We start from the raw sequence: 130,074 nt of genomic DNA on the forward strand, positions 1-130,074 counted from the left end.
ATGCACAAAAACAAGGCTAATATCCCAGACACTAGCCAGTGTCACACTCAAATAGTGATTTTCTTCATTTCTGCCATTATTTCCCTTAATGCCCCATGTATCAATGCTCCACTCACCTCTGATCCCAGAAATAAAAAAGTGAGTTTACAGCCAATCACGTTTTATGTTTATATCCTGATAGTGATTGGCTGCAAGTTCAGCACATGTTTACATGCTGCTTAGATAAGTGGGACCTCAGTAAGGAGATGTGGGGGTTCAGCTCATGAATCTTTGATAAGGAATATTAATTCTAATGGCCAATGTAAGAAGTCTCAATGAGTGAGCCCAATTGAAACCTCCCATGAGCCTCTATGGATATGAAGCTTACACAGTAGATAATTACCTGCCCTGGGATGTTGCACCAGCTGCTGAGGGAGCCCCGTTCTGCCATCTTTAATACTGGCATCAATATTCTCTCCCAGTGTACGTTTGCCAGTGACAGCCCCACAGTAGCCATTATGCTGCTCTGTCATAGATCTCCCTTTCTGATTGAAGGTCTCCAGTGATGTCCCACCTCTACCAAAGGTTGCCATCCTTCTTGTACCTCTGTCCTACCGAGAGGTAAAGTCCTCACACCATTGGAGAGCACGTCTGACTGAGTCACTGGGAAATTGGGGTTACAACAAAGGTAAAATGTATAATGTTCATCTTTAATTCTTATCACACAGACCAACTGCAGGAAGTTTATACTTTGCTTCGCTGCAAGTTGCGCAGATTCAGATATGAGCAAGACCTTTATAGAATTGAATAAATAAAATAGTTAACATTTATGCCTCCGTGTCCTTTCAATTGGAGTCAATAATCTCTCACAGTGGGCTCTTAATATATTGGATTAGTGGATTTCAATTTTATAAGAGGGGATAATTCCCTATCCTGGGATGTTGGTGTCACTTAAATTCCCAACACATTCAAGTAGACTCTCAAGGACTGTGGCAGCAAGCTGTAATGGGCATGTATTGCAGACTGACGCAGCCAAGACCCCATTGCAAAATCTCCCCAGTACTCCAATCAATGTGTGGGTTATGTTTCCTTAACCAGGGCAGGCCTAACAGCACAGGAGTGGATGCTCGGTGGATAAGGTGGAAATCAATGTATTCAGAACATGTGCCTCCCACACGCACCTCAAGTTTAGGGGCTACTGATGTAACTAAGCCATTGCCAAGGTTATTTTCATCTATTGACAGGAGAGGAATGGAAGGGACAGACATTTCACCAGCAAAAGTTGCGTCAACAAAATTCCCAGCGGCCCCTGAATCAATGAAAGCCTTAACAGAAACAGGTGAGTTATTCCAGGACAGAGTAACAGGAACAGAAATCCTAGAACTAGTGTTACGGGGAGCAGAAATACAGCCCAATTGAATCTCCCCAACCTCATACAGGCTCAGGAGTTTTCCCAATTTTACTGGGCAGTTATAGACAAAATGGCCTTTAGTACCACAGTACAAGTGATGCCTTTTCATTAATCTGGGATCCACCTGTATAGCTAGGTGCATTAAAGGGGAACTAAAGTCTAAAATAGAATAATGCTAAAAAATGCTGTATTTTGTATACTTAACATAAACATGAACTTACTGCACCAGAAGCCTAATTAATCAAATGATTTATGTTTTCAAGGTTCGCAGCAGGTCCCCATCTTGTAACATTGTTATACATCTTTGCAAGACATGTCGATCGGGCAGGTTTAAAAAGCCCATCCGTAGGTGCGGTCCTGCAATCCGACTGCCCGTTTTGGCAGCACTATGATCCGATTGTTGGGCCCACCTCAAAGTGAGCATGTCGGGGAGAGATCTGCTCATTTGGCGACATTGCCAAACGTGCAGATCTCTCTATGTATGGCCAGCTTAGACAGGATAGGAATTAGCTTGTTTATATATGAACTGACTAGTTTCTATCCCTGTACTGGACCTGTCAGGTATTTGCCTAATACAGATGGTCCCTGTACTGTTAGAGGGGGTCATTAGATAAGATAGGAATTAGCTTGTTCATATATGAATGGACTAGTTTCTATCCCTGTTCTGGACCTCATATGAAGTAGAGTTAAAACAGCTGAACACAGGATGAAGGATTTCACACATCTTATATATGAATAACTAAGTATTGTCTCTAAAAATGGCAGAAATATACGGAACGCATTTTAGGACATCCTGCAGCGAAATACATCTCCATCATGCAATGTCCTATGCCTTCGGAATGGTGCATCAGTTGCTTTTTCTGTCAGTCATTGTCCAAATCTGCAATCACACCTCTGTCCTCTACCGTCCCTTCTCAGCCTTCAGTCATACAAACTCCGCCCTCAGCCTTCGACCCTCAGCCCTCCATCCTTCTCCTTCAGTCCTCTTCCGCCCTCAGTCCTCCTCCTTCTGCCCTCACCACTTTAGAAAGTTATGGATAAGACTGTCGGCTGAAAAGAGAGATCTGAGGGTGGAGGGAGGGGGCGGAAGGAAGAGGACTAAAAGGAAAAGGACTGAGGGTGGAAGGCAGAGGACTGAGGGCAGAAGGCTGAGTTCGTATGACTGACGGCTGAGAAGGGAGGGTAGAGGACGGAGGTGTGACTGCAGATTTGAATGATGACTGACGGTAAAAGCAACCAATGCACCATTCCGAAGGCATAGGACATTGCATGAAGATGTATTTCACTGCAGGATGTCCTAAAATGTGTTCTGTAGTACGGAATGCATTTTAGGACATCCTACAGCGAAATACATGTCGTTCATGCGCTGTCCTATGCCTTTTGCTGCAGGAAGTCCTAAAATGCGTTCTGTACGCCCATCTAGTGTTCTGTAGAAATATGTCCTTTAATGAGTTGCAAATGATTTATCTATTTAACATACCAAAAGGTTAATATATTGTGAGGGCCTTTACAAGGATGGGAAATAGCCAGCTCTATTAGAACAGACAAGACTCGATCCTTATTTGGGATCTTACTTTGAAGGTCCTTGTATTGGATGGCATTTAGCTCTGTCAGTATAGACTGGACTAATTCCTATCCTTTCCTGTACCTCACCACTAGAGGCATTAGGTCCTTTCTGAGGATAGAAACTAGTTCACTGCCATGTAAATCATCTATTTTCCATCCACTAGATGGGCGTACGGAACGCATTTTAGGACTTCCTGCAGCAAAAGGCATAGGACAGCGCATGAACGACATGTATTTCGCTGTAGGATGTCCTAAAATGCGTTCCGTACACAGAGACCTTTCTTCCTTGGCTCCTCCCATTGCTAATACCGTAGCAAAGGACAGCCCTCATCATGTGACCGTGACATCAGAGAAGGCAGCAGAAGTGTGGTACAGCTCTTACCACGTACAGCGGAGTTAGCAGCGGATACCGCACACTAGAGTGACGCGTCAAAGGACGTTGCGTCACCTTTCCTGAACCTGGACTGTTACCCTTAGCAACGGAGCGCCCTGTCGTTTAGCGGGCAAGTGCCAATGGATTACTAGCAATTTTAGTCTATCTGTTAAGGTGTGTAAATGACTTTATAAACATGGCGTTTCCTGATGTCGTGCTGCTGCACAGTGTACATTCCCTATACTTGCGCTCATATTTCCCCGAGCAGTACTTTCGCTGTTAATAACATTGATGACAAGTGTCATTGGATAAACTTGTGTTTGATTCATGCAGTAAAGTGATGACTGTGTTCCTGTAGTAACTTCCCACTGACACTTTACTGCCCCTCTGTCATTTGTATGTAGCATGTATGTATGTATGTCGCATGTATGTAGCATGTATGTATGTTGTGTGTGTGTAGTATGTATGTTGTATGTATGTTGTGTGTATGTAGTGTGTTGTATGCGTGTAGTTCCTATAAATATGTAGATATAGCGCTTTATAATGCTGCTGTATGTGGGTGTGCACATGTGCAATGCTGTGTGTGTGGAAAGACAATTATTTACGTTATTCTATTCCCCTATAAGCCACTAGATCATCGCTATTCATGCAAATCTTCTAAGATAAATATCAGTATAGAAAGCCAGGCAAAATTTGGTTCTCCTTAGGTTTGCCACCTGGCCGGCATTTTACCGGCCTAGCCGGTAAATATTATGGTTGATCCCAGTGCTGCTCCAGCTGAATTCTGCACTGAAATCCATTTCTCAAAAGAGCAAACATATTTTTTTATATTTAATTTTGAAATCTGACATGAGGCTAGACATATTGTCAGTTTCCCAGCTGCACCAGTCATGTGACTTGTGCTCTGATACACTTCAGTCACTCGTTACTGCTGTACTGTACTGCAAGTTGGAGTGATATCACCCCCCCCCCAGCAGCCTAACAACAGAACAATGGGAAGGTAACCAGATAGCAGCTTTCTAACACAAGATAACAGCTGCCTGGTAGATCTAAGAACAGCACTCAATAGTAAAATCCAGGTCCCACTGCGACACATTCAGTTACATTGAGTCGGAGAAACAACAGCCTGCCAGAAAGTAGTTCCATCCTAAAATGCTGGCTCTTTCTGAAAGCACATGACCAGGCAAAATGACCTGAGATGGCTCTCTACACATCAATATTATAAATAAAAAAAAAATTACTTGCTGGTTCAGGAATTACATTTTATATGGTACAGTGAATTATTTGCAGTGTAAACAGTGTAATTTAGAAATAAAAAATACATCATAAAAATCATGACAGAATCCCTTTAATAACCCCTCTGGCATTTTTACTATTAGCCACTTGTTTGTGCTGCAGCGTTATGCTATTGCCACTTGTTTCTGACTCTGAGCTAATATATTTGTATTCCCTAGACCAGTCCCCAACCAGTGGCTCATGAGCACCAACCCCTTGGATGTTGCTCCCAGTAGCCTCAAAGCAGGTGCTTATTTTTCAATTCCTGGCTTGGAGGCAAGTTTTGGTTGCATAAAGGTTTATGGGCAAACAGAGTCTCCTTTAGTCTTTCCGTCCACATAGGGCAACTGATTAGCTAATCATATTGCTTATTTGGCACTGTCCCAGGAACGTTTTTCATGCTTGTGTTACTCCCCAACTCTTTTTTACATCTGAATGTGGCTCACAGTTAAAAAAAAAAAAAAAAAAAAAGTTGGGGACCCCTGCCCTTGATTATGGTTACCATGTTTTATGGCTGAAAAAAATACCTACCTTTGTATATGTTTATTTATACTCCTTATTAAATCATTTATATAGAAATAAAAATGAAATTCTGGCTTTTTGTAACTTTTTATTTGCCAGTCATGTAGCATCTGTGATGTTGACAGGCAATGTATGCAATTTGGGGACATGTGCAACATACTTTCCACACCTGCAGTAAGTTTAGGGACTCAAGTTTAAGAAAAAGTGTAAAACAAAGTGAGAGAAAGTATTTATTCAATTCATTTTTTTCGCAGGGCAGTAAAACATTTTAAATATGTCCAATTTTTCCTTAGAATTGTAGTTCAAAAAACAAACAACAGGTCTCCGGGTACTATATTGTATGAAATGACCGTAAATATTTATGGTTGAACTGCACAGGTTCACTGCAGTTGAAAGCAGTTGCTATTGGAAGTGTGGCATTGTGTTCATATCTACACCTTAAATGTCTGCACGTGTCTTGGGGTGGAGACACGTCTTGTACAGTTGATTTCCACTTGAAAACCAGAAAGGTGTGCCAAGCATTTCAAAACACTTTGTTTCACTGAAAACATATGTGAAAGGGCTCATCTCATGTGTCTGTTATATATCAACACCAGTTAAGAAGGTAAGTGTAGGCTGTTTCACCGCTCCAGGTGGACCCAAAGCTTTCTAGAGAGATTTTAAACATACATGTTTTGTGGTGAAAAAGTCTAAAATTAACTGGCTCAGAGAAAAAGTTAAAAAATCAAATTTTTTATGGAAAATGTAGGTGATTTCTGCTTAATCAAAATTATAAATAATTGCTATTTAAAACAATAAGCAAAAACCATGTTCAACACAAGTCTAATTCATTGAACTCCTCTTAGACAAAGGTTTATATTTCACAATTGAGTAACTATCTGATTCAAAGGGTGGGATGGACTGTGGAATGAAATATAAGCAAATATTAGGATTTACTGTTTTTGAAGTAAACAGTAAAAGTTGGATTTTCATTTGAAGTTAAAAAACAATTCTACTTTAAAAACAACAATGCTTATGCTGTATTAGGCTACCATATTTGTTCATGGAGATGCAGTATCCTAACAAAGTTCTTATCCAGAGTGACACTATCTGTTTTATTAATAAATTATATATACTTATATACGTATATGTTTTTACTACCACATTGATATTGCAGAACACAAGATTTTCATTTTAAGTTAGTATTTGAAGTGTGGGACTTTTCCTGTATCCTAATTATTTTTTTTATGTATAGCTTGTGGCTTTTGCCTTTTGTCTCTCCAAATATTTTGTAAGGGTCAGGCCACACTGGGCGTTTTGGGGAGATTTGGTCACCTATCGACTTATCGCCTCATTTTTGCAGCAGCTAATCTCCCCAAACGCCTTTCCTCTCTCTGCCCGAAGTTTGGGCGACTTCGGAAAACGAATCGCCACGTGTGATTAGCGCGGGCGTTTTTTCAATTTTAGCCGGTGCAGTGTGAGGGAAGGGGTTTGGGGAGATTGGTCGCCGCAAAAACGAGGTGATTAGTCGCCAGACGACCAAGTCTCCCCAAAACGCCCAGTGTGCCCTGACCCTAACTGTCAGTACTTGATTTAATCTGCAGACTCCATACTTTTTTCAGTTGGACTGAATTCCAGGGTTTACATTTCATGACATTTCCTTGTATTTACAGTGTTGTGCAAGGGGGAGCAGGCATGGGCAACACAGAAAGTGGATCTCATCAGAAAGGTTTGTCAAGAATTCTTCCTGAAGAAAAAGCAGAGATTGAGCAGTTTTTTGAGAACATGTGTCGAATGCAAAGTGGACCAAAGAAATCAGTGGGTTTGCAATACTTCCAGGTAAGAAATACAGATCATTATTGCAAGACCAGTTTCTTAAAGGAGAATTCAACCTGTAATAAAAAAAACCCCGCCCCCTACCCTGGGTAGACCCCCCTCCTTCCTCCCCCCAGCCTACCCCCCCCCCCGGGCAAATGGCCCTAATTTGTTACTCACCCCTCCGTGCAGATTCTGGCCTCGGAGTTCATGGCAGCCATCTTCTTCTTCTCCACTAATCTTCGTGTCTTGATGGCATTTTCGGCGCATGTGCAGTTGAAGTGAGTTTCCGGTCCCGAACAACTGCGCATGCGCCGAAAGTCACGAAAATTTCCAAAAAATGTTCTGCTGTTAAGAAATGCCGGGGAACAGGCATTAAAATTTTGTGGCCTAAATTGGGTCACAAAATACTGGTATACGTTGCGCTTTATTACTCCTGATGCTGCTATTTCTGGTAAAAAGGAGTGTTGTTTTGTTAAATAGTGGGCATAGTATTGTGGGAGGCTTGATTCCAAAGTGAAACATGTGAATATTCTTCATTTTATCTTTGCGTCATTCTAATGTTTTTATTGTTTAGGATGCCCTCAGGAATTCCTTACCCTGTAGCATTTCCCAGCGAATATTTGATGGAATTCAAAGTGTTCGTACAAATAGCAAATCATCCACAATGAGTGCAGAGATAAGCAAGGAACAGTTTTTGGTGTTTTATGTGGACCTTCTCAGAGGAACAGCAGAAGAAAAAAGTCAGGTTATATGTGACATGATCTCTTGCAATAACAGTGAACACATGAAAGGACATCAGGTCCAGAAGGTATGATTTGTGCATTTTTCAAAATTTTTAAAAAAAATGTAGCCATGTTTTTTTAAAATGTACTCCTTGTTAAAAGCATTTTAAAGGTTTTATTCCCTTTTTTATATAGCATTTCTTTTCTTGACAGTTTTTAGAGGATATAATAGCTGCTGTAATTTATGTGCTGAAGCAACAATCCCTTCTGAAAGGCTGGAACTTGGAGAACATGCGAGACTGTACTTTAGGTACACAGGGTCTGGCGATGCAGCTATTGTCACAATTACAATCTATAGGTAAGACTTATACCTACTTTTCTTGCTGTTTATATTCTTTACATGCCTTGCTCTGACTCCTGAAACAATGTTGCAGGCTAGCTGATTAACAGCCCTGAAGGAGAACTGACTTTGACTTCAGTTACTCTGTTTTAGAAGTGGACAGAAGGATAAAAACACTGCTTTGCCCTGCATTTATGACATACATTTATAAATCGCTTGAAAGCCATTAAAAAATATTATTGTAATATTTTCAGATATTTGCACTATGCAGTAGAAGATATTTCAATACAAGTGTAAAAATAAGCCATCTAAAACTGTACTCCAAGAGAAAAAGGTAGTTTGGCCAGATGGAGCGAATTATTACCAGGTTGCGCAGCTAGCTCCATTTACTACATTTATTCTATCTCTGTCCCATACTCCCTCAAGCATCACTTTGAATTCCAATTCTACACAGGCTAATTGATATTGACATTTTTTTAACTCATTCATTGAATATATGGAACAAATACAAAGCTAATTGATTTCTCCACATTTACCAGCAGCCCCGTTGTTGTGTAATACAATGCTTACTCCTGGCTTGCAAAAAAACTTTTGGACCAATAGCGGATTCTCTAACATAACTCATTTTTATGGTCACAGTCAGGCCAGGACTGGCAATCTGTGGATTTTGGCAAATGCCAGAGGGGGTGCTGTAAGTTGCCACAGACATTCACTATTTAGTGGGCTCATGGAGGTTGTTTGAGCCTATGTTCTTAAAATGCCAGGGCTATTTTGAGTCCAGACCTGGTTACAGTGGTACAAATACCTGGTACTTTGCATACCAAAAACATAATCTTCCATTACCAAAATATATAACTACCATCTGTTTATCTCTTTTGTAATTTCTTTTTAGGGCTCTTGGTACTCTCACAAGTTTTTTTTAAACTTTAGGGAACATATTAGTTTCTGAAAGCAGTGTTCAAAGTGCAAAAAAGTCTGCAATCTGCCATTTTTTTTGCTCTTTGCACACTTCTTTCCAGCATGTCCAAATTGCCGCATGTCTGTGTGCTCCATTTCAGTTATAAACACTGGGCAACATATGCACGTGGGCATTAATCCATAGCAACCAGTCAGGGATTAACTTTTTTTCAGCCATCTACTTATAGATCAATAAAACCAAACATCGTAATTGGTTGCCATGGGTTACACCGCAAGGGCCAACTTGCCCAGTGTTTATAAATGGCCCCCTTTAATCTAGCAGCTACAGTATTAGAACAGAATTGTAGCTGTTTGGGACATATAATAGTACTACCTTTCCTTTATATTGATAAAATATCTGGATTACAGATCCCTAGGTGTAAGGTCAAACACTAAAATTCGGGGAGATTTAGTCGCCCGGAAAAAATCGCCTCTTCTTCGGATGAATAATCTAACTGAAAAGCCTTCCTGCTGACTAGAATCTAAATCACCGGCGGGATGGCACTCGGAACACTTTGTTTTCCAAAGTCGCTCCGAAGTTGCCTCCCGAGGAATACTTTCCAAGGCTGAAACAGTGGGTAAATTTCAGCCTTGAGGTTATTCCATGCAAATGAAAGTCTTTACATATGAATGAAAATGGTTTCTCAAGTCAAGTCCAACTTTGTTGTTATCACAACTGCATAGACAAACCTATGCATTAAGATTATTTTTTTTGTTTCAGGCCCAGGGATTACAATACAACACACGTATTAAAACAAAAACAAAATGCCAACAAGTGTTTTATTTTGAGATTATTGTAAATTTAATGGTTTTTTATGTTTTGGCTTTGCAGATGGGCAAAAGTTTGAAAGACAAGAACTACTGGATTCTCCCTGTTCAAAAAGCTGCATTGAGGACTGGTTGTATAAAATCCCAATGATATCCCTGTTTGTTAGGGTTATGCTCACAGTGGGGTTATCCATTTTGAAACATCATACAGAACACCAAAAAGACATGAAAACGTTGTTACCAAAATGCACTGGTATGAAGAATACATCCTTTGTAAGCCTTCTGGATCTTCCAGCTGTAATGCACCTCAACTATTATCTCCCCTATGAGGTACAACACAAGTGGCGCCTTCTCTTTTCCTCTCAAATCCATGGGGAAAGCTTTTCACAGCTCTGTGGGCACATCCTTGATCAAGGGCCTTGCCTATTAATTGTAAAAGACTCAGATGGATTTGTTTTTGGGGGATTTGCATCACAAAGTTGGAAAGTAAAACCTCAGTTTCAAGGTAAGTTATATATATTAGATTATGTAACATGCTTGTATATAGGTCTGATGTCAAAGGGAAGGCAACCACATTTTTGTTTTATGTCCCATTACAAAACTTAAAAGGGCACATACATTTTTTCTCCAGTTTTATTGGGATATATACTTTTTAATAGTATGTGCCACTGGATAATCCTAAATAGAAAACTGGTAAATTCCCATTCTAAATAGTAAGGGCTGTTCTGTTACAGGTAGAGCTTCATTGTGGTTCAATTTAAAAGATGTAAAAAACCAATATTTAATAATATATGTGTATGCATACTATTTTGTACCATTAAATGACCTGGGTGCTACCCACATATAGTTATGTTGAGTGCATACCAAGTGGCCTATCCTTGTATATTTAAATATTGTGTTTTTGGCATGTCTGTAGTGTTCAGACAGTTTCCAACTGGGTATGCACAATAGACGAGGGGGGAACTGATTTTGTGCATGTGCAGTAGATGCTAGGCGGCAAATTTGTGCAGGCACAATAGACGCAGGTGCGCATTTATCATCTATAGAGGGCACTGAGAATTATCGAATGTCCTTTTGAACTGCACACGTGCATGGATATTGATGTGGTAGTGCTTGCACTTTTCCAGAAGGAGCTCAATTACATGCACCTAACATTTCTCTGGTTATTAAAGTGCCCAGTGTATTTGGTTGTTTCTGCCCCCACCTTGTGACTCATAGAATGGAACAAAAAAGACACTCAGAAAGCTAATGTACATTACCGGGTAAGAATTTCCTTTGTGCTTCCTGAGGTGAGATGGAAGACGGGCATACAATTGGAGCCTTAATTTAAATATAAAATACCAGGTGATTTAGCATGCTTTTTACTTTCATCCTGGGACATTTCCTCTCATTGATGACATTGCATAAATTAGGAGTGCACAGGAAGGAAATATTAAAAAGTTAAGGGTAACACAGCCCCCGCTGGTATTGCGAGCATGAGAGCAAATCTGCACAAGGTTAACCTTACAATACCAAAGCACTACTGCTCCAGCATCACAGATATATTTAAGGCTTTTTATTATATTTTAACAATACTGGGATTGTACAGTAAATAACACCTTCTTATAATTTCTGATGTTCTGTAGTGTTGGTGAATAGAAATCGGTATTGGTAAATTTGAGGAGTCTTTATTATATATTACGTATGAAATTGTTTCACCGCTCCTTGTATTGTGTTGTTTTAAGAAGTTGCTCACCAAATTTGGTTAATACAAATCAGTTTTCACTGGTGCAAACTTTCAGAATTTTCATATATAAATGCACATATAACACTATAATTTATGCATTTTTGTGCCGATATGCGCTCTGTGTAGCTCCACACAGGACAAAGCCAGGCATGTCGATGGAATTACAGGGTGTGCACATAAGAGGGCATCTGCTTTTGCTCCACCTCTTTAAAAACGGGCTGCGAAGGAGAGCAGACAATCTGTTATCTGTGCCCTTGCCCTTAAAAAGAGTTGTGCAGGCACAACTCCTAGTAAAAAAATGGCACCATTTTAAACATGTAGGCGAGAATCCTGTACTAGTATTAACTGTCATCAAAGTTATCTTTTCATAGTGGTTGAGTTAAGTTACATTTAGTTGCAGCCTCCTGACCTGCTTGTTCCGCTCCCTGCATTATAGTTGCAAGGCCCATGATTTACTTTGAGCTGGCCACTTTTTTTTGAAGAAATATCTTCTTAACCAAAAAATGTGCTGGTGCAACTTGTCATGTCTACTTTTTGGCCTGTTAATCTTTTTGGTATTCAAGAATCTCTCTGCTTTGTAATCTTTATTTGATTTAAAAACAGTCAGCAATTCCACTAACATATCTTTATTCCTTTGGTTGAGGGTGTTGGTGCATGGATACCCAGAAGTTTGAATTTAAAATGTATTTAATATTAATTTTAGGGCACTGTTCTTTACTCCAAATAATATATAGTAGTTTGCTGCAGGCTATCTCAGTTCTCTTCATATGAGCTTGTGCTTCTTTCTTGATTGTTTAGATACTGTATATAACTCTTTTATCAGCCTATAAACAACCTTTAACCTTTTCGCTGCCAGACAATTTGGCTGATTTGGTACTTCTATTGCCAGACCATTTTTGAACATTTTGTACTCTTTCACTTTAAGGGCCTTTCCTGGGGGGGTCTCTTAGTTTAACCAGGAAAACAATATTTGTTTTTTTCAGGACAACCTGAACTTTCAAAATATGCTAGAATTTTTGTGTAATTCCACTTCTGTAAAAAAATATAGGCTTCAAAGTGCCTAATAAAATGAAACAAATCAGGTTTCACATAATACATTTACATATATCAGAAACATCATTTATTTTATGTACGAACACAGCAGATTTGGAAAGGTCTATGTCTCCTGAACGCGGCAATACCAAATATATATAGTTTTATGGAGATTTCTCACTTATATAGATCAAAATCTACAAGCAGTACACCAGCAAATTTCCAAAGCACCAGGTTCACCCCAGAAAACCATATATTTTCAGAAAGTACACATTCCCCCAAATCTAAATTGGGTATGCATGTCTTTCTACCCCAAAGTACCAAGCTGCAAATCTTTCCTAAATTTGGCAATTTTGGGGACATTTCCAAAAATCACCTCAAAACTTCCACCCTGCAGCACCTTATATCGACCATACCATTGGTTATCAAGACAAATGACCCCAAATATGAAAGCCTGGGGTCTGCTGAACAGTTTGATGTCCAATATGTATAGGTGTACGTGGCATATAGGGACCTCAAAAAGAAGACCCCCCATTTGGTCTATCATTTCAGGTACTGCAAAATCAACACATTTACATCATTTTGGGGGGGGCAATGGTAGAAAAAAGTACGTTCACCCCAGAAAACCATATATTTTCAGAAAGTACACATCCCCCCGAATCTAAATTGGGTATGCATGTCTTTCTACCCCAAAGCACCAAGCCACAAATCTTTCCTAAATTTGGCGATATTAGTGACATTTCCAAAAATCACCTCAAAACTTCCACCTGCAGCACCTTATTTCATACATACTATTAGGTATCAAGATAAATCACTCCAAATATAAAAGCCTGGGGTCCTCTGAACAGTTTGATGCCCAATGTACATAGGATTATGGAAGTACATGGCATGTAAAGACCCCAGAATCTACCTTGTGCATACTTATTTGATGTCTTACATTTACACTAATTTCCAAAGATTACCAGTTTTATATGGGATAAAAGCTACAAAAAGTTATGGTGACCCCTAAAAGCCATATATTTTTGGAAAGTACACATTCTGACGAATCTAAAATGGGTAATTATATCAATTGGTCGCATTTATCTCACCCAATTTGTTACATACATATTTAAAACACCCTAAATATTGACGCCAAGGGTCTACTGAACAGTTTGATGCCCAATGTGCATTGATATACCAAAGCAGCTGGCATGTGCAGACCCCCCAAAAATTTGTGTATTTGAATTTTCTCCGCTGTCTTTTCGCCTTCTGTGAAGAATGACTCGTGAAGAAATACTGCGTATTATTTTGCAAAAGACCATCCTAACAGCACATAGACCCCCAAAACCATATATGTTTGGAAAGTACACATTCTAACGAATCTAAAATTGGTAATTATGTCTTTCAACTTCAAACTACCTTACTGCAAAGCTTCCCTAAAGGCAGCGATTTTTTTGACATTTCTGAAAATTGTCTAAAAATATTGCAATTGGTCGCATTTATCTCACCCAATTTGTTACATACACCCTAAATATTGACACCAATGATCTACGAAACAGTTTGATGCCCAATGTGCATAGATATACCAAAGCAGCTGGGATGTGACCCCCTAACAGCACATAGACCCCCAAAATCATATATTTTTGTAAAGTACACATTCTGACAAAAATAAAATTCCAAAAAAAACCTGAAAACAAAAAGAATAAAGCTAACTTTGTAAAATGTGTATTGTGTACATGGATGTGTATAAGTGTTACATAAAGGCCACCTACCGTTCTGAAGTCCAGAAGGGTCCTACAGCTGATTTAATAACAAGGTTTGTGCTAATGCCACATAAAAATAATATATATACGGTACTACTCAAAAAATAGTTGATAAGTCAAAAATCTAAATTAATTATAGAGGATTTACTCACAGTTCACCCCAGTCTCAAGGTGCAAGTCCAAAACAGTATTCCAAAAAAGATGTGAGGACCTCCAATAAAGAAGCAGTTAATTAAAAAATTAGAAAATTTTATTAGGACATAAAAACCTAACGCGTTTCGTGCCTATTAGGGCACTTACTCATAGGCTGAATGGCACACTCCTGTACACGTATTATAAAGGGGTTGTAGCCAATCACAAAACAGCCAACACATGTTACCACTTTGTTACAATTTGTTAGATTCCACCTAGTGGTCAAAGTGCTACATGTTACAAACGTGCAAAAATCAGTAATACAAAAATACAGCTCAACAGCAAAAACAAAAATATCAAACAATAAAGCAAAATAATTATTAATATAATGATAAAGTTAAAATAAATGAAATATATAAACTAATGAAAAAATTAAGGAAGAAAAGGAAGAAAAGGAAATAAAATGAACAAAAATTCAAACAAATGATCCATACAAATACAATTAGATCAGGTTTTCCCCAGTTATATTTTTTTATAGAGACATACATTTAAAGTATAATTGGTACATATTTGACAGGTAGAATAACAGACCTTTATTGGACAGCACAGAGATTGTGTTAAATGGGATGTATGCAATTTTAAGAATAGTTGCTTTAAAGAAACACGTGACGTCAAAGTCACTATTTAAGCCGAAAGCTTTTCTGCTCTGTAGAAAGAAAATCCACTTGGTTTCCAAAACCTCTCCACCTCGTTTTCCCTTAAACACTCTATCAATACCTAAAACGGATAGTTTAGTGGTGTCTCCCCCATTGCATTCTTGAAAATGCTTTGCTACTTGGGAGTCTTGATGTCCTTTCTTTATATCCAAAATATGCTCTCTAATACAATTTTTAATGGGCCAGTGGTTTGACCTACATATTGGATGTTTCAGACCTTACATTCTAAAAGATAGACTACAAATGGGGTGTTGCAATTAATATACCACTTGATGATGTATTCACGTCCAGTTACACTGGACCTAAAAGATTTAGTTTTAGTAACTTTTGCACAAGTTAAACATCTGGGTGCACCACATATTGTACCAACTAATATTGGTAATAGGTGCTTGAACTAGACTAGGGGCAAGTAAATTGCCTATTGTGCGTGTACGACGAGTAACTGTTTTATAGCCTATATCAAGTACCTGATCAAGGGCTGGATCTGTTCTTAGTATACTTAAATTTCTTTCAAAAATTTTTTTATACTATTATATTGTGGACTAATGAACAGGGTTACTTATTCGGCCTTGGTGTGTAGTGATATTTACCAATGTATTATTTTCTGTCTTTGGACACGTCCTCTCTCGTTTTTCACTGGGATGAAAGTTAAAGGCTTTGTTAGAGGCCTGATTTAGGTGGGTTTCTGAGTATCCTCTAGCACGAAATCTCTGTCGTAATATTTCTGACTGAGATACCAATTCCTGTGTGTTAGTACATAGTCTCCGCAGTCTCGTAAATTGCCCTATTGGTACTGCCTTAATAACATGTTTGGGGTGGCAAGAAGTTGCCTGCAGCAAAGAATTTCCTGAGATCGGTTTTCTATATATAGTGGACACAATTCGACCACTATCTTGATATAAAGTTAGATCAAGGAAATTTATAGAATCTCTATTAACAAAGTATGTTTGTTGATCGCGTCGGAGGACCCACGTGACCTCCCCCTCCGGTGTCCCTGCTCGTTGCCTAGGGGCTTGGGAGACACCGGAACCCTCTGCTGAAGCGGCAGTCGCCGCAGATGCAGAGAGAAGCCCGTTTCCAGCCAAGAACGTAGGTATTACGTGCTTGGCAGTTAGGGCTTTCCCCTGCAAGAACGTAGTACCTACGTTCTTGGCAGGTAAAAGGTTAAAGAATAATACTAAAACACAAACTTTCTGATATCTTTCACAGTTTTATGGGAAGTAACAGAATAGTTCATTGAGTTATATAATGCACTGTTTTTCTAATTACGGGTATGGAATCCGTTTCCAGAAACCAGTTATCCAGAAAGAGCCGAATTACAGAAAGGCTGTATCCCATAGAGTCCATTATAATCAAATAATCCACGTTTTTACAAAGATTTCCTTTTTCTATTTGATAATTAAATAGAACGTTGTATTTGATCCCAACTAATATATAATTGATCCTTATTGGAAACAAAACCAGCCTATTGGGTTTATTTATATGATTTTATAGCAGATTTAAGGTATGAAGGTCCAGATTACTGAAAGATACTTTATCCAGAAAACCCAAGCATTCTGGATAACAGGTCCTATACCTGTACTTCTATTTTGATGTGTATATTTTCTAGCTGCACAAAAAGTGTATGACAGTGTATGATGTAATTGTCAGGCAGCAGGATGTCTGTAATGATAATTTTCTTGCTTAAGCTTTCCATTTTCTTCTGTTATTTGATTTTTTTTTTTTATTGTGCTTTTCTGTTACAGGCGATAGCAGGTGCTTTTTGTTCTCCATTTCTCCACGTCTTGATGTCTACACATACACTGGCTACAATGATCACTACATGTACTTAAACCGCGCGCAACAGTCTCTGCCAAATGGACTGGTGAGTGAACATTTCTGTGGCTGCTTGTCAAGCAAATAAGTAGAGGGTAGCATAACATCGGGGCGAGTCAGAACTTAATCACTATTACTTATCCAACATATAATCGACCTACACACTATGTTTATGTGAAGATGTCAAGAGCCTGTCTAAATTTGGTAGTCACAACTTTTAATCTGACGGAATACTATTCTATGTCATAAGTTAAATACACCTTACTATTATAATATATAGTTTTACCTAAGTGATACTAGCATACAGCTGCAGCTTTCTATTCACATTTCCATTCATCTCTGTGTAGTTTATAGGGGGCAATAAAAAAAGAGATGCATAAGGATTCATTATTATTATTATCATCATCAGAAAACACTATATCATGTTGATGAATAGATTCTAAAACCCAGCAACACTCCAGGGGGCCTGCAATGTATCTACTGAATTATCTGTTATGCCCCAGTCTCTTTAAGGTTGGCCAGTACCTGCCTAACCTTCAGACTTCCTCATTGGGACTGTTCCCAACAAGGTCAGCCAGATGTATTGACTGTAACTCCTGGGGACACCTAATTGGTAAACTAGACGTACGGCTGCCCTTCTGATCGGGTCACCCGCGCAATGAACACTGCACCCTAGTGATCACTAATAAGCTGCCACTGAATGTATGCCGCACTCCAAATTAGGTTAGCTGGATTAACCTGCTACCTCCTAAAGGACTGGTTTTCTTGTTAGATACCTTTCTCTCCCTAGTACACTACTAGGTATTGTGCCCTAACAGTGCACCACCTCTCAGCCTAGTGGGTGCCTATGCAGTCATATAGATGTTCTCTACTAGCTGACAACAATAGGTCAAGAAAACCATGAGGTTCAGGCAGGTTCGGACTGAGAATTAAAAAAGGCCCTGGCATTTCAGGTACACAGAGGCCCAAACAACCCCCACCAGCCCACTAAATACTGACTTTCTATGGCACCTTATAGCAGCCCCTCTGGCATTTGCCAGAACCCACAGATTGCCAGTCCGGGCCTGGCTATATTCTAGTTTTGTAAAGATATTAAAACGGGTGCAGAGCCAGCTAAATACCCCATTCAACTGTCCCCCATACGGACTGCTCAGCTAGAAATTATAGAAGGAACCTCTGCTCCCATTGTATAATCATTAAAATAGTTTTACTTAAATTGAATGACAAATGTGGACAAATTCAGGCCTTGTCAGGGAGGTAGAGCGTTTGTAAGAGTCATTTACATGTGGCCAGTGTGAGGCTAGTGTTTTGTCTTTCAGGGGGTTCTTTATATAAAATAAATGGTAATTAAATACTTTATAAATGATTCCGTTCCTAAAGATGTCAGGACTAGTAACAGGAGGTAAAACACCAGATGAAAACAAAGCCGGCATTAGCACCTACCTTTGACAAAGCTCTCTATTTGGTAGAAAACATGTGCTGGATGCTTTTTATTCTAAAAAGATTCTGCATTAACAATATAGCAAACATAACATATTGAAAATTAATTGTGGCATCTTTACTCCTCTTTTTGATAACCAACCTATTTGGGAAAGGTGTTTTGTTTCCTAAAAGCAGAAATTCAGTTAATGATGTTCTCTTTGGGGTGGGCTATTAAGTACAATAGGGTGCAAATGTGGCAAATAGTCATCCCCCCCGAGCGGGTTTATTTTGTTCATGTAACTGTGTTAACTTGCGTCTGCGCGTCATCCATGCATCCAGATCCGTTATCTGGAAAGCCCCATGTCCCAAGCATTCTGGATAACAGGTCCCATACCTGTACCCCTACAAAAATCTAGAACACTAGTAGGCTCCATCATGTTCTATGCAACAAAGTTAGTAATTATGAAACGAATGAGCCCCGGTTCTCCTACACTTGAGCTAATAAATACATCCCTCAAGTATCTTTGGCAGATGACTGAACTGTATATATAATTTGGTGTACACCTTGATAATCTGACGTTATATTCTTTCCTCTGCTTTGTGACAGTCACTGTTCATATGTAAACAACTGTACTCTGTCTTTTTGTTAGTGCCAAGCACGATTGTTTATTTTTCTTCTGTTTTCCTTCTTTGGTTTTTTGTTGTTCTCGACTTTTTTTGTTTGTTTTTCTAAAAATTCTAAATAAAAACCTATTAAAAAATATTTGCTATGTTTTGTCTAATAACAAGAGGTAGCAGATGTATCAGTATAAATTCATTCAGTGCTCAGCACATCATTTAAGGCAAACTGAGATGTAGCCAACCAGATCAGCAAAGGTACAGTAACTCCAAGCATAAGGTACAGGTATGGAAACCGTTATCCAGAATGCTTGGGGCCTGGCGTATTACGGATAACAGATCATTTAGATCTTCATACCTTAAGTCTACTAGAAAATTATGTAAACATTAAATAAACATAAGCTGGTTTTATTATTACAGAGAAAAAGGAAATCATTTTTAAAAATTTGGATTATGTGGATAAAATGGAGTCTATAGGAGATGGCCTTTCCTTAATTCGGCGCTTTCTGGATAATTGGTTTCTAGATAATGGATGATACCTGTATCAGGAACATCAGTTATATAGAATGATAGACTCTCCAATTTATATTAAGCGACACCTATGCCGGAGGGTACAAAACGCGTAAGGTGGACCATGTGGGGTCAGTATGTATCTGTTTTGGGTTTTTTTTTAATATGTGAGTACTAATAAACTAATTGTTTTTACTGCATTCAAGCCTCGGGACATATATCTTTTGATATAAATATTTTGTGCTGATTGCCTTCTGAGGTGGGGCACGTCCCTCTGGCTGATCTAGAAAATACAAGCAGCTGGATGAACTCCCAACCATTTAATGATTTAAGACTCTCAAAGTTGTCATGGACAGCTTCATAAAATTTATAAATGTACATTTATCTGGGATCCGTTATCTGGAAACCCGTTATCCAGAAATCTCCAAATTACGGAAAGGCCATCTACCATAGACTCTATTTTATAATAATCCAAATTTTTCAAAATGATTTTAGTTTTCTCTGTAATAATAAAACAGTACCTTGTACTTGATCCCAACTAAGATATAATAAATCCTTAATGGAAGCAAAACCAGCCTATTGGGTTTATTTAATGTTTACATGATTTTCTAGTAGACATAAGGCATGAAGATCCAGGCTGTATCCCATAGACTCATAATCCACATTTTTACAAATGATTTCCTTTTTCTCTTAAATAATAAAAGAAAACCTTATACTTTATCCCAACTAAGATAATTGATCCTTATTGGAAACAAAACCAGCTTATTAGGTTTATTTCATATATATATGATTTTACAATAGACTTAAGGTATGAAGATCCAAATTACAGAAAGACCCATTATCCGGAAAACCCAAGGTCCCGAGGCATTCTGGAAAACAGGTCCCATACCCGTACATTTATCTGTTGTGTTCCTGAACCTTAGTGGTTTCTTTTTTTATCAAAAAATATTTTCTAGTTCTGGCCAGTTACACTTAATCGTGTGGTAAGTGGGTTGGGTATTTGATATTAATGTTTTCCATTAATAAAAGACTTTAAGAAAGAATAGGGTGCTAGATTGGTTTGACATGCAATATGATAACCTATTTATTCAGTTCTACATACAAGCCACTTTCAGATAAGGTTGACTTGAGTGTGCAAATCTCCATTTACAGTTAATTGTGGAACTGTTCCCTTGCAGGGTATGGGAGGACAGCATGAATACTTTGGATTTTGGATTGATAGTAACTTTGGCATAGGACACAGCAAAGCAAAACCAAGTTGCACAACGTACAACAGTCCCCAGCTATCAGCCAAAGAGGAATTCTCTATACATACCGTGGAGGTTTGGGCAGTTGGAGATGTACCAGAACATTTACTGGTGGGTCACAGTAATATTTAGTTATAGTAATCGTTTTTTCATCGGGAGTTGCCATGCTTGGGCAGTTATATCTAGGGATATTGAGGGGGTGAAGGCTTCCCAATGGAATTGATTGAATAAAAGTAATTGCCAGATATTCATTTTTCCATATAAATAAATATTTCAAGGCAACTGTATAGTAGAGATGGACCAACCCAACTCACAATAACATGTCCAAGCTTGTAACACATTTCTTTTTGAATGTCCCCTTTTTTCTGCATTTAAATTTGTCGGGTTCATTTCAGAGCTGCAGTAGCAACAGAAGTTTGGCTTGAGAGAGACTGTTATGTAAAACTGCTTTTATATCTTCAATAGAGATGTCGCGAACTGTTCGCCGGCGAACTTGTTCGCGCGAACATCGGGTGTTCGCGCTCGCCGGAAGTTCGCGAACGTCGCGCGACGTTCGCCATTTTGGGTTCGCCATTGTTGGCGCTTTTTTTTTGCCCTCTCACCCCAGACCAGCAGGTACATGGCAGCCAATCAGGAAGCTCTCCCCTGGACCACTCCCCTTCCCTATAAAAACCGAAGCCCTGCAGCGTTTTTTCACTCTGCCTGTGTGTGCTGAAGAGATAGTGTAGGGAGAGAGCTGCTGCCTGTTAGTGATTTCAGGGACAGTTGAAAGTTTGCTGGCTAGTAATCGTTTTGATACTGCTCTGTTATTGGAGGGACAGAAGTCTGCAGGGGTTTGAGGGACATTTAAGCTTAGGTAGCTTTGCTGGCTAGTAATCTACCTTCTACTGCAGTGCTCTGTATGTAGCTGCAGTGGGCAGCTGTCCTGCTTCTGATCTCATCTGCTGACTGCTGCAATAGCAATAGTCCTTGTAAGGACTGCTTTTATTTATTTTTTTGTTGTTTTACTACTACTACTACTACTACTACTACTACTACTACTATAAGAGCCCAGTGCTATTAGTCTAGCAGTGTTGGGGAGTGGGACTGGTGTGCTAATCTGCTGCTCCTAGTAGTTCAGCAGCACCAACTTTAATTTTTTTTTTTTAATATTCATTCTTTTTTTATTTAACTTTTTTTTATTTTACTATCGCTGTAGTAGTGTATAAGTTGACCTTTTAGGCATTATTTGCCCTGTAGGCATTTTTTGCCCAGTGTGTTATTCAACCAACTGCTATCTAGCTGTGTGCCCGTGTTCACATTCTGTCTAAATATCCATAATATTACCGTCTCCAGAAAAAACACCGGAGTGACTTTTTCAAGCAGCCATAATAAATTTTACGTAATCCGTATCCATCGCTGTAGTAGTGTATAAGTTGACCTTTTAGGCATTATTTGCCCTGTAGGCATTTTTTGCCCAGTGTGTTATTCAACCAACTGCTATCTAGCTGTGTGCCCGTGTTCACATTCTGTCTAAATATCCATAATATTACCGTCTCCAGAAAAAACACCGGAGTGACTTTTTTCAAGCAGCCATAATAAATTTTACGTAATCCGTATCCATCGCTGTAGTAGTGTATAAGTTGACCTTTTAGGCATTATTTGCCCTGTAGGCATTTTTTGCCCAGTGTGTTATTCAACCAACTGTTATCTAGCTGTGTGACCGTGTTCACATTCTGTCTAAATATCCATAATATTACCGTCTCCAGAAAAAACACCGGAGTGACTTTTTTCAAGCAGCCATAATAAATTTTACGTAATCCGTATCCATCGCTGTAGTAGTGTATAAGTTGACCTTTTAGGCATTATTTGCCCTGTAGGCATTTTTTGCCCAGTGTGTTATTCAACCAACTGTTATCTAGCTGTGTGACCGTGTTCACATTCTGTCTAAATATCCATAATATTACCGTCTCCAGAAAAAACACCGGAGTGACTTTTTTTCAAGCAGCATTCTTATATTTACGTAATCCGTATCCACCGCTGTGTATACGTTGACCTTGTAGGCATTATTTGCCCTGTAGGCATTTTTTGCCCAGTGTGTTATTCAACCAACTGCTATCTAGCTGTGTGCCCGTGTTCACATTCTGTCTAAATATCCATAATATTACCGTCTCCAGAAAAAACACCGGAGTGACTTTTTTCAAGCAGCATTCTTATATTTTACGTAATCCGTATCCACCGCTGTGTATACGTTGACCTTGTAGGCATTATTTGCCCTGTAGGCATTTTTTGCCCAGTGTGTTATTCAACCAACTGCTATCTAGCTGTGTGCCCGTGTTCACATTCTGTCTAAATATCCATAATATTACCGTCTCCAGAAAAAACACCGGAGTGACTTTTTTTCAAGCAGCATTCTTATATTTTACGTAATCCGTATCCACCGCTGTGTATACGTTGACCTTGTAGGCATTATTTGCCCTGTAGGCATTTTTTGCCCAGTGTGTTATTCAACCAACTGCTATCTAGCTGTGTGCCCGTGTTCACATTCTGTCTAAATATCCATAATATTACCGTCTCCAGAAAAAACACCGGAGTGACTTTTTTTCAAGCAGCATTCTTATATTTTACGTAATCCGTATCCACCGCTGTGTATACGTTGACCTTGTAGGCATTATTTGCCCTGTAGGCATTTTTTGCCCAGTGTGTTATTCAACCAACTGCTATCTAGCTGTGTGCCCGTGTTCACATTCTGTCTAAATATCCATAATATTACCGTCTCCAGAAAAAACACCGGAGTGACTTTTTTTCAAGCAGCATTCTTATATTTTACGTAATCCGTATCCACCGCTGTGTATACGTTGACCTTTTAGGCATTATTTGCCCTGTAGGCATTTTTTGCCCAGTGTGTTATTCAACCAACTGCTATCTAGCTGTGTGCCCGTGTTCACATTCTGTCTAAATATCCATAATATTACCGTCTCCAGAAAAACACCGGAGTGACTTTTTTTCAAGCAGCATTCTTATATTTTACGTAATCCGTATCCACCGCTGTGTATACGTTGACCTTGTAGGCATTATTTGCCCTGTAGGCATTTTTTGCCCAGTGTGTTATTCAACCAACTGCTATCTAGCTGTGTGCCCGTGTTCACATTCTGTCTAAATATCCATAATATTACCGTCTCCAGAAAAAACACCGGAGTGACTTTTTTTCAAGCAGCATTCTTATATTTTACGTAATCCGTATCCACCGCTGTGTATACGTTGACCTTGTAGGCATTATTTGCCCTGTAGGCATTTTTTGCCCAGTGTGTTATTCAACCAACTGCTATCTAGCTGTGTGCCCGTGTTCACATTCTGTCTAAATATCCATAATATTACCGTCTCCAGAAAAAACACCGGAGTGACTTTTTTTCAAGCAGCATTCTTATATTTTACGTAATCCGTATCCACCGCTGTGTATACGTTGACCTTTTAGGCATTATTTGCCCTGTAGGCATTTTTTGCCCAGTGTGTTATTCAACCAACTGCTATCTAGCTGTGTGACCGTGTTCACATTCTGTCTAAATATCCATAATATTACCGTCTCCAGAAAAAACACCGGAGTGACTTTTTTTCAAGCAGCATTCTTATATTTTACGTAATCCGTATCCACCGCTGTGTATACGTTGACCTTTTAGGCATTATTTGCCCTGTAGGCATTTTTGCCCAGTGTGTTATTCAACCAACTGCTATCTAGCTGTGTGACCGTGTTCACATTCTGTCTAAATATCCATAATATTACCGTCTCCAGAAAAAACACCGGAGTGACTTTTTTTCAAGCAGCATTCTTATATTTTACGTAATCCGTATCCACCGCTGTGTATACGTTGACCTTTTAGGCATTATTTGCCCTGTAGGCATTTTTTGCCCAGTGTGTTATTCAACCAACTGCTATCTAGCTGTGTGCCCGTGTTCACATTCTGTCTAAATATCCATAATATTACCGTCTCCAGAAAAAACACCGGAGTGACTTTTTTTTCAAGCAGCATTCTTATATTTTACGTAATCCGTATCCACCGCTGTGTATACGTTGACCTTTTAGGCATTATTTGCCCTGTAGGCATTTTTTGCCCAGTGTGTTATTCAACCAACTGCTATCTAGCTGTGTGCCCGTGTTCACATTCTGTCTAAATATCCATAATATTACCGTCTCCAGAAAAAACACCGGAGTGACTTTTTTTCAAGCAGCATTCTTATATTTTACGTAATCCGTATCCACCGCTGTGTATACGTTGACCTTGTAGGCATTATTTGCACAGTGTTTTCTTCAAACCGCCATCTAGCTGTGTGAGCTTGTTCACATTTTGTCTAAATATTGATAATATTATCGTCTCTAGAAAAACCACTTGAGTTACTTTTTTTTCAAGCAGCATTCATATATTTACGTAATCCGTATCCACCGCTGTGTATACGTTGACCTTGTAGGCATTATTTGCACACTGTTTTCTTCAAACTGCCATCTAGCTGTGTGTATTATCGTTTCCAGAAAAACCAACTGGAGTTTTTGTTGTTGTTGTTTTTTTTAAAAATAATGCCAGGCAAAGGCAGGCCGCCACGCAGAGGCCGTGCTAGGGCCCGTGCTGCCTATGCAATCCTGTGGCCCTAGCAAATTGCCCAGTTTTAAAAAGCCAATGACCCTGAACTCCCAAAATGCTGAAGAGGTAGTTGACTGGCTTACACAGCACACCCCATCCTCTACCGTTTCTAACTTTACCACAACATCCTCCTCATCCTCCACTGCTATGGCCACCCCACGTAACACTTCCTCCACCACCGGTGCCCCTTCTTCACTGGGGTCAGAGGAGTTATTTTCCCATGAGTTTCTTGAACTGAGTAATGCGCAACCATTATTGCCAGAAGAAGATGAAGGAGATGAGGACCTTACACCAGATTTAATTCTGGCAGAGAACACGATAGAGATGGACATAATGAGTGATGAGGAGGAGGTCCCCGCTGCTGCTTCCTTCTGTGATGTGTCAGAAGAAATTGATGCATCTGAGGAGAATGATGATGAGGAGATTGATGTTTTGTGGGTGCCTAGTAGAAGAGAGCAAGAGGAGGGTAGTTCAGATGGAGAGACGGAGAGTCAGAGAGGCAGTAGGAGAATAAGACCTAGAAGAAGCAGGGAGGACAGCCCGCAGGGATCAGTAGGGCAACAACATGTATCGGCACCTGTGTTCAGCCGGCCAACGCACCCGCCATTGCCGCCAATACCGCCAACTCCGCCAACTTCTACTGTTACCGCCAGATCGCACACTTCCAAAAAGTCAGCAGTGTGGGATTTTTTTAATGTGTGTGCCTCTGACAAAAGCATTGTAATTTGCAATGAGTGCAGTCAGAAACTGAGCCTTGGTAAGCCCAACAGCCACATAGGTACAACTTCTATGCGAAGGCACATGAGCGGCAAGCACAAAGCACTTTGGGAGCAACACCTCAAAGGCAACAGGCAAACTAAAAGCCACACTCCTTCTGGTCCAGCATCTTACTGCTCTACCTCTGCTCTCCTTGACCCGTCTGAACCACCCTCCACTCCGCCTTCCACCTTGACCACCTGTTCCCATTCCCAGTCATCTGCCACCAGCCAAGTTTCTGTGAAGGCCATGTTTGAGCGTAAGAAGCCAATGTCTGACTGTCACCCCCTTGCGCGGCGTCTGACAGCTGGCTTGTCTGCACTCTTAGCCCGCCAGCTTTTACCATACCAGCTGGTGGACTCTGAGGCCTTCCGCAAATTTGTAGCAATTGGGACACCGCAGTGGAAGGTACCCAGCCGCAATTTTTTTTCTAAAAAGGGAATACCACACCTGTACCAACATGTGCAGAGCCAAGTTACCGCATCTCTGTCACTTAGTGTTGGGCCAAAGGTCCATATGACTACTGACGCATGGTCCTCCAAGCATGGTCAGGGCAGGTATGTCACCTACACTGCCCACTGGGTGAACTTGGTAATGGCTGGGAAGCAGGGAATGGGTAGCTCAACAACAACAGTGGAGTTGGTGTCACCGCCACGGATTGCACGCGGTTCTGCCACCACCTCTACTCCTCCATCGCTCTCTACCTCGTCTTCTTCTTCTTCTTCTTACTCTGCTGCTGGGTCCTCCTTCTCCTCCTCCACACCTGTGCACCCCCAGCTCCCCCTAGGCTATTCGACGTGCCAGGTACGCCGTTGTCACGCTGTCTTGGGGATGACGTGCCTGGAAAGCAAAAACCATACCGGATCTGTACTCCTGTCATCTCTGCAGTCACAGGCCGATCGGTGGCTGACCCCACACCAACTGCAGATCGGAAAAGTGGTGTGTGACAATGGAAGCAATCTGTTGGCAGCGTTGAGACTAGGCAATTTAACACATGTGCCCTGCATGGCACATGTGTTAAATTTAATAGTCCAACGTTTTGTCTCCAAGTACCCAGGATTCCAGGACGTTCTCACCCAGTCCAGAAAGGTGTCGGCCCATTTCAGGCGTTCCTACACAGCCATGGCACGCCTTGCTGACATTCAGCAGCGCTACAACATGCCAGTCAGGCGTTTGATTTCTGACAGCCAGACTCGCTGGAATTCAACGCTCCTTATGTTGGAACGTCTGCTGCAACAACAAAGGGCCGTCAACGAGTACCTTTTTGAACTGGGTGGTAGGACTGGATCTGCACAGCTGGGGATTTTTTTCCCCCGTTACTGGGTGCTTATGCGCGATGCCTGCAGGCTCATGCGACCTTTTGAAGAGGTGACAAATATGGTCAGTCGCACCGAAGGCACCATCAGCGACCTAATACCCTTCGCTTTATTCCTGGAGCGTGCCGTGCGACGAGTGACAGATGAGGCTGTAGACCAGCGTGACGAGGAGCTGGAAGCGCACGATTTCTGGTCGGAATCACCAGAACGAACCCAGGCACCTGCTGCAACGCAGGGAGAGGTGCCAGAAGTGGAGTCAGAGGAGGAAGGTGGCTTTGTGGAGGAGGAGGAGGAGGACCAACAGGAGCAGGCTTCCCAGGGGGCTAGTGGTGACCTTTTGGGGACCCCTGGTCTTGTACGTGGCTGGGGGAGGAGACCGTGGATGATGCAGTCCTTGATAATGAGGAAGCGGAGATGGATAGCTCTGCATCCAACCTTGTGAGAATGGGGTCTTTCATGCTGTCATGCCTGTTGAAGGACCCCCGTATCAAGAGGCTTAAGGAGAAGGACCTGTACTGGGTCGCAACGCTACTAGACCCTCGGTACAAGCATAAAGTGTCAGAAATGTTACCAACATACCACAAGTCCGAAAAGATGCGGCATTTACAAACCAGCCTGCAAAACATGTTGTACAATGCTTTTAAGGGTGATGTCACTTCAGGAACTCATCAACATTCCAGGGGCAGAGGTGCCAGTAATCCTGCCACGAGCACACCTGCAAGGACAAAGCCCTTTGGCCAGTCTGTAACGTCAGACATGCAAATGTTTTTCTGTCCAAGGCAGCGCCACAACCCTTCTGGATCCACCCTCAAAGAACGCCTCGACCGGCAGGTAGCGGACTACCTGGCATTAACTGCAGATATCGACACTCTGAGGAGCGATGAACCCCTGGACTACTGGGTGCGCAGGCTTGATCTGTGGCCAGAGCTGTCACAATTTGCCATGAACCTCTTGTCTTGCCCAGCCTCAAGTGTGCTCTCAGAAAGGACCTTCAGTGCAGCAGGAGGGATTGTAACTGAGAAGAGAACTCGCCTAGGTCACAAAAGTGTCGATTACCTGACCTTTATTAAAATGAATGAGGGGTGGATCTCGGAGGGTTACTGCACGCCGGAAGACTTGTTCTGACTTCTATGCAGCTGTCCTTCTCTTCAAGCCTCATGACTCCACACACAGCTGTCCTTTAGCGTCCTCCTCCCTCCGCCACCGTTACAAACTAGGGTGCAAACCCTACTGGTTTAATTTTTTCTGGCCTCTGTGCTTCAGTGGCTGCAACCAAAAAAACTGGGCAAACAATGTCTACAAGGTCAACGTATGGCGAAAAATGACTATTTTCAGCATTTATATGGCATATTTTTTCTGGCAACTGTGCTTCAGTGGCTGCGTCCAAAAAAATGCATATTTTCTGCATTTATATGGCATAATTTTTCTGGCCTCTGTGCTTCAGTGGCTGCAACCAAAAAAATGCATATTTTCTGCATTTATATGGCATAATTTTTCTGGCCTCTGTGCTTCAGTGGCTGCAACCAAAAAAATTTATATTTTCTGCATTTATATGGCATAATTTTTCTGTCAACTGTGCTTCAGTGGCTGCGACCAAAAAAATGCATATTTTCTGCATTTATATGACATAATTTTTCTGTCAACTGTGCTTCAGTGGCTGCAACCAAAAAAATTTATATTTTCTGCATTTATATGGCATATTTTTTTCTGGCAACTGTGCTTCAGTGGCTGCAACCAAAAAAATTTATATTTTCTGCATTTATATGGCATAATTTTTCTGTCAACTGTGCTTCAGTGGCTGCGACCAAAAAAATGCATATTTTCTGCATTTATATGACATAATTTTTCTGGCCTCTGTGCTTCAGTGGCTGCAACCAAAAAAATTTATATTTTCTGCATTTATATGGCATAATTTTTCTGTCAACTGTGCTTCAGTGGCTGCGACCAAAAAAAATGCATATTTTCTGCATTTATATGGCATATTTTTTATGGCCTCTGTGCTTCAGTGTCTGCGACAAAAAAAATGTATATTGTTAGCATTTATATGGCATATTTTTCCTGGCCTCTGTGCTGCAGTGGCTGCGACAAAAAAAAAATAATATTGTTTGCATTTATATGGCATATTTTTTCTGGCCTCTGTGCTGCAGTGGCTGCGACAAAAAAAAAATTAATATTGTTTGCATTTATATGGCATATTTTTTCTGGCCTCTGTGCTGCAGTGGCTGCCACAAAAAAAAATTAATATTTTCAGCATTTATATGGCATATTGTTTCTGGACTTCTGGTTCAGTGGCTGCGACAAAAAAAACATAATTTTTCAGGAAAGTACACATGCCTAATTTTTCAGGGTTCTGCAACAGTGGCAAAATCGCATCTTTTATGGTCACCGCAGGTGATCAATAAAGTAGACCAAAACTGGGCCCACACTGCAGAATCTGTGTTTTTTGGTTCACTTCACTGTACATTGAATTACCTCTGCCTGACCGTGCACGTGCGCACAAGCACGGTGACTGCTAAACACACCACTACAGAAATATTGCCACCAACAGGACGAACATCCTGGAGGTGACAAGCAACTAGTAATTAAAAACTATTATTTGCTCACTTGACGGTATCATTCATTAAAGCTCTTTGCGTCTTTTTGCGTTGCAGTAAGCACCGCGTTTCGTCTTTGCGTGTGAACAGGCTGTAACTTTTACACGACTTGATTGGCATGTAGACGCCGGACGTTTTAAAGCATTTTATTACACAGGTTTAGAAATGTAGTGTGATTTCTGCCCTTTACAGCACAAAACGCAGCGCTGTGTCAACAATGGATTTTTTAGAAACATTTTTGCCCATGATCCCCCTCTGGCATGCCACTGTCCAGGTCGTTGCACCCTTTAAACAACTTTAAAATCATTTTTCTGGCCAGAAATGTCTTTTCTAGATGTTAAAGTTCGCCTTCCCATTGAAGTCTATGGGGTTCGCGAACCGTTCGCGAACCGCTCGCATTTTTGCGCAAGTTCGCGAATATGTTCGCGAACTTTTTTTCCGACGTTCGCTACATCCCTAATCTTCAATTCAGTATTTCATTTGCCTTTTGTTGTATAACGTAATGATATATTTTTTTTACATTAAGGCAAAAAATCCCAGGAGTATTTTGGATTCAGACACCGAGGCCCGGGCTTTACTAGAAATGGCAGGCCAGACCAGACAGAGCGACGGGCTGAGAGAAGTAACAGAAGAAGATGAAAGTTAATGGCATGCGAGACAGCAATACAACATGCAGTAACCATTTTGGTGCTGGACAGCTTCCATTTTCAACATTAAAGTCAGGAACACCATTATGGAAAAACTTGATGTTTATTTTTTTGGGCTTTTGCTCTATTTACGGAAACAATCTATGAACCCAAGGTATTGATTGACAGTATTTTTTACATTGCCACACAAAGTGTTAAGCTGGTCATCTACACTAATGGTGGCCTTATACATAGAGATCAGCTCGTTTTGGCGATTTCACCACCTTGAGGTGGGTGATATTGGGGCGGATCTGATTGTGGGCCCTAGGGTCCAACGATTGGATCATATGTTCAGTCGGATTGCAGAACCGCATCCACGAACAGATGCGGTCCATGATTCGACTGGATTTTTAGCCCTGCTCGATCGACATGTATATCGATCAGGGAAGCCAGTCGGAGGGCCCCATACACGAGCCAATTAGCTGCCGACTCGGGTCTGTCTGCAGCTTTTATCGGCCCGTGTATGGCCACCTTTAGATCCCGCACATTTGGCGGCACATTTATCAAGGGTCGAATTTCGAATTCATGTTAGTTTTTAAAATTCCCATAAACTCCCATGAACTTAAAATTTGACCAATCGAAATTTATTATAAAAATTTAATTTTTTAAACTCAGGTGAATATGATTGACCCGAAAATTTGAATTTTAAAAACTCAATTCGAGTTTTTTTCTCAGGCTGCAAACAACTCCAAATTGGATCCCTGGGCATCTCCCATTGACTTAAAGAACAATTCGGCAGGTTTTAGGTGGCGAATTTGAGCTTGTATAATTATATATATAAAAATATGTGTATATATATATATCCCCATATGCAATAAATGGCACTAAGTTTGCCCAGGAATAGATAGAGAGTATTCCTGTTGTAAACAATGCAGGACTGTTGTCTCTACTTTCTTGATAGGAGAAGCAGTCACATGAAAGCAGGAAATAATTTTCTCCAAATATTTACAGAATATTAAGGGCAACAGCACTGCAATGTTTTTCTTTGCACAATGAAATATAAATAATTATAGTATACAGCATAATTGCAATATACAACTGCACTCCCAAAAAAATGGCTGGAGGAGAGACCTGCTACTGCTGTGTTAACTGCAAGCACTGAAGATTTGTATTTAATGTGTATTAAAAAGTTGCTTAGAATTAGATTGCCTTTAATTAAAAAGAAAACAAACTGACTGGTGTTGCCCTATTTATTTTTTTTGGTAAACATGGTTGCAGAAAGTCTTGTTTACATTTATACTTGGGTAATGAAAATAACTTTGAGAGAGTTCCAGACTTCATAAACATTTCCCATCCTCACCACTAGGTGTAGCTGTTGGCCAATGATAATGCATGGATCAAATTTCTATTTTATGTATAGTGTTCCTAGGTAAAATTATTGATGGCTTGTATTACATCATAAAAGATACCAATATTCCCTCTACTGCCCCATGTGATATGTACATAAAAGTAATCTTTTGTCTGCCCTTTTTAAAAAAAGACTGTGTGCTCAGAGATAATGGAGGGTCAGAATAATTACTATAATACATGTTTTCACACAAATTCTTAATGCGCAGAAGTTTTCAAATGTTTCTCAGCCCCCAGCTCACAGTACATACATACAGTAAATACATGATTCCACTTCACACCTGCATTTTGCTTTTCCTCCTTTACTTGCATTATACACTATCTCTACTTTAATTCTCTCCCACATATCCTACTTTCCTCTTTAGTTTCTTTTCTTTCAACCTCTCTTCTGCTTTGCCCTCTCCTTTTTACCTGCCATTCTTCGTCTATTAACTTTGATTTCTTTTAATCTGCTCAGGCGATGAGCTGCTCATGATGATCTCTAAATTAAATAACCTCACAATCATTTTAAAAAATACCATGCCCCAATTTAAGCATCTCAGATGAAGCTGACGGATTAATTAACATTTGATACAAGTTTTTGCACATGAAGTCTCATAAAAAGGACATACAAGTTCGGCAAATTATAGTTTTCTGAATTTTGGTAAATTGGTCTCTTTCAATAGATGGTGTGTTGTCAAAACCCCAATCCGAATGGAACACTTCATATTATAGTATAAGTTGGCCCTGCTTATGTCATATATATTTAATATATATATATATATATATATATATATATATATATATATATATATATATATATATATATAAATAGATATACCCACATGCACTTACAGGATCTGTTATCAGAATGCTTGGTACCTGGGGTTTTCCGGATAACAGAACTTTCTGTAATTTGGATCTCCATACCTTAAGTCTACTAGAAAATCATTTAAACATTATAATAATTATATAATAACCCCAATAGGCTGGTTTTGCTTCCAATAAGGATTAATTATATCTCAGTTTGGATCAAGTACAAGCTACTGCTTTATTATTACAGAGAAAAAGGTAATCATTTTTACAATTTTATATAAAATGGAGTTTGAGAGGCAGCTTGTCTGTAATTTGGAGCGTTCTGGATAACTGGTTTCTGGATAACAGATCCCATACCTGTATCTTGCCACATTATACAGGTATGGGACCTGTTATCCAGAATGATCGGGACCTGGGGTTTTCCGGATAACGAATCTTTCCGTAATTTGGGTCTTCGTGCCTTAAGTCTACTAGAAATTCATTTAAACATTAAATAAACCCAATAGGCTGGTTTTGCTTCCAATAAGGATTAATTATATCTTAGTTGGGATCAAGTACAAGCTACTGTTTTATTATTACAGAGAACAAGGAAATCATTTTTAAAAATTTGGATTATTTGGATAAAGTGGAGTCTATAGGAGACAGCCATTCCGTAATTCGGAGCTTTCTGGATATTGGGTTTCTGGATAAGGGATCCTATACCTGTACTGAATCATGCTAGACTGTTCTCTGTCTGATGTTGCCTTTCCTTCTCCCTATCTAGCCTTCAGTAGGTGTATGGCCTGAGTGGAGCAGCAGCAGCAGCTGTATAGTGAGTTTATACCCACAAGAAAATGTATCATTTGATCAATTGATCTTTTCCATCATAAAAAGATTCCCACAATACGGGGAACTGGCCCAGAGTGCCCCAAGTTCATCAAGAAGGTTTTATATTGGAATTCTCAGACAGCAGTGGTTTTAATGATGCATTAAAAGGCTCCTCTGTGAAATAAGGCAAGTATCGTCTTAAACGGATTATAAGATTTATTTGAACTTTTCATCCTTCTTTGTTGTTTTGGCCCAGTGCAGAATGTACTCCTTAGTGGTGGTGCTTGTGCAAAGCTTACAGCAAACAAGATTACAATCAGTACCTGATCATTAAGGAATAACATGTCCCAGGCCTGTTGCTAAATAACAATCCCCACATTCAGGATCTGATGTCCAGCTCACTGTATTCTAATTAAGTGTTATATATGAAGGCACCCCAGCAAGAAAAAAACAGCATTATATTTGTGCGCCTGGGTATTATTTAATTAAGAACAATCTGGCAATCTGTATGTAAAGGAAGTCTGCTCTTGGTTTGTGACTCAGCTACAGGGTAAGGGCACACCTGGCGATTCAGGAGATTTAGTCGTCTGGCGACTAATCGCCATGTTTTGAGCCAAGCTTGATCCACTTCCGGCTTTTAGTTAAAGTTTGGCTTTTCGTTCTACTGCGCATGCGCAGCCGCGCGAAGAAGGAGGAAGACGGAAGTGGATCGCTCCGAGGTTCTCACTGGAATAACCCTGGGCCAGTGCAGTTTTCTGCTGATAGGAGCACCGGCCTGGGTTTCAGGTAAGTCAATACAATCACTTGGGGGTGCTTAACATTGGAACCCCCAAGTGCAGGAAGCCTTTCCTTCTCCTTTTAACATAAAATGTGTATTTGTCTTTCTTTTTGTGAACTTTGTTGTCTAAAACTTCTGTCAAAAAGTCTGCAGGATTAATTATTCATTTCAATAAAGAGAATTTGAAAAGAAAAGAAGTGTTTATAAATAGTAGATGTACTCTGAGGTCTCCTGAGGAAATGTAGACAAGCCCCTAAATGAGCTCAGTCATAATTTCACAGCCATGGGGGCACATTCGATTGATGAATAATCAGGATGTGTTGTATCTCTCAGCAGGTTGTAGCAGTATCTTTGGCCACATAATGGTGCAGTTACTACAGATTCAAATATCAGTTGTTCTAGGTTGATGGTAGATTGCAGCTTACTGGCAAAGTATATAAGTGCCGGTGTAACATGTCGGTGGCTTATTTATCAAAAAAACACAAATTTTTGTGGTCTTTTGAAACTACAGTCCAAAAGGATCAGTGCAAAGTTTTGTATGAGAGGTTTTCATTGTTTTTACACTCAAATTTAAAGATTTTTTTTTTTTTTAAATGGCAAAACCGCAAATTTTTAGAGATTCATGTAAATCAAAATTTGATTGTTTTGGTCTTCATACCTTAGTGGTGGTGGCACACGGGGAGATTTAGTCTCCTGCGATAAATCTTCGCTACTGTGGGCGACTAATCTCCCCAAAATGCCTTTCTACCAGTCAGTGACTTGCCTGCGGGATGGCTTAAGCGTCGCTTCGGTTTTCCAAAGTCGCCCAAAGTTTCGTTTTGGGGAGATTAGTCGGCCGCAGTAGCAAAGATAGTGGCAGTAGCAAAAATGTATTGTAGGCAACTAAATCTCTCCGTGTGCCACCACCCTAAGCCTACTAAAAATAATTTAAACATGAAATAAACCCAATAGCCTGTTAAAAATGAAAATTATTTGGATAAAATGGAGTCTATGGGAACTTTCCGTTCTGGATAATGGGTTTCCAGATAACGGATCTCATGTACTGTTTGTAAGACTGTATCCCTCTGCAGCCCTACAGTGTGGATTTATAATCGCTCTGACTTTTCCTGTGACTTTGTTCTACTTGGAAGGGATTGGACATAAATCTAAAAGATTATGAGCAATAGCCTTTGTTCCCAGTGGAGCATTACAAAAGCTCACATGCATTAACATTGGCAGTTCTAGAAACAAACAAACTCCATGCGCTCAGTCTGTACTCTTTCATCTGTTCTTTTCCTTATGGGCCACGTACATTGTGAAAAGCAAACAGTGGCTGAACTCCCCACCCTCCTTCCCCCGAGCCTCGGTGATGAGATAAAAGTCTCCAGACAATGCTTATTACTTAAAAATAAATGATTAGTCTTTATTTTCAAATGAATTATACAGTACAAAAAAAAAAAGAGATGATGATGATGGGGGAGGTTGGTGTGATGAGGGCTTGTGAGTCTTTTCTGTTGCTAATCATGCTGGATAATGGAGGTTTACTTGTTTTTGCTCATGTCGACTGTACATAAATACTCGGGGAATATCATAGAAAGAAATCACATCATGGGTCGCAGTGTCAGCAATGACTTGTTATACAGGGGAACACCATTAGCAGACGTGATTTAAATCTCCTCCTCCAGGACTTTCACTGTTCTTTTCCTGCAGCAGTATTGTTCGCAGAGTTTGGTTAGTTCTGACACGACGAAAACAGAAGAGGCCAAACCCGTTAAAAACAGCAGATCTGCCAGAAAGTGGAAAAACAAAACAAAAATCAATGTTTCTGATTTCTTATATTGACTGTAACTGGATCATTCCTTTCTGAACGTTTATTTGCCTCCACAAATAGCTGGGATTCCAAGAAATATTTATGATGACGGAACTATAATCTGCCCATTCAGAATCAAATCTGGGCCTAAGTGAAAGGGGTGGTTCACCTTTAAGTTAATTTTTAGTATGTTATAGAATGGCCAATTCGAAGCAACTTTTTAATTGGTCTTCATTTTTTGTAGTTTTTGAATTATTTGCCTTCTTCCGACTCTTTCCAGCTTTCAAAAGGGGGTCACTGACCCCATCTAAAAAACAAATGCTCTGTAAGCTCTGTATTATTGCTACTTTCTACTACTCGTCTTTCTATTCAGCCCCTCTCCTATTCATTTTCTGGTCTCTTATTTAAAGCAGTGTATGGTTGCTAGGGTCATTTGGCCCCTAGCAACCAGATTGAGAGTTTGCTGATTAAAAAAGCTAAATTACTCAAAAACCACAAATAATAAAAAATGAAAACCAATTGCAAATTGTCTCAGAATATCACGCTCTATCATAATAAATGTTAATTTAAAGGTGAACAGCCCCTTTAAAGGAGACATATAGGATAAATGAAAAAAAAATGATTTTGTAGGCAATTATAAGTAATATATGGTGTTGCTTTTACATGGTGCTAAAAATTAATATCTTACAAATAGCCCCTTTATTGGAGCTCCCTATAGATGTTCTCTGGTCCCTGTCTGTGTTTCAAACAGGGTGGGCGTGTCCTAACTATCCCTGCCAGAAGCACAGTAGGAGGGGGACAGCCAATCACAGCCCTGCAGTCACACAAGCACAGATTGCTGATTGGTTCCTATCCTACAGTGCAGTGAGCTGAGTGCCACCGGCTCCCCTGTACAGCCTGGGAATTTGGGGAGCAGGAAGTGAAAGAGAAGGAAGAGATTATTAGGGTTTTTGCAGAAATATTCAATAAATCAGCCTGAAACACTACTTTTTTTAAGCACAATTCTTCTATATCTACTACATTCTTAGTTTGTACACAAAATGTCTCCTTTAATAAATGGATAATACTCCCCAGAAATCAATTGCTAAATAGTGCTTACAGGGGAATAACGATGCTGCTGTAGGTTTACAGTATCTCTCTAGCACCTATGTGTAAAGGGAAAATAGAAATGTACAATAAAGTGGGCCTTTGATATAACCTGTCTATGGACAAAACACTATTCACAAATGATAAATAGAAAAGAATAAATACTGCAGTGTAACCCTTACCCACAGTGTTTACACAAGGAGTGCTAACTACTAAGCTCATGTACTCAATCTCAGCACCGCACCCTCACCTCTTTCATCTGCTCTACCTTTGGCATTTGCAATGGAAATACATTCATGTGCTTCACATTACATAAAAGGGTCAGTAAGAACCAAATCACGTGACTTTTTAGTAAAAAATGTTTCCCCCTTCCCATCCCTAATTTGAATATGCAAATTAGGATTTGGTTCTGTATTCGGACGAATGTTTCGCGAAGGATTCGGGGGATGGGCCGAATCGAAAACAGTGCATCCCTGTATATGCTCAAGTAATATAAAATCACCAACAATCTTAAATAAGTATATGATGGAAGACAATGTGCTCCAGACTATACTTCACTCTCAAACCATGTTATAACTAGAGATGCACCGAATCCAGGATTCGGCCTTTATCAGCAGGATTCGGCCTGGCCGAATCAAATCCTAATTTGCATATGCATATTAGGGGAGGGAAATCGCGTGACTTTTTGTTACAAAACAAGGAAGTAAAATGTTGTCCTCTTCCCACCCCTAATTTGCGTATGCAAATTCAGATTCGGTATTCGTCCGAATGTTTCCCGAAGGATTTGGGGCTTCGGCCGAATCCAAAATAGTGGATTCCTAGTTATAACCATGTCGTAGAGACTATAGGCAGCAAATGATACAGCAGAGGCCAATGAATTCCTGTCGGTTGCTTACCCAGTGCATGTAAATTCTGTGTTAGAAAAACTTTCTGTAAGGGAGGGATATAGATCACAGCCATTTGCCCAAGAATTGATCCCACTACTGAATACCAGAACATGCGGTTCTTGAAGAGGCCAATCTCAAATATTGTTTTGTTCTGCAAGATATAAAGGAGAGTAAGAAGAGACATGTGACGGTGATCCAGTTTGCACGCGTGTAACAATAGATTTACTCACCAGGGAACGACAAGTCAGTGCGTTGAACATATCAAAGAACACAAAACATGTAAAAGTCATTGTTGTGGTCCTGGGTGTCACCTTTCCATCAGGAATCTGGGTGTGAGAAAATGGAAATATGAACGCTATCAGTCCAAACTGAGCTCAGAGCATGGAAACCATCTGTATGTAAAGCACTGAAACTTCACTTAAAGGGATTGTTCACCTTTGAGTTAACTTTTAGTTTGATGTAGAGAGTGATAGTCTGAGACAATTTGCAATTGGTTTTCATTTTTTATTATTTGTGGTTTTTGAGTTATTTAGCTTTCTATTCAGCAGCTCTCCAGTTTGCAATTTCAGCAGTCTGGTTGCTAGGGTACGAATTACCCTAGCAGCCATGCAGTGATTTGAATAAGAGACTGGAATATGAACAGGAGTGGGCCTGAATACAAAGATAGTAATAAAATGTAGCAATGACAATACATGTGTAGCCTTAAAGAGCATTTGTTTTTTAGAGGGGGTCAGTGACCCCCATTTGAACTGGAAAGAGTCAGAAGAAAAAGGCAAATAATTCAAAAACTATAAAAAAATAAATAATGAAGAGAAATGGAAAAGTTGCTTAGAATTGGGCATTCTATAACATACTAAAAGAAGGTGAACTTCGGAAACTTTCGGCGCATGCACAGTGGTTCGGGACCGGAAATTTGCTCTAACTGCGCATACGCTGAAACTTCAGAAAAAGACCGAAGAAAGAAGAACTCCGAGGCCATGGAGGGATGAGTCAAAAATTAGGGGCATTTGCCCAGGGGGTAGGGGGGGGGAGTCTACGCAGGGTGGGGGGGGAGGGTTTTTGTTTTATTACAGGTTGAATTCTCCTTTAAAGGGGATATAATCTCTATATGAGCTACATTTCAAAAATAAACCCTCCCTATTAGCACTCTACCCTTCATTCCCAATTCCCCTAAAATAAACTAAATATTATATATAAAAATAACTAGATTGTCAATATGTTACAGTGTATGATGACACATACTTTATGTGGCTTCATATTAAGCCTGCCAATCCAAATGAAAAAGAAAAACAATGTAGCAGTAGTCCGTTCCCTTCCAGTTAAACTGCAATTCCCACAATACCTAGCGCACTTTGTGACTGGCCAATCAGACAACGGAGATTGTAACAGAAGAGCACACTGCATTGTGGGAAGTGGAGTCCTGGTTGGAAGAGAGTCCTGAATAATAGTTCATTTAGTGATGGTTGTGTTTGATCGCTGCATTACAAGAATTGGTTAGGGATTGCCTAATGATCCAATTGTCTATAAAACACAAAATCCAACCTCTTTCCAGAAGACAAACAGGGTGCCGCTTATGATGATGGCAGCGGAGAGTAAAATCTTCAGTATCAGGGCTCTGCTGAGGATGGCTTCCTTGGCATTACGGGGTGGCTGTTTGATGGCATCTTTATCTACAGGTTCGACTCCCAAACTGTGCAAATTAGAATTGCAGACATACGGTTGACTCCTTTACACCCAGAAATCCAGATTAACCTCTAAACTGCACTACCAGCCTTACTAAAGGAGTGAATGGCAAGTCACACTGATACTGCCTCATAGTGAAAAACTTAGAAATTGTACAGTGCTCCCTCTTTATAGAGCAACCCTTGCCTCCTGCCATGATAATTCTCTTAACAACCCTGCATTACATACCGATGTCTTGCCTCTTTATGAGGGAGAACAGGTTCTATTACAAGTTTTATCGTATGTGTTTCAATAAAGTTTCCATGTAATAAAATACGTTTATTAGTTATACATGCTCGACATGCAGAACACTGATTGGTCAGCTTACTGTTAATGCCTTTAAGAGGGGCTTGGATGATTTCTTGGACAGATATAATATCCAAGGCTATAGTGATAGTAAAATCTACAATTAGCACAGATATGGGTACAGTATATATAATTTATGTGAGGGTATGGAGGGGTCGGTGTGAGTGTGTGTATGTAATCATGTAATTTGTATAAAGAATAATAACAAGGAAAAGACAAAGGAAGTAAACATTGATTTGCTGACCACCGAACAGAGATGTTTTTTTAACTAAAAAGACAGCAAGAATAAATTTTACTAATCTCCTATACCAGTACAGAAACTCTGTTTCTGTTCTAAAGTTACAAATACACCAACTATGTAGGTAATGATCCTTGATATTTGTAATCTAGCCAAGGCTCCAAGTTGTGCACAAAGGAAGATAATACTAGTAAATTTTTCATTGAAGAAGATCCAGTCCGTTTTCACTTTTACAAGTTTGATATATATAGGATATTTCCATGCTTTAATCACTGTAAGGACAATGGAACGTAAAACCAGTGGTGGTACCCCCTGTGAGCATCATCCCTAACCTTCATGCCCTGACCAATACACCTGCTTTCTTACTAATGGCCCTTGGGTACTATGTTGTAGAGTAAATCTAAAAACTACTGGACTTGCTGAATAATCAATGAAAACGTTTCACTACTCATCCGAGCAGCTTCTTCAGTTCAACTGACTGGTGTGGGAAGTTCTCGGAATATAAATCGAGAACTTCCCACGCCAGTCAGTTGAACTGAAGAAGCTGCTCGGATGAGCAGTGAAACGTCTTCATTGATTACTCAGCAAGTCCAGTTGTTTTTAGATTTTCTTGTATTAGATATACCATACCCTGGATGAATGAAAACCTTCATAGTCATATGTTGTAGAGTGTCACTTTATTTACCAGTAGGTCTTTCCAGCTGACACGAGGTCACCCATTCTGATTAGAAGAAAAGAGGTTCCGCCTAAATATTTGGAAGGGGATTTTTTTACAGTGAGAGATGTGAAGATGTGGAATTCTCTCCCTGAATCAGTGGTACAGGCTGATACATTAGATAGCTTTAAGAAGGGGTTGGATAGCTTTTTAGCAAGTGAGGGAATACAGGGTTATGGGAGATAGCTCATAGTACAAGTTGATCCAGGGACTAGTCCGATTGCCATTTTGGAGTCAGGAAGGAATTTTTCCCCCTCTGAGGCAAATTGGAGAGGCTTCAGATGGGTTTTTTTTGCCTTCCTCTGGATCAACTGGCAGATAGATAGTTAATAAAAAGAAAAAAAAAAGGTTGAACTCGATGGACATGTGTCTTTTTTCAGCCTTACTTACTATGTTACTATGTACTGTATGTCACACACTGCTGGGCTTTATCTCCTTCCTAGGTATCCCTTGTGCAATAAAAGCATGCCTATACCGTAAACTTGCCGAAACCCCTAAACTGTGCATGCCTTCTATCCAGGGCAGCGAAGGGGCCAGCTGGGAAGGCGACAAAACCTGGTGGTACCTGGGCTGGTTGATTTTTTTATGGAAGGGGTGCACTGCTTGGGCAACATTTTATTGTTAATCAAATAAAATATGATAAAAATTGTTCTCATTGGGGTAAATTTATCAAAGAGTGAAGTTCCGCCACTAGAGTGAAATTCCGCAGCTCTCAATTCATTTCTATGGGATTTTGAAAGGCGTATTTATCAATGGGTGAAGTGAAGTTCACTCTAGAGTCGGAACTTCACTATTAACTTCACTCTTTGATAAATATACCCCATTGTGTCTAACTTGCCAGATGCAATAATTTAAGTTTAAGACGTTATACTGGTGAAGATGCGCATGTACATACTCGGGTGATGCATTTCTGCTGTCTGATTACCTCTGTGCAGGGGGACCATCCATTATTATGTTTATCCAAAGAATCTGCATGGCATTCAAAGGGTTTGGTAAATTCATGACTGTTGATAAAGTGATTAAGCTCAAGGCAGAAATGCTCCTGCAATGGAAACACATTGTTTTAGTTACTTCTGACAAAAGGGATTTTCTTTCCAAAGAAATTCAGACTGATCTGTTGCCGGTTCTCATACCTACAGATAAGCTTGAGGGTGGCAACATGACCTTGCAGTTATTCCAATGAAACAAGCCCTGACCAGCTCCAATGCCAACACAAACACACAACTCCTGAGTACAAATCACAATGTCATTCCTTTAAAGGAGACATCAAAATAATTTACTTATTTTGTAGACAATTATGAAAATGTGGTGTTGGTGTCACATTGTGCTAAAAATTGACATTATCTTTAAAAATGCCCCTTTATTGGAGCCCCCATATATGTTGACTGCTACCTGTCCCTGTTTCAAATAAGGGGTGGGTGTGTCATAATGGTCCCTGCCAGAAGCACAGTAAGAGGGGGACAACCAATCACAGCCCTGCATTCACACAAGCAAAGAAAGCTTTCCATTCCCTATCAGGTGCCCTACCCTATCTGGTTATGACCCCTTGTTTTACATGGCGCTTAAGGACAAATGTTGCTCCTATTTGTCTCATTCAACTGAATGGTTGTATTAAAATCCTTCCAATTTATTGTACCTGTTTTGGTAGGAGGCATACTATGCCTATACATATAATATGTACGACTGCAGGCAAATCAATGTGTGATAAAGTTGAAAAACATCACCAAGAATTGCTAGAGTGGTCATTTAAAACAACTATAAGCTTCACACTCCCTGTTTAAAGGAGAAGGAAAGGCGCTCCTTACTTGGGGTGCCAAAAGTTAGGCACCCCCAAGTGAATGTATTTACTTACCTCACACCCCGGGCCGGTGCTCCTATCAGTAGAAAACTGCAACAGCCTGGGGTTCTTCCAGTGAGCACCACGGAGCGATGGGCTTCCATCTTCTTCTTTCTTGACATGGGTGCACATACGCAGTAGCGAGAAAAGCCGAACTTTAAGAAATCAGCTATGTCATTCTTCTGCGCATGCGTCAGCCCCAGGAAATTTGAAGAAAGACGACGAAGGAAGCCAATCACTCAGTGGTGCTCACTGGAAGAACTCCCGGACCAGTTCAGTTTTCTCCTCATAGGAGCACCTGCCAGTGGTGTGATGTAAGTATAAACTGTGTAAAACTGTATAAACTGTATAATCACTTGGGGGTGCCTAAATGTTGGCACCCCAATTAGGGATGCACCGAATCCAGGATTCGGCCAGGATTCAGCCTTTTCCAGCAGTATTCGGATTCAGCCGAATTTTTCTTCGTGAAGGATTCAGGGGTTCGGCCGAATCCAAAATAGTGGATTTGGTGCATCCCTACCCCCAATTAAATATCTCTTTCCTTCTCCTTTAAAAGATGAGATGACAGTACCCAATCACAGACAATGCAGAACAGAGGCTCCCACTAACTCGGCCAAGAAATACTAGCAGTCTGATATTTCATTGTCACTTACGTGCTTAGCTGGAATCTGACAAAATTCTTGATATTGTAGAATATCCCTTTCCCTTCCTCAATGGCATTCCTATAACAGAGAAGAGGAAAGGCAAGCACAATTATTTGCTGTGGCACAGTTAAATGTTTTTCTATTAAGTATGGATACAGGGCCAAGAGCAGACACCACAGGGGTCATTTATGATTGCAATACAGTGTGCTAAGTGCAGTTTTGAGAGTTTTGGGATTGCTATGTTTTTTACCCACAACGCAGTGTTTTCTCCAATGATTACAGAATAATTGTGGCCGATGTCTGTGTTAGGTTGACGCGTGTGGCCTTTTCTTTTGCGCTGCTGCGATTGACGTAAGCCACTGTGGGAATTCTGGAGTTACCATCTGATTCAGAGGACATGGTAACTCTAGGATTTCCCTGTGTCAATAGGTACATCTGTATGAAAGTTGGAACAGGAGGCAGGAGAAAGGCAGTAGTGCTGAGCATAACTATGGAGGCACACTTAAACCATGGTAACTTTAAGAGCCCAATTTATGTTTTTGAACCAGAAATTCTGCTCTTTAGTGCAACATATAAAAGCAGTCCTGACAGTAACATCTCCTCATGGCATGTGCTCAGAGCTCCCTTTCACTTGTCTATATTTTGCACCTCTTTCAGCAAAGGGGAAGCAACTATATTTTGATACAAGGTGTAAGTATAGAGAAGTGTGTATCGACACATGTACCTTTGTGAAAAGCATGGATGCTTTAAATGGATGTAAATTTGCTCTTTCACTGCATAATGTATTAGTAATAAGCCCTACTGATTTCATATTGCTTTTTTTTACTATAGAAATGCAAACCAGCAGAGAGCTCAGTCCAGTACTACACCTAATGTGGAAAAAATCTTTTTGCATGCACTTAAATGTATATTTTTTAAGGTTTCAAATTAAAACATTTGGAAATCTGTTATTTTATGGAAATGCTCATAATGTTTCAGGTTATTTTTACAGATATGACTTTTCTTCTCATTGTTCAGTGCCCGGTTCCCATATACCTCTTGAAAAAGTATAACTGCAACAGGGGCAAAACTGCTCATAGGCTCTATAGAAAGACAATCTAAAAGAACGAGCATGTGGCTGGTGGCTGTATTCAGGGTAGGACTGGGCCGGCAAGACAAAAAACCCAGTGGGCCCTGACCCGCTACACAGACTCCTTCTTCTCACCTCCCTCCCTGAACACGCTTGAGTCCCTAACATGATGGATAAAGGTGTGTGGGGGGGGGAGGGGCTAGGGGAGACAGGACTTTTGCGGCTGGGGGCCTGGGGGATGGTGCGGGGGCCCTGAGGCTGCGGGCCCATCGGGCCCCCCAGTCCGACGCTGGCTGTATTATGAGTAATTCAGCAAGTTCATAATGAGGTTTTAGGTGTTCCAAAAATCAGTGAGTTATGCTGCCATTCATACTATCCAGTCATACAGCTACTAGTTCACTATATGTTCACCAAGTATGTTCTAGGGTTCAGGTACCCATGCCCTGAAACCCAACCCCTTGTTACATCCAACATTCAGTTTCAAGTTGGGTCGCTCACCACTCTTTGATCCGGGTGCTGTGCCCAAAACCCATAGCAGAGGGAGAGAGGCCACCAAAATCACACTATACATGCGCACTTCACAGTCATGAAGCTTTATTATCACATATAGACTTATACATCTGATGCGTTTCATGTGAAACCACGTGTAATCATAAGTATACCTATATTACACCTATGGTTACACATGAAATACTTCAGGTGTCTAAGTCTATATGTGAAATAAAGCTTTGTTGAATTTTAACTGCAGAAGGTCTGTGAAGTGCACGTCCATAGTGTGATTTTCATACTACGGACAAACTTGGCAGATGGTTCAGTCACAGAGCATAAGAAAATCAAGAATTTGAGTGTAGAAGACCATTTTGTATTGCATAGAAATTCAACCCTTTGCACTTGGTTGCAAAAACATAAAGTAAACTTTACAAGTAGTAATTACAGAGCCTTTGCAGACATACCATTTAATGGGTATATATGGACTGACAACTATGAGCCAGGTAATGCGATGGGCTAAATGTCAGATTTACTTCATCTGTGGTAAGAAATATGGTGGCCATAACTGTAATGTATGTGTGTGTGTGCAGTTACAGAAAAATAACAGAGAATGTGGTATATATTTGTCATATATACATATAATTATCCTTGGGGTAATATTTTCACCACAAATACTCACATAATAGTAGAAAAGTCGTCATCCACCAAAATCATATCAGCGGCCTCTTTACTGACGTCCGTGCCTGTTTTTCCCATTGCCACCCCAATGTCAGCCGATTTCAGCGCAACGGCATCATTCACTCCATCTCCTGTCATTCCAACAATTGCCCCTGTCTTCTGCAAAGCCTGTATTATATGGGTTTAATGGGCAGGTGAAGGGAATATGTGATGAAATACAGTTTATATATTATCGTTCCATCAAACTAAATTCAGCATCATTAAACGGCAAGGGCTTGCCCTGCAAACATAAATCTTGTGTGCCGGTGAATTTCTCCATCAAGCTCAGTTACACATGGAGAGTTGTTGGTGTCTTTTGAGTATACATGGATGTATTTGTGCTTGCTATTATGTAGTGCTGAGCATTTCCTCTTTCAGAGAGCCTCACTATCTTCTGGTAATGTAGACTGACAGTCTGTAGGCCCTTCATATGATCCAGTTGTTGGCCCCTGGGCCAACAATCAGATCAGCCTGATTTAGCCCAACATGGTGGCCAAATTAAGGCCAGATTTGCTCATTTGGTGATCTTTCCAAACAAGTGCATCTTGCAGTGTACGGCCAGCAGAAGTGGTGAACTGGAATCAAATTGTGTTAAATAAGAAGTTATTTTTTATTTTGGCTAAAGGGGTGGATCGGTTCTTACAAACAGTTGAAAGGAAGCATGTTGGTGTCCAAATTAGCACTTTACACTTGTGATAATAAATGAGCCCATGTATATGCTCTGCAATCTGAAGTAGGGAATGCATTATTCCCCGGGGTACAAGTGCTAGACCAATAGGGATTTCGATGGTACCCCAGAGGCCAGGCAGTAAAAATCAAAATGATGCCACCTACGAACTTCCAAGTCGATGAGATGTGCATCTTCAGTATTCAAGAAAGTTAATAATCCTTTTTTTCCCCTGTGATTCAAGATTTCTCAGAAATGCTATTGGTGTTTTATCGCCGCTGCAATGGAAAACTACTGGTTGTTTTTAGATTGTGGTTGTGTGCACTATTTCCCCCTCACATTCAAACAAATATTACTAAACATTCCCTAAATATTGCTATATGTTATTATCTGACAACCTGGTCCTTTATATCAGCATATTAAGTAATGGTGACTACGCTTCTACTATCAAAATTGTACCAGTAATGCACTTACCTTGATGATTTTCAGTTTATGCTTTGGGCTTGTTCTGTAGAACACAGACACCTGCCGAGCACAACAGAAAGCAACAATTGATCGACTGATGATTTGTTAAATCCCACACAAATCTCATATAATAAGCTGCTACCTTGGTGACAATGGATGACAGTGCAGACTCGTCAATCTGATCCAGCTCTTCTCCAGACATGGCTTTGAGATGTCCATTGGATAACCCAATCTTCCTGCCTGTGAAGAATGTGATTCAATGGGATGTGAGTCTCACAGTCATCCAGCATTTGTTACTGTTCCTTCTTTAATTGCATGAACGGTATGTAATTGCATAGAAGCAGCCTTATTGCTTGAAATTAAACCGCTACTACAGGTAAACCTGGCAAAATTGTTGTTAGGCTTCCCATCAATAGCATTTGTACTGAAGTGTCCTTCAGAGACAGTTCAGAAAACATAAAGTATTCCAATTGAATACATAAAAGTTTAATAATGCATGTTTTCTATTAAAAAAAATATAAAAGCCTTTCCTCACCAATCGCTTGGGCTGTTTCCAGAGCATCTCCTGTGATCATCTTGACAGAGACCCCAGATTCCAGAAGGATTTGAACTGCTTCACTGACACCAGCTCTCGGAGGGTCAATTATACCCACAAGTCCCAAAAAAGTAAGTTTCCCTAGTTCACTCCCAGAGGCCAAGGCAAGAACTGCGATCAAGAGATGGAAAAAATTGAAGGTGTTACATGATATATTAAGCTTTTTTTATATTAAGCAATTGAAAGAGCAAACAATAAGAATGAAAGGGAAACTAAAGTATGAATAAAAACTCTTAAAAAAATGGCATCAACCAACTCTTTTCAGTATTATTCAATTGCTATTTTATTGTGTAGTGTTGAGTACATACTATAGAGTCTTGTTCACCTTTAAATTAACCTTTAAATTAACTTTTAGTATGGTGTAGAGAATGAAATTCTAAAACAATTTGCAATTGGTTTTATTTGTGGTTTTTCAGTTATTTGGCTTTTTATTTGGCAACTCTCCAGTTCGCCATTTTAGCAATCTGGTTGCTATGGTACAAATTACTCTAGCAACCATGCAGTGATTTCAATAAGAGACTGGGATATGAATAGGAGAGTGACTGAATAGAAAGAGTAATGAAAAGTAGCAATAACTATAAATTTGTAGCCATGCAGGGCATTTGTTTTAAACGGGGTCAGTGACCCCCATTAGAAAAAACGAAGACTGGGTGAAAAGTTGATTAGGATAAGACATTCTATAGCATATACATAAAAGTTAACATAAAGGTGAACCACCCCTTTGTGCTCAGCTTTTTGGTGAAACTGAACTTAACATAAATACTCCTACTGCTATAGAGTATTTGTTCACCATGCAAACTGGGTGTGTGTGGGAACTTCAGAAAAAAATGTCTAGCATCCACTATAGGTAGTGCTTTGGAGATGAAGCAATTCTATAAAAAAAATCTGCTTTGTTCTACAACATTTAAGTTTGCAAAGATTCCCTTTTTTGTCTATATTATACATTCTATACTCTATGCTATGACTTTCCATTTTTATTTGTAGTATCCAGTTTCTTCAGTTGTTTTTGAGTAGTAGGTCCCAGCAAAGTGTTTTACAGGCAGCAATCTACATGTTAGTGAAGGGAAAGTCATTTCAGGAGATTTCTCAGTGGGCGACAATCTGTCCACGTGCCACAGCCCTTAAGGGCAAGTACAGACGAGAAGATTCGGGGGGGATTTAGTCGCCCAGCAAAAACGACTCTTTTTCGGGCGACTAAACTAAAACGGCCTCCCGGCCAGCTAGAATCTGAGTCGCCAGCGGGATGGCACTCTGAGCTTCATTTTCTGAAGTCGCCCGAAGTTTCCTCGTGAGGCAACAAAACTTGCTCAACAGAACTTCAACTTGGTTGTAGGTTATTGTCACTGGTGTGATCAGTAAAGTGATTTTCGTTTTCCGAGCAGACCATCTGGTTTGAATACACTGCATCACCAACAACCACTAAGAGGTCCCAGGTACTGAAACATTTTTATTTCAACTGTTAAAGAATTGTATAAACACATAAGTAACAATAACATACAACTAGCCAAAAAGCAAACCTCCTTGGGTTTAACTGTTTTCTCACTACTAAAGTTTATTTAATAAAGAGCCTCAATATCCAACAAGGGCTTTAGGGTAAAATCAATATAAATGTACTAAATCTGGTTTCCCTTTTTGAACACTCTTGTAGCAATGGAAGGACGACAGGCTTCTAATAAGGGAACTGTTCACACATACCTCTCAGTCCTTGCATTCCCATGTTTTTTTCTTCTTGGATATATAAAGATTTCTGCTGTGGTGTGATTGGTAGTGACCTTTCTCCGCTGTTATACATAGTACAATGCTGGATGACTTCTTCAAAAGCTCCTTTCATAAAGTATATCTCTTCCTGTTTTTTCAGCCATAACCAAAAGACATTAATATAAGATAAACAAGGAAAGGTAGTTCTTAGCTCAACAACCTATTCACATTTGTGTGGGGATGTCATTATGATTAAATGTGAAAATATGAAAAAGGGGCATAAGAATTACCTTAAACACTCCTGTCTGTACTTCTGGCTTATATTCATGCAGATTTGGTATTTACTGTGCTGCCCAATAACTTTCTCTCTAGAACTTTACAGCCAAGTTAAGTTATGCTGGCACAATATGGCAATTTAACTTTGTGTATACGATACCCCTTTACAGTATTAGGGAATTTTTATGTTTCCCTTTCCCCACAATAAAGGGGTTGCTCATATCTGAGTTAGTATGATTGTAGAGAGTGATATCCTGAGACAATTTACAATTGGTTTTCATTGTTTATGATTTGTGGTTTTTGAGTTATTCAGCTTTTGCTCTCCAGTTTGTAATTTCAGCAGTCTGGTTGCCAGGGTCCAAATTACCCTAGCAACCATGCATTGATTTGAATAAGTTACTGGAATATGAATAGGAGAAGAGAGGAGCCGAAACTAAATATATGTAATATGGGTAGGAATAATTATAATAACATTTGTAGCCTTACAGGGCATTCGTTTTAGATGAAAAGCTTTTTATTAAAAAATAAAACATGAAGAACAATTGAAAAGTTGTTTAGAATTAGCCACTCTATAACACACTAAGGGGCACATTTACTAAGCTCGAGTGAAGGATTTGAAAAAAACTTTGAATTTTGAAGTATTTTTTTGGGTACTTCGACCATCGAATAGGCTACTACGACCTTCGACTACAACTTCGGTCGAAGTAAGAATCGTTCGACTATTCGACCATTCGATAGTCTAAGTACTGTCTCTTTAAGAAAAACTTTGACTACCTACTTCATCACTTTAAACCTACCGAGCTACAATGTTAGCCTATGGGGACCTTCCCCATCACTTTTTTTGATCGAAGGAAAATCCTTTGATCGATCGATTAAAATCCTTCTATCGTAGGATTTACAGTAAATACTACGAATTCGATATTCAAATTAGGAGGATTTTACTTCAAGGGTCGAATTCGAGGGTTTATTAACCCTCGATATTCGACCCTTAGTAAATGTGGCCCTAAAAGTTAACTCAAAGGTGAACCACCTCTTTACAAAATAGTGACAGTCCTCCTTCTTATTTATGCTCGAGGGTAGTCCTTTAACAAATATCTTGTGCTAGCTATGGAGGCACACCAATGAGATCTTTGCCTGGGGTCCACTGATACCTTAAAGGACCAGTAACATCAATTTTTTGTTTAGTTCTATACTAATGAATTTTTTTAAAAAAAAAAAAAAGTATATTACTTAGAGGCCTTAGTGTACAGTATAAAAAGCCTCTGTAGTAGTTACTGAAGTACTGCTCAGAAAAAAGGAGGGTTAAACGTTGATTTAAAGAATTGGTAAACAGGTGTTCACCTTCCAACACTTTTTTCTAATATTGAAGTGTAAACTCTAATTTTCCTCCTTTCCAAAGCAGCTCTGTGAGGGGGGGTCGCCGACCCTGTAAACTGTTCTAAATTGATACATTTAGTTAATACATTTCTTATCTTTGTCCCTGCTGAGCAGAATCCCTGAGTTTCATTAAAGGCAGCTGTTAGAATTGATACAATATTTGCTAATACTCCAGAGATGCTGCTGAGAACTAAATGGTGACATTAAACTTTAAACTTAGATTTTGGAAAAAAAATAAAAAAATAGAAATCAATTAAAAAAAAGTCTTAATTACTGGAGAAAAATCGGAAAACAATTGAACTGAAACTGAAAAAGTGTTTGGAAGGTGAACAACCCCTTTATAGAAGATAGTGCTGTTTAATATATTTGATATATGGGGCGTAATTGCAAAGAGGTTGTTGTATGCAGGCCCGGACTGGCAATCTATGGGTTCTGGCAAATGCCAGAGGGGCTGCTAAAAGGAGCCATAGAAAGTCAGTATTTAGTGGGCTGGTGGGGGCTGTTTGGGCCTCTGTGTACCTGAAATGCCAGGGCCTATTTTAATTCTCAGTCCAGACCTGGTTGTATGTACAGCTGCAACAATAGTAAAATCATTGCATTTGTCCTTATCTATTTGGGAAATGGCAAAGGTCCATCCATGTTCACCTAAGAAAATGCCACTCACAAACAGAGACTGTACATGGGCAGCAGTCAGTGAGGCTGTAAAGAATTTGGCAAAATGGAGTATAAGAAAAGCTTCTTTGAAATATACACACTCAACTTGCTTGTTTCAGCTAGACCATAAGGAAACAAAGTATGGTGAGAAAATGAATGGAAACAATAACTATACTAACTTATCATGTGAGTACATTCTTCCTAGGCAGAGCATAATGCATGAACAAAAGCTGGGAAATGTAGCATCAAACTGCCACATGTTACTTTTTTTTTTTAGAGTTTGTTAAGTATTTTCCAGTGACTTCGCTACATCATGTGGTTTCTCGTGAAAAAGAAATGCTTCTAAAATACAGACTGTTTTCGTTCCACTCCAGTAAGTGCAGAGCAAACAGACTTTGTGTGTTTGAGTTCCAAGAGTCCAGAATGAAAATTTTACCTTGTTATACCGCTCTATGCATTTTACGGCCATCCATCTTTGTTCTGAACTAAACGGAATTTCTTTTTTTCGGATGTAGTTGTCGCTGACATTACTGAAGCCCATCTGAAATACAAAAATCAAATCAAAACAGCACATTTAAAGGAGAAGGAAAGGAATTGGAGTGGGTTCTAAGTTGTTGTCTCAGTGCAGTGCAGAATGGAGCACAACGACTTGCACTTGATCTATGAATACAATATTGTCTGCACTTGTCAGGGGTGGGCTCGGGGGGTACTTGGGCATCCCCTTAAACATCCTCCAGCTTGTGCATCATTCAGACGTCCAAACTAGGGAACACCAACATGCACAAGATACAGCAGGTCCATGTACTTATCCCTTGCCTATGGCAAGCATTTAGTTCAATTGCTGCATTGCACCCACAATGCTATGCTTGCTGGATTCTTGAGGCTCCAGAAAAAAAATGGAGACTTGACAGCAAGGCCCATTTCCCTGCATGGACCATCCTCTCTGCCCCACCTGGACCCTAAGGCAGCCGCAAATTAAAGTGTAGGGAATAACTAAGCAATGTGTGCAGGGGAAAAGTGAGTGGTGCGAGGACCCTTCAATTGCATGGAGGGCCCTTGAAGTAGCATTCCTGGTGGGCCCTGAACTCCCCAGTCCCACCCTGCTTGTGGGGATTTTTATTTTTGCTATTTCATAAACTGTGAAATACACCATATTAAAGATAAAAACTAAAAGACAGATATATTTGAAGCCTCACCTTCATTCCAAGGACGATCAAAGCCCCTTCTGTTGGTTGACCCATGAGGGTGTTTTTCTGAATAACTGCATTGTTGGCTACACATCCAGCCTAAAATTGATTGATACATTATTTACTTACTCCAAATACTGAAACAAATCTTTTTAGTTACTGTATAACTTTAAAGAATAATCATACCTAGCCGTTCATAAAATATTATAAGACATAACTACATTGTGCCTACATTTTGAACTACAGTGCTTCAACCTTGGGTGCTGTAGTTCAGCAAGAGGTAGAAAACAGACTGATATCTTAATAGGCATGATCTGTGTAATGTGCTTTTGCTAGAAAGAAAGAAAATATATACATTTTTCTAAGGCAACAATAAGAACTACAGCCTGTAATACAAAGGTCATGCTGGCCAATACAAATTAATTGATCACAGATCAATCAACAATGCTTGCTTAAATTTATTTTACTCCTGTTTAGATTCGGATTGGCCCGGGTAACCCCATAATATTTTGGCCTAACACAAAAGAGTCACCTTTAAGTAATGAATCTGGCAGAGTTATTTTCACCTTTAGGGCAGAGACACACGCTGCTATTTTCAGAGATTAGTCGCCCAGCGATAAATCGCTTCTTCGGGCGACTTATCTCCCCGAACTGCCTTCCCGCCAGCTAGAATGTAAATCTTCGGCCAATGGCACTCGGAACACTTCATTTTCCGAAGTGCCCGAGGTTGCCTCACAAGGAAACTTCGGAAAGCCAAATCGATCCAAGTGCCATCCTGCCGGCGATTTACATTCTAGCCTGGCGGGAAGGCAGTTTGGGGAGATTAGTCGCCCGAAGAAGATGCGATTTGGGTGACTAATCTCCCGAAATAGCAGCGTCTGTCTCTGCCCTTAGTCTGCAAAAACTATGATAGTTTTTAGAAAGCAGGCTTTTTTAGTTCAAAATACTTTCACTTTAAAGTGTTCTTTGATCTTGTTTATATATGTACTGTATGTATTATTTAAACAATGAAAACAATGGGACTTAGAGGGTATAGATATAAGATAGAATTGACATAAGCAAACACACTAAAGCAGAAAACAGTCTTCATCTCATAGGAATTACTGGAATGTCAGTGTGTTGGTGATGCATATGACATTTAACCAGAATATACAGTGCTGAAATCCATAAAGTTCAGCAGAATGGTACATTGAAATAAATACAGCGGAAGCAGATTAGCAATGTAATTAAAGATTAACAGTAGAAACTCAACCAGTCATGCCTGATCACATGCAGTAAATACGTATAATATATGACATATCAAGTTACAGATGCTTAAAAAAGGGAGTACCTGCAACTACTTCAGTTGTTTATTAAAAGTATCTTAGCCTAATGTCTCTTATATTTTGATTGATCTTACCTCCACCAGTTTCCCTATAGATACATTGGAAAATTCATGAACTTCTTCATTTGATGGTAACAGGTTGACATGTCCCTTTCCCTCATAGCCAACACCCGTGACCTACAAAGCAGTGATGTTTAGTAAAAGAGCTCATTAACCGTATTCATTCAGTACAGGGTAGATATTTGTCCATAATATGCAGTAGATTAAAAAAACATGTAAGTACATTAATAGAGACATTTTAATTTGCCAAGAAGCGAGGGCTGTAATCCACATATTACTGGGTAATCACATTTCTTTCAAGAGGCACTACTGAAAATGTGTAGTCTCTTCTGTATATAGTGGCTTCTTAAAGATATTAGGGCCCAGCGTTTTAAATCAGCTTCGGGTCTCCAGTGGTACTATTATTATTATTATAATAAAGAAAACTTAAATAAAGTCCTTTGAGACAAGAGAATAAATGTATATAAACTAAATAACAAAATATAAGGATATAAAAAGAGATATAATACTACAGGTATGGGATCCGTTATCCAGAAATCTCTGAATTACAGAATGGCCATCTCCCATAGACTCCATTTTGCCCAAATAATCCAAATTTTTAATAATGATCTCTGTAATAATAAAACTATACCTTGTACTTGATCCAAACTAAGATATAGTTAATCCTTATTGGAAGCAAAACCAGTCTATTGGGGTTGTTCATTTTTACATGATTTTCTAGTAGACTTAAGGTATGAAAATCCAAATTACAAAAGATCCGTTATCCAGAAAAACTCAGGTCCTGATAACAGGTCCCATACCTGTATTTGTCACACTATATAAACCATACTGAAACAGTAAAAACAGACTAGAATGTTCTAAAGCCCAGAGTGCAGTGTGTTATGTATTTGCATAAGGTACGTTATGTTTTAAAAAGGTATTTACTTTTGAAGGATATTCATGAAAACCGTGGGAAAAAGTGGGAAGATACTGTATGTGTAAACTATGAATAGTCTGTCTGCATTAATGTGATATTACACAGTTTGCATAATGCAACTTTGGATGCAGTTCACCAACTTTTTTTACCCACAATGCAGTGTCTTATTCCACAATATCCAGCATCATTGCAGCACTGTGCTTGGCATTTGTAAGTTTTGCCTAGTATGACACAAATGTGCTGACAATTTTCAGAGGGCTCAGTGGGGTAATTGATGTTAAGATGATTTTCTTTTCAGGTCTTGACTTTCCATTCTGACTTACAATCTGCTGCCAGGTTGGTAAGGCAATTAAGCCCTGCCAAAAGAGTTGAAATTCCAAGCCTGAGAGATTTACAACTAAATACGTAAATATGTTAAAAAATGGAAAAATAAATCATTGTATTAGATCTGTTGAGCAATAGGAGGCGGGAGGGATGCACCTGTGCCATATATAAATATTCAAAAGTCTTTCAAATGAAGATGAAATGCACCAGAATGTTAAGGAAGTGAGTGACATAAAGGAAGTGAGACCCTTTATCTTAGGATATCTGTGAGTACCGAATAACTGTCGTGTTGGATGTTTTTTGGCTTTGGCTAAATCTTCTCTCCATCTGTGTCTATATCACCATGGAATGACAATGTAATAAGTTAGATACTGACTGGCTTTGAGACATATGGGCTCATTTACGAGTACAAATTCATTGTGCAATGTGTAATTTCAAGCACCAGTTGCCATGCTTTTTAACCAGAATCCAGTGTTCTCCACAATTTTAATGTAATTGTGGCTGCAATAGATCAAAACGAATCCATTCTGGCTAAAATGTTCATACTGGGGATGGCGTCACTTTCGGCTTCTGTCATCACGTAATATTTTGGGTGCAAGTTTGGTGCACCCAGTATAGCAACACACAGAAGATCGCTGTTCCCTCAGCTTTTAGACACAAGTACCTTTAATCAATGGATATTGATACAACTGCGCCCATCTTTGCACAACCACAACTGCGGCTGCACTTTGAAAAATTAGATAAGCCTATGAAATTAATGCTCTTCTAAATGTGAGCCTGGATACACCAAAGAGCTGATATTGGATTCCTATATATATGTGTGTTACTACCCATTTCATGTACATGATGTACAGTTAGGCCCATAAATCTTTGCATAGAGACAACTTTTTTCTAATTTTGGTTCTGTACATTACCACAATGAATTTTAAATGTAACAACTCAGATGCAGTTGAACTGCAGACTTTCAGCTTTAATCAGTGGGTTGAACAAAAACATTGCATAAAAATGTGAGAAACTAAAGGCTTTTTTTTCACTTCATTTCAGGGGCTCAAAGGTAATTAGACGAAGAGATTCTGGGTTTCTTCCTTTTTAATGCTCTGCCAGGCCTTTACTGCAGCAGCTTTTAGTTGCTGTTTGTTTGTGGGCCTTTCTTTCCGAAGTTTAGTCTTCGACAAGTGAAATACATGCTCAATTGGGTTCAGATCAGGTGACTGACGTAGCAATTCAAGAATATTCCACTTCTTTGCTTTAATAAACTCTTGGGTTGCTTTGGCTGTATGTTTTGGGTCATTATGAAACCACCTCCCAATCAATTTGACTGCAATTAGCTGTGTTTGAGCAGACCGTATTTCATTGAACACCTCTGAATAAATTTGTCTGCTTCTGTCCTGTGTCACATCATGGATAAACACTAGTGTCCCAGTGCCACTGGCAGCCATGCACACCCAAGTCATCACACTGCCTCCGCCATGTTTTATAGATGATGAGGTATGCTTTGGATCATGAGCTGTTCCACACCTTCTCCATACTTTTTTCTTGCCATCATTCTGGCAGAGGTTGATTGTGGTTACATTTGTCCAAAGAATGTGTTTCCAGAACTGTGCTGGCTTTTTTAGATGTTTTTTTTTAGCAAAGTCCTATCTAGCCTTTCTATTCTTGAGGCTTATGAGTTGCTTGCACCTTGCAGTGCACCCTCTGTATTTACTTTCATGTAGTCTTCTCTTTATAGTAGACTTGGATATCGATACACCTACCTCCTGGAGAGTGTTGTTCACAACTGGCTGTTGTGAAGGGGTTCCTCTTCACCATGGAAATGATTCTGCGATAATCCACCACTGTTGTCTTCCGTGGACATCCAGGTCTTTTTGTGTTGCTGAGTTCACCAGTGCTTTCTTTCTTTCTTCAAATGTAACAAAATGTACCAAACTGTAGATTTTGCCACTCCTAATATTGCAGTAATTTCTTGGATAGGTTCGTTCTGTTTTTGCAGCTTAAGGATGGCTTGTTTCACCTGCATGGAGAGCTCCTTTGACCTCATGTTGTCTGTTCACAGCAAATTCTTCCACATACAAGCACCCCCCTCAAATCAACTCTAGGGCTTTTATCTGCTTCATTGATAATGACATAACAAAGGAATTGCCCACACCTGCCCATCAAATAGCCTTTGAATCAATGGTCCAATTACTTTTGAGCCCCTGAAATGAAGTGATTGTGTTAAAAAAAAGGCTTTAGTTCCTCACATTTTTATTGCAATCTTTTTGTTCAACCCACTGAAGCTGAAAGTTCAACTGCATCTGAGTTGTTTCATTTAAAATTCATTGTGGTAATGTACAGAACCAAAATTAGAAAAAAGTTGTCTCTGTCCAAAGATTTATGGGCCTGACCGTATATAATACATGTAATAGATACCTAACCTAAGAAAGATAGTATAGATTCTCTTTTACCCTAGTTCTTTCTATATATGCAGTGGTACTCAAATACATAACCTGATTAGTCAATATAAATTGCTTTGTCACATTACACATTAAATTACAGAGGCGTGTTGCATCTTCTGTTGTAGAGAACATATTCCAACAAATATAGTGCCATTAATTGTTCTCTCTCTCATGTTTAGTTTCAATTGCTCTTTGTTGTAATATTGGTGTGAACATAAGCTGAGCACAAACATGCATTGTAAGCCATCCAAATTAAAGCAGTAATACAAGAAACAAACAACAGATTTTAGCTAAAAGTAATTACTATGCTCTGATTACAGGAACATAATCTGAAACATAAAAGGGCCCAAGAAGAATATTATAGCAAAGACGGCAGTTACCTCTGCATGCAATCCATCTGATGTTACTAATTTTGTTGCAGTCATCTCATTGGCAGTCAGAGTCCCAGTCTTGTCTGAACAAATGACATTGCAGCAACCTGTCTCCAGAAATGAATATGAGATAAACTGGGATTAAAGTAAAAGTAAACTGCTACTCATATATATGTGAAATACCATATGTAACTATATCTTGATTAGAAGAAATATAATTGACATGAATATTTAAAAGAACTGGCAGTGCATTCCCTCTAGTTGCCTCTATTAGTGTACTCCTATGTTCTTTTATATGCTGTAGCTAGAGAGTATAAAAGAGCACTTCAACATAAAACTATTAAGATTTCCATTCATCCAGGTCATGGTATATCTAATATAAACAATTCTAAAATAACTGGACTTGGAGGGCCATTACCGAACCCTCTATTTATATTTTATCAGCCACTTTATCTTAATAGATTTCGAGGATGTTTAGGGCAATTATCTCATTTTGGTTGGCTTCAGTCTTCTGAAAGATAGTCTCACATTTTCCCCAAGCTCTCTCTGGCACAATGAAGAACTCAAAGTGGATTCTATGATGATAAGATTCCCAGGCCCTTATGTAGCAAAGCAGCTACTAACCATAACATGTCCACTTCCATGCTTTACAGTTGGTATCAGGTTCTTATGGTGAAATTCTTTCTGGTTTTTGCCAAGTATGGCTTCTGGTACTGTGGTCAGATAACGCTGTCTCGTTTGTCCACAGCACATTGTTTCAGAAGTCATGGTATGTGTCTTGGTGTTCATGTTCATAGTCTTGCCCTGATATTCTTTCTGGACATGAAATATTTCCTCCTAGCACACCTCCTATTTTCTGCAGCATTTTAGTTTTGGGTTCTTAAACACATATTTCTGCATAATGTGTTTTGTTCTCAGGCTATTACTGGAAAAGCTTGGCCTAGGCAAAATGGCAGTTGTTTGGCATTGCCTAAACTAGATCATCTTCCAGACAGTGGGAGGGTGGACAGTTCAATTGTTTGGCAATTTATTTAAATGTTCTTAAATGTAAAGGGGAACAATCCAATGTTTTGGTCACAAACAGTGACCTTTCTTGAGGACACTGCTGGATTCTTTTGTAAAACACAGTCTAACAACCAATGGGACTGGTTTATATTTACTTTACTTTATATCACTGTGCAAGTATATACATGCATATACTGTACATACAGACACTCACATACCCACATAAAAAAATTAATATTTGCCTAAGTGTGCTAAAATATCTTACAAATGATCTACAATTTGTCTTTGGGTGGCTAACATCCAGGTGACTACTGTGGTAGCTACACTTTATGGGGCCTCCAAAGAGAAGCAGAAGTAGATAGAAAAAGTGTTGGAAAGTCTCAATAGCACAGCACATATGAATCACACATTTGTGCATGCATGGCAGCAACAAGTACCTAAGAAGGTACATTTTAGTCTTTAGACTGTGCCTTTTTAGTGGAGCTTTTACCACCCACCACTAGACAATGGTTGGGTTTTTGCAAGAGCAGCAGTTAAACAAAAACTAAAGGACTACAGGTTTCACATACTCACTTTTTAAATTACAGGGTGCCAAAATGTCCTTTTTTTTGCCCCGGCACTGCCATCACTTCATTTGTGTGTTAAAATATGCTTAGAGACTAATGACCATGCTGGCAATATATACAGTATGCAAATTTAATGTTTCAAATTAGATAAACTATATGTATAAACAATAATATACACCCAGTAAATGTTAAGTGCTTATAATGATGGTGTTCGCATTTAATTGCACACATTCTTGTAATGCAGGATACTAATTTCACCTTGCTCCCAGGTCTTACCTAAGGTCTCCACAATTGGCAGTTTCTTAACGATTACTCTCTTTTTTGCCATTCTCATTACGCCCAGAGCCAAGGTGACAGTGACAACAATGGGAAGGCCTTCTGGAATAGCAGCTACTGCTAAACTGAAAGGGTAAAAGGATGGCATGATTAGTAAGTGCACATAAATGTAATGTAAGTTTACAAAAACAAATTCAGTGACTACTAAACCCATTCTATGTTTACTGTGCAAGTGTATACTGTATTTCTTTAGTTAGAAGACTTTTAATATGCCTGCAGGATGTAACAAGAACTGCAAACCCAATGAAACATATTGAATACATCAAAACATCTAAGCGCTAATATATTATTTTTGTGCATATTTGAAATGTTGCATAATCTCAGTGATACAAAATTTAATGCATTTTCTAATCTGTCCTAACAAAGAATGAACAGATTTCAGGATTTGGTTTGGAATTCAGCACAACCACATCATTTTTGTTCAGGATTCAGATTCAGCCAAATCCTTTTTGCTTAGCTGAAACAAACCCTAAGGGGGCTATTTATCAAGAATTAGTTTGTATTTTTTTGCGATTCAAGAAAAAAACATGGAGAAAAAAAACACAAACAAATATTCTCTGAAACCTTGAATTTTTATTAAAGAAAATAAACAGCAAAAATTTATGATTTGGTTTTACTGTAAAAGCTGACAAAGTTCTATATAAGTCAATGGCAATTGTTTGTTAAAACCTATTTATTTTTTCCAGTTTATTAGTACCTTTTAGATTTTCTGTCTCCTGAAAATGAATGGAGAGTTTCGCTGGCATTCAACTTTCTTCCACAACAAAGTCAAATACAACTATTTATAGTAGACAAAAATCAAATATGGGGTAGCTGCTGTCTATACAGCGAGTACTGTGCACAGGTCCAGTTAAACCACAGTAAATATCAAAGACATGCACAGTTTCTCGCTTAAAAACATTTATTGGTGCATATATACCACAAAAATGACATATCAATGTTCAAATCACACACACCACAAAGCAGTGTCTCCCCCCCAGTCTGCCTACCTGTTGTTAGCCACACCCTCCTGACGCGTTTCTCGCTATTGGGCGCTTCATCAGAGGAGGTGTGGCTAATGCTGGTCATGTCCCTTAAGTACCTGCTGGATTACTTAATGCAGGTTCTAGGGTTGGATACGTGCACAATAGTTACCAGCAGAATTATTTTCTACAGGTTCAAGGGTGACATATGTGTTACATACCAATCCAAAAGTCTATTCAATTTGCCACTGTGTGCCCATTAGCCCCAGTTATTCTACTTATATTTCATTTCAATCCACATTGTAACAATATCTTTATACAAATCACTTAATAGTTCACTAATATCGGAGACATGACCATGTAATTGCAGTGACTAAGTGAATAAAGTGCAATTGTGCAAAAAATTAATTAATTAATAATAAATCACTAATCAAAATACAATAAAAACATTTTTTATATAAAAATTCATTCACTTTAATCCCATACTGATGTAAGAACATTCTTACATCAGTATGGGATTAAAGTGAATGAATTTTTATATAAAAAATGTTTTTATTGTATTTTGATTAGTGATTTATTATTAATTAATTAATTTTTTGCACAATTGCACTTTATTCACTTAGTCAAATACAACTATTTATTTGAGTTTTTATAAATAAGCTAGTGTTTGAGGAAAAAAATGAGAAAATTTGCTTGTCGCTGTTTTCTTCCCCACTTTTTTCCCTCATACTCAAAATTCTGATAAATACGCACAGTTATGTGACTTTATAGTTGGTATGTTTAGACCAAATCTCCCACTGTTATGGGTTACTGCTCTGGTGCCCAATACTGTACAAAAGACAGATTAAGAGAAAACAAGTATTACTTTATTTATTAAAAACTGCTAGAATTTCTGAAAAGGCAAGTTGGAAGGATTGGGGTTATAACACCATCCTTTTTATGTTCATCTGCCCTCAGCTATCTGAATTAATTAAATCAGTTCTGTGCTTTTCAGTGAATTATTATGGCGTAACAAAAATGTTAATAATTTAAAACCGCTAATGAATAGAAAAAGAAAAATGCAATTTGTCTAGACTCATACTAAAATTGCTTTTCAAGGTGAACTGCTTGTAACCATGTCACTTTTTACCTTAAGGGCATGAAAGAGAGACAGTTTAATGTCTTTCGATCTAAATTGGTGCTAACTAGAAAGAGAGAGCGAATATTTTTCATTGTCTCTCAATAAAATGGTTGTTGGCAGGTGTAGGCAGAGATAGCAGACAGCTAGGGCACTAAGCTGTGGGAGTGTAGGTCTCTATCCCAATCTTCTGTGTCTTTATGTATTTTTAGGCAGAAAGCTGGTACTCCCCTTAGCCCGCAGGTAAGTTTAGTTGCCATGGGAACCAGAACACCGAAGTCCAGCCACTGATTAGTTCTGAAGTCACTCAATAAACTGCTTTGGATTTAATGCCTCATTATACCCTTCGCCTTAGAAACAAATAGCCTATTTACTTTAATCTTCAATTTGCTCTATCATGAAATAGAAAAATATATTGAGAAAAGGTTTTAGGGCTGGTTCACCAAAGAAGCAAGAAGTAATGCCACTGCCAGGTATGTCATGATAAATTGAAAGGGAACGCAATCCAAATAATGATAAAAAAAAATATTTAGAATGGAAGGAAATACATTTCTAAGCAACGTTCCAATATACAATTATATATGTATGCTATTGAAACTGTATTCACCAAGCCATTTCTATTCTCTGCATGGCATATTTCGCCGATTTTTTTAACGTACAATGCAGCACTTTATCCTATAATTCCAGTATAATACTGTTTGCGAGGTTTCTGACACAATTGCACCGATGTGTTAAATTGTGTGCAATTGCACCTCGACACAAATCAGACACAATTGAGCTGAAAATATTGATTCTTCTGGTGCTCGGCTACAAAATGACGTCTGCCCCCCCCAATCCAGATTTATAAGGAAAAGCACACTGATATGAATAGTATTCAGTGGTGCTGGGAATTACTTAGGCAAGCCACGTTTTGCCACATGTAAGCATTCAAAAAGCCATTAATCTCCAAATTTTTAAAAAGACATCTTTTATTTGCAGGCTGTATAATGTTTAGGCACCCCCCCAAAAATATTTACATGCAAGTGCCCTACTTCTATTGACACAGGCCCCTTGGGAACACATGGGATATCTCCACCTTCAAATGGGATCTTTTAAGGGAAGATTAGTTCTTGCTGTAAACAGCACAAATTGCTATTATACTTAAGAAACAAATTACTTACCTTACTCCAATAGTAAACATACTTAGAAGGGGCTTTCCTTGGAGCCAGCCAATTAGCATTATTAAACCTAAGAAGATAGACAGTGATCTATGTAATGCGAAATGAGCACACTTTTCTCTGTGGGGATTGCAGGGGGCTTCTGGGATATGTCCCTATCCTACAATGGTGTTACATGTCAGACATGTTTTCATTCCAAACTAATACCTATATCGTTTGGTGAGAGAACCTAGAATTTATCATACATAACTCTGTTGCAAGGGGACTACTGTAACTATAAGGCAATAAAATACTGTGTTACTATAAAACGTCAGTGAAACAATACAGGTTGTTAGGAGATGTTGGGTGTTTCAATTCGGTGACAGCTGGAAAGCTGCTGATATGCCAGTTGTATACTTTTGATTGTCTTATGTTATCAGGCATACGTAATCAAAAACATGCTGTAGATAACTCTTATAATTGTCTTAAGTTCCTTCCTTATCTGCTGGTGTTAAACAACCTCTAGCAACAGTCAATAGGATGTAATAGAACATTCTGGGACTAGTAGTTCAGCAAAACTTGAGACAGACATGTTTTAAACCACTGGCTTACAAAAATGCTGTTCGTTAATCTCACCTATTATTCCAAATGAGAACAGAGAGAGCTGCTTTCCAAGTCTGTCCATACTTTTCTGCAGTGGGGTTTTCGGAGTCTAAAACATTAAAAAAATAATATTTGTACATAGAGCAGAATAAAGAAAGTGACAAGGGAATTATTATGGAAAGGGAATACAAAAGCAGGAATAAGGAAAGCAGAGCCAGTGAAACAGTGAGTGGAAAATTAAAGATATGAGTTATGAAACAAATTTGGGGACATGAAGAGATCATTAGGCCTTTCCCATCCGGGGCATGAAAATGTTGTGAATCACTGCTGATTAATTAACATTATATAAACTGAGTTGCCCATGCCATTCCCCAATTTATATATGTAACATCATGCCTGGCGTTGAACCTGTGACCTGCTGGTTGCTGTGCAGGCTCTTATACTGCAGTGTTATACAATCAGACTGCTAAGATTTTGGTTCAGTTTTATAGGCATCCTTGTATTCCCTGGGAGACATGGTTACCTCAACTGTTGTTAATCTGACCACAGGTGATCAGTGCAAGTCATTAGTCTGGCTATAAAACCTTGCAGAGTCAGCGCATCGGAGCTCATTGGCGCCATCTTTGGCTCTTCAGTCTTCTTCAGGAAGTGAGTGGCGTATCGGTGCATGCACAGTTGGAGCAGTCTTCCGGTTCGTGACAACTGCGCATGTGCCAAAAGTGACAGAAATTGCCCAAAGGAGGGAAGAAGACCAAAGACCCGGAAGATGGCGCCTGTGAACTTTGCTGCGCTGACTCTGCAAGGAGAGTTAAGTAAACAATAAGGGGCAATTACAGGAGTTAACACCTAGGCTGGGGGGCTAAGTAGGGTAGGGGGTAGCAATTTTTATTAGCAGGGGGGTTTGTTTCCCCTTTAAGAGCCTGTGATTCTGATGGATTTAGTTTCTTTATATGTATGTATATACAAGCTCTCGACAAAACAAACTTGACCCTGTGTGTCATTAGGTTTTGACATTGAATCTAAATCAAAGATGTAGATAAGAGAAGGGTGAGCACAGGCACTGGCATCACCAGATAAATATGAAGCAGAATTTTAATGGGAATTCATGTACACAGTATATGCTGTTATTCTTCCAAGGAAATGCATGGGAAGTTTAGAGAAAGAACCAGGAAGTTATCATTATATAACAAAATCCTATACAGCCTTTAACTGAACCTATTACAAATAATATATTAACATGCTGGAACATATGGAGAGTTGATAAAACATTAAACACAATAGAACTGTTATATATTAATCAAGATCATAATCATTTTTGTGAGGGGAGGAGTTAGGAAGAAGGAACAAAGCATGGATACAAATATAAATATTAACATATAATATATTTTACATTATAATGGCTATACCTAGTGAATAAAGTACCCTCTCTTGTAAATTATAAGGATATTATAAGTCACCGAGGAGTTTTTATACAGGTCATGGAACTCCGAGGTAACTTCTAATATCCTCATATTTTGCAACTGGGGTACTTTATTTATTATAATAAACAAGTTTCAGTGAGTCATGTGACAGAAATGACATCAGAACTTACCGTTTATAACTGATGACATCAGAACTCACCGTTTATAAGGATATCATTTACAAGATATTCATGGCTTTTGTGTATTATATAGTGAATAAAGTACCCCCTCTTGTAAGATATAAGGATATTATAAGTAACCGAGGAGTTTCATGACCATAAAAAAACATGAGGCCGAAGGCCGAGTGTTTTTATACAGGTCATGGAACTCCAAGGTAACTTCTAATATCCTCATATTTTGCAACTGGGGGTACTTTATTTATTATAATACACAAGTTTCAGTGAGTCACGTGACAGAAATGACATCAGAACTCACCGTTTATAACTGATGACATCAGAACTCACCGTTTATAAGGAAATAATTCACAAGATATTCATGGCTTTTGTGTATTATATACCCATAAAGAATGTTGTCTTCAACAAAAATACCCTTCCTGTATATATTTCTGCTCTTTTGAACACAAAAGAATGTAGTTTATTAAATGGGAGGCACAATACAAACCTCCTCTGCTTGCATCATCTTAAACACTTCTCCGAACTGAGATTTTTCACCAACTCCAATGACCAGGCCCTGCATTACAAGACAGATATTAATGTAATAATATTACTGTTTAATTATAAAGCACCAAGTATTTCCCATAGGGCTGTATTATAGGGGTACACGAAGAATGAAACAAATAGAATTAATTTTTATGGCACATAGCACCAGGCTACAATAGAGGCATACACTCATTTGCAGTGCTTTCACAACTTCCTATATAGTACATGGCAATTTGAGATTGTATTGAACTTCAACTTCTGCAACATAAATAATCATGAAGCTTTTTATGAACTAATATGAAAACATTTAGAGCAAAGTAGGCTGGATCACTCTGCATTCCAGGAGGGCAGGTCTGTCTGCTGGTACTTTATCAAAGTGGTTATGTAATTAAAAAGTTATTACCTTCCCTCTTCCATAACGGACAAGGGTTCCCATGAACACAGTGTTGCTGAGTGTTGCAATTCCGCTGGCTTCATCTACAGAGCCATGAATCTTGCTGCATGGCTCAGTCTCCCCAGTAAAGCTTGATTCATCAACCAATAGATCTGTTGTCTACCAAAATAAAAAATATATATATATTATAATTAGGATTTGACTGCCCAAATGACAGTTGCAAAACATTAGCAATACTGAATCTTTTTCCTCAAAATGTAAGTTGAATGTATTTCATAAAAAATATATAGAGACCTAATGAGCTGACCCAAAGAGACTGTCAGCAGTTAGCTACTGGTGCATTTGTCATATGGGTCAGGGATGAATACATATTATAATCCTTAGTTGATGACAGAACCAGTATTGTAAGAGATACATTAAGCTGATGCCATTTATTAATTTCAGACAACAGCCGGATATGAGAGAGACCTTGGAAATCATAATCTGCCTGAAAGGCAGGAGCACATTCTTATCTAATATTATCTTATCAAAAGCAGGAATTATCAGATTAGCAAATACCAGTGCTTAACATCTGAGTAACCATGCATGCAGGAAGTAATATAGCTCTTTCTGCTTTTCCTGTAAAATTATTAGTAAAGGCCTTATCAATTTTTACCAATCTTTTAGTAGGATGTTTCTATCACATCGGATCACATTGTCACATCAAATCAAATGATCACAATTAATTATTTATTTTTTTCAAAATAAAAGTACTACAAGTAAGACAGTGGTACATCAGTGTCACAAACTTGAATCAGATACGATAACACACGGCTCCTGGTGCTATTTGTACACATTGCTGGCTAAAGCTACAAATGCTTACTGAGCATTAGATGCAGTCATTGAGGCACAACCTGAAACTTTTTTGTTTTGGTCAGGTTATAAATTTGTTGAAGAACTGCTAACCTCGTCTGTCAGTACCTAGAGCTGTCATATTTGTTGCAACCTCTTGCAACTTCTACATAGGTAATTTGCAATCAGTATTCATAGATAAGGTTTTCTACTATACTATATCTAGATACTGTAAACATAATTGCTACTAAAATACAGAAGCTGAAATGAAGAGATAGTGTTTAGTAACTGTATTGTGCAGCATAGAGGGAAGATGTACAATCCAGAAAAAGCGATGTTGTAGTTGCTTGATAAGTTTTGACTGTACTATGGGATAAGAACATTCTCGGAGATCAAAAAGCATGACGCCCATAGCACACAGCAGGAACTGAGTATCACAAGACGTATGCTGAGGATCAAATGACAGATGAGATGTGCTCTGTCTTTACAGTAAGCAGTATGATTCCAAGAGACTGTAAGAGTAAGTGAGTGCAAAGATAAAGAAACTGGAAAATAACGCTGTGGCTCATTTTTAACGTTTGACATGTTTAACACTTGGCAAAGTTGCGTCAGGACAGTAATCCATGCCAAACAATCAGAGATCTGTATTCAGTATTCTACGTGTAGCACAGGTCCGGATTGAGAATTAAAATAGGCCCTGGTATTTCAGGTACACAGAGGCCCAATCAGCTCACTCAGAGGCCCAAACATCCCCCACCAGCCCACTAAATACTGACTTTCTATGGCACCTTATAGCAGCCCCTCTGGCATTTGCCAGAGCCCACAGATTGCCAGTTCGGGCCTGGTGTAGCACACTGATCAACGTGGATTATGGATTAGTTACTATGGGTAACATCACTGGAGAAATCTGTCCAGTGTGAGTCCCGAGTTCCTTAAAGGAACAGTTCAGTGTAAAAACAAACTAGGCTATTTAAAATATATAAAAATATACAGAAATATAGACAAAAATTGAAATATATTTTATATAGTTAGTTAGCCAAAAATGTAACGTATAAAGGCTGGAGTGAGTGGATGTCTAATGTAATAGCCAGTACACTACTTCCTGCTTTGCTGCTCTCTAACCTCTTAGTCAGTGACTTTAGAGGGGCGGCCACATGGGAAATAAATGTTCAGTTAGTTTGATTTTGATCCTGAGCACGCAGGGGAAAATAAACTGAAGCACTGTCTTGGAGGCCATTTTATTCTTAACCCAGAATAAATGTTTCCCTGGAGTACTTTTACAAAAAAAAAAAATCTATTATTATTTCAGAATCAAATGTCACTTCAACAGTCGTTTCCAAATATTAGTCAACATGTCCTCTTTTATGATGATTATACAGAACAATTTTACTGGAGGGAAGTTTAGTGTTCTCAGACATGGTAAATTCATATAAGACCATCAAACAACACATACAGTATTTAGGGGGTATGAACTAAACATAATTTTTTTCCCGATCGGGCTTTTGGGGCAAAAACTCACATTTTCTGAGATTTCTTATACCGTGATGCTGCAAAAAGCCTGAATCTGAAAACCCGGCATCTCCAACCTGTCGAAGTCATGTATAAGTCAATAGCAGATGTCACTATTCCAATTTGAAGATATTGTGATCTGTGCTGGGTTTAGCCTTCATATGAAAAATTCGGGGTTTTTGGGCAATAACCAGAAAAAATCTAGTAATTCGGGAATAAAGTCCGAAAAGATTGCACGATTCTGGTTTTTGCTTGATTTCATTGAGTGTTTACGCATTCTGATTTTTCATTAGTTATTTTAATGATAAATAAGTCAAAAACGTGGATGGGAGTTTGGCCAAGCTTTGTTTAATAAAAAAATTTGATAAATTGGGATTGTAGTAAAAAAAAAACCCTATGGGGTATATTAAACAAAGAGTGAAGTTAGAGATCACCACAGTCAGCTAGAGTGAAATACCGCCTCTTTCCTTTCATTTCTATGGGATTTTTAAAGGCGTATTTATCAAATGGTGAGCTTTCACTTTCACCCTTTGATTAAGACTTTAAAAATCCCATAGAAGTGAAAAGAGAGCGGAGGTATTTCACTCTAGCTGACTGTGGTGATTTCTAACTTCACTCTTTTATAAATATACCCCTTATGTTTTACTCTTTTCTGGCAAGTGTGCTAGAATATTAACCAAGACATATTATAAATATTATAAAAAGCTCCCTATATAGCAAGCTACACATCCATGATTCAGCTTGGATTCTTGCTTGTGCACCTGATTTCATTCAGGCCAGAAATTACACAAGTACTGGGATCATCATGTGCTGGCTCTTGTCCTGCCTCCATATGTTCCTCAATAGATTAAGAAACAGATGCATTATCTAGGGTGGCACTAACCTAAATGGATCTGTTTCACGCAAGTTCTTCAGTCCAAAGAAGGACAAAGCAACATATAGGGGCACATTTACCTAGGGTCGAGTATCGAGGGTTAAGGATTTACCGCAATTCGTTCGATCGAAAGAAAAATCGTTCGATCGAACGATTAAATCCTTCGAAACGAACGATTTTTCTTCGATCAGAAATTTATTAGAAAGCTTACGGGGACCTTCCCCATAGGCTAACATTGCACCTCGGTAGGTTTTACTTGCCGAAGAAGGGGGTCGAAGTTTTTTTTAGAGAGACAGTACTTCGACTATCGAATGGTCGAATAGTTTTTAGTTCGAATCGTTCGATTCGAAGTCGTAGTCGAAGGTCGAAGTAGCCAATTCGATGGTCGAAGTAGCCAAAAAAAATCATTCGAAATTCAAAGTTTTTTTTATTCTATTCCTTCACTCGAACTAAGTAAATGTGCCCCATAATATTATGAATTGCATTCACATCAATTTATGCAAACTAATAAATGCAAATTAACCTTGGGTTCCTTAACATGGCCTATAATACCAGGGCCCATGAAATACAGCACATCACATTTTGGGGAATGATAGCAAAGAGAACCTGCAAGCTGCCTATGGACAAACTCCAGACATAGAAAATGGGATGCAGGGGGCTAGCTGACACAATAACCATTCTTTATGGGAACAAGCTATATATTTACACAAAAGTTATTTGTTTTAAATGTTTGTTTTTGTGTTGTGTTTTGATATAAATAATAAAAAAAACTACCATAAACAACATAAAGTACACAGCTGAAAACATCAGAAGAATTTTAAGATACTAATACTGAAGGCAGCAACACAGACACTACCTACAGTGGCAGAATGTACCGTATATACTCGAGTATAAGCCGACCCGAGTATAAGCCGAGGTACCTAATTTTACCTACGAAAACTGGGAAAACTTATTGACTCTAGTATAAGCCTAGACACAACTACAGCCCTGTCTCCCAGCAGCGCACATTCTGCCAAAGCGACCCCCCCAGCGATCAACCGGACTTCTTTGCAAAGTTGATGGTGACAGAGAATTGCCAAACGGATTACTGTGTGCATTGTCCCATACCTCCCAACTGTCCCTTTTTCGGAGGGACAGTCCCTCTTTTGACAGCTCAACCCGCAGTCCCTCATTTGTACTGGAAAGTCCCTCTTTTCTCTGCACTGAACAGCCAGAAAAAGAAACAAAGTTTCTCACTTAATTGGCTTTTAGCAGAGAGCCCAGAACAGCTAACAGGTGCAAATAAGATACTTTGTAACAATTTTGAGACACAAAAACACAGTTTAGATAAGGAGAAATATTTTCAAACTTTCATAACCTGCCAAATTTTGTAAAACAAACATGGTAATTAGGGGGTATAACCAACAGAGGGCGCTGTGTGATATTGCAGTCACTGTTATTCTTTCATATAACCAACAGAGGGTGCTGTGTGATATTGCAGTCACTGTTATTCTTTCATATAACCAACAGATGGTGCTGTGTGATATTGCAGTCACTGTTATTCTTTCATATAACCAACAGAGGGCGCACTGTTATTCTTTCATATAACCAACAGAGGGCATTGTGGGATATTGCAGTCTCTCCCCAAGTGGACTGTTGGTATAGGAATGATTAAAAGTGACTGCAATCTCAGCTACTCGGGTCGGGTACCGCTGACCCGAGTATAAGCCGAGGTAGACTTTTTAAGCACATTTTGGATGCTGAAAAACTTGGCTTATACTCGGGTATATACGGTACCTTTCTAAAGACAAAACACAAATTAAAAAAGAACAATGATCAGAAGAGCTGTACAATATGTGCATGCCTAAACAAAAGGAAAATTGTGGCACAAAACCAACAATGTTCTGACTGGTGTAATAAAACTCATGCTTGTAGACCTTTCTGTTGAAGCAGTTTAAAAAAACTCCAATAAGGACACACTGCATTAGAAATGTTGTACAACTTTTGAGTAATTGCACTCTTTTTCTTCCCATATGTAACAATTTCTTTTTTTCTGCCTTAACATTGGATTGTTTTATGGCTTATTCATCTCTACCATATATATTTATATTACAGTTTTGCACCACTGCTACGGTGGAGATCAAATATAAACATGAGAAACACATTGACTAACACACAGATACAAACAGATTGTTATTGGAATTCAAAAGTGAAGTTACTTTTATAGAAGCAACAAAAAGCCGTGCAGATAGAGTTGCACCTGTTTCAGTATGCAGGAGGGGCAGCTTGTGGGTGGCACCTGGGAAAAACTCCAAGCAAGCCCTTCCTTGAAACGTTTCCTTGAATTTTTTTTTTTGCTGTGTGAGCAACAATTATCTTTTGAGCATACTTTTAAAAACCTGTGTGCACGGAAAGGTACGTTTGATTCAGTGCATAGTAAATTCTGTGTATTTGCACAAAATTCTTTGTGCACGCAACAATTGGTTATGTGCGCTGTACACAAAACTCATTTGCCTGTGCATTACCTACTTGCAGGTCACCCAAACGATACAAGGAAAAATTTCTAATGTAATAGAATCTTTTCCATTGTATGGGTTTGAATATTCAACCACTCCCGTGTAATAAATGCATAAGATAGACACATGAGCTATGATTTAGACTGTATGGCAATACTCTGATAACTCTGTGCCACACCAAGTAATGGCACGGAACTGCATAGGAGTACTGTAAATGCTGAATGGAGCTTGTTCTCTCTGACCTTCAACATCTCTTTGTGTATTTTCCCCTCAGACACTCACCAATAGAGATAAATCCAAGTCATTTATCAGCTTCAGCTCAAACACTAACACTTTATGAGGAAGGCTGTGCAGCTCATGCGGAGGCCTGTCAGAGTCTGATTCACAGCTACAAATAAATAACCCAGGCTTTGGCACCTACTGAAAAAGATGATTCAGACCAACCTTCTTCACATGGAGGATTGGAAGGGATGCTTTATCAGCTGCAAGTTTTTTTTATGGCAGATGTCTGAAGAGGTGTAACAGAGCTAAAGGGCCATAATACCGTCTGCAGTTATTAATTCTGAATATCAAAATTATTTGTAGTTATTTTCGTATTAAGTAAAACGATATTCCCATGCCTGACAGTTGTAGTATGTGCTAAAAGACAAGTATGTGCTGTTTAATATTTAGAACTATTTGACCACTGGAACTAAAGTCTTTGGATGATATTTTTATCCCACAGAAGAAAATGAAAAATGCAGTTGGCACTTATTTACAAACATGTAGTAAAGTAAGAGCTCTTACATACTGGTGTTTTACATGCTCAGCATACCTCCGCATGCTGAGTATGTAAAAATGCATATATTAGGCTTGCATGTGTTTTTTAAACACAACAAAGGGGCAGATTTATTATGTGGTGTAAAAAATGGTGGAACAATTCACCACACAAAAAAACGCTGTAATTTTTTTACACACTCTTTCTATCAGCAACTTCAGCTGGAACTTACTTACAAAGGTCTGAAGCAGTGCTGTTCGCTTCTTGCACAGTTTTTCTGCAAATGTAGGTTTACACAGCATAATAAATAGGTCCCTAATTGTGTTCTTAGGTGTCCCTACACACTGACCATAAAAATGAATAAATGGTTTGCTTGTTGCCTGGATTTTCCCTGAGGATGGTTAATTACCCTTATTATTTATTTAGTTTCTTCAAAAGTGTCTGGAAGGAACAACGTTTGAAGGATGATGCTCAGGTGCCCATTACATTTTGGAAGGAAGTGAATTGGCGGCCCTAAAAATATTGATCATGTCAGATACATTTGCACAGATGGAATAAATATTAATAAGCTTTGCCTGAATTTGACTTTGGAGTGATTGCCTCCTTTGCTTTGGGGTGCTTATTGATCCTCAGAAATCCTATGTATAATCTTGTGTATTTTTACAATTAGTTTGACGGCTTCTAACATTCGGTAAAAATACAGTTCCCTTACTCTCATTGAGGAAAGCTGTATCTTTGTTTCAGAAACAGAATTCATGAAATATGAATTGTTTATTGTAAGAACTGCCTTACAAAAGTTTTTATAGAAGTATGCAAATAGCTATTATATAAATATAAGGTTAATAGAAGTCACTAAGGAGTAGTGATGGGCGAATTTATTCGCCAGGTGCGAATTTGCGCAATTCGCTGCCAGCGAATAAATTCGTGGCAAAAATTCACTGGCGTCAAATTTTTTTCCGAAAAAATGGACGCCGGCGTCAAAAACGGGCGCCGGCATCAAAAACGCGACGTTTCGCAAATTCGGCCCATCACTACTAAGGAGTTATTTGACCACATACAGTATATGTTCAAGGACACAGGCTGAGTACTTTATACAGTGTAAGAATCTTTAAGACACTATGAAGTCACAAATGACTTGTGAGTTGTGATTCAAGTACAGGGGCGATCCTGGCCCCTCCGCCGCCTGAGGCAGCAGCAGTTGCTTCTGCCCCCCCCCTCCCCTGGAAATTCGCTCTTAAAGTACCAGGAGCAGCATTTTTGCTGCCCCTGGTACCTAGTGGGGCGCTGCCGCCTGAGGCAACAGCCTCAACTCGCCTCATTGGCAAAGCACCCCTGTTCAAGTAATTATAACTGGCGCCATCACTAAGCACTGTTTGTAAGAATATATTTTACAGGTAACTTATGTGTATAATGCATTCATCTGGTTCCACTGCATTGTGTACAGGTGCAATGTTATGTTTATATTTAACATACAGTAGCTGCCATGCTTAAGAATAATGCAAACAAAATAATTGGTCTAGGATTATACTTGTAGCTCTGAGATGCCCTCAAATTTAAGATATTTAAGATTTGAAAGGTGCATTTTCTGTATTGAACACACAGCTACTGGTGTATGGCTCTATCCAAAAACAAAATCAGTCAATAAATAAAGTCTAGAAATATAGAAACTGAAAAAAATAGTAAAACTAACAACCCCCAGTCCACGGGTTGCCAATCAATTTTTTCAATATGCAAAAAATCCAAGTGGAGTGAGACCCATTTCCAAGTAAAGCAGTAGCTCAAGTCTTGAATAATTAAAAAGGCTTTATTAGGACATGCATAGGCCTAACGCGTTTTGTGCCTGTATGGGCACTTACTCATAGGCTGTAGGTTTCCCCCAGGTACAATCCTTTTAAAGGGGTGTCGACCAATTAAAATACATTATATCACAAATAGTCTTGACCAATAGGTGAAAAGCCCAATACAAAGTGCAGAACCAATAAGGATATATATCACATTGATTGCATCCAAGAAAAAAAACCAATAGAAATGTATTACACAAAGCACCTCATATAAAAGCTATACATCCAGTATAAAGAAAGAAAAATAAGAAAAAAAATATGAAAAATTAGGAAGAATACAAAAAAATCAACTCAAAGGAAATTACCCTCAATTTATAAATAACCATTACAGAAAAAATGTGTGCGACAAATTATTATATAAAGAAAAAAATCAAAAATAAAGATTTGTGTTCCACCTGGCTTAAAAAACTAATGGAGTATCTGAAGATCATGATCTACAAACATACATATTTAATATACATATTTAATATCAACAGTACACCATGTAAATAGTTTCTATCGGTGTGCCATATTGTATCCAACCTCCATTCAGTAGGGCCAAGTATATTGGAACATTGCTGAACAGCATTGTGGGTACCGCATGCACCCCAGGTGGATAGATTACATCTTGGGTATCTATCATTAATGATTAGTATAAATACTTGGTGAACAATTAAAGCTCAGAAAGGAAAAATAAATAATAATAATAATAATAATAAAGTTAAAATAAAAAACAATAAGAATTTGGTAGATGGGCAATGCTCTTTTGTACCAAATCTCCAAAGTGAGCAATTGGTACGAGTTGCAAAATTGATTATAAATTTAACAACAATCTACAGCTTATTGAAAAAAGCAGATTACATCATATTCGCTATTTAGACCATCCGGTATCCTGAGGTGTAGAAAACAGATCCATTTGGTCTCTAATTGCAAAAGCTTAGGGATGGTATCTGTACCTCTTATATTTTATCAATGCCCGTGGCCCTTAATGTATGGATATCACCCCCACTGCACTGATTGAAGTGTCTTGCCACACTTGAGTCAGGGCTTTTTTTTTTTTTTTTTGTAAAATAATTTTATTGATTTCTATAAAGTATAAATATGGGGTACAGAACAAAAGGGGATGGGGGAGAGTGAGAAAATATAGTACAAACCATTGATGCATTATACATATTTTTATCCACATTTTTCTGCATAAATGTACACAATGATAAATGCGATTAAATAAAATAAAATAGAAAAAACACTTGAAGAAAACACTTCAAAGGCACAGTTATATATGGTGTGTGGTTAGTAGTTGCAGGTGACCCCTAAGTGTGGGGCAACGAGTTGCCCCACACTTAAACATGCCTTTTTTACTGAGCCAATTCCCTAGTTTGGGATACTGTATGTGACTGGGTGCCACCGAGTTACCTATAGTGCGGGTACGTCTAGTTACTGCTTTGAAGCCATAGTTCAATACAGAGTCCAAAGTGGGATCTGTTCTCAAAATGTTTATGTTCCTATTCAGAATCTTTTTAATTTCATGAAATTGGGGACTGTACCTAGTCACAAAGAAAGTCGGGGAATGAATAATTCCACTATGTATGGACATCTGAACCGCTGAGTCTATTCCTATTGAATGTGGTTTAGCTTATTTTCTACGTAGGGGTGGTTTGTAGTTAAATGCCTTGTTAAAAGCATCATTAAGATAAGTTTTTGCATACCACATGTCAGAGTCTCATGAATTGCCCTACGGGAACAACTTTGATCACATGCTTTGTATGGCATGAAGTGGCCTGGAGCAATGAGTTACTTTATCAAATGTGTGTGTAAATTTCAAACCAACTTCGTTGTTGTTTAGATAAAGAACAAATCTCTCAAAATCATGCTTTGGTCCTTGCCATATAACTAATAGATTGTCTATATAGCGGCCGTAATAGACCAAAAAATGTTTAAAGGGGATATCTGAATTATAGATGTAGAGGTCCTCCCACCATCCCATCATAAGTTTAGCATATGAGGGTGCAAATTTAGCCCCCATGTATGTACCTTGTTTTTGTAGGTAAAATTTACTGTTATACAGAAAGTAATTGTGATGTAGTAGAAACTCAGTGGCTTCCAATAAAAATGATTATAATTGTGTTGAATACGTACTGTATTTCTGCAGATGATATACAATGGCTATTAAGCCTATATGATGGGATATGCTAGTATATAATGATGTTACATCTAAAGAGGCCCATATATAATGATTTTTCCATTTAAGGGTAGATAAATTATCTTTTATTTGTTGGCTGTCCCTAATGTAACTGGGTAGTCGAAGGATTAGTCGCTGCAAATATGGGACAATGAGCTGTACTAGAGGTTCTCCTAAGAAGCCAATTCCAGAAATTCCCAAAATTATAGGGTGTCCTGGTGGTGGACGTGTTTCTTTGTGTACATATGGCAAATTATAGAAAATTGGTATGGTGGGGTGTTGCACTTTTAGAAAATCAATCTGTCTCTCATTAATAAAGAGGAAGCTTTATCCACTAGTGTATATAGTTGCTTTTTGGAAATTTTTAGTGGGGTTAGATGGCAGAATTTCATATGATATAGAATCTGAGAGATGGCGTATGACTTCCCCATATAGAAAACCAAACTCAGGTAACTCATTGCTCCAAGCCACTTCATGCCATCCAAAAGCATGTGATCAAAGCTATTCCCATAGGGCAATTCATGGAACGCTGATGTTTATGTACAGATGAGAGTGAATTCCTTGAGCAGTCGGAAATTCTTAAACAAAGGTTTAGGGACAGAGGGTATGCAGAAACTTATCTTAATGATGCTTTTAACAAGGCCTTTAACTACAAACCACCCCTACGTAGAAAAGAAGCTAAACCACATTCAATGGGAATAGACTCAGCGGTTCAGATGCCCATACATTTCCATACTTTCTTTATGACTAGGTACAGTCCCCAATTTCATGAAATTTAAAAGAATTCTGAATAAGAACATGAACATTTTGAGAACAGATCCCACTTTGGACTCTGTATTGAACTATGGCTTCAAAGCTGTAACTAGACGTACCCGCACCATAGGTAACTCGGTGATACCCAGTCACATAGAGGGTCCCAAACTAGGGAATTGGCTCAGTACACAAGGCATGTTTAAGTGTGGGGCAACTCGTTGGTACAAAAGCGCATTGCCCAGCTACCAAACTCTTATTGTTTTTTATTTAAACGTTATTATTATTACTATTACTTTTTCCATTCTGAGCTTAAATTGTTCACTAAGTATTTATACTAATCATTAATGATAAATACCCAAGATGTAATCTATCCACCTGGGGTGCATGCGGTACCCACAATGCTGTTCGGTACGGGTCCAATATACTTGGCCCTGCTGAATAGATGTTGGATACAAAATGGCACACCGATATAAACTATTTACATGGTGTACTGTTGATATTAATATGTATATTAAATATGTATGTTTGTAGATCATGATCTTCAGGTGGAACACGAATCTTTATTTTTGATTTTTTTCTTTATATAATAATTTGTCGCACACATTTTTTTCTGTAATGGTTATTTATTTACATTTTCTTGGAGTTTAATTTTTTTCGTATTTTTCCTAATTTTTACTTTTTTTTTCTTCTTTATACTGGATGTATAGCTTTTATATGCAGTGTTTTGTGTAATACATTTCTATTGGTCTTTTTTTCTCAGGATGCAATCAGTGTGATATATATCCTTATTGGTTCTGCACTTTGTATTGAGCTTTTCAATTGGTCAAGACTATTTGTGATGTAATGTATTTTAATTGGTCGACACATCCTTTAAAAGGATTGTACCTGGTGGAGACCTAAAGTGCCCACACAGGCACAAAACGCGTTAGGCCTATGCATGTCCTAATAAAGTCTTTTTAATTCTTCAAGACTTGAGTTACTGCTTTACTTGGAAATGGGCCTCACTCCACTTGAATTTTTAGCATTTTCTGTACACTACAGAAAAGACTTTACATCCCAATAGTAATTAGTGAGTTGCTTTTGATTTTGGATGCCCATCTGCCAAACATGACTGAGGTGTTCCCAAGTTCATTTTCAAGTTCAAAAAGCAGAAGACATACTGTTCATCTGTGCATGCACACTAATAAACTATTTCAGTTCTCAAAAATAACAAGAAAAAACATAATAAAACCTTTTATGTGAAACAAATGTATTAAACATTCATAAACATCTTGCTGTTTTTTTTACAGCTATAACAGATCACAGGAGACACACTAACAATGTGAAATGACAGAAGCAGACCCATTTTTGAACTTTTTCTTACGTTTTCAGTCCCAGTCCTAGCATGTAGCCTGGTATATCACTAGGTACAGTGAATTAAAAGAGAGTGCTAGGATTCTAGTGAAACACAAAGGTGAACCAGAACACAGGTATTCTAAGGGAAAAAAAAACTGCACAAAGGTAAGAACAGAACCATAGCATATTTGACAAACAGGCTCTGTACTGATTTCCAGCCTGAACCAGATACATGACACCACCGTGATAATGGGGCCAAGGAGCACAGTCTAACTAACATGATCACCAGGCACTACATCCGTTTTTAGATTAACTAGATTAAAGGGGATCATGGAGACCAACCATAAAAACTATTTTTGAGTTTTGACCCACAGGTTACAAATCACTGCACACTACACAGACGCACTCCCAGCATTGCACTAAAATCATACATAAGTTATACAAATGTGAAATACCTCTATGAGTCTGATGTCAGCAGGAACCCTGTCACCAACTGACAAACACACCACATCTCCTGGAACCAGCTCACGAGCCAGAAGGTGCTGTTGTTTTCCATCACGAATGCTGAAGACAAGGAGTCAATATTGAAAAAACATGAACTAAACCTACATGAGTGATAACATAGAAGCAGTAAGCTAAAGCAACTACCAAATCATAAAAATAAACAGGAATTTTCCATCACAGTGTTTTATTCCAATTATGGTAAAGGTCAGCACTTTTAATCAGTTTTATGCAAATTAGAATTCCACAATATCCAATGTTGTACTAGAGACCCTGCAGCCCACCAGAGGACCTGACCTCAATGGCCCCCTTCCTCCACCCATGCTACAGTGACGATATCTGTGCTGCCACCCACCTGCATGCCAACCTCTGTGACTTCTGTTTACATAGGCAAGGAAGCCTGATTCTGCATTTGCTTGTACTTGTATTTTTTGAGGTTTGACACCTCCTTCTCTGCCTTTTGTACATTTTCCCTTGTCCAATGTAAGTCTCATTCTGTGAGTTTCTGCTAATCCTTAATCCTACTCTTTGTTCATGGTTCCTGTTTACAGCTCTCCTAGTTTTTTCCTAATTCCTATCTCCTAGTTCTTTGCCCCAGTTCCTTGTCCTGTAATGTGATTTTCTGGTTTTCAACCTTGGTCGTTTTCATGATTTATCTCTTACTGTTCGTTGCCTGTAGTGCAATCTTTACAAAACGCCAACCTCTCCCTGCGTCTGGCACCCTTGCCTGTCCTCGTGGGCGCTTTGCGAACCATGTGCTGTAAAACCTTTGTAGACTTTGCACAAATTTGTGCCTGAATACTATTCAGATAGCACAAAATACAGTTGTAACTACACAGTTGCCTGGTAACTACTCTCCTGTCTTAGCCCTTTATATGGGAAATCAAATAGCCTGTGAGTGCTTCAAACAAAAGAAGGGTAAATGGAAAGTCACAACCAATATAGTAAAGACAAATATTAATTCCCACAGAGAAAACAATAATCACAATAGCAGAGTTAATGAAAAAACATATATATTTATAACCAAAAGAAAAGTAAATGGTAATTCAAGAGAAAAAATGTACAGTATACAAATAAGGATAATGAGAAAGAATAATATAAAAAAAATAAAGATTTTTATTTAAACATTTAATTCAGTACGCTGATTTTGCTCACATACAATAAAAGCATTATAACAGCAGGTCATCAAATGGAAAAGTATATCTAAGCTGTAGATGAAATAAAAGGTATGGGATCTCTTATTCAGAAACCTGATATCTAGAAAGCTCCAAATTATGGGAAGGTCATCTGCCATAAATTGCATTTTAAGCAATAAATGACTTTTTTATTTTTCTCTGTAATAATAAAACAGTGCTTTGTACTAGATCCTAACTAATCTACATGAATCCATATTTATGGCAAAATTATCCTATTGAGTTTACTGTTTAAATCTGGAAAACCCAGGGTCCCAAGCATTCTGGATAATAGGTCCCATACCTTTATAAGGCTTATTCTGCAGTATGCTCATCTAAGACTGTTCAAAGTTTTCAGTCAGATGAGAACCTTCTCACAGGTGGCAGCACCCTGTAAGTTACCAGGGGCAACAAAAAGCCTAAACTACTCTTTCAACATTAGCACTCTTTAGAACAGATGTCAGACCTTCAGTCTATTGCACATATATATGGCCCAGCACTCTCATGACATTTTGACTTTTGGTTTATGGAGTTTAATACCATTAACACTTACCAATTGCATTCAGGGGGAACCAGCTTATTTAACTCCTCAAGAGACTTTTCGGAACGATATTCCTGGGGAACAAAATAAAAATACATACAATGAAGTCTTATTCAAAACCAGTGGTGTAATTAAATATTGCTGGGCCCCAAAGCAAATTAATTTTAGGGCCACCAACACATCCAGAGGTTGTCCTTTTTTTACCAATATATGTTGAAATTGCTCATTAATTATGGCCTCATGGGGCCCCCTGTGCCTCCTGGGTCCCCCTGCAACCGTCGGGTCTGCTTTCTCTATAGTTATACTCCTGGCAGTATCCTAACTGTGCCCCACAGCAAATTCAATTTAGGGCCCCCAAAAATGTATAGCTTGGCCTTTTCTACCAAGATAAATTAAAATTGATCTTTAATTAGGGCCTCTCTGGGCCCCCTACACTCCTAGACCCCCTGCAACTGCAGGGTCTGCTTCCTCTGTAGTTCCTCTGCCATTTATACAAGATACCATGCAAAATGAATGCCTTTACATTTGTTTCTCAAAAACATTAAAATAGTAATGATGATAATAAGAACCTGTAAATATACAAGGCCATCATACTGCAACCTGTTCTCAAGACAAAAATCCAGACAGTGCAGTACAGTATTATTGTTATTCTGTTAGTTATACTGTTTGTTGCAAAACAAAATCTTACCCAAAGTCAAAATACAAAGGTATGCGTTATTTCATCTAAAATAACATCACTAAACTAACTTTTAAAAAATAATGACGCTGCTTCTGAAAGCCATCATATTCGTTATATAGAAGATTAAATAAAATTGCTTTGAATGCATACAGAATTCTAAGCAGTGCAGGGTTCTCAGATTCCAATTGCTCAGTTTTATCAGCTAAATCTAAATGTAAATCAATTTCTCTAAAGCATTAATAATTCTGATTGACTTTTAGAGTAAATTTCATAACATTACGTGTCCTAAATACACACATGTACCTATTTATAAGGTTAAATGTGCATACAGCTGAAAGAGCTGCGAGGATTTGCTTTTGCCAGGGTTCCTTTGCAAGATGCGCTTACATACTCTAGGTAACTGAAGTGCCCCTAATAAATCTCAAACAAATGCACAAGAAATTATAAAATTTTACTACCTCTGTTGAATGAAAATACATTAAGAAATCAGCTTTATACTATGTAAGAAAAAGATTATATAATTCTTTGAAAAGAATAATTATATGTGAAGTCAGAAGGGAAAAGCTATTAAAAAAACACATAAGAAGGGCAAATGGCTAAAAGGTAGCACATACAACTTCTCTACAAATTAGGGTTAATAGATATATAGAACAACCTTAAAGGGATACTGTCATGGGAAAACAGTGCCTGCACTTTAGGATAGAACTACTTTCTGGCAGGCTGTTATCTCTCCTATTTAATGTAACTGAATCAGTCTCAGTGGGACTTGGATTTTACTATTGAGTGCTATTCTTAGATCTACCAGGCAGCTGTTATCTTGTGTTAGGGAGCTGCTATCTGGTTAACTTGCCATTGTTCTTTTGTTAGGCTGCTGGGGGGGGAGGGGGTGATATCACTCCAACTTGCAGTACAGCAGTAAAGAAAGACTGAAGTTTATCAGAGCAAAAGTCACATGATTGGGGCATCTGGGAAACTGACAATATGTCTAGTCCCATGTCAGATTTCAAAATTGAATATAAAAAAATCTGTTTGCTCTTTTGAAAAATGGATTTCAGCACAGAATTCTGCTGGAGCAGCACTATTAATGGATGCATTTAAAAAAAATATGTTTTCCCATGACAGTATCCTTTTAATGTATGAGAGGTGGGGAGAGTAAGGAAATAAAAACAATGACACAGACAGATATAAGTAATTAGAAATTTTGGAAATAGAGCAGGAAAAGGAAATGTACTGTATATTAATATGGGTAGAATATATGACCCAAATACTTCTGTGTTTCTTTATGAGAAAGCATGGCAAATGAAATCATCCAGCTAAAAAAATGCCCAGTATTCCTTTGTATCTGCCTCACCCAATGTTTGTACCTGAGTCACTTAATGATAGCATACCTGTACAAATGCCACTGTAACCACTATGAGGATTGCCTGCAATAAAGCAAGAGAAGAATAACAAGTTAACTGCCTAAATAAACAGATCATAGGCACTGTAACAATGCCGACGATATAGCATTTTTGGGAGGATCAGTGAGTTCTATATGCTAATAGGGACACCCAGGAGCAATTTTGCAACTTTTTAAAAGAAAAACTTAAAGCTCTGCTGAAACCTTTGATATATATTGGCTTCCATGAAACAGAGGTGGGAATCCCATCTTAACCTATTAAAAGTTACATATTAGATAAGGAAAAAGCCTTGGTAACTGCATAATGTATCTCTAAAATAGAAGGAATTAGCCTTTAATGATTAAGCTTTTGTACTTTGTAAATGCTCCAAAAACTTTGCTGCTAGCTGTCAGCTGCTCCACTCCTTGCTGGCTGCTTTCTCTGGCTATCAGTACTCAGCAGTTTGCATCACAGGATGACAGTTGATCAGCATTTAGGCTGACCTAACAGGGAACTGCTGGCCACATTTGCTTATGAGAAGGCAGAGCTGTGATTGGCTACTCACATCCCATGCTCTCGTACATGGATTTTTAGGGCAATGATTTTAGGGGAGCTTTGTTGAACGCATCTGCTACCACTGGTAACAAATCTCCTAAAAAATGCCATGCTGTTCACTAACATTCTAATCACTGCAAGTACATTACTTGCGGTGATTCAGCTTATCGTGGGAAAATGCCTGCTCTTACATTTTCCAGTGATTAAGCTGAATTGCTCTGAGGCATTTTGGGGAGAATTGTCATTTGTGGTAGTGATTTTTAAATCTCCCCATGTGTCATTGCCCTTAGGGCATACCCATCATGTAATTGTAACAGACCAAACATGATATATTGGGAGTTTGGTGTTTTGAGATTCCTGATTCCAGTCTGGACTACATTTTAGTCCAGACTGAAATCAGGCCTACAAGATATGTGTGATTTTTAAAAACCATTACTCAGAAAGCTCAGATAGGAATGTCATTGTCAATAGGTTCCGACTTAAGCAAATAATTCTTATTTTTGACTGATTTTACTTTCTCTGTTCAGTAATAATAATAATAATAATAATAATAATAAAACAGTATCTTCATAACTAGGCTAACAGAAATGCATGTTGACACAACATTATCATAGCTATATAAAGTCTTTCTTGATTGTCTCAAAAGGGAACTAAAGCTTAATTAAAGAATTAACAAAAAAGATTGTACATTATGTTTTGGGCTTCTGTACCAGCCCAAGGCAACCACAGCCCTTTAGCAAGACCTGTGTCTCCAAAGATGCCCCAGTAGCTCCCCATCTTCTTTTCTGCTGATTCACTGCACATGCTCTGTGCTGCTGTCAATTACAGAGCTTAGGGACCCACTATAAATGTCACAATATAGGGCTGATTAGTAATCAATACAGATAATTACTACATGGTGGCACAGAAACCAGTGCATCAGAATTATAATCAGCCCTGTAGCATCAGCTTATATTACAGACAAACCTCATTTTCTGCTGTGACGACCCCTAAGCTTAGCTTCTCAACAGCTGCTCAGAGCCCACTGAGCATGTGAGTGTCGCAGACACTTTCCAAGATGGTGACCCCCTGTGACAAGTTTGAAGTCCTGGATCATTGCTGCTATTGACAAGCTGAAACTTTAGGCTGGTGCAATAAGTTCAGTATATAAAATATGAAATTGTTTGCCATATTCATTTTTAGGGTTTAGTTCTCCTTTAGGCAACTTTGCCTTTTATTTATGTTTGTGCTGAACCAATCTCCAATCTCTTTCAAACATAATCTAACTGGCTTCCCCATTAATCATGTCAGTTATTATTCAGCTAAAAAAACAAAGTGCTGCCTGTAAGCAAAATTAAAAAAAAGAAAAAAACATTTAATTGTGAGAAAAATGTTCTGTTCTTACCACAGTAATGCTCACTGCATCTTCATACTCCTTTGTAATTATGCTCACCAAGGCTGAGCCGAGCAGCAACAAAATGAGAGGATTTGTAAACTTAAAAACAAGAAACGGAAACAATAACATAAGCAAAGTTTTTGATGAAGTCTTAGGAGTGAGAAGGTATGTTTTCTTGATGAATGTACTGTTTAAACATCTGGTATAGTAAAATAACTAGGCTAGTAGTCTGAATAGTAGTGATTTGCGGGTGGGGTTTTTCCTGACCTGCACCCGAACTCCCTCCACCCACGCCCGCCCGAACACGACTAAAAGTTCAACCAGGAAGTCGAAAGCCGGCATTTGGAAGGTCGCAGGTGGGGAGAGCAGTCAGAAGAGCTCAACCCGCACCTGCCTGCAACCCGGAAAAGGGGTGCGAGGTTGTTTAAGTATCGGGCCAGACCGCACATCACTACTGAATAGACTAGATGATAAACTGAATTAGAAGCAAATAAGGTTACAAATGAATGAAACAATAACGAGTTTGTGAAAGCAAGGAGGGTTTTCCCCAAGGCTATGAAAGCTGCTATTATTAGTTTCTTCCAAAGTGAAAACAATGGCAAATGTGAGCTTTGTTGATCCTCTGGCTGTATGACTCAAGCACATTTACTTACACTTTAAGGTAAAAGCCCAATCCTAGAATTGTTTTGAACTGTGTAGGTACTTGAATAAGGGGTTGAACTTTACAAAGTTATTACATGCTGCGTGTATTTAACACACTGTATTAAACACATCAATGTATATTCCCTGTGCCAAAAGGCTTGTTGCTTCTGTTGGCTGAAAAAGGTGCAAGGTGCAAAGTAATGGGCATACAAATGAAAGTCAGCCATGGAATTGAAACCTGGATTGAGGATTTGTTTTTTCCAGTGTCAGGCCCAGATTTGTGGAAAGGCCAAAAAGGCCCAGGCCTAGAGCTGCACAATTTTAGGGGCAGCATGTCGCCCAGTTGCATTTACTCCCTAACTACTAAACATACTGGGAACAGATTCCCTCAACAAGATGCAGCTACATACATAACTGAAGTGCACCTAATTGCATACTAACACCATAAATGATAAAATTTGAACCTTACTGACACAATCAAAACACAAAAGCAACCGTACGCAAACAATGAACAGTCACATTGGTAAATCATGTGCATGTTACAAGTACAATTATATTGGAATTCTGGTAGGGACTTTGCATCATAATTAAACACAATGTTGTTTTTTTTTACTTTTTGCCCATTTTTCCTGCATCAGTAAATGAGCTCTTATGTGTATTAACTGCATGAAGAAATCACATTCAAAAAAATTTTGACAATTATTATAAAGCACTGTTTGGAAACCTTTAATTTTTTTCCCATGCAATACAGGTTGACTGGGACATGACTTGAACGTTTTGTTGTCTGCACAAAATTGCCTCTTGGCCAAATGACAAAACATCCAAGATACCTTTCATTTGAACAGCACTGGAATCTCCCTGTTGTATTTTCAAGTAGGGATGCACCGAATCCAGGATTCGGTTTGGGTTTCAGTCAGGATTCGGCCTTTTTCAGCAGGATTCGTCCGAATCCTTCTGCCTGGCCGAACCGAATCCAAATCCTAATTTGCATAAACAAATTAGGGTCGGGGAGGGAAACCGCGTGACTTTTTGTCACAAAACAAGGAAGTAATAAATGTTTTCCACTGCCCACCCCTAATTTGCATATGCAAATTAGGATTCAGATTCGGTTCGGTATTTGGACGAATCTTTCGCAAAGGATTCGAAGGTTCGGCTGAATCCAAAATAGTGGATTTGGTGCATCCCTATTTTCAAGCAATAAATCATGTGTGCCAGCAGGGATACAGTGATTCCAATGCTTTTTAAAGGAATTTTTGGGCAGTTTTTCACCCGTTCCAAGAGGAGATTTCATGCGATTGACAAAACATGCACATTTACCTGTACCAAATGAATTGCTTTACAATTTTATTTCACTTATTTCACTTATTACTATTGTTTATTGTACAGATACTGACCCATAGGTTAGGAATCATAGGTAAGCAGATAGAAAATTGGTGGTAGCAGCAAGGCAAAGGCTGAACTTGTTTAATGTTTTACATTCGAGTAAGCTATTTGTACAGTACAAACACAGAATAATGGATCTACTAAGACAATGCTCTGAAGTCGATGTTTGACTTTAAAGCTGATTTTTTTTTATTTCAGAGTTACTGTTAAAAGAACATTACACCCTTCTGCAAATACTTGGCAGGTTAGTTTCGACACTAAATATCATGTCTTCTTTTCATAAAAGTAGGTAGGTATTTAAATATGACATATCGTATATCTGTGCTAAGGTTCCTCTCTTTATTGAACAGTGTGCAGCTCCATGTATGAGTCACAGTATGTGCAGAGGAGAAGATCAACATAATCTATGTAATAAAATGAGGTGCAACATTTGAAACTGGACTTGTGACTTATAGCAATCAGTCAGAAGCAGGGCTGGAAATTGGGGTAAGAAGAATAGGCACATGACTAGGGCGCAAATCTGGGGGGGGGGCTCCAGACACACACCGTAAGTTCGATGCCTTCTACACCTGGTCCGGTCCCCTCTCTCTCATATATTCTCTTCTATGATAGTATATGGTAACTCACAAAATAATTTGCTGCCCACAAGTATTTTAATATTGTTTAAAAAATGGAAATTGTACTCCTACTCCTACTAAACCTAGAATTTTTACAATTTTTTTATTAAAAACATAACTCCCATCCACAAATGTAAATAATTTATCAAAAAATCAGCTCGCAAAAGTTGGTGTGGGAAAGTCTCAACAAATGTTGTGGAACAATTCGAATCATACGACTTTTCCTAATTTGAAGCTCGAATCGTATAATTTTTTCAAGTAGTTGCCCGAGGGGTCGGCGTCCAATTTTGGGCATGCCAAATTTTGAGCACCTCGTTCATTGTTCGGTGGCCCAGTTCAGGACTGTCCGCGACCTCTGCCTTAAAATAGCCAACAGGTGGTTTTTGATACCCCTGGTAGCCTGTAACACCCTATGGTCTGAGGCAAGGTTGTCACTTTGCCTGATGCCAGAGCAACCCTGATCAATCATTTGCCAAATTGTCATGTGGCCTATTAATACACATCTCTAATGATTTATAAGTGGTAATGTAAATTTACCAACACATTTAATCAGAATCTGCATACAGTAATTCTGTTCAGATTCAGACCAGAATTAATTATTAGCTGAACCAGTAAACACAGAGACGTTCCGGCCAGCCTGATTCTAAAATTAACCAAAATGTCAAAGAGTCTTGGCTCAGGTAATAGGTGACAAACAACTCATAAATAAATAAAATATTTTATATAAAATAGCACTGTAGTAGATTTTAATTTAAATTGAGGGTTACTATGAACCCGACCTTAACATAAGGCAACTAAAATCCAGCTCCTGTCTTTTAATACCTTTTAGTACCTTTTAAAACAGCCATGGTTAAAAAATAGATAGAATTCTAAATGTCTTTAATAGGAAGTCACCTATTATTCCAGCAATAATAAGTAGAGAAGAAATGAATCATGCCTGAAAGAGATCTACTTGTCAAGCAGGTTTTAAACTCCGTTCATGCCAGCTTGTCCTCACCCCATGTTAGCTATAGGTACATTGCACAACAATACATTCACCTGAGAAACATAATCCTAATCTCAGTCAGTACAGCAGGGTTTCAAGGCTGCATAATTCTTGCAATTTTCTAGTTCAGACAGGGAAAATATGAACACTATGGGGGTTATTTACTAAACCTTAAATTTTTCTGGTCGGGCTTTTGGATCAAAAACTTAAACTTGATTTTTTTAAGATTGATTATACCAAAACGCTGCAAAAAGCCTGAATCCGAAAATCTGCCATCTCAGACCTGTCAAGGTCATGTAAAAGTCAATTGGAGATGTCCCTATCTCAATTAAAAGATATCGCGATGTGGGCTGGGTTTAGCCTGATAATCTGAAACATTTGGGCAAAACCCGGAAAAAATTTAGTTTTTTTCCCAGTCTGTTTAATTTGTGTTGTTTTATTAATAAATATGGCAAAATCGTTGATGGGAGTTTGGTCAAGTTTTTTTTATTTAAAATATGAGATGAAATCAGATTTTAGTATATAACCCCCTATATTTGAAGATACAGCATTTAAATTTCAGGCAAAACACACTTAACTGCAAATATATTTCGTATATAGGCATCCTGCAGCCAAACCCGCCACCCCAGCAGTTATAGGTCTGAAATGATGGGGGGTGATTCCATTCATGGCAAGTCTAAAAAAAAAGTTTTATGCAGTTTGATGGAGATACAGAAGTGTACAAAACTGCTGGTGCCATATAAATTACATTGATTGGCCCAGTCAGCCTGCATAAGATGTAGTTTCAGGACTTCAACGAGCAAACACAATGCTATTCGGACTTTCAGACAAGGGAAGGGACAGAAAGATTTGCCGCTGCAAGATGCGAGGTTGATGGAATTAATGAGAAATAACAACTAATGAATGAAATTGTAAAAGCTTGGAGAGTCAAAAAGGAGGCACATTAAGCAGCTACAGGAAAGTATCCATATTTTTTCATGAAACATGGTGAAAAAACAGAAAGCAAATGAAAAAAGGCATAATTTGTGGCTTGCTATTTGAAAAAATTTTGTGAAGTCAAACTGCTCCTTTTTGTAATGATAATGCCATTACACGTATAATTTATGTGAGAGTATGGATGGGGTGTGTGTGTATGGATGCTGGGTTTTCATTTGAGGGATTGAACTTGATGGACTTTGTCTTTTTTCAACCCGATTTAACTATGTAGTTAACTATTTAACATAATCATTCAATCAATATGTTGAAAACAACAGATATATATATATATAATATATATAATATATAATCCACTGTTCTTAATCTAGACAGACGGTTGTTTTGAAAGATCTAAAAGGGTATATTGTGGACGGCTGTAAATACCAGGAGATAGTAATATATTGCACAAATAAATAATGTTTTTTACCTGTCCCAGATACTTTTTCCATATTGGATCTGCATTATCCACTTGAAACTCGTTCCAGCCGTGCTTTATTCTTCGCTGAAGTACAGAGCACTCTGAAAGGCCACTTTCTAGATCCACCTAAAAAAGGGGATATAGTTTTTGACAAGATTATTTTCATGTCTGCTGGTAGGGCTGGAGAATCTAAATTCTCAGAACGGAGTACTGTAATAAATAACTAATAATAAATTATTGTGTATAGAATTATTGACTTACACAACTGGAGCAGGTTCTACTGAACTAAATAAAGTTGCATCCTAGAAAACTAATTAGAAAACTAATCTGAAGCCAAAACCAAGCCTGAATGGGGTTCAAGAGTATAAACAATAACTATTCAATGGCAGGTCCAAACAAAATAATCAATTAGAATTAGAGATTCTATGAAGGAGGATATGGCAGAAGCAATTCTGTTTCTAAAAACAATACTTTAGTTAATTTTTGATTGTATTTAGCAGCTATTCTACAGCTCTATGCCAAGTTCAATTAATATAGAAGTTCTTTTAGGTTTTCCAATTGTTTTTAGTTCATGTAGTTTAACTTTGATTTTGTGATTTATAGTTTTGAGCTTTGTCAGTGATTATGTTGTTATTGTGTTGCCTTGTACTTCTTTTAATCAAAATGGAAAATACATTAGTATATTAAAGGAACAGTAAAATGAAAGCATTTTAAAAGTAGTTAACATAAAATTTACTGTAAGCATGCACTGGTAAAAGCTGTGTGTTTGCTTTAGAAAGACTACTAGTTTATATAAACAAGCTGTTGTGTAGACTTGGGGGCAGCCTTTTAAAAGAACAGTAACATCAAAAAATGAAAGTGTTTCAAAGTAAAACAAATATAATGCACTGTTGCCCTGCACTGGTAAAACTGGTGTGTTTGCTTCAGAAACACTACTATTTTTATATAATGTTTACTATATTTATATAAATAAGCTGCTGTGTAGCAATGGGGGCTGCCATTCAAAGGAGAAAGGACTCAGGTTACACAGCAGATAGCAGATAAGCTCTGTAGGACATAATGGTGTTATCTGTTAGCCACTATTTAACCTATGCCACATAGCCTTTTTTCCAATTTCTGCCACTGCTGTACAGCAGCAGGGCCAGAACTAGGGGTAGGCAGAAGTGGCACTTGCCTAGGGCGCAAAGGTACAGGGGTGCCAGGCACGTACCTCTTCTGATGCCTTCCCCTAGCTCGGACCGCTATGTTCAGAAGCTGTGGCTGCAATTCTATGTAGTTTACGGTCTTCTGCGCATGTGCACTGCGAGGTTTCTGTACATGCGCACTCGCGCGGTTTCTGCACAAGAGCACTCGCGCTTCCTTGCAGCTCGCACACTTCTGCGCATATGCGAGCGGCGGGGGGCCAAGTAGTTGGCCAGGTTGCCTAGGGCGCCCGGCCGAGTAGGCCCGGCACTGTACAGCAGCTTGTTTATATGAACTATAGTAGTGTTTCTGAAGCAAACAGATCAGTTTTACCAGTGCAGGGCAACAGTATATGATATTTTCATTACTTTAACACACATTCATTTTTTGGTGTTACTGTTCCTTTAAAGGGATTCTGTCATGATTTTTATGATGACGTTTTTATTTGAAAATTACACTGTTTACACCAAAATAATTCACTCTACAATATAAAATTTAATTCCTGAACCAGCACGTGTATTTTATTTAGTTGTAATATTGGTGTGTAGGCAGCCATCTCAGGTCATTTTGCCTGGTCATTTGCTTTCAGAAAGAGCCAGCACTTTAGGATGGAACTGCTTTCTGAAAGGCTGTTGTTTCTCCTACTCAATGTAACTGAATGTGTCGCAGTGGGAACTGGATTTTACTATTGAGTGCTATTCTTAGATCTACCAGGGAGCTGTTATCTTGTGTTAGGGAGTTGCTATCTGGTTACCTTCCCATTGTTCTATTGTTAGGCTGCTGGGGGAAAAGGGAGGGGGGTGATATCACTCAAACTTGCAGCAAAGCAGTAAAGAGTGACTGAAGTTTATCAGAGCACAAATCACATGATTGGGGGCAGCTGGGAAACTTTTTTGCCTTGCCTTTTGCCTTGACAAAGCCAGCAGGCGAAACACGTGTTGGCACACTGGGAAGCGCTTTTTGTGAAGTCTCCTGGGCGCTTTCCTTATTTTTACTATTGCAAAATAATTTCCTATTGATTTTAAACCTTTGCGACCGCATTGATTCTTCTTTTATAATCTTACCTGTTATCCAATGGCACTGTGGGATTTGTAGTTTTATAGGGAAGATTAGCTCTCCGAATTATAAGATAGCAAGGTAAAATTGAGACTACAGTCCCCAGTGACCTACTTTCTCCTCCGTGTGGGGTCCCAGACTTAGAAAAATACAGGCAGCTAGAACTTGGGACTTCTCCACCTCTAACAATTTTCTTATTCCTCCTTTCTCTTTCAATGCTGATCTCCTTTGAATAATTTTATGCAAACGTTTTTTAACACCCTATAACTTTAACGGGGGTGTATGGATTAATTATTACTCACCAATTTTTATGCAGTCTTCAAAGATTACCTTAATTGATTTGCAGCAATTTTAATGAATTTAGTAAAGTTTACTTTTAACAGTTAATCAGTTATTTACAATCTTCTATAATGAATGGATTTTAATGTGTGATATATAATAATGAATTAACTTTAATCTCACCTGGGTCAATTTAATCCTGGTTATTTAAGTTAACTTCTTAATTTCATTTGAAGCACTAGCACTTTATAGCACAATATTAATTAATCCTGTTACATGATTTTTTGCTAATGAATTATTAGCACCTAGCACCTAGCACTTTATTGGGTAACCCAGCAATGGCTGCCCAATAATTGAAGCAACACTGGGTTAGTAACCGTTAACGAAACTGTTAATAAACTCTGACACTGCTGCACTAATACTTGAATTTTCTTTAATTGGTGGTCAATTGAATAGAGAGGGGTTTTACTTCTTTTCATTTCTATAACACATTATTTTGGTAATCACACCTCTTTCGTTCGGAAAACGCATTGCTTTTTTAGGAAGGTACACTGAACAATTCTTTCTTTATAGGCAGCTGGGAAACTGACAATATGTCTAGCCCCATGTCAGATTTTAACATTAAATATAAAAAAATCTGTTTGTTCTTTTGAGAAACGCATTTCAGAGCAGAATTCTGCTGGAGCAGCACATTTAACTGATGTGTTAAAACTTTTTATCCCATGACAGTATCCATTTATGCTGGAAAAAGGAGAAAAGGCACATGTAACATAGCACATAACAGAAAAACATCATTGTATTGGACAGGGCCTATCTGTTCTGTGCTATTTGACCTTTACCTTTTTTCTTTTTTCCAGATTGAATGGCTGCCCCATGGTTATACAACACCTTGTATACATAAACTATAGTAGTCTTTCTGAAGGAAACATGACAATTTTACCAAAGCAGAGCAACAGTACATTTTATTTTAATTACTTTTACACACTTTCAGTTTTTGGTGTTACTGTTCCTTTAAAAATAGAGGAGTTGGAGGTACCATAAACTGAGAAGTCGAAGCCGAACTCCACAGCCCTGACGAAAACCCCCAAGTCAATATGAATTTCCTTCTCCTTAAAGGGATTCTGTAATGGGTGAAGATATGACAATAGCACCCAATAGTAAAATTCTGTTTTTTGTGAAAGCTCAGGATCAGGCACAATGACCCAAGACACACCAATATTACAGGTAAAATATACATTTGTTTTTTTAGACAGTGTTCAGGAATAAAATTTAATATGGTAGAGTGAATTATTTATAAAAACGACACCATTATTTTGTACACCTGCATGCAAACAGGACTAATGTACTAGCCACATCTGCACAGCTCTGTATATGACAAATTTACAGTGGGGGGGGTGTAAAAGATAGGACTAGAAATCTTAATATTCCCCAGGACAATTTAAAAATTAAAAAAAAATAATTTAACTTAGTTTTCCTTTATCTTTAAACTCCATTGCTTGTAACTATTTATTAACTAATCATTTATCCCTCTACAAATATTTACAGAGCATTTAAGGAAAACAATTAGTGGTACACAGAAAAAACAAAGACAACAATTCATTAATCTCCGACAGCAGGGACTTTCTTGTGTCGCTGTAAAGTTTAAACTTAAAAGAAAAACACATATAAATGGGTTCTATATACTGTATTATTCAGAATTAGCATGCAGTAGAATATCACTGCAAGGATAAAAAAAATGCTCACTTGTAAATATTTAACCAGCTCATTGGCGCTCAGCCTGCTGGCCTCCTTGGCAGGTAAAGGTACAACTTCATCATCGTGTTCGACAGACTTCAGCTCACAATGCTCATCTGCCTGTTATATAAAAAAAAATTAATAAATAGTAATCCTGAGACCACTGACACATAAAAAAGCTAATACTACAGTCCACGGATCAATACAATTATGTTATATGCTCTACGCCAAGCATAGGCAAACATTATGGGAAGGAGTTTTTTTTCATATTCAGTGAAACTGTAAGATGTGCATTTCTTTTACAATGATTTATGCCTGACGCTGTAAATGCCACACTGGCGGGGTAAATGCACCTGCTGTGGAAGGATCAGCATATAGGAAATCCCTTGTATACCCCTTCTTTGCGTGCAATTAACCTGTGCTCCAGGGGAGGAGCACCAGGGGATGAAAGCTGCAATATTGTCAGTAATCCAGGTCCAAGAATACTGTATGTAGGATAGCAAATACACATTCACCCCAAATCTTGTCTTCAAGCTTGGCTTTTAAGTGCAGAGCTTACACCACTATTTACTCACATCTTCAATTCTTCTCTAGCTTCTGGGACCTTCCCTTCTCCTTTCAAACAGGCCTGTGTAAAGCCTATTCTTAAAAAGGCCACACTTGACCCATCCTGTCTATCAAATGACCGTCCTGTCTGCCTTCTACCACTTGCCTCTAAACTCCTAGAGTGTATTGTTATTATATTTGGAATGCCATTCCTGAATCTCTCAGGAGAGAATCCTCCTTCAGTGTTTTTAAAACAAAACTCAAAGACTACCTCTGGGAGCACCTGGATAACACCTGAACTGGCACTTATATAACAGTGTAACAAACTGTAACCCACAGCACCTTAATACCCCTCTGAATTGTGTCTGTAAGTTACCCTCCCATTTAGACTGTAAGTCCTACGGGGTAGCGTCCTCTAGCCTTTTGTTTCCTTGACACTGAGCACTTAATCTGTATTGTAATTATATTTTATATTTATGTGAATTGTATTTCTAATAATTCACTTATTGTTACTTTTTATTTCAATGAGCCCTTGTTTGTTACTACTAATTTATTGTTTTGCTGTACAGTGCTTTGCCCTCAAGGAGCGCTGTTGTTGAACTTGTATTCCTTGCCACTGCCCTCTGCACCCAAGGGAGGCCAGACTCACATTTGTGCACACTGTACAATACATATTGGAGCCATGTTCACCAATTGTTTGCTGAAGTATATGATGAAAAATACACTATTTATAAAGAGGTAAAGTAGTAGTTCACTTCAATTGCTAGTTTTGGTCAATATTGCAATGACCTATTTAAAAAGCATGTATCAGTGAAGCTTCAGGGAAGTAATAACTGAAATGTTAGCATCCCCGAAGTATCCATCATAGTTAACAATTCCACTATCACCCCCTCTCCCCAGGCCCGGTGCCTTGGGGTTATCCTAGATTCTGCCCTGTCATTCACTCCTCATATCCAGTCACTTATTAAATCATGTCACTTCCACCTAAGGAACATATCCAAAATAAGATCATTTATCACCCAATACGCTGCCAGAATTCTTATTCACTCTCTCATCATATCGCGTCTAGACTACTGCAACTCTCTTTTAATTGGCCTCCCCCTCCAGAGACTGTCACCTCTCCAGTCCATAATGAACACTGCTGCGAGGCTCATACACCTCAGCAACCGCTCATCCTCTGCCTCACCATTCTGTCAATCCCTGCACTGGCTTCCGTTACCTTTCAGAATCAAATTCAAATTAATGACACTGACTTTCAAAGCACTTCACAACTCTGCTCCACCCTACATCTCTGAACTCATCTCTATATACTCACCCACTCGCTTACTACGCTCCTCTACTGACCTGCTACTCAACTCTTCTCTCATTACCTCCTCACATGCTCGCATTCAAGACTTTGGAAGGGCTGCACCCCTCCTCTGGAACGCTCTTCCGCGGTCTGTCCGACTTTCTCCCAACCTTTCTGCTTTCAAAAAATCTCTGAAAACGCACTTCTTTCGAGAAGCCTACCCTCACTCTGCTTAACTACCAAACGCAACACCACATACAGTACCACATTTCTCACCCACTTACTTCGATTTTGCCCACTCCCACACCTTGTGTATTACTCCCTTCCCTTTAGACTGTATGCCTATGCATAGGGCCTTCCTCACCTCTTTGTACCTGTATTGATCGTGATGATTGTTACTCCATATATTCTATATATGTAATTCATGTGATGTAGTTGTATAAATCACATTTACTTTACAGTGCTACGCAATATGTTGGCACTATATAAATACATGTTAATAATAATAATAATAATAAAATGTTGTGGAAAAAGTAAAAAGGCATTTAAAATCCCATTGTTTTCAATGACATTTCAACAACTGTGACCAAAACTGTGACCAGAATACTGCTGGGTAGTTAAACAGTGATAACTCCTCTAACTTTCCAAACAAAAGCTTTCTACTTTCCAACCTTAACGTCTACATTATTTTAAATAGAACAAAGTGAGAATAAAGTCAAATAGAACATGCATCTGTGTAGAATACAAAATAAGCATTGCCAATCAAGCTGCCTCTTTATAAACTGGCAAAAAAAAATCTAAATCTGCAAACATCAACAGTTTTCCAAGGTCAAAGCTTTATAAAAAAAAAAAAAAAAAAGGCCCAAAATTGTAATAGGCTAATCATATTGAAAAAGAAAAGAAATCCTCTGCACTGGGAAGGTAACAGGATAACAACTCCCTGCATTGCTAGGTGTAGATATAACAATAGCACTCAATAGTTAAAATCAACCTCAACCCCATTGAGCAGGAGAAACAATAGCTTACGTTCTGTTCAGGAACCTGTGATGCCAGCCCTACACTGACTTTAATCTGATTCAAAAGAACTCAAATTGTGTTTTAGGGATTATTTTTAAAGGGGGAATCCACTCAAAAATATTTTTTTGCAAAATGAAATAAAAAATAAGAAACTTTCCAGCATACATTAAACTCTTCCAGTGGATATAAAGTTGTTTAGTTTATTATTAGTGATGGGCGAATTTATTTGCCAGGCGCGAATTCGCAGCGAATTTGCGTGATTCGCCGTCAGCGAATAAATTCACGAAACGCCAGCGAAAATTTGCGGCAAAAATTCGCCGGCGTCAAAAAATATTTTTTGCGAAAAAACGGATGCCAGCGTCAGAAACGGGTGCCGGCGTCAAAAACGGGCGCCGGCGCCGTTTCGCGAATTTTTTCGCCGTTTCGCGAATTTCATGCGAAATTCGCACATTTTTCGGCGAAACGGCGCTAATTCGCCCATCACTATTTATTATAACTACAATTGAAAACAGTATTTGTTTATCCCTGTATGTATGTAACAGTTTGACTAACTTCTACCAAGTGTATTCATCAGCTGGCTTTTGCTACACTGTTTCATAACTGAGAACCAGAAGTGCAGATAATATAAACAACCAGACAGATAATGCTTTCAAAAGCAATTCCAACAAATAACTTTTTAAATCACTTAAAGGGAAAAATGTAATACAATTCGCAAAGAATCTTAATTGTGATTTGCAAACCTTTAACACCTGCTCTGGTGTTTTGTTAAATATTTGCCAATTAACGATTTGCAGGTGCAAAATTTTATTACATACACTGTGAACGTTCGCAAAAGCAATTTGGTTGCAAACTTTGCGAGGAAGTTGTTGAGGTCTTTAATCAGTCAAATATGGCGCAAACATGGTCGCTAACATTCGCAAGCGTCTTTGCAAACTTTTTTTGCTCTAAAGAAGCATACTGCATTCGCCCTATAATGTTTATCAAAAAAGTCTGAATATAACACTAGTGAAAAGTAACGGAGCCAAAAGCAAATCTACTGGCTATACAATGTTTCTTGACTTTCTTTCAAAGGAGGAAGTTATGCAGTAATATCAGGAAACCAGCTGTTCTGTGTAAACTTGATAAAGAGGATCTAATCTACATTCAAATTTAGTAAGCCACATGTTCATATTTCATACTATATTACTTAGTATTACATAAAGCCTACAAAAAATATTCAGCTTCTTTCAGTCTTTATAGTTCAGTCTTTATAGTACTACAAGTACTATAACACCCAGCTTCACTTTACAACCATTAGCCATAGCCACCCAGAACCCCCTTGCTGCAAATAAGCAGTTACATTTCATAATTTTTCCCATCATGAATTACAGACATTGAATAAATGAACCTTAGTTAAATGATGGCATTGCTCTAACTCCTTCTACCACAATATATCATTAGTGTGATAATACATACTGAATGTAAATAAAGGGCATATGGGACAGAAAGGCAACAATTTCAAAGTAATTGTAAGGCTGTCAGTATATGATGAGGCAGAGATGATGACAGGGTCAGTGAATGAATCTGAACAACCAGACAGTTGGGAAAGATACCATGGAAAATACAAAGAGGGGGAATTCAAGAACAACATGGAGGGTGAAGCAAAAGGCAAGGAGAAGCTGGAAATCCCACAGAAGTATGACAAGATGCAGCAGGACTGAGAAAAATTAAAACAAAAATTACAAAAGAGAAGGCTCCATCAATTAGAAAATAATTCAACTAGAAAACTTTTAGAAGTGGGTTTAGTTCATTTAAATCCTATATTGTTCCTGTGACATTGCTAACATCAAGCTTCAAATGTTGTGGAACCTATAATAAAGGCATGGGAGGCCTGTTACAAATCCATAATCCAGAAAGCTCCGAATTACAGGAAGGCCATCTCCCATAAACTCAGTTTTAATCAAATAATTCACATTTTTAAAAATGATTTCCTTTTTCTCTGTAATAATAAAACAGTACCTTGTTCTTGATCCCAACTAAGGTAAAATTCCTCCTTACTGGAAGCAAAACCATTCTACTGGGGTTATGTAATGTTTAAATTTTTTTTTGGTGGATTTAAGTTAGTGAGATCCAAATTACTTAAAGACTCCTTAGCTGGAAAACCCCAGGTCCCGAGGATTCTGGAATTAAGGTCCAACACCTGTATAGTATTGATTATTTTGTATGTAACTGTGTAAGCAATTATAATGGAATGATTGTAGTACATCCTCTTCTTATCAAAAATAATCACCAATACTATCTTATATCTGATATCCTGAAAAGATGAGTCAATATATAACTGCCATCATTACATATTTAAATATTGACTGGAAGCATAAATGCTGTCACACATCTGCCCATAGCAATGCTGCTTCTACTGTACACGCCAATATCGTGTGTAGAAATAATAAATCTGGCAAACATGGGTGTCTGTCGCTAGGCAGAAACTAGACAATGGTTACAATTTCCTTTATTAGGCTCCTGCCTTTAATGGAATTTAAGGAATATACTCAGCAGCGCCAAAGATAAGAAGAACAGTTTATAGAGTCGGTGACCCCTCCCCCAGAGCTGCTTTAGAGAGACATAAGAAGGTTAAAAATTAAACATTAAACTTTAAACTTCAATATTAGAAAAATTCCACAAATTGAAAGTCTTTATTTCTTGTGAACTGGTGATCTGAAAAAAACTGAACCAAAAAAGTTTTTGGCCCTTTAATTTGTATATGTTAAATTTGTTAAGAATGTTATTTATATATTCACAGATTATCATGCTATACTGAGTATGATACAAGTGTACAACTGAGCTGATGAAATATGTGAGGGCAAACTGTTGTGTGCTTGCATATTTATGTATATATAACAACATTGTCCATGTATTCTCAGAATGTCAGTAATGTGGTTCACTATGTCATGATAGGATTAATGGATTATATAGCTAGGAAGATGTTAATGGTTAGTGTATGAACTGCAAACATCATGGCAGTTCCTTCATAAATATTTAAGCAATATGAATTAAAAGCTTCTCTCATTTGAAGCAGTGTGAGGCAGACTCTACCAATGGCAAATGTGCAAATACTTTATTGCTAATTGCTCATTATTTAAAAGGAAACAGAGTACTGATCTGGATGGAGACATAGGAAAATGAATAAAAGAGAGATGAGCATGTTCATATATAATGAGTCTTTGTTCTCTGCAATAATGTCGTTTTGGAAAATGCAACAATTGATTCAATTGATTCAACTTGGTGTAAACATTGTGATAAATACTTCTATGAATAATAAAACATGAAATAAAAAATAGGATATAAAATAAAACATGTAGCCAACTGTTCACATTTCCATAGCTGGATTTAACTAAAGGAGAACTAAGTCTTAAAAAATAATATGGCGGGAAATGCCATATTTTATATACTGAACTTATTGAACTAGTTCAGCCTTCAAAGTCGTGACAGGAGCTTCTGATCTTGTATTTTGATAGGAGTGTCTGCGGCACGCACATGCTCAGTGTGCTTAGGGCTGCTTTTGAGAAGCAAAGCTTAGGGGTCGTCAGAAATCATCAAAAAGAAAATGAGGTTTGCCTATGATAAAAAACTGATGTTAAATGGCTGATAATTTAATTCTGATGCTAATTGCAATGGTTTCAGAGCTACCGTGTATTAATAATCTGAATTAATTACTATTCAGCCATATATCATAACATTTTTATCTATATTCAGTATATTGTGCATTGGTCCCTAAGCACTGTAAGTGACAGAGCATGTGCAGTGAATTGACAGAAGAGAATATGGGGGCTATAGGGTCTTATTTGGAGGCACAGATCTTTACTGCTAATGGAATGTGGTTGCCTTGGGCTGGCACAGAAGTTTAAAACCTAATGTATAACATATCTGCCCTACTTCTTATGTTAAGCTTTAGTTCTCCTTTAAAGGACATGTAAAGCCTACATTTTCCTACCATGTATATAAGTTGGGAATATCTTCCACACACAAGTCACATCATTTGTACTGCATCTACCCCATCAATTTTCCAGTTCCATCACATTTCCCTAAAACAAATAGCAGCTTTCACCCAGTGGCCATCTTCCCTCTGATACATCATCATTAACACTGACATCTGCAAACAGGACATGTATGCTGTAAACTTCATGCAATGCAGAATGCAGGTTTACACAGGCACAACATACTTTGACAGAAAATTCTTCTGGGGTTGAGCACTGTAATGGTTAAGCTGAGCGAGGTGGTTAGGAGAAAACAATAGGATCAGACAGCTAGAGTTTCTATGGGAACCAGCAATGCTATCTCTTCATTGGCTGTTACACTTAGTAATATGGCCAAAAAGCCAAAGTAAATTCCTGAGGGAGGGGGTACAGTGGGTTAGATGAGGAGAAGGAATTCTAAGTGATTAAGGGGATGCTGCAACCTTACTGTTAACCTTTTAATAGCCAGAGTGGTAGGTATCTAAAGATTTCAAAGAGGCTTTTCATTGATTACATTTTTGTTTGGGGGGGTTTACATGTCCTTTAAGGCCACCCTAACACTAACCATGTATACATGTATTGGCCACTTACGTTCATGACAGCCACAAAAACCAGTATTACTACATTTCCAATTATGACAAGTTCCCACAAAGTGTAGAGCAATCAGTAGAGCGCATAATTCATTTCTACATCCTGGATTGCTTCATACCAGCTCATTGCTGCCAAAAACCCTCTCATTGTCTCATTATCTAAGGCAAACCCCTTTCTCATCTTACTGAACTATTTATCCTCTTCTTATCTTCCTGGAAATGCTGGATTACAGAGACTGAATTCATGTGTGCATCCTATATACTGTATGAAATATCCAGTAACAGGTTTTTCCAGAAACCAACCTTGGACTCATTTGTGTAGCTGTAATGCAACAGGGTCAGAGAAAATCCTTTATGAGCACAGAGGTTTTTTTTTCAAGTGGGAAGTGCCATTCTACAAATATTTATAGTATGTTTTATGTATGTGTAACACTAGAAATGACAACATAATAACTTCTTGGCAGAATAGGTGTATTCGTCACTTATGGTTTAAAGGTTGGTTTTGTTTTCTCTTGCCTTTTGTTGCTATTTTATATTAAGGACAGTAAACTTTCTTATTCTTTTAATAATGTATTCATTAATAGGTTTCATAATACAGAGCACAGCCTTAACGAGGAGCACATTATGCGAACCCCACACATATAACCAATTTTATACAGCTGCAAAATATGTATTCAAACACCTCATACTGATTGAATATATATGGCGATGAAATATTTTAGTTACTTATTTATCAATGTACAGTATATTTACGAGACTTGCAAATGTACGTCATATTATACTTTTCCTATGTTTAGTTAACGCAACGTTTTGTATTCTAATGTGCATATTAAGACGTGAAGCTCAATGAATAAAACAGAGCTTACCATGCGACTCACACGCACGTTTGATAAGTCAGTGTAACATTCACTGATGAATTATTGAAATGCGTAGCTTGTTATTGCGCATGCATTTAAAATAGTGTATATAAGTTTTTCCTTTGCATCATACAGAAAGTGCAATGGCGGCTGATGATGAGTCTGAACGTGGTGGTCATACAACAAAGGGTGGAAGAAATATCTATTTATTTATCTATCTCTTTCAGATTAATCTATCTTTTTCCATATCTATCTACAGTATGTATTGCTCAATCTGTTTATCTGACTGTTAATCTAGCTCTGTTTTTGTTTTATGGAACTACTTACTAGTTACAATTTGCTTTGTATAGCATTGTAGGCAGAAATAGTTACTAATATTAAATTGCCATACATCTAGCAAGGCCTGGGGTCCCTTAATAATACTTAATGATGAATTTGGGACCAAGGAGGAAGCAGCAATACAGACAGGCAAGAACAGTCCAAGTCGCGGTATACAAGGGGTTATGATGCTCAACGTTGGAATCCAGGCAAAAAGTCAGAGGCAGACAGCAAGGAGAGCAGTAAGAAACCAGAAATGAGTCAAAAAGAAAAATATAGCACACCCAGAAACTGACAGAAGCATCTATATATAGGCATCAAACCCGGGTCTCCGGTCTCTTTTTATTTAAAATTTTTGCACCAAGCTGCAATGTAATGACCGCAGGTGGTGGCACATCACTATGTGTGCATTGTACGTCACTAGCATGCCCATCTTGGATCCATCGGCATGAAGAGGAGCGCACCGGAGTGCTCCTTATACCATCCTTCAGTGTATTTGAACAGCAAATTTTGGATCAGAATTTTTAGACAGAAATAAAAACCTCAGCTGATGAATAAGTGATTCTTATCCAGTAGCAGAAAATCTTGTGGCCTGCAAGTTGTAGTATACATATCACATAGCCATCAAGTTTTTTCTTAGAGTAAATACATTAATAAATTACTAATTGTATAATTTGTGTATTTTTGTGCAAATAATACATACAAGCCTTAATAAATATTTCCCTTATTGTTCTTCATTGTTTGTTACTGCATAAAAGAAAGTTCCCTCTTGCCCAGTGGCCTAAAAGGCAATTAATTACAGACTGTATTTGGTACAACTACCGAATTAAATCCCTATACTATCTGCTTCCACTCATTTCTTCTGGCATTCCTCAAATGACCACATTTACTACTAAAACAGGTGACACATTTGCTGTCTTTTTGCCCCTATGAATAAAAGTAAAATGTCTATAAAAAAAATAATGCTTTTTCTGCATAAGTACAGCATTCATGTTATTCTGTATATGAGGGTTGTGGATTCCACCACCAAAATATAACTACAAAATTTAAATCAAATTAATTATTAAAAGAATGTCAAAGATCTTAGAACACAGTAAAACCTTATAATCCATTCATTGCTGCTGTATCAATTGAGCAATTCATTTAAATCATCATAAGGAAATCAGAAGTACTTTCACATTCTCTAAAGTGGCTGAAGAAGCACAAATTAAGCAGATCTTAATTTTCAAGTGTCAAGCAACTTCACTCTTCAAAGCATATGCAGTTTGTGACACGTCAGACTCCATTCATCTATTTAGATTTTATCACCCCACCCCACAAAACAAACCTTTACTTCTTAAAAGCCATAAAAAGGGCCAGGCCCATTGAATCATCTCTACATATGGTAAGCCGAGGCATTCTTACCGTGTAGACAAATTGGCCTGGTAAGGTGTACAGGATAGTATACACTAATATAACTAACCCTGTAATTATAATATACTGTATATAACCATAGACTACATTTATTAATATAGAAACACATCCATGAATCCATATCCAGTTTGCTACAAAATTCCTTTCTGATTCAAAAGTGGCTGCTTGATGTGCTCTTGAATGTCTGAATTGTAGCACATTTGCTGGTTACTAAAAAAACATCAGTTTCTACTATATTTTTCTAATATAGCCTATTCAGGGAAAGAATTCCAGAATATCTTGCACCAGAGTCATCCACCTGGAGCCTCTACACTGCAGTTTATGTCCCTCAGCCTGTCCATGAGCTCCTTATGCTATCCATATGTGCCTTGTGTCATTCCATCTTCTTATAAAGACCATAGGTTTATATATATATATATATATATATATATATATATATATATATATATATATATATATATATATATATATATAATAAGGGCAAAAGTATACAGACACCTGTCTGTCCAACATGTCATTCCCAGACCAAGGATATTTATATAAGGTTTGTCCTTTCTTTGTTTCTGTGATAGCATCTGTAATGGGTCCACTTTGATTTAACTTGATCAATAATGACTTAGGGAAAGGTGTTGTAAGTAATGTATCAGTGTTTGCAGATGAAACATCTATGCAGCCCAATTAATTACATCAGGGATGTGGCATCCTTGCAGCAGGATTTTGACAAACTGACAATGAGTGCAGCTAAGTGGCAGATGAGATTCAATATCGACAAATGTAAGGTCATGCACCTGGGATGTAAAAATATGTACTTATACCCTAAGGGCAGTGACACACGGGGTGATTAGTCACCACGATTTTTAAATAAAAAAACGATCACGGCCAATAATCACCTCAGTTCACCCCCATACACAAAAATTCAAGTTGCCATATGTAAAATACACAGTACTACTCTGGAGCCACTGTAGCTCCAAGTCACCACTAAACCTTTTTGGGCGAGTAGCCACAAAATAAGTATTTAGTGGCTTAGCAAGTGACCAGTACAAATCATCATTACTAATGAAATGGAGATTAGTCACCGCAATCAGGTTTTTGAAAATCACCCAGTGTGTCATTGCCTTAATGGGATTGCACTAGGTAAATAGATAATGGAGAAGAACCTGAGGGTAGGGACACACTGGGCGATTTGGGGAGATTTAGTCGCCTGGCGACTAATCGCCGCGACTTTCCACCACCAATCTTCCCCGAATGCCTCCCCTCACTCTGCGCCTGGATAAAATGAAAAATCGCCTGCGCTAATCACACGCGGCGATTTGTTTTCTGAAGTCGTCCGAAGTTTCCTCGTGAGGCAACTTCGGGCGATTTCGGAAAACGAATCGCCGTGTGTGATTAGCGCCGGCGACTTTTCATTTTATCCAGGCGCAGAGTGAGGGGAGGCATTCGGGGAGAAAAGTCGCTGCGATTAGTCGCCAGGCGACTAAATCTCCCCAAATCGCCCAGTGTGTCCCTACCCTGAAGGTCCCCATGGATGCAAAGATTTTTCTTGCCAAACGCCCGATTTTAGCGAAGTCCGGTAAGTAAGTGCGGTAAGCGGGATTCGAACGATCGTACATCTTACGATTTTTCGCCCAACATCTGTCAGAAAATCGATCGCCCAGGTTAAAAAATCTTTATCGGTCCCAGTGCAATCTATCTATGTTTGCTGGGCCAAGCAGGCAGCTCCCCTTTGTTTTCCTGGTTTCCCTAGTTGATGGACAATTCGTTCGATCGTATGATCGTTTCGAAATAATTGTGGTCTCACGATGACGATCAGATCTTTTAAAAATCTTTACATCTATGGCCAGTCCTTGTTGATAACAAACTTGGCTGTAGCAAGGAATGCCAGTCAACGGCAAACAAGATTTTTACCTTTAATAAAAGGGGCATAAATTCACGAGCGGAGAGGGTCATGCTTTCACTGTACAGAGTGCTAGTTAGGCCCCATCTAGAATATGCCATACAGTTTTGGTCTACAGTGCTCAAATGGGACATTACTGAATTGGAGAGAGAGGCCAAAAAAGGGCAACTTAGCTAGTAAAGTTATGAATACTAAGTGAAAAAGTGCTTAAGGGGGAATATGGTAAATATGTATGGACATATAAGGGGACTATATAATAAAGTTTCTAATGCTGGTCCTTCTAGCAGATATGGGGGCATCCATTCTGATTATGGTTGTGAGAATGGTGGTTCCATCTTAACATTTGTTTTTTTACAGTGAGAGCTGAAAAAAGGAAATTTTCCTCCCTCTGAGGCAAATTGGGAGAGGATTCAAAAAGATTTGTTTTGCTTTCTCCTGGTTTTATATACATAAAATGTTACACTCCATGGACCTGTTTTTTCCAATCCAAGTTACCATATTAGTGTTTATCATGCATTCAGGCAAACAGTGTCTTCATGGCATCTGACAAACCTAAACTTGAGCCTGCCAGGTGGTAAAATGTCATTTATTACTCCAGAGGACACAGTTTCACTGCTCCAGTGTTGAAATCTATGGCTTATATATACAACTCCAGCCACTTCTTGGAATTGTACATGGTGATTCTAGGCTCTAATTTCCCATAAATAGTCCATGAACCCTACAAATATTTCTTCTGGAGACAGTTTGGAACTCAACTGTGTTCCAACTGAGACATGACATTTTAAGGTGTAAGGTGCTTTTCTTACATTAGGCCATATGCTGTAACTTCCACAGAAGTGCGGACCACCCAAATGTTGCTGGATTACAGCTCCAAGCATTCTCTAACATGATATCAATGGTTATAGCATGGTGAGACCCATAATCCGGAAAGATAGATTCTTTAGCAATACTGCACAATAGAGAAATGTCCTTCAGGCCAAGAGGCTCAACTGTTGAAGAGAACTCTCCAATAAGAATTCTGTGTTCTCAGTTTTACTTAGCTCTCTCTTTTTGGTTTCATACTATGCTTGATGAAGGCACTGAACAGAATTTTTCTGTTGGTTAAAAGCCAAAGAACACTATTTTGTCACTACTGAAGTTTAATGACATCATAAAATTGGTGAACATTCATGTTATGGAAAATAACCGAAAGCTTTAGCAAAGGTAAATATCCCCTGAAATGATTGAACTGCCCACGTTAAGAATAATTGACAAATGGCTCACTAAATAGAAAAACTAAATAGAAAAACTAAATACATAAATAAAGGTAATAATCACTGACCCATATAGTTCACTCACAGTCCACTTACGGTACACATTCAAACTACAAATTTATCAACAACCCTGCCTATATTTATTTTGTTGAAAGGTAATATAACATACGTAGAAGGAAAACACTATTCAGAATATCCTTATGTCCAACCCCAGGCAAATATTCTAATGTGTACAGTCATGCCAAAGCCATGTGAAACAATGGTTATAAATACTAATGAATTACTGCTAATTGCCAAAACACAATTCACATTGTAATACAGAGTAGAAGCACATTTTATATTATAAAAATATATTATTTCAGTGTGAGAGGAATATCCAATTCCTGACTGCAAAATCAACAACATTTAATAGCATATCCAATACATTTGGATGTATTGTACAAGAACATCTGAGGTGATCAGATCCTCTCCTCATTTTTGTGCAAAACAGCAGGAATCTCAGTAAGGAAAACAAGTTGTGCTGCTGAAATTTCCATTTTTCCAATAACAGATATGTCTGAGATACAATTCTTAGCAGTACAATTATTTTTTATTTCAGAGCCAAATATACATATAGGTTAACTGTCTTTATTGTAACTTAGCTTGGGCATGTGTATGTGTGTGTTTGCACGTGTGTAGGGGCAAATGTGAGTTTGTGCCTGTTACATTGCATAGTCCACTGCTGCATGTATATGATTATGTTTAATTGAAATGGCTGCATAAAATATTGGCTTTACATAAATAAAGGTAATAATCTGTATTTGCGCCACCACCCCATCATAAATGCTTGATCAAAGTACCCTTTATCTACTTAGCTATGTTATTAGTGCACATACAATTGAAGTCATGCTTACACATAATGGGGCAGCTCTTGAACAAAAGTAAGATACTGCTCACAGCCTCCTAATTGACATCTTATTTTAATTTCTATAACTGACACTATGGGGATTATTTACTAAAACTCAAATTTATGTCATCTTTTTATTAATACAAGATCAACCAAACTCCCATTCATTATTTTATTTTATCAATAAAATAACTCAAAAAAGTTGGGATGGGAAAAGACTCGAGAAAAACACGAATCATGCTAATTTTTTGGATTTCACGCCTGAATCGCTCAATTTATTTGTGTTATCGCCCGAAAACCCCAAATTTTTCGGATTATCAGACTAAACCCAGCGCAGATCACAATATCTTCAAATTGTAGGAGGCACATCTACCATTGACTTGTACATGACCTCGGCAGGTTTGAGATGGAGGATGTTGGGAGTTTTTTTTTTCATCTAAAAGTTCTAGTTATTGCCCAGAAAAAAATTATGGTTTAGTAAATAACCCCCTATGTGTAAACTTCTTATGCAATTTGCTATTTGTCTCTGCTTCTCACCATGAGAAAAATGCTTGAAATTGAACAGGTTGTTAAAAATATGAAGTATGCTTGATCTAGGAATACACATCCATAGAATACATCCATAGAAAGCTCCATGAACAGAAAAGTTGCCAGCCAATGAAACTGCCACACTGCACCTGCCCACTGAAAAAAGGGGAATCTAATGATAGCCCTTTGTTAAATTGAAGGATAGATAGATAGATAGATAGATAATAGGTAGTTAGATGGTAGATAATAGGTAGATAGATGATAATAGTTGGATGGATAGTTAGTTCATAACAGTGGTTGAAACATTGGTAAACTAAGACTGACTCCTCTAGCAGCTTCCTAAGATGGAAAAAAGTCAGTCTACTGAATCTAATGCATGAGTGCTTTTTAATTAATCTAGTTCCACTTTAATGGGTTCAGTGATTCCAGTAAAGTAACTAGAAGTACAGGCTATACCATTGTTACTTCTTATAAACCTTTTGCTCACTGAAGAACTTAATTTGCTCTGGCCTGAGTTCAAATTAAGGCAACAGGGATCTGTTTTTTTAATTCAGTTGTGGAGACTTCTGCTCATGAGATGGTTAAACCAGGCACCTTTGACAGAGTTGAGAACATTGTGTCCTGGAACCACCTACTTTGACTTAATTCAGACTTTTGGGTCTAAATAAATCAGGCCCATAACTCCCTATGTTTCAGCACATATAGAACTAAAGCCCTGTTTCCTGTGCAGCAATGCAAATTTTGCTGCATAGGTGGTGGTGGCAGGAGGGGGCGGCAGATATGAGGTGGACAGTTTACTGTCACAAATGTGTTATCATGCCAGAGCACTAATCACATGTTCCACTGTACAGACAGTCGCCTAGTATGCTGCTCGATAAAAGGGACAAAATTTACCTGGCCCACCATATGACTTTGCAAGTGTTTATGGGTGTAATTATTTCTTGCATATTGTAACTGTATCTTATAGAACATGAACAGAGAGAGAGGCTTTGGCTTTGTTTAGTATAATAGAAAAAGATTTGGTAATTTTTAAAGGCCTGCCTTTTCATTTATTTCACTTGCTTTGTTTCGCTAGTAATTTTAGAATCAGTTCTCTCTACTCCATTTAGACATTATGTAACTAAGCTAATTGTAAGGCAGGTTCCCTAATCAGGGTGTGGATTCATTTCATACGTCACTGTAAGCTTAGAAGCTTTTTTTTTATATCTGGTTCACCAGGAAGCTTCTTGCAGTTGCAAACACAAAACTATCCTTTAGGTCCATTCCTCGGCCTCGCTAATTCCTAATAGGGATCTTCCCAATATTAACATGAGAATTTGTCTTTAATATCATTCTTGCTGGAAAATAATTTGAAACCCTGCCCTGTGAGGCTCTATGGATAACAATTAAGGAATTGAGACATAATCTAAGTAGATCTGTGTTGGGGACATGAGATTATAACAATAAGATCAAAGAAAAAAAATGCAGATAGGGTTTAAAGATGTATGGGAAATTTGTTGGTGAATAAATGGATGTGGAGAGATTGGAGGCAATGTTCCCTCTGATTCCTTCTCAGCTATGTGCACAAAAAAAATCTTTTGTGTGCACATATTAAACGTGTGTGCTGGTTTGCTCAGGATAAATGCAAAATCTTTTCACACAAAATTCTTTGTTCCCACAATTTGTTGTGTGCGCTGGCCTCAAAATTGTGTGCAAGAGCACAAACCCACAGCTTAGAGGAAACATTGATTGGAGGGGCCAGTCTGTTCTGGCAAACTTGTCTGGATAATAAATGAACACTCAATCCTTCTAAGATAATATATAGATAGTTATTGGTAGATATTGATAAATGTCAAATGTTGTGGTCATGGCACATTATTTTCAAGTTTGGGAAGAAATATGGAGAGAAGAGAACTCAGCACCTTGACAAAATATGTCTGTGCAGAAAAATTCAGTTTCAGGAAAATGTTTTTGGAGCCGGGGGGCCTTATTTTTATGAATTTTTGGGGGCAATCTCATTGTAAACAGTGTCAGACTGGGACGTCCAGGGCCCATCGGGGTTGCCACCTCAGGGGCCCACAGAACCCCCAGGGCGCTCTGCCTCTGGGACCCCTGCCTTAGCTGCAACCCAGGATTCTAACCCCTTTACCACCTGAGGTGGCTTGTGCCTGGCACCCCCCTCTGTGCTCAAATTTTTTGACTCCTGAGGGATTCCAGCACAATTGCTCTTTCTGCACTAGACGAGCCATATTTACAGTTTGAAAACCAGTGGTAACTAGTAGGGTGTTGCCGCCTGAGGCGAGTTTCTCTACTCGCCTCATTGGCGCCACGCCTCTGCCTGCACACCTTATTTTATTTTGTTGCTTATAATTTCTATGAACCCCCTTATTATTTTGCTCACCCGAGTTTCAGAAACAGCCCCTACAACAGCAAACTGGACAGGTGGCAACCCTACATGTCTTCTCATATAGCAAAATCAGAATCCTCCTCATTTATTTTCTGCACCTCACTACATCTACATAATAAATTACCCTTCTACTTATATTTTAAGTTCTGTGGGCCAGGGAATTCCAGGGAAAACCTACAAACATTACGCATGTTTCCAAGACTAATGGAATTATTTGGAATGATTTGTAATGTTAAAAATAGAACCATCACTAATTAGATTGTACTGTATGGGTGTACCTGGAGATAAGTCCTTACATTTATTGCATTTTTCTCAAGAATGCTGACTTATTCTATAACATTTTTTGTTGAGCTGCAGCTCATCATGAAAAACTTCCATTCTATTCAGCTTTGAAAGGCCTTTTGTTTTGCTTCCAGTAGCAAAAAATATTCCTTTCAATTCATTTTTGATCATCTCAGGGAATTTAGTTTAAAACAGAAATGATGATGGAATTAAGAACTGATGTTTTTTTGCTTGATAATGAGAATTTACCAGAGTCATAAAAAGAAAGCCATAACGTATTCTAACTTCCAGAGGGACAGGGAGTCCATCGTGAACAATTTAATCTGAAATAACATGCGAACAAAGAAATCCCAAGAAACTAAACCTGGGAAGGCTCTGCCATTTTTGCTTTATATTTCTTTTCTTTAAAAAAAATAAATAAAATCACCCTTAGGACAAAGTATCTGCAGGCTGGTCTGCTATTCTAACTGCTTGAAAATGAAAAGACAATGCTCAGAATGGACATATTCAATGAAATATGAAATATAATAGGGATTTGCTCTTCCCTCAACCAGAAACACATAATTGCATGCCAATTGTAAGAAGACAGACAGATGTAGCACAGAAGTAGGTAATACACCTACTTGTGGCATTTAGTCCTTGTACACTTCGTGCTCTTCTAAAATTCTCTATGTTGTTGCTAAACAAAATGGGGCATTGTACCATAAATACAGATGAAGTTTGAAACATGAGCCTCCCTTTTTAGTTTCCCTAACAGTAATAGCTTCCAAAGAAGCAACATTTATATAACACTGCATAACAATCCTGACAAATAAAGGGCAATGGAGCAGCCCACATGGGGAGACACATTTATCAAGGGTCGAATTTCGAATTCATGTTTTTTAAAACTTTGTGAAACTCCCAACCAATCGAAATTTATTGATAAAATCAAATTTTCTCAACTCGGACGAATTGAATCGCCCCAAAAACACGAATTAGAAAAAAATCGATTTGAATTTTAAAAACTTGAATGTCAGGAAGACTGCAAACATCACCAAATTGATCCCTGGACCTCTCCCGTTGACTTATACAGTAATTCGGCAGGTTTTAGGTGGCGAATCGTCCAATTTGTGTTCCTAAAGGGACAGAGCATGATAAATCTCGAAATTGGAATTCAAATTTGAATTAAAACTCGAATCGAGTTTGGATAATTCACAATTCGAATTTGAGAGTTTTGACCAAAAAAAATTGAAAATTCACATAAGAATTTTCACTTCGACCCTTAATAAATCTGCCCCTCAGTGTATCTGAGACTGAAATAGAATCGCTTCTTCAACTAAAAAAACTATTTTATATATTTTTTTCTTATCTATTAGAGGCAAAGTGGCAAGTTTTTTGCCCCTTGCACCCTGCCCCAACCAAATGCACCAATGAAACCTCATTCTGTATATGTCCTTACTGGCATTCAACAGCACTACATAGAGGAGGTGCAGGAGGTGGGTGGCACATCCAGGGAGCGCTAGGTGATTAAAGTAGGAAGCTTGTAGTTACTGTCCACTTAAGTCAACATTAATTACATTGCTCCAAATTTCCTGACAGCACTGTGCTCTATACCACATGCTGTGTTTGGTGCATGGAGCTCTAAGGGCTGTGATTTTGTGTCTCTTAGCATTCCTTTACATGTGCCTAACCCTTTGGAAATGCGCTCTGTTTAAAAACGATTGAGTCATGTATTCTGCAGGCGTGAGATTGTTTTCTTTAGCTGCTGGACATTATTTATAGTTTATGTGCAGTTTAAAGAAATCAACAAAAGATTGGATTACATACACACACACACAAAAAAAATGTTAGAAATAAAATAAAAAACAGATATGGAGTATGCTATATACTTTATATAATATCAACATGGATAAATCTGAAGATTTTTTTCAGGTGTTAGTTACCATAAAGGATAAGTAAACCTTTAAAATAAGTGAATATAAAATTAATGAGGGTGCTATTCTCAGCAATTTTGTCATTATATTCATTATTTATTTTGTTTTATATTAAGGGATATATGTACTGTTAATATGAATGAATTTTGTTATAGCAGTTTCCGACCAGTCTGACCAACAAGTAGTCAAGGAAGTTGTCAGGAGAAAGAAGATGCTGCTCTTATTTTAAAGGTTTACTTATCCTTTAAAAAACTGTTATATATTACCCACCACAGTGTAACATTTTGCATGGTATATTTAGAGAAAGATTTCTGTTCAGCCCTAAGATTCATTTGAATCTTTGAAATTAGGTCACCCAAATCTTTTTTCTGGGATATTCCTGCAAGAAAAGCCTATTTGCATTGTTATCATACAGAGCCTAAAATAATGGCAACCACATATGCTAGCATGTATACCATGCCCTGGCACTTTCAGAACTACATTTGTATGCATTATTCCAAAGCAGTTTGGCGGCACTTTGAGCATAATGCTAAAGGTTATGTATCCCTGATATATTTAGACTCTGAATCATAAAAGTTTTTAGATTTGACTTTTATCTGTGAAAGATATATTACAGGTATGGGAACTGTTATCTAGAATGCTCAGGAGCTGGGGTTTCCCGGATAACGGATCTTTCTGTAATTTGGATTGTCATAAACCCAATAGGCTGGTTTTGCTTTCAATAAGGATTAATTAGTTTGGATCAAGTACTAGGTACTGTTTTATTATTACAGAGAAAAAGGAAAATCATTTGGCTAAAATGGAATCTATGGAAGACGGGCTTTCCGTAATTTGGAGCTTTCTAGATAACAGGCTTCTAGATAACCTATCCCGTACCTGTATTTAGATTATGTATCTATAAAATTTTGGCTGCCACATATACCGTGGCCATTCTTGTCAAATGCAAACTAAAAAAGCAGCATTAAAATGATGAACCAACTCTTTCTTTGAATCGCAATTTGTAAAGTTTTTTTTTTATTAATTCACATGCATCTGGTGCTAAATAATTGTTGATAGTGCCTATGATTAGTCCAATCAGTGAGTGACAGGGAGCCTTATAATACATATGGCTGATATGCACCACAGATGTTGCATGGGCACTGTGCGACAAACTCCTTGGGCAAATATTATTATATTCACATTGTATAACAAACTGCACCCATGAGCAACTCAGATGTTTTTATTATCAGTCTCAATCTAACCAGCAACACTTGCCAATTAAATATGAATCAGTAAAATTCTGCTACATAAACTGACAGCTTCTTCCCATTTCCACTGACAATGTAAAGTGCCACCAATGCGGCTGAGAGTTTATTTTTTCACTACCCTTTAGGAACGTACTTAATCCTAGATTCATTTCAGGGTTTGGCCAAATCCTCAGTGTTTGGCTGAACTGAATCTGAACTCCTAAAGTAATCTGGCTTTACCGCTACTGACAATAATTTTGTGTTCTTACTTGATGAAAATCTTAAAATGTTTACTAATTTAAATATGCAAATTAAAGTTTGGTTCAGTATCATTTTTTTTGTGGGGGATTCATTATTAGGCCAATTGAGGCAAGGATGAGAGTCAGAAAAATGTTGAAGGAAGTGTAATTCATGAAAAGGCCACCAGTTTTCCTTCCATTCCCAAATACACTGTAATTTAGAAGTCTGTTTTCTAATCCCTTATAAGCAAAATAAAGTGCTACTGTATGGTGTCTGTAAAGCAGTATACCTCCCCTGCCTATATACTCTATGAGGGGGTGTAACCAGTCTACCGGTTAAATTTTAACACATATACAGGCTAATTCTATGCCAATGCCCCCTTTTCCTATACACACTGGACGAAGTCACATTTCTACTCCCTATTCCCATATAAACTGGAAGGTGTCACCCATGTACATCTTATTTAAAGGGGCTGTTCACCTTTAAGGTAACTTTTATTGTCTTATAGAAGGGCCAATTATTCTAAGCAACTTTTCAATTGGTTTTCTTTTTTTAATAGTTCTTTCATTATTTGTCTTTTTTTTTTTTTTTACTCTTTCCAGCTTTCAAATGGGGATCACTGACCCCATCTCAAAACAAATCTTTTGTAAGGCTACAAATGTATTTTTTATAACTCATCTTTCTATTCATGCCCTCTCCTATTCACATTCCAGTCTCTTATTCAAAACGATGCATGGTTGCTAAGGTAATTTGGACCCTAGCAACCCAATGGCGGATGCTGCAAACTGGAGAGCTGCTGAATAAATAGCTAAATAACTCAAAAACCACAAATAATAAAAAATCAAAACCAATTGTAAATAGTCTCAGAATATCACTCTCTATGTCATCCTAAAAGTTAAATCTAAGGTGGACAGCACCTTTAAACATAAAATGAAAGCTGTGTCTAGGCCACGTGCCCAATAGTCGGCAATGTACGTCAGCCGTCTACAAATAATACAGTAAAGTAATGTGGATCAAACTGCTGCAGAATTGATCTACTGTTTGTATTACTGACGATGTCCCCAAACAATAGGTTGTCCAAAAAAAAGTGGAAAATGTGCCAGTGCTGCCATTTACCACATTTCAGTAAATGAAATATAATGTGATATTAGTAATACCATATGTTAGTGTCACCTGTGTGCCAGGTTCTCTCAGTCCTGCTAGTATCAGTCTACCATTCATTCAAACGACCCTATTATGATGCCACTGAGGGTGCTGGCACTTTCCAGTCTACCAATCAGATCTCAGCGCTGCCAGCAGTCTCACAAGGGCAGTGTCACTATTGAGTATACAGGAGACAGGGTAGAGCTGCCTGGGCTGAGACAATGCCAGTAGCAGCAGTAGTAGTAGCAGTAGTAGCAGTAGTAGCAGCATTAGGCCAGCGTTTGTGTGTCAGCCCCAGCCCAGGAATGAGCAGAGCGAGTGGTACCTACACAAGCCAATTCAGGCAGCATATTACAGTTTATCACACCCAGCACCCACCAATAAACAAGTCACATGGGCAGCCCTTCTTCCTTCTGATGCCCCATGCCCACACACTTACCTCTGCCTTCAGCTCGCTGCTTCCCAGAAGGTGGTATTTGTGGGGCAACCGACGCATATGGGACAACAATTTGGAGAAGCGTTTGCCCCCCATACCTCCCGGGAGGACTGTGACCTGCAGCTGCGGCTCCGGCGGGACAGCTGAGGGGGTGTCCGGGGAGGTGGGAGCCGCTAAGCGCTCCTGCGTATTCTGACTCCCCGGACTATACCTGGGACAGGTGAGCGAGGCTCCGCCCCCCTCTGGCAGGTGCCTGCCCATCCCACATTCCGCGCACTGGGTACAGGAGGATGCTGGGGGTGGTGAGGAGGCGAAGCTGTGCATCACGGAGCTGTCAGTGTACAGTGCAAGGGGCCGCACCGGGGACTGCGAGGGTTTCGGGGGTAAATCCGTGCAGCTGCCCAAGACGGAGGATGAGAGCTGTGGTCCTCCGTGTTGGATGCCCTGCGCATGCGCAACAGCCTCAGACTGACTGAGGCTGCGGCGAATAGAACGGATAGGGGGAGGGAAGCGAGGGGGAGGCGAAGGCTGCACAGCATCTTCTCTCTTTCTCTCTCTCTGTGTCTGTGTGTGTGTGTGTGTGTGTGTGTGTGTGTGTGTGTGTGTGTGTGTGTGTGTGTGTGACAGAGAGACGGTGAACTGCAGAGCATTTTAACACAGGCAAAGAAGGGAATTAGAACATGGCCAGTGTCGGACTGGGACACCAGGGGCCCACCCAAAAACCTTAGACCAGGGGCCAACTCTCAGTACTATTATTCTTCCTCTCCTCGCTCAACCTCTATTCTTCTAGTCTCTTTTCTTTACATACTATAATCGATAATTACATCTATTTAGCCTCTTTGTTCTCATAGAAATAAAGAATGACCATGAAATAGGCCACATGTTAAGCAGCATGAGGTCCCACTGACACCTGGGCCCACCGGGACTTTTCAGGTATCCCGCTGGGCCAGTCCGACACTGACATGGCTGACTGGGATAAAATATAGGCCCTGGCATTTCAACTGCACAAAGGCCAAAACAAACCCCACCAGCCCAATATATTATTGCATCTCACAGCAACCCCTCTGGCATTTGCCAGACTCCACAGATTGCCAGTCCGGCTCTGGCTGGGGGCGGGGGACAACTGTATTGGGCCTTGTCATTTCTACAGTATTATGTCCCTCAAAATGAACATGTATTAGTGCTTAGGAAGCTGAAGATAGCCTTAAAGGGGTTGTCCACCTTTGAGTTAACTTTTTGTATCATGTAGAGAGGGATATTCTGAGACTATTTACAATTGGTTTTCATTTTTTATTATTTGTGGTTTTGGAGTTAATAAGCTTTTTATACAGCAGCTCTCCAGTTTGCAGCATCCGCCATGGGGTTGCTAGGGTCCAAACTACCTTAGCAACCATGCATTGATTTGAATTACCAACTGGAATACGAATAGGAGAGGACCTGAATAGAAAGATGAGTGATAAAATGTAACAATAACAATACATTTGTAGCCTTACAGAGCATGTGTTTCTTAGATGGGGTAATTTGAAAGCTGGACAGAGTCAAAAGGAAAATACAATTAATTCAAAAACTATGGAAGATAAATTATGAAGACCAATTGAGTTGGTTGCTTAGAATTGGCAATTCTATAACATACTAAAAGTTAACTTGATGGTGAACCACACTTTAAAAGGCCCTACACACACAGGTCAGACACAAACAGGTCTATAATGGCAGGCTGCTGCTTCACAATAGCTCAGGGAAAAAGTGGTCAGAATACAGACTTGCACAGAAATGTAAGGAAAAGTAAAGGTTTTATGATGTAGAGAGTGATATTTTGAGACGATTTGCAATTGATTTTCATTTTTTAATTATTTGTGGTCTCTCTGACTCTTCAGTTTGCAACTTCAGCAATCTGGTTGCTAGGGTCCAAATTTCCCCAGCAACCATGCATTGATTTGAATAAGAGATCGGAATATGAATAGGAGAGGCCTGAATAGAACAACGAGTAATGAAAAGTAGAAATAACAATACATTTGTATAGCATTACTTTTTTTAGATAGATTTGAAAGCTGGAAAGAGTCAGAAGAAGAAGGCAAATATTTCAAAAACTATAAAAAAATAAATAATGAAGGCCAGTTGAAAAGTTGCTAAGTTTGCCATTCTATAACATACTAAAATTAAACTTAAAGGTGGACCACCCCTTTAAAGTGCTTGTTCACTTTCCAACAATCTTTTGATTTTAGATCAACAGAAATAAAGACTTCTTTTAATCGCCAATTTTCTATTTGTAACCGTTTTTTTAAATCACCAGAGACAGGAACATTAAAGGCCACCTGTCATCACCAGATATCTAAAAAAAAAAAAACAACTTTATACATTTCTTCAGTACTACAATGGAGCTACTATAAAATCACATTTTAGGGCACTTATATGCAAATCAGCCTTGAGAGGTGCAAACATTTTCACTGCACCCTTCTTACACAATCCAAGCATTAGTTTTAAAAATAAAGCTATACTAATGCAAGGAGTAAGGTTTTCTCTTTCAGTCCCCTGAAGCACCAAATAGAAAATTGTGTCCGTTAGTTTGCCCTATGCTGCTATGGAACCAGATTAGTATAAATGTACATGTGTGAGATTTAAAGAAAGCGGCAAAGGGGAATAATTCTGCTTTAAAAATGTTGGTCACAGCTTGGAAGTGGAGTGACCAGAGAAGTTGCAATCAGTGTATAGACCAGGGGCTTTTTATAAGGTGGAAAATTTTCATCATGATTGGTGCCCTTTAAACTTTACAATTCAGTTTTGGAAAAACTTTTCAAAATAAAACATGGAAAGCAATTTAAAAAAAAAGTCTTTATTCATGGTGAACAATTTGAAAGCAAAAAAACTGAAAAAAAGTGTTTGGAAAGTGAACAACCCCTTTAGAGTCATATCTGAGGTTTAGGACAATGGGGATCTGCAGAGCATGCACTCATGGAAGGTAAAGGGTTGGGGACTATAGAGTTTAATCTGAGAAAGCACTCAAGGAGTTGCACAGCTCAAGGCAAAAATGTATACAGTTCGCTAACATCAGCCGACAGACAAACAAAGCCTTCTGAGATATCAACTGAGATAAAAAGAAAACCTTAAGTACAGAGTTCTAAATTACATCATAAAAGGAGGCAGCAAAGGGAGCAGCATGGTGCTATAATTATACATCTTGAAAACAACACACGCAATGAATTGTGGTGCGCATAAAGGACTTTATGTGAAAACACATAATTTAGCACTTTTTCTGGGCTATCCTCATCTCTGTACAGCCACACTGGTTTTAGAAATGTGTGTGTGAAAGAGATTTTTTTGTGCATGTGTGACCAAAAAGGAATCACAGCTACGGCTGTTTACTTGTTTACTGAAGCTGATAATTATATTGGTAGTTTGTGATTTTCCGGGTTTGATCTAAGCAATCTTTGAATACGCTATATATTTATACACCAGGGAGTTTTTGAAGTATGTACAGTATATGACTAATGCCTTATACTATTGATTGCTCTAATACTGTTGAGGGTTGGTAGAGAGAAAGTTTTTTTTTTCATTTTAATTATTAAATATTGATGTGCCATAAATTATTGGCACGCTGTGTATAAATAAAGATTGCCTTTTATGTATAATGCTGGTGCAGAGTCATGGGGTATTTCGTTTGTGTTTTCATTGATCTTGTATACCCATGTGCACAGCATTAGAAAGCTGATACATATTGAAAGGGCTGTGCCCTTTTCTTTGTATTTGGTTCAAAAAGGAATTAGAGGGAACACTGGTCTTTGGAAAAAGTAGACAGGGCACAAATGGATCATATTCAGGGCATCATTAGGCGGCAGGGCACAATAGGTAATAATATAAGCAGAGAAAGGAGAAAGGCAGGGAAATATTAAAAAAGGCAGGGATCTATAGCACTTATAAGCTGAGAAAGAAGGAAGGATGATGGCATTACATGAGAAATGCATGGAGCTACAGAGCATTGCACAAATGCAGAAAGAAGTCCATCTGTCAGAATAATTTGAAGAAATAAAAAAATGAAGTATGCTAGGTCATGAGGGTGAAAGGTGTTAGAGTACTATAGGTAATGATATTAGCGAAAAGAGGCAGTGTTGCACAAGACATCATATGAAGAGAGAAATCAGTAGAGGTCCTACCCAGTCCTATGCAGGTCCTACAAGTCCTAGGCAGGTACAAGTCTTGAAACCTGGACCCACAACCCACATTTTCCCTGCTTGGACCTGCTACCTGACCAGATCTACAACTGCCTTATCTGAAACCGCATCCTTGACCCATTGACCACCATCAAACAGAAAGTGATGTTGCTATAAACCAGAAGTTATAGCATCAAAAGTGGTGGAGACAGAAAAGTGTGTAAAAAAGTAAACCTTGCTATAGCAAAGACCAGCAACCTGACCCGCATCAATACCCCAAATTGTACGGTAAGTCTTATCTGCAACCTGCAGGTTACCTGCTTGAATGTGGGTAACATGAAGGTATCTGGCCCGCTGCAAAACTCTAAATCAGAATTCAACAGGGGTTAATATAGAGAGAAGAAGGACAGGGCATCATAAGAATTAAACATTTTGTAGGGTACTGCAGGGCAATACACAAAGAGAGAAAGGAGGAGGAAGCTAAAGGGCATCATATAAAGAAAGAAAGGAGGAAAGGTTCTACAGGGCTTACTATTAGAAGAAGAGAAAGCAAAGTGCTAGAGAGCATCATATGAGGAGACAAAGGAAGTGTTAATTAATTGGAACTAGTGCACAAAGTGCTTTATGATTATGATATTAGCTTCAGCCCAACTATTTCTCAATTATGATAACACTACAATTTAACACATTTATGGGTTCCAGGGAAATCAGGCAACACAGTATTTGTTGGTGAAAATAATACCTGAATGGCTTAGCTAGCAACAGCTTGCTGGGCTAGTAAAACTGCATAAGTATTTTACAAATGAATAGATATTGTTGTGAGTTGCCAAGTGAATTTACAACAGTCTTTAACTGAACAAAACTGCAAAAACAAGATTGTCAGACATGTTAGTCTTGTGTTGACAGTAAATGAAGAATCCTAATACAACCCATAGCATGAATAACTTCTCAGGTGGTGTTGACTCCCTAAATGTATCGCAAACTGTCCCAAAATACCAGAATAAAAAAACAGAGACACTAATACAAATGAAATCAGGTAGTTTACCCAATTTATTATAACCAGCATTACACTTTTAGTGTTTCAGGTACTGGTAGTTATAATAAATAAGGTATGCTTTAATGAGAAATTATGTTTTTGTAGTTTGGCTTGCTATAATATTTGCAGTCCTTGACCCTTTACTGTTTATTTTTATATATTTTAAATGTATTAATATAGCATAGGTGTAAGTAAACAATGGACACAACTTTCATTAGCATAATTACATACCTTCCAACTGTCCCTTTTTTGGAGGGACAGTCCCTCTTTTGACAGCTCAACCCGCAGTCCCTCATTTGTACTGGAAAGTCCCTCTTTTCTCTGCACTCAACAGCCAGAAAAAGAAACAAAGTTTCTCACTTAATTGGCTTTTAGCAGAGAGCCCAGAACAGCCACAGGTGCAAATAAGATACTTTATAACAATTTTGAGACACAAAAACACAGTTTAGATAAGGAGAAATATTTTCAAACTTTCATAACCTGCCAATTAGGGGGTGTGGTCACATAAAGGGGTGTGGTCAAAGAAATTGCTGCGCTACGTGCAGGAAAAATTTTTTTGTCCCTCTTTTTACTTCCAAAATGTTGGGAGGTATGTAATTATTAACATTTTTAAAGTACAGTGTGATCATATTGATAATATTGCATGTTTCAAAAAAAGTAGCTCCAGTAGATATTTGCTAAGTATTTATCTAGGCCTAAGCTATTTTGATGGCAGATGAATTCTGCATGCCAAGGACCTGACTTAGATTGAAACAGAGGAAGAACCTGGCATTTTTGGGGCCCATATAATCTTCTAATGAGAGACTTTCCCTTATCATACCTCCCAACATTTGAAAATTGTAAAGAGGGATAAAAGTGGAGTATGGAAAGTCTGAATTCTTTTCTGGGGGTTTCAGGGTAATGTTATATGTGTTATTCTTTAAACTGCAAGTCTCATTTCTCCCAAGAGATTTGCTTATCTTAAATAGCTACAATTGTATCTTTGCTTAGTTACAAAATGTATGTGCAGGTGCTGAGTATTCTGGGCTATCTGCCAAAAAAGCCTTATTTAATTAAGTTTTAGAAAATGTATCTTTTTTCTGTTGTCAGCACAGAATATCAAAGAGAAACTCTGGACATTTCATTTGCCTTATGGATGTGATCAGAGACAATCATTTTTCCCATAGTTCACCTTTCCTGTTCATCTGTAACTATAATTAACCAGATAGAAGAGGAAAGTGCAATCAGATACAGTTGGAACATTTTTTTTACAACAGTTTATTGCACCTTATTGGATAGATGGAATTCAATATGGAATCTATTATGTGAAATGCTTGGGACGTGATTAAGGGGTCTTTCACTAATTTGGATCACTATGCTGTAAGGCTAATAAAAACTTTTAGAATCAAAAAACAAATCGACACGATTGTTTTGCCACCAACATTAATTTATGCTAGGTTAGTTAACATCAGGTACAAGTAAAAAATCATGGGATGCTATGGAAATTCCTGTATTTTGAAGGTTTCTGGATAATGGGTTTCTGCATAATAGATGCCACATTCCACTCTTTGAGGCTACATGCTTTTACCTGGCTAAACAAACTTTAAATACCATTAGTCTTTGTTTTTTTGGTTTTTTGCATGCTGAACTCCCTAGCAACAATCTTAATTGTTGAGTAATTACTGCAGACACAGGGTCCCCCTGCTGGTCATATATTTCTATGCGGCTTAGACAGAATAATCACACAGCAACACAAATGTTGAAACCTGGACTTTTAGTGGACTTTAAGATTTTTTACCTTGTAAAATATGGCTTTTTTTCTTTTAGACACTAACCCTTACTGGGACTTACTATGGCCCAGTAAATGCTTATAACCTTAAATCCCATATGATTTTAGTAGTTTTATGTTTTGCTGGTGGAAAGCTGAGAGCAGAACATTGGAGAAGCAGAAGGTTGCAGGCAGACAATAAAAGGAATTATCTGATAGGTTGCTATAGATAACTGCACTCATGCAACTTAAAATCTATGTTAGTAAGGGTTGCCAAATGTCTGCTAAAATATTAGCCTACCAATGTTTTTAGCTTGCCATCTATTAAAGGGAAGACAAAGTGGTTGGAAATCAGTAAGTAGAGTTTATATTGCTGACTGTGACGTTCTATGGTTCATTGTTAGCCCTAAATCTCTTCCTTACGGCTTCAGAAATCCTTCGACTCGACTGATGTTTAAAGAACTTCCTGTCGGTGTCCCAACCCACGGCCCAGGGCCACCACATGTACATGTAATCCCTATCATTCGCTGCATATTAGGTTTTCTTCAGGATCACCACATAAGAAAGAATTATAAGAAAGATGTTGGCCGCAAGCTCTTTCAAAGAAAGTAGACAACAGATGCAAATAAGTGCATAAATTATCAGAGTTGTAGTAAAGCAGCATTGGCAGTATATATATATATATATATATATATATATATATATATATATATATATATATATTATTAGTATTATTAACATATATATATATATATATATATATATATATATATATATATATATATATATAAAACAAACAAGGGAAAGTTGTGCTCACTACTAGTTTTTAAAATCATTAGGCGGGGGTGCAATGAGGGTGTGACCACAAAATACATATAGACAGATACAAGTAAGTTGCAGGTAAAACTTATTCGTCCCTTTTATAAAATGTATAATGAAACCATAGAATTCTTAATGAATCAAATGAAAATTGAGCATAGGACTGGCCAGATATGGGATGACTTTGACGTAGTTGGCCAGTTTAAATATATTGCAATATATGGACAAACAATCCCTGTTTTGTTTAAAGGGTAAGGCATTTTTCAGTAGCAGTATGCACAAAATGTCTCTGTCTTAAATATATTGATAATGGATTGAGTGCAGAGGAATCTTGTATCTGTCTATATATATATATATATATATATATATATATATATATATATATATATATATATATATATATATATATATATATATATATATATATATATAAAAAGTAGTGGTGAGCACAACTTTCCCTTGTTTGTTATAGTTTATACAGGAGCAGTGACCAGCTCCATGTTGTAGCTCCCACCCTTCCCAGTTATAGTCAGGTGATCCCACTGGTGTCTAATAAAAGGGCAGCCAAGTTTGGGAGTTTTACTTTGAAAGCAGCTAGTAAGTTGCAGGTAAAACTTAGTCCCTTTGTAAAATGTATAATTAAGCAATTGAATTCTTAATGAATCAGATGAAAATTAAGCGTAGGACTGGCCAGATATGGGATGACTTTGACGTAGTTGGCCAGCTTAAATATATTGCAATATATGGACAAACAATCCCTGTTTTGTTTAAAGGGTAAGGCATTTTTTAGTAGCAGTATGCACAAAATGTCTCTGTCTTAAAGGAAAACTATACCCCCAAAATGAACACTTACGCAACAGATAGTTTATATCAAATTGAATGACATATTAAAGAATCTTACCAAACTGGAATATATATTTACATAAATATTGCCCTTTTACATCTCTTGCCTTGAACCACCATTTCGTGACTCTATCTGTGCTGCCTCAGAGATCACCTGACCAGAAATACTACAACACTAACTGTAACAGGAAGAAGTGAGGAAGCAAAAGGCAGAACTCTGTCTGTTAATTGGCTCATGTGACCTTACATGTGGTTTGTATGTGTGCACAGTGAATCTTACGATCTCTGGGGGCGGCCCTTATTTTTTAAAATGGCAATTTTCTATTTATGATTACCCAATAGCACATACTACTAAAAAAGTATATTATTATGATAATGGTTAATTTACATGAAGCAGGGTTTTACACATGAGCTGTTTTACTCAGTATCTTTTAATAGAGACCTACATTGTTTGGGGGGTATAGTTTTCCTTTAAATATATTGATAATGGGTTGAGTGCAGAGGACCTCTTGTAGTTGACTATATGTATTTTGTGGTCACACCCTCATTGCACCCCCGCCTAATGGTTTTAAAAAGTAGTGGTGAGCACAACTTTCCCTTGTTTGTTATAGTTATACAGGAGCAGTGACCAGCTCCATGTTGTAGCTCCCACCCTTCCCAGCTATAGTCAGGTGATCCCACTGGTGTCTAATAAAAGGGCAGCCAAGTTTGGGAGTTTTACTTTGAAAGCAGCTAGTAAGTTGCAGGTAAAACTTAGTCCCTTTGTAAAATGTATAATTAAGCAATTGAATTCTTAATGAATCAGATGAAAATTAAGCGTAGGACTGGCCAGATATGGGATGATTTTGACGTAGTTTGCCAGCTTAAATATATTGCAATATATGGACAAACAATCCCTGTGTTGTTTAAAGGGTAAGGCATTTTTTAGTAGCAGTATGCACAAAATGTCTCTGTCTTAAATATATTGATAATGGGTTGAGTGCAGAGGACCTCTTGTAGTTGACTATATATATATATATATATATATATATATATATATATATATATAGATAGATAGATATAGAGAGATATAGAGAGATATAGAGATAGAGATAGAGATATAGAGATAGAGAGATAGAGATAGAGATATAGAGATAGAGATATAGAGATAGAGATATAGAGATAGAGTTATAGAGATAGCGATATAGAGATAGAGAGAGAGAGAGAGAGATAGAGAGAGAGATAGAGAGAGAGATAGAGAGAGAGAGAGATAGAGAGAGAGAGATAGAGAGAGAGAGATATAGAGATATAGAGATATAGAGATAGAGAGATAGAGATATAGAGATAGAGATATAGAGATATAGAGATATAGAGATATAGAGATATAGAGATATAGAGATATAGATATATAGAGATATAGAGATATAGATAGAGATAGAGATATAGAGATAGAGATAGAGATATAGATATAGAGATATAGAGATATAGAGATAGAGAGATAGAGAGATAGAGAGATAGATATATATATATATAGGCCCGGACTGGCAATCTGTGGGTTCTGGCAAATACCAGAGGGGCTGCTATAAGGTCCCATAGAAAGTCAGTATTTAGTGGGCTGGTGGGGGCTGTTTGGGCCTCTTTGTGGGCCGATTGGGCCTCTGTGTACCTGAAATGCCAGGGCCTATTTTAATTCTCAGTCCGCACCTGTATTATATATATATATATATATATATATATATATATATATATATATATATATATATATATATTGTATTTTACAAATGCCCTTTGTCTCCTTTAATGTCATTGGTATCAAGAATAATTTTTACTAGCCACATGACAACTCCAGAATGCTCAGAACTTGGGGTTTTGTGGGTAAGGGAGTCTCTCTGTAATTTGGATGCCCATATTTTAAATATTAAATAAACCCAATTGGATTGTTTTGTCTCCAATAAGGATTAATTATATCTTAGCTGGAATCAAGGTACTGTTTTAGTACAGTGAAATCCATTATCCTGTTATACAGAATGGTATGAATTACGGGAAGGCCATCTTCCACAGACTCCATTTATCAAATAATTAAAGTCTTTGAAATTGTTTAAATTTTTTCTGTAATAGTTAAACAGCACCTTGTACTTTATCCCAACTAAGATATAATTCATTCTTATTATGCTGAACCCATGGCACAGCCTTGTACTTGCATATATTACTCCTCTTTCCTCTTTGAGGAATATTTTTTCCTGTTTCCAGTAATGCCCTGTGCTAAGAGTTAAGATCCAGCTAAGAGTAAGATCCAGGGAAAATTGTCAGCATTGCTATAGGAATGTATGTAGAGACCCATAGGATCACAAATAGGGTTGCTACCTGTCCAGTTTTGAAGCATTCAGTCCTTTATTGGCCCAGCTGTTTTAAGACATGTTTAATAAAATATTTGGAAACACATGGCCCTTCCTCTGTAGACTCTACCTGCTGAATAGGGTGGATGCTGCCGGAAAGCCTGGAGCATAAGGCCCTAGTAAAGAAAAGTGCCCTAACAAAATCAATCCTTAAGTGAATGATGGCAAACGAGGGCCCCGTGAAAGATCGACAACATCTGTAATAGTGCACTTTAGCAGTGTAAACGTCACAGGATTGCTAGATAGAGCAGTGCTTGGGTCTAACAAAAATACTGAGGGAAGCTCTCTTAAAATGAAGGGACACTTAATTGAACAGGGTATCAGGGAGGTTTCCACTCTAGAGGACCACTAGCAGGTACAGGTATGGGATCCGTTATCCAGAAACCTGTTATACAGAAAGTTCCAAATTACGGGAAGGCTGTCTCCCATAGATCCCATTTTAATCAAATAACTACATTTTGAAAAAAATATTTCCTTTTTCTCTGTAATATTAAAACAGCACCATGCACTTTATCCCAACTAAGATATAAATAATCCTTATTGGGGCAAAGACAAGCCAATTGAGTTTATTAAATGCTTAAATGATTTTTTAATAAGCTTCAGGAATGAATATTCAAATGCATGTTGATATTCATTCGCACTACAAATTGTCTACCCCTATTGTTACCTTAGGGAGACTTGCTTGTGTTATATCTTTCCTGTAAATATAATATGTGTATATGTTATAAATACATTGTGATCTGTGTTTGAGGATGTTGAGTCATTTAGATATTAGATAATATCAGGACACAACAGAGGGAAGCTTCAAACATGCAAGGAAAGTTATGCTCACCACTAATGCAACGAGGCTGTGACCACAAAATACATATAGACAAATACAAGAGGTTCTCTGCGCTCAGTATATTTAGGACATTGAGACATTTTTGGGGGAATGTAAAAGAGCAGAACAACTAGCACAAATAAGAGTAAAAAGTCTCATTTTGCAATGTAATACTCTCCCTTAAACTCTTATTACATTGTAAATTTTAATTGCGCATTGCGAATTTTAATTGTGCATTGTGAATTTTAATTGCGCATTGGCCACATTTAAGAAGTGCTTGAAGGTGTCATAATCTTTTGGAGCAAACATAACAACTTTTTCAGTAAGAAGTTTTATTACATTCACTGCGCACTGGCGCTCAGGCCGGGACTGGGAGTCAAAATAGGCCCTGCCATTCCAAGTCCACAGAGGCCCAAACAGCCCCTTGCCAGCCCAAACAGCCCCCTTCCAGCCCACTATATGGCGACTTTCTATGGAATCATACAGCAGCCCCTCTGGCATTTACCATAACCCACAGATTGCCAGTCCGGGCCTGCTGGCGCTAACTATAAAATTCGCAAACCTTCTTCCACTGTCGGTGGTCGCTAAACAGTTTCCGGGTTCGCAAATGCTATATTAAATTCTCACAAAGGCAAATTTGTTCGCACAAAGGCATAACTTTTTGCATTGCGAATATTTTTTCTGGTACCGACTTTTATTACATTCCCCCATTTGTGCCTTAAGCTACTAAAAAATGCCTTACCCATTAAACAAAACAGGGATTGTTTGTCCATTCATTGCAATATATTTAAGCTGGCCAAATACATCAAAGTCATCCCTGGTATGGTCAGTCCTACACTTCAACTTGCATCTGATTAATTAAGAATTAAATTGCTTAATTATACATTTTACATAGGGACTTAAGTGTTACCTGCAACTTACTTGGTGCTTTCAAGGTTAAACCTCCCAAACATAGTTGCCCTTTTATTGGCGACCACTGGGAAGCTTCAAACACATCCTATTTAGCACACAGTTGCTAAGCATGACCAAGGGCATTTGAAAATGTCAGGCTTGAATATGTCCTAATAAAGATTTTTCTACTTTTTATATATCATCTGGGCTTCATTTTCAACATTAAGTCTATCCCATTTTTGGTTTTTGTATGAATTTACCCATAATATAGCTGCTCTACTCCAGAGTAGCTAGAAGACTTAGTTCTGGACCAAGCAGGGGTTACACATACATACTACACAGGGGCGCTCCGCCAATGAGGCGAGTTCGGCTCTTCTAGTGCAGAGAATGCAATTGCGAGGAGGATCCCCCCCGACCCTGAAAAGGTGAGTGCCTTGGGGAGGGGGATAGCAAAAGGAAGGCCGTCTCGGGCGGCAAATTGGCCAGGATCACTCCTGATACTACAATAACTAAGGCAGAATGCTAATGATGGAAAACATACCGATAGCTCCATGCAATTTGACTCCTGATTAGGCCTAAAAATTTGGTTTTAATCAAACACATGCTAAACAGTATCATTTAAAAAGAGAAATGATTTTGCACCAGGAGGCAGTGCAATACTGTAATTTTATATCCATGATGGAAGGAGTGTGCCCATATTTAATAAGAGTTAAACT

The 130,074-nt window shown here is 38.3% G+C and overlaps 2 protein-coding genes across 2 annotated transcripts; one reads left to right on the plus strand and one right to left on the minus strand.

Moving 5' to 3' along the window:
- Nucleotides 1–3,364: 3,364 nt before the first annotated feature.
- On the plus strand, nucleotides 3,365–30,680 carry meak7.L (MTOR associated protein, eak-7 homolog L homeolog; the record flags this gene model as incomplete). Its single annotated transcript, NM_001093250.1, is given in 8 exon segments — nucleotides 3,365–3,503; nucleotides 6,779–6,944; nucleotides 7,498–7,731; nucleotides 7,859–8,003; nucleotides 9,775–10,215; nucleotides 16,804–16,922; nucleotides 20,602–20,781; nucleotides 30,476–30,680. Coding segments are annotated over 7 exon segments (1,383 nt in total). The 3' UTR covers nucleotides 30,596–30,680.
- A 5,081-nt stretch (nucleotides 30,681–35,761) lies between these two features.
- On the minus strand, nucleotides 35,762–117,145 carry atp2c2.L (ATPase, Ca++ transporting, type 2C, member 2 L homeolog). Its single transcript, XM_018257959.2, has 27 exons — nucleotides 116,686–117,145; nucleotides 94,484–94,594; nucleotides 90,233–90,349; nucleotides 85,213–85,302; nucleotides 83,283–83,318; nucleotides 81,228–81,289; nucleotides 79,457–79,565; nucleotides 66,458–66,607; nucleotides 66,017–66,085; nucleotides 63,969–64,044; nucleotides 63,357–63,423; nucleotides 60,058–60,182; nucleotides 58,220–58,317; nucleotides 54,180–54,281; nucleotides 52,790–52,879; nucleotides 52,030–52,134; nucleotides 49,284–49,434; nucleotides 47,529–47,699; nucleotides 47,136–47,233; nucleotides 47,003–47,053; nucleotides 45,824–45,990; nucleotides 43,596–43,664; nucleotides 42,031–42,147; nucleotides 39,667–39,814; nucleotides 38,355–38,450; nucleotides 38,134–38,275; nucleotides 35,762–36,127 (listed from the first exon to the last, which is right to left on the minus strand). The coding sequence occupies exons 1-27, from the start codon at nucleotides 117,004–117,006 to the stop codon at nucleotides 36,009–36,011; spliced, it is 3,057 nt and encodes a 1,018-aa protein (XP_018113448.1). The 5' UTR covers nucleotides 117,007–117,145; the 3' UTR covers nucleotides 35,762–36,008.
- Between the last annotated feature and the right edge of the window lie 12,929 nt (nucleotides 117,146–130,074).

Source organism: Xenopus laevis, chromosome 4L (assembly GCF_017654675.1).
Source record: "Xenopus laevis strain J_2021 chromosome 4L, Xenopus_laevis_v10.1, whole genome shotgun sequence".
Classification (NCBI taxonomy): domain Eukaryota; kingdom Metazoa; phylum Chordata; class Amphibia; order Anura; family Pipidae; genus Xenopus; species Xenopus laevis.

Bases quoted from the DNA above. Each gene is read 5' to 3' on its own strand.
- atp2c2.L (XM_018257959.2), bottom strand. From the start codon at position 117,006: ATGCACAGCTTCGCCTCCTCACCACCCCCAGCATCCTCCTGTACCCAG. The intron at 94,595-116,685 runs GTAAGTGTGTGG...TTTATATAACAG, and splicing joins GCAGCGAGCTGAAGGCAGAG to GCAGATGAGCATTGTGAGCT. The intron at 38,276-38,354 runs GTGAGTAAATCT...TATATCTTGCAG, and splicing joins CACTGACTTGTCGTTCCCTG to AACAAAACAATATTTGAGAT.